General features: G+C 46.9%; 1 protein-coding gene across 1 annotated transcript; it reads right to left on the bottom strand.

The window, feature by feature from the left end:
• Nucleotides 1-18,912: 18,912 nt before the first annotated feature.
• LOC125943953 (high-affinity choline transporter 1-like) lies at nt 18,913-79,303 on the bottom strand. The gene is made up of 7 exons (XM_049663559.1): nt 79,114-79,303; nt 66,854-67,002; nt 30,479-30,628; nt 25,216-25,345; nt 22,833-23,050; nt 20,664-20,865; nt 18,913-18,947 (listed from the first exon to the last, which is right to left on the bottom strand). The coding sequence occupies exons 1-7, from the start codon at nt 79,301-79,303 to the stop codon at nt 18,913-18,915; spliced, it is 1,074 nt and encodes a 357-aa protein (XP_049519516.1).
• Nucleotides 79,304-140,146: the final 60,843 nt, after the last annotated feature.

Genomic DNA, 140,146 nt, shown 5'->3' with positions numbered 1-140,146 from the left:
TAGACGATGAACTCATAAATTTGGCAAGCGAAATACTAAGGAAATACATTACTGGTCCGTAAAAAACTCTACTGTTAATTGTTCCAAGAGAAAGGCAGTCCTCTTTAGAGCGAAGTCCATGTCTTGTGATCTCACTCTGCCTCACAATCAATAACGCGAAAATAGAACTCCGCTTCAGCTAAAACTTTGGGTGTTATCGTTCGTAACTGATGCTATGGGACCACCACACGGATTACTTACAAAATTACCTTAGTGAAGCTTTAGGTATGTTGCGCAGATTCCAGAGACTACTTCCAATACCGCGGAAACTTTTCATTTATCACGCACTATTTACTTATGATCTCCTCTATTGTCACGTCGTTTGGACAGATAGTACCAAGAGATCATCAGGTAGTTTAGTTTTACTCCAGAAGAATGCTTTACGGGCTATTTCACACCTGCCTTACAATGCACATACTCTAAAATTTCGCAGTTAACTATGCCTGTAGACGTTCCGCTTCTACCGATCTCTTCCCTGCTATTTTTCCACCCATATGCCGAACGTCTCTTGCTTATCTCCACTTCTGACTAGTTAATGTTTTCACCTTTTTGATGCGAAAGCGTCAAATGGCCCATTGAGCGAAAAGCCACCGTCTGTATTCTGTAAAAGCGAAGCGACAGGTGAATTCCCATTCGCTGTGACGTCACGTCACAAGCGCTCCCGGACGGAGCGGGCGAAAGTGAGTACCTTTTACTGTTAGCGCGCCAGGTGTTGCGTGAGAGGAAAGGGCATCACCACGACAAAAGATGTTTTCAAATAAGATTGGCTGCGACGCTACGTCATCCTCGCTCGCGCTCACGGGAGCCTGTGTTACCCGCGCAAGCTCTCGCCTGCGTTCTAACTGCGCCTTGATAAGGACACTTAACATGCCAAGCGTCTCATAGTGCCCGCGAGCAGTTCATAATTTGAAGGACCGCTCAGCATTCCTTCGGTGGGGGGTCAGGGAGGTGGGCAAATTATGTGCTGTGTTTTGACTATGTTTAACACCCTTCCACTTTCCTCGCTTATCTTATGTATGTTCAAAGTCATCGATCGGAAGTCCTAGATAAATCTTGTTACGTAGCACCTACGCTTCCTTCAGTCGCTCCAGACTATAAGCATGCACGGTGTTCTGCTTCGGTAAGTGCAACGTAATATATATCAAGGCTGCGCATGCTCAATAGATGTCACTCATTGCTCAGCCCAACGCGTCTGTGCATTACAATTTCTTCCACTATTTCTGAACGTGTTTCGTACAACTTGACTGGGCTGAAGGCCTTTTAAACACATCAGCGTGAATGAGCTATTCCAGCAACGCAGTAAGATATATATCAAAATTTATCATATTTACACAGCGGTGCTTCTGCTAAGAAAAATAAAATTTATATAGTACATGGTACAGCACATACATAAAAAATATTTAATAAAAAAAAAGCAAGTACCCAGCCGCAACAAAATAACATCAGTTAACTAGAACACAATATAGCAATATATAACTAGAACACAAATAGAGTATTTCGCTGCAGAGAGAGAGAACAGCCGGAGACAGGCGAAAATTCGGGGAGAGGGGGGGCCAGTAATGGTTGCAAGTAATGGCTGGCGCCATTACTGCGACAGCTTTCATATGCACATTCTGCGTCACCTAGCAGCTCCATCGCGAAGCCCACGAGTGGCCTGTGAAATGCATAGCGCCTTCGTGAGTGCTAACGCTGAGCAGCGCGTCATGTCTCAGGCGCATACTGCAGCCAGGTTCCTCTCTCGTGGTTCCCTCTGAACAGGCTGTGCCACCCAGCGGCACTGCCGACAAGACAACACATAGCCTCCGAGATATGTTGCACGCCGGTGCTTGCGAACGATGAGAGGTGTTCCCTTGCTGGCCGCATACCCAGTGACCCAAGTCTGCGTTTAAATCGCTTCATTGAGGCGAGAAACATACCCAGGGCATTCGTGGCACAGCTCGGTAAAGCGTCGGGTTGCTTTTCTTGAAGAAACCGCCTGAAGTGGGTACTTTTTCACCCAGATCTAACGAAATTTTTAAGTCATTATTTTTGTTGAAGAAGTCGGGCAAAAATTAGATACCCTGATGGTCGCAGAGCTAAAACTTGGTGACGTATTTCAAAATTACTAATCACAATAAAGTAAAAAAAAGTTACCTAGATAAAGTAAAAATTCTGGCGGAACTCATCTTACGATTACTGTTCACGGTTATGCGATTAGCATTGAAGAAGTGTAGTAACACACCCTATTGTCACCACCGAAGCAGGTGCTGTATGTGCCGCGTACTGCAGCGGGCATAGAGTTAACATAACCTTCTCCAGAAGAAAAGCTCCCCATGGCGCCCATGTAATAAAATCGGGAGCAGCAAGGGCGCAGCCATGATGCTACTCTGTGCAGGCGAGCAGGCGCAGACGGCGAGATGCGATTCAGACGAGGCGCGCAATCAAAGCGATCCCGAGCCTCCGTCGGTATGGTAGCGCCATCTAGTGAAGGCGCCTGCAAACGCAGCCTTTCAGATACCGTAAATTTTACATAAACTTTTCTAATTAGCAATCCAATCTTTCTGAAAAGTATACGGAATGAACTTGAAACGTTGGCCGTGCCTACGTGCTACGTGTAAGCGCTTGCTTTTGCATAATAATTTAAATATTTTGATGTTACAAAAATGAGTCGTAGCATAATGGCGGCGCCTATGTGGTTCCCACTTTTTTCGCAGAGCTTTTCCTATAGAGTCAGTATATACTAACTCTAAGGCAGCGGCACTTTTCTCGCGCGCTTTCCTCTGGACGCACTGCGCCATGTTGAAGAGGGCCAACAAAGTCCGCGCGAAGTGCTCCTCCTTTAGCAAGGCCTCCGAGAGGCGCGGCGCACCGGTGTGCCCTAACACTGAGAAGTGTTCCCTCACTACCCGCGGGTATTTAAGGCGAACGCTAAAGGGTTAGGCTCCTGTGTTTGAGGAACCCTTTATATGCGGGTGCGATTCCGCCCAGTACCAGATAAATTTTAAAGAATTTTATCAATTGAAGGGCGGCGTAAGGAGGCTAGATGGAAGCAATATGGCTGATGTAGACTATGAAAGGTATTCGCATTTAAAGGAAGAGCTGCCGATCTCTTTGTTAACAGGTGTATTTAAGTACCAGAATTATTTGCCCTGAAGGGCCACAAAATGCCGTGTGGTTGTAATGCCTTACTTACTGATGCACTCATCCTCTCACGTAATGGTGACACAATAAAATAAAGTAATGGAAGCGTCTCGTATTAACAGATTACGAGATAAATTTATCTGCAGGCTCCTGATACCCTTGCAGCCAAGCATTGGAATTACTGAATACTTTCCTTATCATAAAAGTGACCCTTTTTGAAGGCTTATAAATGGTTTTATAGTAAAATAAGACATCAGGTTCATTTTAATACCTATATATGAATAGAAGCCTCATAAAATATACTTTCTAAAAACAATAATTTCAAAAACACACTGTTGAAGGTACTAATTCATATAATTTGTGAAAAATCAATTTTACGGGAAAATACTGGAGAAGTTTACAATGTTTTGCGGACAATATAAAAAGAATAAAAGAAAAGTATTATCAAGTAATACAAATGATTTCACTTTAATCCCCTAGATCATTTGTTTCTATTTTGCAACTCACATTTGCCGTGTCCTACAAAGGCTTTTTTGCTTTGTGGAAGCGCACTCTTTCCGCTATATGCCAGAAATTTTGGGCCAATCGTCCCGTTATGCTCGGATTCGGGCAGCAGATATCCAATAAAGGCTGTAGACAAATATAAGATACCTAATCTTGCAAATATCTATACGATATATCAGCGGCGCTCGAAATGAGTAAGTCGCCAGAAGTCAACTCGCTGCCGAACAGATGGTGAAATACGGGGTTTCACGTGCCAAAACCACCATCTGATTATAGGCACGCCGTAGTGGGGACTCCGGAAATTTGGACCACCAAAAGTTCTTTAACGTGCACCTAAATCACAGTACACAGGTGTTTTCGCATTTTACCCCCATCGAAATGCGGCCAGCCGTGGCCGGGATTCGATCCCGCGACCTCGTGCTCAGCAGCCCAACACCATAGCCACTGAGCAACCACGGCGGATACCGAACAGATGGTGTCTGTCCAGGGAGGTTTTACGGGTCGCCATCGTCCGAAATATTGCCACGCGCTTGTGCCACTTGCTCCCAGAAGAAGACGAGGACAGTCTTGTGCACGAGCTAGCGCCTTGGTCTTTTGTCGGTGCTGCGCTGCCCCTTTGGCGACTCGGACTTACCTTAACGGCCTCTTTAGAAGTCGCCTCTTCATTAAACGTGACATTTTTCTGGTGGAGGTGCTGGGTATTCTTGACCCATGCAACAGACCCCTCCTAGCAGCAGGAACGCTAGATCGCTACCGGTGCTCACGCCAGTACATCGCGCCAGCCGGAGAATCCAGGGATTGGCCCCCGAGTTTGAGCCGCTACCTGAGAGGACAACGACAACGTCGGCAGGTATGGATGCTACATCCGCTACTACCTCGACAAACCCTGCGACGGCTACTCCGGTACCTCCGGTACCTCCTCATTACACGCTGCAAAAACCGCGTGTGCCAAGTCCCCTTCCATGGCGACCTTCTAGAAGACGTGGAAGACTGGCTGGCGGACTTCGAGCGCGTAGCAGAGTTCAATGGATGGACCGACGAGGCGAAGCTCAAAAACGTTTATTTCTGTCTTTTGGATGGTGCTCGCACGTGGTTCCAGAACCGCGAAGGCATCCTGACATCATGGCGTGAGTTCTGTCGCAGGCTCTTGGACACCTACGCCAGCTCCGATCGTCGAGAACGAGCAGAATGGGCCCTCCAATCTCGCATTCAGAAACCCACGAGAGTGTGGCTATGTACGTGGAAGACATGGTGCGTCTCTTCAGGCGAGCTGACCCTACCATGTCGGAAGACAAGAAGCTGCGTCACTTGATGCGCGGAGTGAAAGAGCAGCTTTTTGGTGGACTCGTTCGTAGTCCGCCCAAAACGGTTGCGGAGTTTCTCACTGACGCCTTCGCCATGGAGAAGGCCCCTGCACAGGCGCTCGCACCAATACGATCGGCAAGTGAATCTCTCCTCTGCTACCAGTGGCCTAGGAGCTCTCACGACCGACGTCGAGTCGCTTCGCGAGATTATCCGAGCGGTAGTCCGCGACGAGCTGCGACAGCTGCATCAGACGCAACAGCCTTCAGCCAACTTCATCGCTAGCGTGTGACGAAGTGCAGCATGCGCTCGGCGCACCACGTTACGAAAGCAGCACTTCAGGCCGCTCCACCAGTTGAGGCCTTCACAGCATCAAGTGAACCTCGACGGGCAACATACGCTGACGTTTTAAGATGCACCGCCCCGTCGTCGGTGACGCCTCCTACCATGAGCGACTACCAGCGTGCGGCTTATGCCGACGCATTCAGGCCCCCTATTCCTGCACCAGCGCCCCTACCTGCCGTCACCCCGTATGCGACGCTTCAGTCAGCGCAGGCGGTTTCTTAGTTTGGAGAGGCTCGGCCATCCGCGCGTAAATCGGACATTTGGCGCATGCCTGATCGTCGACCGCTCTGTTACCACTGTGGTGAGGCGGGACATTTATACCGAGAGTGCCAGTACCGCCGCCTTGGACTCCAGGGGTTTCCTGTCAATTCACCCCGACCCCGTTTCGGACAACGGCCACCCGAGATTGAAGATTTTCTCGCCCGACAGCGTGCGCCACCGTCATCAAGGCGCCAGTCGCGATCGCCGTCACCACGACCATCCTATTCGGGAGGTGCAAGGCGGATGTCGCAAGGACGATCTCCGAGCCCTCGCCTGGAAAACTAACGTCTGCGACCTTTCGAGGCGTGGCCGCTGATACTAGACGTGCCGAAGACCTCCAATCGAAGCGACCTCAGACCGACGGAGACTTGACGACGCAAGTATCTCAGGCTGGAGACTTCTCCATGAACATACCTGTGCTGATCGACGGTCGAAATGTTACTGCCTTAATTGACACTGGCGCTGACTATTCGATTATCAGCGGAAAACTCGTCAAGCCATTTAAAGAAAGTCATTACGCCGTGGACAGGGACGCACGTACGGACAGCTGGCGGACATGTCGTCAAACCGCTTGGTGTGTGCACTTCTCGGGTGCAAATTCAAAATTCTACATTTCGATCAGCTCCCTTGTTCTCCGAGAATGCTCCCGTGAATTAATACTCGGCATAGACTTTCTTCGAGAGTATGGCGCCATCATCGACCTCCGCCGACGCTGTATCTCTTTCTCTCACAAAGAAAGCGACGACACGAGATGCCAGCCGCCGCACAGCCGCTCTTCGAATTTCCGACGACAGCGTCACGATACCACCTCGTGCTAGTGTAATGATTGCGGTAACGTCCGAGGGCATACGTGAAGGCGAAGTCCTCGCAGAGTGTAACGTCTCCCTTCTACTTACGCTCGGAATTAGCGTGGCTCGAGGAATCATTGACGTTAGGGATGGCCAAGCTGACGTCTTGATCACCAATTTCACAAATGAGCACCGACACCTCTTCCAGGGGCACTGCCGTCGCTTACGCTGAAGCCTGGGAGGACGTCATTGAGTGTTTCGCGTGTGGAGAAAGCGAGAGCGATGAAGAATGCGTCCCAGATATCGACATCAATAACGAGCTGTCGGAGGACAATAAGGCGGCACTGCGGGGACTGTTGCAGTGAATTCAAGGACTTGCTTTGCTCGATCGTCGAAAGTCAGTCAGACACCCATCACGCAGCATAGGATAATTACTTACGAGGATGCACGTCCTATTCACCAGCAGCCATATCGTGTTTCGCAGAAAGAACGAGAAGCAATTCAACGACAAGTCAAGGAAATGATTGACGATGGCGTCATCCAGCCTTCAAACAGTCCGTGGTCGTCACCGGTTGTCCTGGTAAAGAAGAAGGACGGCACTCTCCGCTTCTGTGTTGATTACAGAAAACTCAACAACGTCACAAAGAAGGACGTTTATCCGTTGCCGCGCATAGATGACTCTCTTGACCGGCTACGGCTGAGCCAAGTATTTTTCCTCCCTTGACTTGAAAAGTGGGTACTGGCAAATAGAGGTAGACGAGCGTGACCGGGATAAAACAGCCTTTCTCACTCCGGATGGACTTTACGAGTTCCGCGTACTTCCGTTCGGGTTGTGCTCTGCTCCGGCAACCTTCCAACGGATGATGGACACGGTGCTCGCTGACCTAAAATGGCAAACCTGTCTCGTCTACCTGGATGATGTGGTCGTATTTTCAGGCAGCTTATCCGGACATCTTAAGCGACTGCGGCAAGTGCTCGAGGCAATCCGATCGGCTAACCTCACGTTAAAGCCTCAGAAATGTCACTTCGGTTATGAAGAATTGAAGTTTCTTGGTCATGTCGTGAGCGCGGAAGGCGTCCGTCCCGATCCCTAAAAAAACTGCCGCTGTAGCTGCTTTTCCGACTCCTACAGACAAGAAAAGCGTTCGACGCTTCCTGGGATTGTGCGCATACTACCGGCGCTTTATACGCAATTTCTCTAAAATTGCTGCACCACTTACTCGTCTCACTAGAGACGACACGCCGTTCATCTGGAGCTCTGCACAAGAAGCAGCTTTCGCCGAGCTTCGACATCGCCTGGCATCACCCCCGGTTCTTAGACATTTCGACGAGGACGCCGAAACAGAAATTCATACCGACGCCAGTAACGTCAGGTCTGGGTGCGTGCTCGTACAGCGGCAGGAGAACGACGAAATGGTCATAGCTTACGCCAGTCGCACCCTATCACGACCCGAGTCCAATTAACTACCACGGAGAAAGAGTGTCTTGCCGTCGTATGGGCACTTGCCATGTTTCGACCTTACCTCTATGGCCGCCCATTCAAGGTCGTGACGGATCATCACTCCTTATGCTGGCTGGCAAACCTAAGAGACCCTTCTGGACGACTGGCACGGTGGAGCCTGCGCCTGCAGGAATACGACGTGACCATCGTGTACAAGTCCGGCCGCACACACGACGATGCCGACACATTGTCGCGCGCACCTGTTGAATCTGCCGATCAACACATCGAAGACGACAGCGCTTTTCTTGGCGCCATAAGCGGGACAGACGTATCGACACGGCAGCGAGCAGACTGTGAATTGCGCCCCATAATTGAACATCTAGAAGGCCGCAACGTCACTCTGCCCCCGCAAATTGCTCGAGGTTTGTCGGTCGTTTTGTTTACGGCAGGGCATCCTATACAAGAAGAATTCTGCTGCCAGCAACAACACCTATCTTTTGGTCGTACCCACAGAGCTTCGTGATGAAATCTTGTTCGCATGCCACGACGAGCCTGCTTCTGGCCACTTGGGTTCACTCGAACCCTTGCCAGGGTACGAAAATCTTACTACTGGCCGAAACTCGCCACTTGTGTTAAACGATACGTCCAAGCCTGCCGTGAATGCCAACGCCGAAAGTCGCCGAATGTGAAGCCTGCGGGATTGCTGAATCCTATCGAACCGCCTCGAGGGCCCTTCGATCAAGTCGGCATGGACCTCCTGGGCCCGTTTCCGTTGTCTACTTCCGGAAACAAGTGGATAATTATCGCCACGGATAATTAATTCGCTATGCTGAAACAAAGGCTCTTCCTAAAGGCACAGCTTCTGAGGTTGCACAGTTTTTCGTACAGAACATCGTACTACGTCATGGCGCCCCATCCTGTGTCATCACGGATCGAGGAGCGGCGTTTACGGCAAGGCTGCTTGAAGAAGTTTTTCAGCTGAGTTACACCACGCACCGAAAGACGACTGCCTATCACCCTCAAGCAAATGGCTTGACTGAAAGGCTTAACAAAACAATGACCGACATGCTGTCGATGTACATAGACGTGCAGCATAAGACGTGGGACGAAGTCCTACCATACGTCACGTTTGCGTACAACACCGCTACGCAAGAGACCACACGCTTCACACCTTTTGCTCTTGTTTACGGTCGTGAAGTGCAGACGATGTTAGAAGCCATGTTACCATGTGACACTTCTGACAATCTTGATGAAGACACTGAGCGTTTCGTGCAACGTGCCGAGGAAGCACGCCAACTGGCTCGCGTGAACATCAGGAAACAACAGTGTATTGACGCGCGACACTACAACCTTCGCCACCGACAAGTTGAGTACCAACCGGGTGACCAAGTGCTAGTTTGGACCCCCGTCCGCCGTAAAGGCCTTTCGGAAAAACTTATCAGTCGGTACTTCGGCCCTTACAAAGTGCTTCGGCGAGTAAGTGACCTCAATTATGAAGTCCTTCCTGACGGCACCCAGCCAGCACGACGCCGACAACCGCGGCCCGAGATTGTGCACGTAGTGCGGTTAAAACCATATTGCACACCACAATAGTCGTGGTTTCCGGACCATTACGTTTCTCCTGGGACAAGTCTTTCTGCCCGTCCTTGCTTTGTTTAGCATCGAGTCGATGCTCTTCTGGGAGGAGGGGTAATTCCACGCGCTTGTGCCACTTGCTCCCAGAAGAAGACGAGGACAGTCTTGTGCACGAGCTAGCGCCTTGGTCTTTTGTCGGTGCTGCGCTGCCCCTTTGGCGACTCGGACTTACCTTAACGGCCTCTTTTAGAAGTCGCCTCTTCATTAAACGTGACAATATATTCCACAATCTGGCAACATCTGCAGACTCCCTGTTACTAGTAGCACCCAAAGAATCATTTTACGGCGCAACGGAACGGCCAGACTCCTGAACAATTGTTGCCTATGTAGAGGAAACCGTCTTTCTCGTAGGTGTCACGAATTTGGTCATATTCTCAAGGCTCTCGATAGCAAATTTCCATGATATGCTGTAATGACGATGTTGGCCATATTATAGGTATCCTATAAATCTCTACGAGTTGGCGCAAGAAATGAGTGAGCCGTCAAGAGGCATAGATGGAAACTCGCCGCCGAACAGCTGATGACATCCAAGGCTCGTTTTGCGGTTCTATGTCATCCAAAATGAGCTCCCATGATCCAACATCATCTTCACTTGTGACTTTTAAACAATCACCTAAGAATCACAAGACCAACGTCGTTCACACAAAGGACTGCCTGCCGTCTTTTCGATTACCGAGTGCGAACGACTGCGCGATCACTAAACATTCTCCCTGAGCGGCAAAAAAATTACTGAGAAATTAAGTCTATTCAGGCTACGGTTGTAGATGACCCGACAGATCCGAACGGGAGCCGGGAGCCTTGAAATATGCTGTCGCACTCGTGGCTAACCTTTGACCCTTCGCCGTCAGTGTTACGCAGGTGACGTTACAGGAGAGGATGACAGCCCCGCAGGAGGGAGGGAATGTCATCTGATCAGTAGAGGTGGAGAGGCGCGCTGGAGGGGAGGAGGCGACCAATGCGAGGCCACGCAGAGCGCCAGGAGGAGGGGCGATGGGTACAAGAGTAGTAAAAGGGCAGGTGTTTCTGTGCGGCGCGTAATTTTTAAAGATGGAAGCCGTTCGGCGCGAGCAGCAGCAGGAGCTGCTTGTACTGGTCTCTGCACAGCGGTCAGCTGCGCCCGATCTTGCCTGGTAGCAGCCGCGCGCGTAGCTCTACGATTCGCTTTTTCAGCAGTGGTTCGTACCTTGCGAGTAGGCGCCATACAACCACAGTAAAACACCAAGAAACAGTCTATCAAAACGAAGACAACCACAGGGGTGCTATTCAGGATGCGCTGAGTTTCTCTTTCGCACGAGTTTTACCCGAGTTTGCTCGATGGCAGTCGGTGAACAGAGATAGCAAGGAACGTGCAATAACAGCAGGCAGAAAGAAATGTCGACATAAAGCCGCGTATGAGAACATGAGCGCACCCTGCGCAGCACAGTGCTTCCGCGCTTCAAGCACACAGGACTGCGCAACAAAACGCCCCAGCGCCGCGTATTGTTATCAATGTATAATCGCAATTTAGCCGTACCGTAGCTGTCCCGCTCTCTATCCTCACACTTGCATTGAGCCGCTTGCCACGCCTTCTCAGGCGCGCCAGGGGCGTGCCTCATCTTTCAGGTATTATCTTTATATCCTCCGTCGAATGCGAACAGGGCACATGCGGTGCATTCTTGCACCTACACTTTCCCTCAATCGAATACATTGAATTACAACAAATAAGATAACGAACATTTTATTTCTTAATGTATCGGTTTTTCGTTTTGAATGCTATAAATTTGAGATGACAAACGGACATCGAGTGAAGCGTTAAATCTTGCACTTTTTGCCGCGAGTGGCGACAGTGAGGCGAAAGCTTACAAGCGGATACATTCTAGAGGGTCGCACGCACGAGGGAGTTCACACGGTGAGCAGTCGCCATGGGCGCTGCAGTGCTTTTCTCGATAAAATCGATGTGATGATGACGCATAAAGTCAGTCATGACAATGATCTGTCCATTCTCTGTCTATTACGGGAATGGCAACGCAGCGCTGCGGCATGGCTGTTCACCGCAGGTGCTTTCACTGAGGCGACTATTAAGGCCGCCGCTTTACGAACTGAAACAACACTCTAGCCATAGAGACGGGGGCAACGGCCGTCGCTGCGAAATTGTTGTGCGGTGTTGTAGGCTCCGTAGTGACGCAGAACAGTGGAAATGCACCAGTTTATCTGCGTGCGCGAAGTCTCCGCGATGCATTGCGAAGAAGAACGACCATCGACACAATTCATCACTTGTCATAGGTTGCCAAGTGAACGTGCCTCCATGCTCATGTACGCAGAATTAGAGAGTGCTGTTCACTCCAATGTGCTTACCGATTGCCTCTGCTGCTGAGCTAACAGCGATCGCAGATGGATATCGCAACGACAGCGCAGCAATCGCATTTTGGCGGGTGAGGGCTCTTGTGTGCAGTTAGGATATTAGACTTCGAACGCAGGAAGGTGTTCCAATTGTTTAGTGTGCCGTGCTTGTGATGAAGAAATGCCATCGCACTGGGTGTGTTTTCGCTGACCGCTGACCGTGTTTGTGACACTGCGGATCCGATACATCACTGATGACAGATCAGCCATGTCAAATGACAGCTGCGATACGTTGTCGTTGGTAAACACTACGCACTGCTCAGGATCGTCGTCCACCGCGGCGCATCGACGTCTTGCAAGCAGGTACAGGGGCGAGCCCATAATTATTTGCTGTGCGCTACATCGAAACAATGCAGGCAATTAACCGTGTTGTGGGACCATCACAGCCCAAGAAGATATATGCATAAGCCAGTGAAAGTCCACGCTTTTTTTTTTGATAGTGGTGCTCAGTACATCACCGATGACAGTGCGTTGTGCGTGTTTTGTTTCGCCGGTCAAGATTGTTAATGCCTCTCAGTTACGCACCACGTCGCTGTTGCCGAAAAATAAGTTGGGCGTGGCCCAACCGTGGTGGGCGCGCACAAGAGTTACATGCCTCGCGCGGGGTGTGACCTATGGTTTTGATTGACAGGCGAACTCGTGCCAAACTCGTACATCGCGAAACCCCCGTCGAGTTGAACTCGTGCACATGGCGGCGGCAGCAGCAGCCTGTGTCATCGCATCCAGCGGCAGTATGCGTCAATATGACCGTCTGGACCCGTTCACCTAGATGACCGACGTAGAGTTTCGCGTCATTTTTGCCTTTCCAAAACGTCAGTGCGCTGGATCTGTGACGAGTTAGGCGAAGGCCGTCGTCTGAGGAGACAGCCTGGCGGGCAAATTGTTTTCCGTAGCCTAGTTGTTTGACGAGGCTGCGGAGGAAAAGATCGTGCGATCGCTTCGGCTCTCTCTTGTTTCAAGCGCTGCTCGTCCACCGCGCCCCAGCCCCAGGCCCGGTCCGGCGTCATCATCGGGGTACTGGGGCACCTGCGACCACCAGGTAGGGGTTCAACCCGGACCAACCAACCTGCGCAGGCGAAGTGGTCACATTATATTGAAAGGGTCAGAATGGACGCAGGGCTGTCTTCGGTGCAACAGCTGCCGAAATCAGTTTTCGCAGTTACACGGTACCGCTGCACTGCACGGGCAGAGAGGCGATGGAAGTTACTTCGCCAACACGGACCGCCTCGGCCGTCCGAACGACCACCTCTCCAGGCGGCAAACGATTTGGCTCACGTACTTCATGAGCCAAAGTGTAGACATATGGCTGTTGAAGGAGATGACCGGCGACTTGTTTCCTTTATTGGAGCATGTCATCACCGACTGAAGGAACTACCCCCGTAAGTTCGCGAGGGACGAGCTGCTGGTGCGACCTCCAATCGGTGGCCCCGGGTAGATAGCACAAATTGACGAGTGCCGTCTTCGCGGCGAGCAAAAGTACAATCGAGGCCGCCTAATGTCGGGCGACAACTTTCCGCCGAGCCGCCAAAGTTACGGCGGTGTTAAAGATGGTGGCCCCTGGGTCTTCGGCATTTTCTGCGCGACCAGAAGGGGGCTGCGACTTTCAAGGTCGACCGACGAAAGGCGGCGAAGCTAGGTGCCATTATTGCAGCCAATGTTCAACCGGGGACCATTATTCATAGAGACGAATTGGCCGCATACAAATATATCCCAAATTTAGTGGATGCTAACAGGGCTATGCCTCAATCTGCATTGGGAGACCACAGCGTGAACTTTGTGGACCCCATCACGGGCGTTCACACGCAAAAAAAAAGTTATTGTCAAAAAGTGAAGCGCCACCTCGTCAGCGATGGGCACAGGGTAACTGCAGCGATGCTGGAGTCCCACCTGGGATGGATGTGGTGGCACTCAACGGCCACGTGCGCTGCAAAGACCCTCTCTTGCGTTTGTTAGAAACCACGGATCGCTCGGGCTGCCCAGTATAAAGTCTTTCCTGCGGTTGTTAGAAGCCATATCGCTCGACGCTTGCCAGTATGAAGGTGCATCGCAAAGTAAAAGAAAATAAAGTGTAGTTTTCTGACCCGTGTATGAGTGCTTTCCGGCATTCCTGAGTGCTTACACTGTAAGCGCGCCGCAAACCACTTAGGCGCTAGCCGACGCTCACTTCGTCTCGCAGCTGGGGCAGCTGGGGTGCCTCGATGCGCGCGCGCGCATCGAGGCACCCTACTCGCAGCCTTTCTTTAGCGTGAGCAACGAGCGATCTGTGAAAAGCCCAGTGTGAAAACCGGACGCACATTAATCTGTGCTCGGAAATGGGAGCGCAAGCACGTAGCGAGCGGCACCAACCAATTCAGAGGAAAGAGAAAAAGAGTAACGAGCGATCTGTTGAAACCCCAGTGAGAAAACCAATCTCTGCTCGGAAATGCTAGCGCAAGCACGTAGAGAGCCACGCCAATCGAATGCAAAGGAAAAAAAGAGGAGGGCTAGCATCCCCTCGTGGTAAAACGCGAAACGTAATAAACTACAAATTAGTCCAATACACATTCAGTGTACATCTTGTAAACTTTAAAATGCTTATAACCCACATTAATGTGACTAATATTATTGTACTAAATGCATTTATTTTGTAACTTGCTTGTGCCTGTAATCCACTCGGTGGAACGACAAACAAGTGAAAGAAGGCACGACCATGCACCGACCGTATGATCGCGTGAGCCCCAGTTTGTCGACCGCCCATATGGCAACGCCAAAGGGTTGATAGCCACCCAGAGTGAATCTAGATAAACCAATGAAACTGGAGGCGTGCCGACGGAAAACTTTGTCTTGTTACCATTTGTTCTTTCATCTTGGGGTGTCGCCAGAGCTCGTGAAGATCCCGAGTTTCGCCAAACTCGGCGCCTCCTGCATAGCACCCCAGCTCCGCTGTTTCGACAGATTTCCCTTCGTGGAAGTGGCTTGACTTTGTGTTATAAGGCCGTTTTAAGGACATAATTAAATAACACGTTTGAAATAGCGAGACGTGATTGGGTGTTTTTACTTATTTTTAGTGACTTCGTGGTTTTTATTCGCGTCTAATTTTTCGCGCTCTGCCACTGTTTTGCTATCGTTTGGCTCTGTGAATCTGCATTTGTGATTTGTCTTATTGATGTTCTGTTTCGTCTGGCCGCATTACGAGCATTTACCTGAAAAAAATGCGTTGCGAGTACAGCTTCTTTTATCCGTGCAACGCCGCGTAACGTAGCCACATTGATGAGGAAGTATTGAAAGCGTCCGACAACTAAGCGTCACACAAGTACTTGCCGTTAACATTCAGATTTAAAATACACTTGTGTAGCTGCTGGAGAATAAGTAAAGTGTTCAACCTATACCCGAATTCCCCTCACAATAAAACATGACGATAAAAGAACATACATTTTTTTCACACGCACACAAAAAAGGTGTGTTTTCAACAAGCCTTCAAAGACACAGCATGCTAGCTAAGCTCCAATATGCGTTGCTGCTATCAAGGGCAACACATCAAGAAAAATCTGACCTTGGCCAACAAAGCTTACGTCATTAATTGAAACATCTTTTCAAAGTACTAGTATCACTTCACACCTTGTTGTAAAATATCGGCATCCGAAAAGCCCACGACCACACGTAAATCAGCCTATTCACACTGTTCTCTAAGCTGGCACCCTAATAGGTACCTATTTTAACCCATAAGGGACCGGCGTACTTTTTAAAGTACTGTGCCATTTTCATTTGTAAATAATTAAAGAAGAAATATACTGTGTTCCTTAGTACGCCATTTTGCTAAAAAGAGTCCTGCCAAGACAACAACATTGTAGTCTTTTTGTCAGCTCCATGATGTTTTTCATTTATTCATCGCCAAACTTGGAAAAGTGCTAAACAAAGCAGGTGCTGCTGAACATACACCTTCTTTATTTTTTATCCAGCATATCATATGCATCACGAAGCTGAGGTTTGTGTGGAAGTTTTAGAAAAGAATGGCGTAAACGATGCAAGCATGACGTTTGATATACACTACACATCTATAGCGTCACGAGAAAATGAATGTATGGTATACTTTGTGAAGTACACTGGTCCTATGTGTATGCTATAGGGGTGTGCTTGTTCTCGAAGCACACATGGTGGCTTTTCTACCATTCTTTTTGCTCACTATTTTGTGAATATTTTTTGCTGACTACAAACACTTCAGAGGCCATTGCAGGTAATAATGTATTAAGTATTACATCAAGATTGCTGTTATTCCTCCTGGTTCCTTTCTTGCTGCCGAGAAAGATGACGCTCTTATCTTCAGAGTCAATAAAATAGCAAGCAGTGCTGCATTAAGTATAATAAATAAAAATGCATTTAGATATCATTTGAAGGTTGTTTAAAACGACAGATAATTTATGCAGGATTTTATTACAAATCGAAAAATAGGTGGCAGGAAATAGAAACCAACAAAGACGATCTATATTCATCTGCCAAATGAGTTGAGTTGTGCAATGAAAGCAGAGCAATCCACATAAAGGAACCAGACGTAGATCCCATCTGTTGAAAGGTCAGCAAATTCTATCGAAAATGTTGCCGACCAAATCATACAACAGGACTGACATGCAAGAGTAGACTTATTGGAAGAGATGCCACCAGTCTGTTGAATGGTTCAACTACCACTGAACCAAATGCTGAATGCTTTAGTTTTGAAAACCTGCATTCAGCGTGAGATATCACGTGTAGATCTGCATCAATAATACATTTGCATCACGCGCGCCTCTGAAAGCAACATCAAAGTCCTTCCCCGTTAAATGATGCTGCACATTTGAATAGTAAGAACACCTCCCAGCAAGGAATATTTTCCACTCAAATGCTCATTTTGCTACCAGAAGGTTATGAGGGCTCACGCAAAGTTTGTTTCATTCTTCGCTGCAAGCCTTTTTTGTTTTTTGAAACTCAAAAATATAGCATGTACATATGGTGACCTACATCAGGTTTTGCTGCCACAAAGGCCCAACGTATTTTATAAAGTACCTTACCGTAGCGTTTAAAGAATAAAGCGGCACTCATAAAACTTTTACAATGTACTTACAGTGTGCAAATATAATCTCACATAAAAAATCTGCAAAATGTAATTGGTAGATTTTTCTTGGTATTTAATGGGTTAAAGCGCTGCTTAACAGTGAGGCTATACGCCTGAAAAGCCCACGACCACACGTGAATTAGCCTATTCACACTGTTCTATAAGCTGGCACACTAATAGGTACCTATTTTAAGGCGCTGATTTAACAGTGAGGCTATACGCCTGGTGTGTGAAACGTTTAAACGCGCCATAACAGGCATCAGTCAGATTTTTCTTTCTTTTGGGTGCAGAACTTGCTGCGTCTGGGCTGGCAGCCACATTGGTGTAGATGCTGTAAAATAGTAGGGTTGAGTTGTTAAACTTAATAATCATTTCTTCAGCTAATGGCGAAATGTTCAAAAAAGGTTTGTGCGCTGCTTTTAACTGAAACAATAAGCAAAACGAGAATATTACGCGTGTGCTATTTCGCGGGAGGCATATCTGCCGAGTTAGGCGTACGGCGCCACTTCGTGATATAGACTGATCAATTCTTGCTTCCAATTGAATTATACAACACCTCACGAAAAAGTTAACAAAAATGTATACAAGCAAGACAGCTGCCGAAAAAATTACCGCTGGGATGTTTCGTAAGTTGGTGTAGTGGAAAATCATTTCAAAAGTGGTCCGGCAAGCAATCAGGAACGACCAGCGACTGCTTACTTGCCGTTGTTTAATGATAATGCCGTTGTCTAAGGATAATGTCGGCATGTGCTTGCAACGGGAAACACAATGTAGCAATGTCATTGAAACTGATTGGATGTCGTTTTTCATTGTGCAATAAAGTACATCCATTGCTGTCAGACTAATGGCAAATCATGCCCAGAATAGTTGGTTAGTTATCAAGCACAGCCGGTAGAGGGGCTTTCAGCAGCTGCACCGGGCAGTTGTGGAGATCCCTAAACAGAGGTGTAGCGAACATTTGTATTACTGAGGCAATAGCAGGCCTTCATAGGACAAGCCACTGCTGACCAAACGCCAACAATAGCCCCATATTACGTACTGCGTGGGATTTATTTTCCTGATATTGTGTTACAGCTAATTACTATGCTTCTATGCTGATATGTTACTATGCTATTATGGTAGTCCATAGTAGTTCCGACTACCACATTCCGTCCTGCCCTGGAGCTGCACCTTTCCAGGCGTGAAAAGACTTGTTTCATAAGGACACCGCTTCAAACGCTCGGAAACGTTGACGTATCGTCTCGTACGACGCAGATATTGGAACTTGGGCCCAAGTATGCAAGCCAACCAAGACTCAGCAACGCCTACAAAGTAGCCCTTGTTCGAAAGATCGCGAGCAAAGCCAGCGAAGAAAACGCTCCAAGGAGTGTCGCGGAAGGTGTTGACTGCCTTAAAAAGTTAAGGAACCCAGGGCGACAGGGAATCAACTTCACATCTACCGTGCGCGAACTTAGACAAATCCTAAATTTGCGCCTCCCTGATAAAGAGGGAGGATTCGTCGTAGTCGAAGGTGGCATTTACAGCAGGAAAGCCAGCGAGGCCTTGGGAAACAAAAACTTTGTTTCTGTGGAAGATCGACGGCTAAATAAGGCAAGAAGGAATGCAATACATATTCTAAGCCATGCGAACCTGGCCCATCTGCGCAAGTAAGTCAGGAACGTGAAAGGTACTGCTCTTTCTGCAGGCTTTACCGCGAAGACCCATAAAAAACATTCCCTTCAGGGTCATCGTGTCGGGAAGGAACACGTGGCAGGCACACGTATCCACGTATCTGGCAATGCAGTTGTCGCGGCTCGACGTCCAGGATCCATACAGGATCGAAAACTCGGAGGCAGCTATAAACTACGTTCATACTCATGGTTCGGCGGTCTCGGCAGCTTTTTCTGTCGACATTCAAGAGATGTACTACTCTGTTCCCCATTCAGGTATGTTGGCGGTGCTACGAGCAACAATCGAGGAGAAAGGCATTGCACCATTCCAGAATAATGCTGGCGTTCCCTTAGACACCTTCCTCGAGCTTTTGTCCTCCTATCTTAAATGCCACTGTCATTTGTGTTGGAGAAGAGCACTGCATTCAAAGAAGCGGAGGGTGTATCGGCTCACGAGTCGCGCCGCACTCATGTGACCTTTTTCTGGCAGCAGTTGGAAGCAGAATTGAGGATACTTTAAAAGACAACCATGTTCTAGCAATATTTCGCTACGTGGATGATTTTCTCGTGTTATGCAAAACAGCAGATGAGCTACAGTTAACCAAGTTCAGGGAAGGTGTCCTGACTACATTCCATGAAGTATGTCCGAATTTAAACTTAACCTCTGAAATGCCAGATAGAAAAAGACTTAGGTTTCTTCATTTGGCCATCACCTTCGAGACGCAGCACACATGCTGGAAGTAGGAGACCCGCTCGTGCAACGGGTTCGTGCCATACGATTCCGACCATTCCAAGAATGTCAAACGAGCCATCGTGGCCATGGTGCTACAAGCCGCCCTAAAGAAGTCGCGTCATCACCTCACGGAAGAATGATTCATGCACCAGGTAACCAGGCTCAACAACGCTGGCTATTAGAAAGGCCTGCTTACAGCAGTCGCCAAAGGGTTGCTAAAGAAGATGAAACTTCTGAACAGCAAGCCTCAAGAAGAAGAAAAGAATCAACAGAAAAGGAAGGTCGCTGTTGTGCCTTATGTACACGGCCTAACCCATAAGCTAAGGAAGATAGCCGGAAAGGAAGGCGTCACGGTTGTATGTTCAGCACCAAACAAGGCGTATTCAATGTGTGCGCGAGTCAACAATGACCAGAAAAATAAGCAGTGCACAATCAACCACCAGAAGAAGTACACTTACTACCTGCAAGAAAGGGGTGATATTTGATACGAATACCTTTATCATGTGGCCGAAGATATATAGGACAAACAGGCAGGTGTTTCAATGACAGGCCAAGCGAGCATGCAGCATCTTTAGAAGTAATCTCCGATGGGCATCTTGCTTTTTATCATCGCCAGCACCATTGCACCGTACAATTTTACGACATCAATGTTCTAGAAAAAAGTAAAGACAAGCTGACGCGCGAAATTTAGAAGCCATGGCCATTGACAGAAGCGGGCAATCATGCATCAGTGCACCATCGATACTACTAACAAAAAAATGCTACTTGCGCAATCACGATATTTCGCTCTAAGAGACAGATAACCGGCATGACAAAAGGAAGAAGCATTGGCTGTCTTGTGCTATAAAATGTGTGGGAAACCAAGAATAAACACTCAGTTGCTAGTACATCGTGTGTCGTCGTCCCTTTCTGTCCGTATCTTTTGATGGAAAGCATTCGTACTATTGCCAAGGCTCATGGATGACGCAGTGATCCCTTATGCGTGGTAGGGACATTGTCGCGATGGTAATGAGGCACATGGCCAAGCCCGTTTGAGCTGTAATCGCTTTTTCTAGTTCTAGAGAGCACAAGCTGAGTTAAGTTAATCCTAGGCCATATGTTGACGTAGTCGTTCTCGACATTACCATTGAATATAATTGGTCCTACATAGTACCAAGTTATCGCGGGAACAATGAAATTATATTGCTGAAATGACAACTGCATTCAGGGAAGACGATATAAAACTGATGCTGACGTTCTTGCGCACACTTTCGTTCCTTTTATTCAGTCATGTAAGCCACAGAGATATTGAATTTGAATTTTCGTGTGTCGGAAGCTGCAAAAATTCACAAAACTTGTATCCGCCAGCTGTGTATAAGCTTGCAGCCTTCCTGTAATGCGGCGACACGACCAGCGCACTCACCACATATTAATCCATAGGTGTTGGTCATGTGGTCCAGATAGAAGAGGCATAAGAGCTGCGGGAACAGCATGACGTACACCACGTCTGCGCTAAGACTCCACAAGGTGTACACAGACTGCACGCTAAGCGCCATCGTAGTAGTTGCCGCGCCCACCAGGCACACGATGGCGCGCGCCACCGTTGATATCTCTCCTACGCTCGCCTGCAAAGACACCACGTCAGGCACAATCAACCATCACAAAAAGCATTCGAACTAAGCGCAGAAGGTTGTGGCAACGTCATGAACAGTGGTCACAGCATCATGCAGTACTGCTGGGAAAGTGCAACATAAAACAACAACTTGACTAAAACCTAGATGGCGCCAAGCTTGCAAGCTGTCCAAAGTTGGAAAGCTGATTGTACTTTACTAGCCCAAGTTCCTGCAGCGGCGACAAAGTCAGTGGACAAGGTGCTACTGTACTTATTGCTCGGTATTTGGTGACATTTGGACAGCCCCCGGCGTCTTACCTATAGTCGCACACAGCTCTCAAAGCACATGTTCCTAAGTGTAAGACGGCTCACCGACTCTACTAGGTTCACCGTGTCAGCGCAATATCTTTTCAGTCATTGTCGTGCATTGCGCTATTACTTTTTCGTCACGCAGCAACACGCCCAGTCAGTTCTCACCACTATCACAAGTCAGCAGTAGCACTGACCATACTGACACTAGAGACGTTTACAATAATGATAATACGCAGTATGCCGTAAACAGCAGGAGGAGCGTGCAAATGTAAAACTAAATTCATGAAAATTGCCCAATAACTTACGTGGGCGCAAGAAACCAGCATCTGGTACCTTCGTCAGTATAAAACAATTAAAACGGGCGCCTACGGACAATACAGCTTTCCGACAACGTATTTGATAACGGTATTTATGGCCACAATAGTAATAAAATAAATAATTTCCTAACGTACGAGAGCTACTTAAAAATAAGTAGCGTCGCTAAAACAATAAATGCAAATCGAAACATTTTGCCACTTCGGTATGCTTCAAGGAATAGCGGTGCATGGGGAATTGTCTGCTGATGGTATTGATCACTCATTCTCTTGAAATATGCTAAACATCTCAAAACACTCGACTCTTTCCATCCAACCGCGCGCTTATGAATATATGCGCTCTGTATAATGACACAGAAATTGCTCTTTGGAAATTTCGCAATAACGTTTCTTCGACGTGCCAGTAGTTCTATCACAAATACTCGTAAATGTTCAAGGAAGGCCCCTTTTCTGTAACCTTTGAAGGAAATACAGCAATAAAAGCTTTATTCACAGGCGAAGCACTCCAGGCCCAGAGCATCCCGCGCAATTATCTGTGTAGGATACATTTTTTAGCGCGACATTTTGTTGGCATCAACGAGAGCTGCTTCCGGGAGCGTAATTATTTATATGTAACATTACCAAAGCCTTTTCCCCATGAAGCGCTTGCAATCACGGCACATTTAAAGACTGCTTTGATTAGAACACTGGGCTTGTATTCTGTAGGCGCGCAAACTTTATAAACATGAAGGATGAAAAGCGCTAAGCCCAATTATTTGTCAACTCAACTAAAGCAAGCAACCTTGCCCAGTTCTATGGTGAACCTTATGACCAACATTTATAATTGGACTGCAAAACAGAAGTCAAATATCAAATGAAACAAGTTACTGTATTTTCACAAAAAAATCACTTTGCATAAATGTTGTAATAAAAAAGTGTTAAAACCTGCTAATTGGAGATATGGAACACAGATGAAAATTGGCACGCCCTCTGCTACATTGTCTTTTTGCCACGAAAAATAAAGTGGCTCATCATAGCCTCAGTTGCTTTTGCGCCATAAAACTTTACATAACTAACGAAAAATAATGAAAGTTATCAGCTGTGCTATAGAATTCAATTACGCCTGATCAATCGTTAAAAAAGGAGCAAAGTCAGTGAGGCACAGCTTCAATTTGCTTCGTCTGATCAATAGTCGCGAGCGTCTATCTGCCAAGTTGGTGGCAGAGGACAAATTGACGAAAGGTTTATACTTTTGGAAACATCCCATGATTGCGGATACCGTTAGCATGGCTTATAGTTGGACTTTGGTATGCTCAACTAGGATTCCTTCTTCAATATGCCACCGCTCCTATCTCCAAATGCTTCTGTCACTCACTCTTGGCCTGAGAATTGCGTAGTAAAAATTTTTGGTGATGAGCGACGAGGCGCTGAGCACAGACGAGTCGGCAGATGACATTACGGCAGATGTGATGGCGCCCAGCCCCAGTATCGATGCAAATGATGGCGTCAGGAAGCGCATTGCGAAAGGGAGAACCGCACTGATGTCGTTTTCTGCAAGTCTGTAAGACCCCACGTAGCCCAGTGCGGTGAAATCTGTATGAAACCAAAACAGGAACTTGTTGCAATGAACCAATCATGCGGATGAGTTAAGCGGATGTAGACTAAGCTAGCATGTATATAAAAGTTTTACCGTAGTCCAAAGCGATACTTTAGCCAAACAAACTGCTTCACTACTATATGAAAGGTGTGGCTCAAATTTGGTGACATGAGCTTTGAAGATAGCCGTATTCATGCCCCCAGATTTGCTTTTTCATCTACGCGACCCGGTGCCAGAGGACAAATTGAAGAAAGGTTCATACTTTTGGAAACATCCCCTGATTGCGAATACCGTTCGCATGGCTTATCCCCTTCAGTCCACATTTGTGGACATGACATATTTTTGCCATTTATGTGCAGTCGTTGCAAGAAATAGAGCACAAACATTATGCTTAGGGTAGATTGAACATTCTGCTAACCTAACTCACTTTCATTTTAATTCTAAGTGATATATATGGTTAATCATGCCATGCTGGATGCAGTTATCAAATAATTATTCTCGTCCTAATTGCGGTGCAGTCTCGTGATAGCCGAGCATCAGATGAAGGTATTATTTTCCACGTAAAGGGCCGACTGATCTCATACAAGGCCAACCTGGTGACGGATAAGCAATGTGAAACAGGAGGTGGTATTAACGAGGGCTTACTACGTCCATTTCTTAGAAATGGTACGTCCGTTTTCGCGCTGTTTAGCCGTCACCATGCAAGTTTACCAACCTTCACGTTAACATGCGAACTTATTCATAGGATGTTCGCAAGGACTTACTACATGCATCTGTATCAGAAAATGTTTGGCAGGTGTTCACTCCTATACCACAAGAAGGCGAAAGCCTGCTGTACATTCGGTTATGCACAAGTTATACAATCGGGGTTAGACTTCCTTGTAAGACATATCGGTAATCTATTAAGTTATCCAATCGGGGCTACACTTCTTGAAATACATAACGAGCCGCAATGGGAAGTACATGTGTGGCACTAAGGCGACCTCCTGAACGCCACATATGAACACCTAACGTAGTACTTGAAGTGCGGCATGTTAGTGCACGCACTAGGCCGCAGCTTTACTCAACGACATAGCTGCGACGTGGTGTGGGCACTCACGCATGCACTAGATACACCTTTAGTAAGCCTATCTCTAGAGGTTGGAATGGGCAACACTTTAGACGAGAGACACAGATGAGGAACACACACGACATAGCACTACTTGCAACAATCGATTTATTCCCTTGTTAGCGGAATAAATATTGGAAGACACTCGAATGGGGAGAGCGACAAAAACTTTACAAACAGGGCGATCCACCAATACCAAGCCGGCTTTGTCACATGATCAATCAACAGTTAAGATGAACAGATCCTTCAAAGGTTCATCTTAACTGTTGATTGTTCACGTGACCTTTGCGACCTTAACTGTTCACGTGACCTTGGCGAGTTTGTTAAGCCATAACCGTCGAGCAGCCGCGGCTTCAGGAAAGCGTGCTCGTCCCGAACACGCAGACCCAAATGAATCAAAGTTTCTTTCCAAAGCCACTAATTTACTTTGTCTACAGAAACCTCCCTGCGAAATGTGACGCCAATCCGATAATTTTGTGCGGCGTCTGGCATTTTTCGTAACGGGGCAGTTTCCTGGAATATCAAGGAGTGCGGGCTTTCCCGTATTCCTTGGTTCACCTTGAGCGCAAAATGGAGGACTTCTGTCTAATTGTGCTCCCCCCGCGTGGCACAGATTACTGGAATTTGCCAGATGTGGCAAATACCAGGAACATGAAGGTGCGCGCGCACACGGACTGCTTGTATTTATTCTTGCCTCTCTGCAATAAACCACTCAGTTTTTACTTCAGCGCCTGTCTCATGTACTTCGCTGTCTTGTGTTGCCGTTCCTTTTGCGCTTCTTTTACCATGAAGATCAACCATCTCACCCAGTTTTGCGCTCTATTGCAGAGCACAAACTTTATTTGTGAGTGATCATTGCTGTCCGTGTTTCTTTTCCTTTTAGTTGAGGTGCATTTTAAGGCAAGTACTATGTGTTGCACGTAGTAATAAGGCTAGATGAGTGACTTGCACTACCATTTTACTCTTCGTCGGCACATTCAACAAAATGTAATTCGAGGTGCTACAACACATTTAAATGCAATTGCATGAATCACAGAAAGCCCACACACTCACTAGATGTCTTCGCTGCCGCGCCTATGATCACAGGTGGAATCGCCAGGAAGATGCAGCCGAACGCGGCTGTGTAGGACATCAGCTTCGCGTCAAACATGCTTCCGCACGCCAGCGTCCGCTGGAAATAAACCTGTGTTGGATCCAGGTATAAGTATTTAGCAAATTTTGAAAAAATGGTGGCAATATTTTTAATGTCTTTTGATTTTATAAAGATTTAAATACTTCATGGCTTTATGTAAGTGTTCGAAACAACACAATTAAATATTTTATACTTAAAATGAAAACCCGTTGTCTGTAAAAACTTAAAAAGGTCGTCAATAAATACAGGTGCAGTTTCTAATAAGATCAAAGAGCATTGAATTGGTGTCTTGTAAAATTGGCGAAAGTATTGCTCTCTTATATGCTTCAACGCCGAACATCTCATTAAAATGTAGTTCACGGTAAAATGTTGCTGGAGTCGATTACCAACCAGTTTTCCTTCATTACTCAATAAAAGTTCAGAAAGGTGCTCAATTGAACTGAATTCTGTGTTTTTACGTACCAAAACCACGATTATCTATGAGGCACGCCGTAGATGGGGACTCTCTATTAATATTTGTAGCCAATGTAACTGTGACGCAAAATTACTCCCATAAAACGTTCCGGTTTGTGACAGTTCTTCCATTCTTTGATTATAAGTTTGACGCTTGTTATTTTACTCAGAATTCTCATACCTATTGCCACTTTCAGAAACACTACGCGAACTATACGAATACGGGTCCTTGAACAGGATCTTCCTCTCCGTTAGTCTTTCACAGGCTGCAATTATTGCCCAGTTATCTGTCTTTTCATTACCCGGGATATCAGCGTGACTTGGAATCTAGCAGAGACAAATTAATTTAGCGTGATTTTCGGCTTTGAGCGGCATACTCAATCCGTCGCCTAGAAGCGGTTAGCATTCTGATTTTTAATGGCTAGCACCCCGATTTTTAATGCACTTGGTGAATCTCTGTGCACAACCTCCTATTGATACTCCCCCCCGCTGTTTCTCCTAAACCTACAAGCAGAGCGTAAAACTGAAGTCTAATGATTGAAACAAACTCTGGCACTCTAACACATTTTTACCAGTGTTTGGATAAGATTGCGGTTTCAACATCTTTCTTTGTGTGTGCCGTCGGTGTGCAACTCAGTAATTGATTATATTTTTGCTGCAATTATAGAAATGTTCTATAGTTACATGTTGACGCGACGTTTCCTTTTTCATGCGATGTGTCAAAGTAAACACACTAAAATATGCAAAAATCATGGGTCACTTCGTTGGGTCGTTCGGCAACACAAGGTGCATCGCTCAGGACATTATATTCCTGGCAATCTTTTTTCGGTTTTTTTCCGTAGGCTACTTTGCTCCTGGCGTGAGTAATAAGAGTGCGACATAGAGCTCTAGTTCCTAGGACGCACGAATTTTTGCGAAAGGCTATTCGGTGTGTCAATCAGGGTTCATTGTTAGCGGCCTATAAACTTTCTACAGGTAGATTCTATACGCACTAGCTGCTATAGGCGCAATCCGCAATTATGTGGTGGGTCAAGTCGTGTGAGGTATAGAGTGTCTTGTTTATCCATAAACTATGCAACCAAGCATGACACAGCGGTAAATGCCTAAACGGCACATTCGCTCGGCGCCTTAATCCTTCCAGGATAGTTCCTGTAATATAGTAAATTAGTTCATAGTTTTTAGCTGTTAATGTGGGCAACAAAGTTTAGCTTGCCATCAAAAACAAATACAAAAGAATTGTTCTCGTCTAAGTGGTACTAAGTTTTGAATTAATTTGACATTGTGCAAGCCACACTTTTGCGAAAACCGAATGGAGCCTAATTTTTGCGTGGTAAAACGCGCCATTTTTATTTGCCAATTGTGTCAACTTGTTCATTCTTACCAGGATCCGCGTTTCACACGTCTACATACCTGAACCACGGCATGCAATGAAATGGAGTGCTTCTGTTTAGTGATCGCTGCGCACTTCGTGTTCCCCGAGTTTCCTTAATTGTCCGATATTGATTCTTTGCTTCGTGTGTTCTACTTCAATGAGTAGGTCCTCATAATTCATCTTTTCACTTTGTAGTTGCTCTTGATACAGCCTTTGACTGCTTTGCCTATTGGGAAAGCCGACATGTCCTGCATGGGCGTGCAAAACTTCCGGAAATTTTGAGTGGGAGGAAAAAATCGTGTTTTCCCGTTTTTTCAGGAAGTGTTTGAAATTTCGAGAAACATTGAAACTGCCGTAAAAATAGTTCATTTATATTCAAGCAAGAAAATTAATTACCCTTAAAGACATGCAATAATTACGGAGTGAACGCGAATACACTAGAATGAACACCTTGTTCAAGGTGTTCATTCATGTTCATCAGGAGACCCTGATCATGAGAAGGAAATTTGGAGAAGAATAAAAATGGGTTGAGGCGAATATTGCAGGCATTTCCAAATGATATTGAGGACGGCAGAGAATTAGGTGGTGTGATGCAATTACAAATTTGCAGGCATAACTTGCAATCAGCTAGCGCAATACACGGGTAATTGGAGATCGCTTGCAGAGGCCGTCGTCCTGCAGTTGACATAAATATATGCTGCTGCTGATAATTATGATGATGATGAGGAGGAGGCGACCGTATGTTCACAATTAGCGTGTGCCTGCTCAACAAGCTTTTGCTTTTACTATAAATATATTTATTTATTTCAAAGGCTCGAAGCTTTATGATAAAAGAGCGTGTCTTTTTCATACGGGAAATTTCAAACGTAGCTTTGTTGAAGGTGATAACATGGGTAAATGCAGCCACAGAAGGTAATGAGATTGAGAAATAAGGTTGGTACAGTAAGAGGGAACTCGGAAGCTGTGTTTGCTGCGAGAAGAAAGAACATAGGAGAAGCTGTTCGTTAGGAGCTAGTTATTCAAATAAAACAAACATAATCCAGAGCACATACGGCTTGGTAGACCGAACGTTGATTTCACAGTAGACAGATTGACTTCACGTGAGTAATTTGATATGAGAAATCAAGGTGCATAGTTTTGAACGCTTTCGAGAGCATGCGGAAACACAGCAGTTGCTGGCTCCCACACAGAACTGCCATACTCTAAGCTTCACGTGGTTTGGAGTGTAACAGGAATTTCGGCACAAATAATCAAGCATGCGACTGGCCTTCCTAATTTCAAAGTCGCCATGCATATTCTAAGGCAGGTCGTGTATAATACGCAATTTTAAGAAGATACAGGCGCCGAGGTATCTTTATGAAGAAGCACCTGTCAAAGGTGTGTTGTTGAGGGTTAAAGAGGCAGGCTGACTCGAGTTAACAAGGCGCGAAACTCATTGTTTTGCAATATTCAAGCTCATCACCCATTTGTGTCACCAAAGAAACAGCTTATTTATCTCACTTTGCAAATCGTTGAATTATTTGCAAATCGTCGAATTGTTGCTCCGTCTTTCACAAACTTTATCATGACGAGCGTTTGCATGATGACTTCTTTCAGTCACCCTCTGTCATTTTCCCTCGCCGAGATGACCCTTTCAAAGTCAAACGCCCAGTGTGTCACTCAGCTCTTTACGCGCAATCATTTATACCCCGAATCATACATGACTGGAACAATCTGCCATCAGACAATGCTACTGAAGTTCACCCCGATAAATTTCAACAGAAGCTGCGTACGTATAGCAGAATGTGACGTCCCTGCTCAATGTAAAACTTACAATTTTTTTTGTGTTCCTCTGGTAGCTACGCCATCCATCCGATATTGTTTTGCAATTATTCTCTTTTGAGAGCCTTTTATGTACTCGGAATTCTAGGTGTTTGAATTGTCGGATGTCTTGTAATTTTGTGCTAATTTGGTTTTATCTGAACTTTTATTTTACTACACATAGTCCTGTCTGCGTATTTGGTCGCGTTGGTAGCATTTTAGCCATAAATTGTTATGACAGTATGTTCGTGTGCCCCCCCCCCCCCCCCGCTATGTAATACACGCTTCAGGGGGGGATTTAGGGATACTTTGAATCAATTAATAAATATGATTACGCGATTTAAGACGCAGTCATAAGCGAAAAGTTTAATCGAAGAGTTAGTTCTAATAAGCAAATCATTTATATAAATAAGCAACAACGAAGGTCCTAATACGAGAATGTCTGGGGCCCTCCCGAGGTAACTCACAATGACGGAGAATTAAAGCCACTACCATGCGCGTATTCAGAACAATGTGATAAGAAGCACTATACCCAATTTAAATACTGGGATCTACTTTGAGTTTACATATCTTTAAACGAAAGAGATTATTCGATACTGTATTGAATGCCTTTGCAAAGTTTCAAAATGCCGCGATTTCGCTCGAAAGGCGAACCATTGATTGCGTTAGCAATTTAGTAGACAGCCTTACTAATTTTCAAAGAGAGTAATTTTATAGGCAGTATAAACTGCTTTAAACATTCTCTTACGAAGTAAATGAACAAGCCTATTGTGACGCGCGCACGGGCAAACATGAATACATCTCAGTGGACGACCGTAGACACTCGGATCCGGACACTCACGTGATGAAGCGCGGCAGTAGCGGTGATCAAATTGCCCTTGCTGCCTCTAGCGCCATCACGAAATAGGGAATCCAGAACTCAGCGCAAACAAAGCTATCAGCTATCTCGGGTTGCCGAGACTTTGCACGCACCACAGATTACCTCAAAAGTATGGCGCGCGCATACGCGCCAGAAGTAACGGAGGAGAAGCGCTCTAACCTGCCCGTCTCCCGTCTACGTCCTAGCGCGCGCACACCTTCTCGTCCCCCTCCCCTTGAGCGCGCCAGAGGATACCGCGGATCCTCCTTTTCCGATCACCGAAGCCTGCTTTCACCAGACGGCGAGCGGCCGCGGTGATAACCCACTTAGACTTTATACGGGACATAACGGTGACGACGACAGCAACGACGATGGCGGAATTTCGCCTGGAGTGACCATACAATTGCTATCGAAATAATACAAGCTCTAAAGGCGCGGTGCATCACATTCCACGTTAGTAAAAATTCTAGTCGCTGGATGTTTACATATCTAGGAAGAAAACGCAGAGATAAGCTACCATTATTATACAACAACACAACATTGAAAGCCGGTGCCGTTAAGGGTTCCGGCTCGGAGAAACAAATATTTCAAGAACTGAGATATATAATAGACGCGTCTCTAAGCTGCACTGTAGCGTCACATCGGTCACTATATGTTGCAGTCAGGAGTTCCGGTACTGCCATCTGCTCGACGTGATTACCTGCCATGGAATCCCACCAAGTGCTGTGGTGGCGAATTCGTCGAATATCCGTCCGGTGTCCCCGAAGTCTATCTGGCCCGTCCAGTCGCTGTCCGGTGGCGGAACCTGTCCCACTGCTCTGCTCCGCAGACAAAATGGCACGCAGGCCCACTGCGTCAAAAGTTATTAAACGACACCTTGGAATCTGCACTTCTGAACGTTGGTGGAGCCCATGAGGCGCGACAGCACAGCGCAGTTTTTGTGTTATTGGTATATTCAGCCCAATATTTCGGGCTGCACTATGGTGTTCCGGCGCCGAGTAAACTACGCATGTTTGCTACTGGCATCATGTAAAACTGATCGGCTTTACTTTTTTTTTTGTAGCGTTAGCTACACTGGCCTAGCCAAGCCCGTTTCGCGCGGCACATCAAGAGCCGTGCTGCGCATGCGCAAGGATCAGTGATGTCACACGGCTTGCGCACCGGAGCCACCGGAGCCGGCACCTCTCGCGCACTCCGCCGCTGCCGCGCGCGACTCACCGCCGCCGGTCTGCGCATTCCAGAGGAGTGACGTCGTAGCTGTGGTAGACGCACTGGCGCCGGCGCGCGCTCGCTGTGCAGTCGCCGTCTGACACTGCGCTGGAGCCGCTGCGCTTCTGACTGGCGTTTGCCAGTGTGGTATAGCCATGGAGAAGGAGAGCGCAAATGCTGCTGAACAGGCGCAGAAGAACGGAGAAGCTTGACTCATCGGATCCCGAAGTAGTTGCCTGGCAATTAGCGGTTGAGCGTAGGAGGAATGAACAGAAGAAGGCTATATACATGTGCCACATAATACGTATACCGCGTGTGTGTCATTGGAGCAGCAGTAAGCATGACAATCAAGCTAATCCTTGACAATCTAGACAACCAGGAAAGCTAAGAATAATCAGCTGAACCTTTGCTAACGCTACCAGGGGCGGATCCAGGTTTTTTCTGAGGGGGGGGGGGGGTCAGCTTCTGTCAATGATGATGATGATGATAGTAGCCTTTCTTATTTACCGAAATGCACCGTTTCTGCTCACGATAAACCCGCGTTTTATGCGTCTAGAGCAACACCTATAGCCCACTGTGGTGGCTCAGTCAGCTCGGGCGTTGCGCTGCTGAGCACGAGATGGCGGGATGGAATCCCTGCCACGGCGGCCGCATTTCGATGGAGGCGAAATGCAAAAACGCCCGTGTGCTTGCGTTGTAGTGCACGTTAAAGAACCCCAGGTGGTCAAAATTAATCCGGAGCCTTCCACTACGGCGTGCCTCATAATCAGAACTGGTTTTGGCACGTAAAACCCCAGAAAGAGGCAGAAGACCTGTAGCGAAGCCAGATATCGGTTTCTCCGAGCTTATGGGTAAAGGATGTTACTCAATACAGCCATGTGCTGTGCGTGATAATACAGGGTGTCCAAAACTAAGCTCTATGTTTTTCTTAAAGTTAGGCGCCGGGAGGCACGCGAGGACCACCTGTGCAAATAAGTTATGTAGCCAGGGGGGCACAAAGTGAGATGATAATAATCGCTGTGAGCAGCCCAATTAACTAAAGTTGAACAAATATTTTTTGTCGACTGCAGTAAGTGGGTATGTTTGTATTGAAAACTTAGAGGCAGTCGTGTTCCTTAATGCATTCAATAAAAAGTTAATTATTCAATTTTAGTCAATTCGGCTGCTGACAGCGATTATTATCATCTCACTTTGTGCCCCCTGGCCACATAACTTACTTGGGCAGGTGGTCTTCCCGTGCCTCCCAGTGCCTAATTTTAATAAAACCATAATGCTTAATTTTGAACACCCGGTATATCTAGCCTGTATTGCTTCTTAAAATAAAATTTGGGATGATCTGTTGCAGGTTCGTTATAAATGCGTAAGCACGGGTCCGTCTTTGGAGTTCTGTTGAGACACCTTGTTTTCTTTAAGGAGATTCTTTGTGTTCGGCTGAGACACCTTCGTTTGCTTTGGAGCTCCAACGCGGCAACCACTACGCTGGTTGTTTACGATATGGGAATCACCGCGTATGAAGACTCACGACACCACCTACAAGAAGAACGATGTAGTGTCGTAGCCGAGAGCATGAGCCAGCGTCTTCATGTTTTGTTTACCACGTCACGCCATCCTTTTACACAAGGCGCTCATCTGCTCCCGTTTCTCTAACCACGCGACGCCATCCTTGGCGCGCGCACTGGCGTTGGCCGCTGACGTCACGCTCCCTCACTTCGCAGCCGCTGCTCGAGACTTCGCCCCGCTCCCCGGGAACGCCGACTCAGATAAACGGATCCAGCAGCTTTGACCCTCCTGTGCTTAATGTACGGCAATAAAACTGCGAAGTTACAATGAAAAACTTGTAGCGTACGAACGGTACTGCGCTCGTACTGGATATTGTCAACGTGTAACTGTGATCACAATGAGTGCTACAGTTAAAAAAAAGTTGCCCATGCGTAGTTCTTAGTTTAGCTGTTAGTTGTTATTATTTATACAGGGTTTGTCCGAAAAGTAATGTCAGTGAGTCGATTAAAAAGAAATTATTGATCAGATCGGTACAACACAATAAAATGCTTCAATATAGGCTCCTCCTGCGTCGTTACATCGCTTCTAGCGAGATTTCCAACCATCGAAGGCGTCATGGTAGGCCTCCTTAGGAATGTCCTTTAGAGCCTTGGTGCAAGCCTCTTCGACTTTGCCAACTGTCGCAAAATGATGTCCTTTCATGGGAATTTCAAGCGCAGAAAAAAGAAGCCTGGGAGAGCCACGTCAGGACTGTAGGGCGGCTGGGGAGCCGTTGGCATCTTTCAATCGGCCAGGAAACGGGTCACGAGGAAGGCGGTGCAGGCTGCATGGTGCGTTGTCATGGTGAAGTTTCCAATCGCCCCCGATATCAGGCCAGGTGCGAAGAATCGTTCGTTTGAGTCGCTTGAGCACTTTAACGTAGAATTTGGCGTTCATGGTTGTACCATAGGGTACAAACTCATGGTGGACAAGGCCACTGATGTCAAAGAACGCAATGAGCATGCTCTTGACCTTTGACCTGCTAATTCTGGCCTTCTTGGGGTGAGGGGACGCCGAGTTGTGCCACTTGGTACTTTGCCTTTCTGTTTCGGGGTCTTATTCAAACACCCAAGTCTTGTCACCTGTGATGACATTGTCCAAAACGTGGGGGTCACTTTCGCACAAGTCCCAAACCTCCTGGCAGGTTTCAACTCTGCTCGATTGTTAGTCGTGCATTAACATTTTGCGCAAGATCGCCGCGCACACTTTTCGCATCTGAAAATTATTCGTCACAACCTCGTAAACGGTACTTTTTGGAATGTTTACTGTCTGTGTCGCTAAACGGACACTCAAACGAGGGTCTGAGTACAAAAGATCTCTCGCGCGTGTCACATTTTCGTCGGTGATGGTCGTTGATGGCGGTACAGCGCGGGCTTCATCGTTGACCACTTCACAACCTCCCCAAAAGACCTTGTGCCCCCGGTAAACTTGACGTTCTGACAAACAGTTATCACCAAAAGCTGTCTTTATCATAGGAAAACTTTCCACTGCACACTTGCCGAATTTCACACAAAACTCGATGGCAATCCTCTGTTCGAACGAGCGCTGCATTACGGCTTGCACGGTAAATGAAAATGAGTTGACGAAAAACCTTGTCCTTACGCTCCAGATGGTCGCAGACGACTGAGCGACCGCGCCTGCGTAAGCTAACTTCCCCCTCCACCAATCCCAACTGGTCTTAGCACGCTGCGACGTATAGTCGCTTCACAATGCAATCACTCACACTACTTTTCGGGCAAACCCTGTATATGAACACTTCAGCAAGTGATCTCTTTCATTAAGCAGGTTGGTCGCGGAGCCGATGAGAGCCAATGAGGCAACCGATGACACCCCAAGGGGCAACTAAGTTGATCAGGCGCGAAGGCGCTCGCGCGGACATCGGCGTGCTTGGCAGAAGGGACGTCCCCTCGTTCATTCGACGCCACCGACGGGACGAGTAAGGCACCGCCGGCGCCAGGAGGTCCAAGGTGTTCATGAGAAAAATAACTACAGCAACTTCGCAACACCACACCCCGACGGTATACAACTAAGCTTGTGAGCGAGCTAGCTTTACTTCTACATGGCTGATATCACTGGTACTCGCGAAAAATACTTTTGAAGAATGCTGGTAGCCATATTTATTGCGACAGGGCCATCCCCCTGTGAGCGAGGGGGCGATGCAGAAATCTGAGGGGGGGGGGGGTCAGGACATCCGGACATCCCCCCTGGATCCGCGCCTGAACGCTACGTATATCCTGGCATAGCCGAGCTAAGCCACTGCAACTTTTTTTGTTCTATTTGCATTCATGTTTGAACACACGGCGTTTGACAGCTGCCCAGGACTCTCGCAACATTTGCTTTATATTAACTCTATGGCCTGCTTAACGCGTGATTACGAAATAAGCGTTCGCAATCCCTATACAGTGCTGCTATGAACATGTTGTCAAACAAACATGCTGCATGCAACAAAGAGCCCATAATCTTTCATAAGAGAACGGTTTCTCTCGCTTGCAACTTTCGAAACAGCTTGTCTCTTGCAGTAGTCAGCGACGTCACAGCGATTGCGCATATATATTACTTATTAGGCAATTCATGGTGACTTTCGATTACTCAAGAACGAAATCGCGCGCACGCATTCGCGCCCATCTAATTTACCAAAACCGGGAAAACTGGGGTTGTTAGGGACTCCTTCCCGTCCTGCCAAGTCCTCCGTCAAAAACCAACTTTCATATAGATGTCCATATGTGCACCGCATAAAGAACATGTGGTGATAATGTTCAAATAAACGTTACTAAAACGATAGAGCCGGCAATGTCGCCCGTGGGGCTACTTTATGCCGTGTCTCCGACGCCCGTCCCAAATCGACACACACACACAGACACACGCATATATATATATATATATATATATATATATATATATATATAATGTCACGTAGGAGTTTGTGCCGCTGTGCACAAAATGACGTTGGGAGGTGAAGAGGAGGTGAAGAGGAGGTTGAAGTGCCTCGGAGATTGGTAGATTGTGATACCCTGGCCAATGAGCTACAACCTTGTCACTGTATATATTGTAAATACAGATGTTTTCTCCCCGTAACATATTAGTTGACGTGCGGGGTAATCTCGCCATGCACAAGTCGGACTTCGATCTTCGCAGCGGGCATCACATCGGTTCCGCTGTTATGGCTACTGACTCTGCCTCCACCACTCAGACACCACCGGAAGTAGTGCTAACCCAGCTACGTCACCAGGCAATTTTCGTCGGCACTGGCAAGGTCGACGTCGAAGACTGGCTGACGTGGTATGAGCGCGTCGGTAAGGACAACAAGTGGGATGCCATACTTTTCCTGGCCAACGTTATCTTTTACTTGGGAGGAACCGCGAAGGTATGGTTCGAGACGCATGAACCTGACATTACAAGCTGGGACTCCTGCTAAGAAACGCTACGCTATCTTTTCGGAGGACCTGTAGAACGTCAAATGGAGGCCAAGCAAGAGCTAGCGTATCGTGCCCAAACATCTACCGAATCGTACGTCGTGTATATTCAAGACGTTCTGGCTCTCTGCCGTAAAGCGGGCGCGGACAAGCTGGAGGCCGATAGGGTTGGACATATCTTGAAGGGCATCGCGGACGATGCGTTCCACCTCCTGCTTTGCAGGAACTGCTCTACGGTTGAGTCCATCATTGAGGAATGCCGGAATTTTGAACAGGCGAAGAGCAAAAGCATCGTACAACGCTTCGACCGACTTCCGAATACGGCGGCCACTTCCTCCGGCAACGATCCTCCGGCATCAAATCCGCCTACAACGCCAACCTTGACAAAGGTCATCCGTCGCGAACTTGAGGCTATGGCTCCAAGTTCTCACTGTCCCCATACGCACGACAACATGACCATCTGGCTAATTTGAGCTGTTGTCCGCCAATAAATTGCAAACATGGACATGCAGTCTGCCGGCCGCCCACGTCCCACCCCTACCGCTAATGTCATTGTCTCTGCTGCACCTAGACAGTCGTTCCCGAATCGATATCGGAACCCCTCTGAGTGGCGAACACCCCATGACAGGTCACTTGCTCCCGGGTCAGTCACTTCTCCCGCCACTGCCGTAGGAGCAGCTGGTACTCCTCTCTTCGACCATGTGCTGATCGCCGCTTCAACCGAGACCCTCCGCCTCTGTCGCCCCTCTGTGAACCATACCATGCCGGCCTTCGCTCTCGGGGAAACACCACGAGCCGCTCACCATCGCCGCAACGCCGTCAGTCCGGTTCGCCTTCACCTCGACATCCCTCGCCCCGTCCAAACGCGGGCCGCTTCTCGGGAAACTAAGCAATGAAGCCCCCGAAGGTTAGGCTGCATTGACGAGACTCGGACTGCAAAACCTGTGCTGACCCCTGCTGCTCAACCGAACCTTGTTGAAATTCTTGTTGATGATGTACCCGTTAAAGCCCTCATCTATACTGGCGCTCAGGTGTCGGTTATGTGATCAGATCCTCGTAGCCGTCTCCGTAAAGTCCTGACACCTGTCGAGTCGCCTGTCGTCAGAGTAGCTAATGGCAGTACAACAGGCGTGACGGAAATGTGCGCCGCCCGTGTTCATCCTGTTCACTGTACTGGCCGAGTGTCCCCACGAAGTGATTCTTGGAATCGACTTTCTGACTCCCATTCAGCACTATTGACTGTGCAACCGGCATCCTTTGCCTTGAACTGCCCCATTACTTGCCCCCTGTCATGCGGTAGCTGATTCCAACTGGCGCCTATATACAGTGTGTTTCAGCCAACACTTTTGAAAGTTCTTAAAGGTTGCCTGTGGCAGACAGCACAATGAGCTGGTCTTCTCGAAGAGACGGACATCACTTGCACAAGAAATTGAAATGCATAATCGAGTAATTACACAAATTCAATAATTAAGTTTTAACCTAATTATCTGATGGCCAATATTGCAATTTACAAATTGTAGCCGTGGAGTTCGCAAGGCGGATTGGAACCAATTCTCGGGATGAGACCAGTTTCGAGAAAATAATTCCCGAACTTTGCGGAGAAATGCATTGGCGTTCCAGTTAGTTTCTTAACAAAATGTCGCTTTATTCATTGCAGCACAAAGTTACAAAAGCACAAAAGTAATATTGTTTGAATTGTTAAACGCGGGAGTATATTATGATTATTTCTCCGGGTTCAACGGACACTCTAATCGAGTATACATACATACATATATACATACATACATACATACATACATACATACATACATACATACATACATACATACATACATACATACATACAACATACATGCATGCATACATACATACATACATTCATACTGACACGGGATGTCCTCGTAAGTCCACAGGGCGCCTGACCGAAGTATAAGAAGACGGAGCAGTCTCAGCTGGACACCGATCGAGCGCGCACTACTAGTTCGTCGACTTCCTCTTTCACACTTCAACGTGCCGGCACCAATAATCTCCGGTACAATCACCCCCCGCACAGAAAGACGCCATCCTGGTGACCTAGGGAAAAGACAGCATCGGCGGGTCGTTATATCGTTTAAGCCGTGCTACATGAACTTTTTCGCGCCCTCGGCAACGGCGATGAGAAGACGGCATGAGCGGCTCGATGACATAGTTCACGGGTAATGCTTGCTGCAGTGCACGGTAGGGACCATGGTAGTTTGACAAAAACTTAGTGGATTGGCCGGGGGAAGTAGCCGGGACCCGAAGCCAAACAAGCATTCGGGGGGAATAGCGGGCACTAGGAGCGGATGCGTCATGGCGTGATTTTTGGCGCCACTGAACTTGGGTGGTGAACGAGCGGGCTAGTTGGCGACATTCTTCAGCATAAGCAGCCGCTTCTGAAACAGGTGTAACTTCAGATGCGTCAGGACGGTAGGTGAGAATGGTGTCCAAGATGCAGGAAGGTTCTCGGTCATAGAGAAGAAAGAAAGGAGAGAAGCCGGTGGTAATTTGCGGGGCAGAGTTATAGGCGTGAGTGACAAAAGGAAGAACCCGGTCCCAATTGGAGTGATCGCCAGACACATCCATCGCAAGCATGTCGCCAAGCGTACGATTAAAACGTTCCGTCATGCCGTTAGTTTGTGGATGGTAGGCGGAAGCAGTGCGGTGAACGATTTTGCTCTCCTTTAGCAGGGCCACGATGACATTGGAGAGAAAGACGCGCCCACGGTCACTTAATAATTCACGTGGTGCACCATGTCGCAGAATGAGGTGGCGAAGAAGGAAGCAAGCGACGTCTTTCCCGGTGGTCGCCGGCAGCGCAGATGTTTCGGCGTAGCGTGTGAGGTGGTCTACGGCAACAATGATCCACCGGTTACCGTCCGGAGTGCTTGGAAGGGGGCCGTAAAGATCTATTCCAACACGGCCGAATGGTCGAGCAGGGCAGGGTAAAGGTTGCAGGGGACCTGCACAACTCTGGGGAGGGGTCTTGCGGCGTTGACACGTAGCGCATGAACGGACGTACTGGCGAACAAATCTGTACATGCCTCGCAAGTAGAATCGAATACGAAGACGGGAATACGTTTTGAATACGCCGGCGTGGCCACCTTGGAGGTCATCGTGGAAAGCGGCGCAGATGTGTGAGCGCAGATGACGGGGAATAACGAGCAGCCATCGACGGCCGTCGGTGAGGTAATTCCGTCGATACAAAAGGTCGTCGCGGATGGCAAAGTGGTGTGCTTGACGACGCACGGCGCGTGAGAGAGACGCAGGTGAGCGGTAAGACAGGAAGTCCAGAAGTAGAGAGATCCAGGGGTCTTTACGCTGATCGGCCCGCATGTCGTTGAAGCTAAGAGCTGACAAATCGCAGGTGGGAGTTAAGGAGTAAACAGAGGCAGGAGGTAGCGGAGAACGGGATAGGGCGTCGGCATCTGAATGTTTGCGTCCAGAGCGATAAATGACACGTATTTCGTACTCTTGAAGCCGTAAGGCCCAACGAGCGAGGCGGCCGCTGGGATATTTCAAGGACGATAACCAGCATAAGGCATGCTGATCAGTGACAACGTCAAACTGACGGCCGTAAAGGTATGTACGAAATTTGCCGATTGCCCAAACAATCGCCAAACATTCTTTTTCCGTCACAGAATAGTTTGATTCTGCCTTCGTTAGGATGCGGCTGGCATATGCGACAACATACTCGTCAAAGCCATCTTTGCGTTGGGCGAGAATGGCGCCAAGTCCGACACCGCTAGCATCCGTATGCATCTCAGTAGGCGCATTGGGGTCGAAGTGGCGCAGGACTGGAGGGGACGTGAGGAGCCGGCGGAGCCTCATAAATGAGTCGTCACACTCAGAATTCCAAGCCGACAGGCCAGACGTGTCATTAGAAGCTGCGCCAAGGGAGCGATGATCGAGGCAAAATTGCGGATGAAACGCCGGAAATAGGAAGACAAACCGATGAAGCTCCGTAGTTCCTTTAGAGTAGTGGGTTTGGGGTACTCAGCAATGGCGCGAAGTTTGGCAGGATCAGGCAGAATTCCCTCTTTCGAGACGACGTGGCCTAGTATCGTAAGCTCACATGCACCAAAATGACATTTTTTCAAATTCAGTTGCAGCCCAGCTGACGTGAGACAGGCAAGGACTTGCTGAAGGCGGGATAGATGAGTATCAAAATCGGTAGAAAAGACCACAATGTCGTGTAAGTAGCAAAGTCATGTGTGGTATTTAAGACCCCTGAGAATAGCGTCCATCATTTATTCTAAAGTTGCAGGCGCGTTGCAAAGACCGAAAGGCTTTGCAACGCAAAGCCTGTTGGTCTTTGTCACTACTGAACTAGTATAATCCATCAGGAGTTACAAAAGCCGTTTTTGGACGGTCGACTTCAGCCATCGGCACTTGCAGTACCCGGAGCGCAGATCCAGCGAAGAGAAGAACTCAGCTCCCTGTAGGTAATCCAGGGCGTCCTCGATGCGCGGTAGGGGATAAACATCCTTGCAGGTAATCTTGTTGAGTCGGCGGTAATCGACGCAAAACCTGATTGAGCCATTCTTTTTCTGCATCAGCACGACCGGAGACGCCAAGGACTGTGGGAGGGCTGGACCACACCTCGTTTCAGCATGTCGTCAACATGTTCCTCAATGACACGGCGTTCGGCTGCGGAAACACGGTATGGACGTTGGTGCAGAGGAGCATGGTGACCGGTGTCAATACGGTGAACAACCGCAGACGTGCGCCCCAAGGAAGGTTGGCCGAGGTCAAAAAAAGCACGGAAACGTTCAAGAAGTTCAACAACTGCACTGCGTTGAACGGGCGTAAGCGCGTCGTCGACGGTATGCAAGAAAACATCGGGGGAAAGCGAGGCTGGTGCGGTAGCAGAAGTGACGGCACCGATAGGCAGTGGCGACCTATCGGAAGGTAGGTCCAATGGACTAATGACGTCAAGACTGTTGAGACGCCCCACACATTCACCGTGTAAGAGAGTTGAAGGACAGGGAAATGGATTGCACGCATAAATGGCAGCGGAACCATCGGTGAGTGTAACGACTGCAAACGGGAGTAGAAGGTTCCGTCGACGCGCACAATCTTCAGATGGTATAAAAAAGAGCTGTCGTGGCGGGCGCAGAGCCACAAGCGACGGGCACCAAGGCGGCAGAAAAAGAAGAGATAATGACGTCAGCGGTGACGACCACTTTAGGAGAACGGTTCGGGAGGTCGACGGTAGTGTCACGGAACGGAGACAAAGCCAATTGCGCGCGAACGCAGTCGACAACAGCATGATGTGCGGAAAGTCCCAACCCAGAATAACGTCATGCGAAGCGCGGCATAGAACGACGAATTCTACAAAATATAGTTCATCCTGAATCATAACACGAGCAGTACATGCGGCCGAAGGTTTGACTTGCGGCGAGCTTGCCGCGCGTATGGAAATATCTGGTACAGGAATCGTCACTTTCTTGAGTTTGCGGCAGAGGTCTTCAATTATGACAGAAACCGCAGCCCCTGTATCGACAAGAGCTGTTGTCGCGACGCTTTCGACAAATACTGCGATTCCGTTAGTAGGAGAAAGATCAGGCCTTGAAAATTTCGACGATGGCGCAGTTCTTGCCTCGGGAACTGCGGCTGTCAGTTTTCCTCCTGACCAGAGCTGGAACGGCGAAGCATGGGTGAAATGGAACGGCGGCGAGGAGAAGGAGATCGACGAGAGTTGAAGGCGGCGCGACGAGAATACGAGTCCGAGGGATCAGGGATTGAACGATGCGAAGGCTCTTGGGGAAAGTAGCCTAGGTTTGGCGCGTCACGACGGCGACAGAAACGCCCAACATGTCCCGGAGTACGCCAAGGATTAAGAGAAGGTCCTGAAGGCGACAAGGGTACATGAACTGGGCGTACCGGAAGTGGCGACGAGTAGAAACTAGCGGCTGGTCTGGAGGTAGTAGGCATCGGTCGCGGAGGAGGTCGGTTGCGAGCGGCAGCGTAAGTCAGAGGTGCAGTCACAGGCGGCGGTGGAGGTGGGAGCGCCTCAGAGAGTTCTGCTTGGATCACACGACGGAGCGATGGTTCTAGTGTGGAAGCAGGCTCAGCAACACACGCCACAAGAGATAGCTGGTGAACCACTTCTTCCCGAACGTATTGCTGAATCTGCGGCAGCAAGCCAGAGTGATCTGCGCTAAGGCATCCAGGCTCCAAGGCCGAGAGGTCCACGGATTGCAAACTGGTGCGACGGGTGGAAAGGCGCAGCTCGTCGAAGCTTTGACAGAGCTCAATTACTTGTGCAACTGTCGTAGCGTTCTTGGCCACGAGCATATGGAAGACATCGTCGTCTATGCCTTTCATAATATGCCTTGTTTATCGGCTTCGGTCATGGACGCATTCACCCGCTTACAGAGGTCGATGACGTCCTCAATGTAGCTCGTGAAGGTTTCACCGCTTTGTTGAGCGCGACCACGCAAACGGTGTTCAGCACGGAGTCTGCGCACAGCGAGACGGCCGAAGACCGAAGCGAGGGTCTCGGTGAAAGCTGACCAGGTTGTAAACACGGCTTCGTGGTTTCTAAACCACAGATTTGCCACATCAGTCAGATAAAAGATGGCGTTGGTACGCTTGTGGCGGTCAGCCCACTTGTTATGCGCGCTAACGCGGTCATACTCTGCAAGCCAGTCCTCCACGTCGTCATCGTCGGTGCCACTGAAGATGGCAGGGTCGCGCTGACGTACCGCACCAGAACACACGACAGCCGGGGGAGCGGGAGCGGATTGCGAAGGGCCGGCGTCGTCGGTCATTGTGACCGCAGATGGCAACGTACGGCTGCGGAGCTCCAGGTCGGGGAAGACAGGAACCCAGCACCTCCACCAAATGTCACGGGATGTTCTTGTAAGTCCACAGGGCGTCTGACCGAAGTATAAGAAGACGGAGCAGTCTCAGCTGGACACCGATCGAGCGCGCACTACTAGTTCGTCGACTTCCTCTTTCACACTTCACCGTGCCGGTACCAATAATCTCGAGTACAATACATACATACATAGGGAGACATACAGAGGCTTCCTTAATCCATACTCCGACGCCCGTTCCAAAACGATACAGAAACATTCTAGAGCACTGCAGATTAGAGCAAAGTAGGAGCAAAAAAAATCACGCGCCATTCCGCTGCTGTGCAGGTGGATGACCAGCGAAGCAGTTTAGCGCACGATCTACAGGTGACACAGAAATTAGTTCAAAGGTATTAGCAAATTTTATTTCTCTTGAGCGGTGACGGCGGTCATCCCGAAGAAAGACACAAGCACACACACTTTTATTTTGCTAGGCGGTCTTGATCAGCGGCATACATTAGCATGGAAGACTAGGGCCACCTCGCGGAGCCGGAGGAAACTAGGCACGCGCGACGGGACTGCCACGCCGGGAGAGCGGAAGGTCACTAGGCATGCAAGCGCTTGGAACGACGACAAAGCAAGGGCGGGGTGAGCATTCACATGGCCGACGCGGGTCGTACAGCGGCAAATCTATGAAACCCTTATCATCTCCCTGAGAGTCTACTGATCTTGAAAATGGAGCCTATCGATAACTAATCTACTGAAAATGAATAGCCAAGTAATGTGACGTATAAGCTTTTGCATAGAATAAAGCAATTTTGCATCAAATTCGGGAGCTGAGTTTTTGCGCACGCAGATCTGTTGACGGACACGAAAAATGCACGGATCCCCAGCCATAGACAGCTTCGCTGTAAACTATTGCCGGTCCCACGCAATATGAGTATCGCTGTACATCTATAGCTATCCTGAGCCAGCAACGCAAAATGGCGCACTACAACATGTAACGCGCTGTGGATTTAAGTGACGAATGCGCCCTTCAGTCACCATGGTGAACGCTGCAAATCACGTGAAAGTTTTATTCAGCATTAAAACGCGTTGAACCACAAGGCACGACTGCACGACCTCGTGTAGAACCCACCACAGATCCACAGTACGATGAGAGACACGCGGCGATTGTCGGCGATAAACGCCATCCCGTAAGTTTTAACTTCGTCAGCTACACTCACACACGGTACCTGATAATAGAAGGGTGTATTTTCGCAATTTTGTATGCATATAAACTGATGCCACCTTTCTAGGGATGTGCCGTTTAATAGAAGTTTATATTTATCTGAGATAATGGCTGATAATTTAGAAGTCTAAACACGGTAACTTACAGTGCGCATTTTCACAATTTTGTATGCATATAAAAATTAAAGGGACCTTTCAAGGAATATACCGTTGGTAGAAGTATAGATTTATCTGTGATAATTGCTAGTGATCTATGAGTAGCGTTTCAGTATTAGCATTGTATCTTTCATTATATGTTATCACTAGAGACCAGATTTTAGGCAAATGCTTTTTTGTTCCTTGCACTCCTATCACCCCACTTTGATATATGAGCATGAATTAGAGGTTAAGGAAGGCCTTTATAGTGTTTTTATAGTGCCTATAAATGCATATTTTGGCGTTTGTGCCTAAATGCCTCTAAACGCCTATAAATGGCTATTTTAAATATCGGCGCCTATATGAACACGATTTTGCCTCTAATTCGCTTTCGAGCTCAGTTAGAGATCGTTATTCATGTTACCGGGCAACAGTTTCGGAACTATATGGGGTTCGACCTAGTCCTCTAGTTCAACAAACTCCCGGAAAACAACCGCTAGCAGCACTGAAATGAGACGCGCCGGCCAGTATAGGCCGCCGCGCTGACACGGCGCGAGCGGTTGGCGAATGCGAAGTCGCGGAGGGCCGTCAGGGGAAAGGAGAGTGAAGAGCAAACGAAGAAAGAAAAATGTGATGTGCACGCGGCTTTCGTTTTGTTTGTAATTTACTTTGTAAGGTGTTCACCGCCATCGAGCGTTCCTTCTCAGCGTACAATATGCCAAGTGACAAGAGGCACAATTTTGAATGCAAAAATATGGAGGTGGTGGTAGTTTGCTATTGTTTTCCACAGTCTTCACAGTGATTCTTAGACTACGTTCCCCGTGCTCTCCAAACAGATTTCTTCAAACATGTGCACTTCAAATGAGCGCAAGTGTATTTGGCAGTGTTAGGACGGGTTGCCTGTACAATTCGGATAATGTCATTGTATATGAGGAAATTGCCAGAGTTTTACCTAGGAGTCCTAATGTACGAACATGTTAATTTCTTAAATAATCGCAGTCTTTCTTGCATTTTGATTTGTCCGTTTTTGGTGTATCCTAATTTATGTGCCTAAGGCTGACATAAAGTAGCGCTTTTTTGAACCAGTAGTCCCAGCTATCAAGCATTATTTTTCATGCCTGTTTCACTATATGAGACGCTCGAGTACAGTGGCCATTGAACATGAATATGAGCAGTGTGCTTATTGAATTAAGCCAATTGATCGTCATTAGTCCAGCCGTTTTATGGGACAATTGCACGGCTATTTTCAACTGTTGGCGCATTTCTGCCATCATAAACAATAACATTTTTTTTGTTTTCCTGTCGTAGATACAGGTCGCGCACATCTTCGTTTGAAATTAAATGCATTTATAAAAATATTTATTGTGCCTATATGTACGACGTTGGAGGCCTAAAACATTGTTTTGCCTGCCTATATTTGGCGCCTAAAACGCGCTTTTTAATGCCTAAAGATCCGGCCTCTAGTTATCACCATGCCTACAAATTAAATGTAACAAATAATGTTCAGTGACACCTCTGCACTTTCAATGGTTCACGAGCTTAGTTTAGAGAAAACGAGCACCTGAGTATTCGAAATATGTTCATCGGCCATTATCCAGAGAGTCACAATTCAGAAATGCATTCAAAATTGTATTTTTAATAATTTAAGCTCTCTAAAATACACATTTGTTCCTCGCTCAATTTTCTAGTGGATGTACATTCCTACAGGAGCCGAACATTTTGGGGCCACACATTCCGCTTTCAGTACTCAGAGGTTAAACTATCATGAGCACGAATTCACGCCACAACAAGGGTTTCAAATTGATGCAGATGATGGCCCAGCAGGAAATCAGGGGTCGTTGAAGTCTTTCGTTTGTGATTATGGACGTCTACGGACACTTCCAGCCTAAAAGGAAGCGTGCTCAAAGGACGACGTCTGGTGCAGAAACGATTGTCTTCATTGGGAACAGAAATCTGCAAATTGTGTAGCACTGTGGTTAGCAGACAATGTCCTTCAGAATTCACATCTAGGCCTCGACTAATAAAAGCATTTCTATGCAATGCTCACCATTGGCCGAAGCGGATAACACGTCATTAACATCCAGGGTCACCAGCTACGAAAAAAAGTTGCAAGGTGATTGAACTTCTACCCAGGTAGCACACAAAGTCTTCAAAACGTCGTGTTAATGGATGCAACGTCTAAAACAGATTTTTGACCAAAATCGACGGTTGCAAAACGTCGCAGGCACGACAGCTTAAAAACGAGCGGTGAATACATCTTAAAAACGTTTTTATAAGACTAGCCGTATCTCTTCAATTACCAAGCGTACCGGGTTTTCGACAGCGCCGTTTTTGGCGGGAGAATTCGTGATTTATCCAACCTTACGCAAGGTGGCGATACCATCGGCAGATCGGTCACATGACCACGGTGTACATGTCCAAGCTTGTGGCGCTGCTGCCGGCTTCCGCTTGAAACCGGCCTGTGCATAGTTCCGTAATTGCGCTTGGTTTGGGCTGTCGTGTGGTTCTGCATCTTTTCGGCTATGCTGTCCTTTGTCATTGTGATGAGTGAAAGAAAATGATGACGACGAAGTGCGCGCGGGTTCTTTCGCGATTTGACCACACATGTGAGTGATCTCGCCAAATCAGCGATGACCCAGTGGTTTTGGGCCACGTATGGCGAGCACGTGGCGAAATGCTGCGTGGCGAGAGACGCGGCTAGTCAGCGGGAGACGGAAGACAGCAGGCCGACATGTCGGACGCCGACAATCAAGGCTCTAAGGAATGCGGCCGTCCATGGAGCTGCCGCCCGACCGTTGCCCTTCGCCAAGGCGTTCGCCAGCGCCAGTACTGCAGGTCGGAGCGGGGCTTGGCCTGCTGTGCTACCACTTGCCGCGACCATTGCGGATCGCGGGCAAGGAGTCTCCTTGGTCAGTTGTTCGGCGGAGCACCGTTCGTGGCCTAGCTAATGGCCGCATATGCACCGAGCACTGCGGCTCGCGCGCAAGCTGTCCGCTGGGCAGGCTGACCATTCATGCAACGTGCACTGCGGCTCGGATGCAGGCTGACCGATGTGCGCCAGTGAGCGGTCGTCTCCAGTTCGGTCCGGTTCGGTCGCTCCGCAACGTCTCCAACATCGAAGCGTGTCCGACGTCGTCACGTCATCGCCAATCACTTCGGCAAGCCCTCGTCTCATGTACACCGTACCGTGAGTTCTCTTGACTGTTTCTTTCTCGGACTCCTATCAACCCTAGCTGTTCTAGCCTTGTATGTATGTCGTGTCATGTGGCGTAAGGTTCTGTGTGGTTGTACTTTGATTTTATAGTTTTCGTAAGTGTAGTTTGGTTTTATTTTTATCAAGGTAGCTTGCATTTTCCCATCACGAGTTCAACTGCTTTTCTTGCGTCCTTTTCCTCATCGCGTGGCACGACAAACAAGTGTGACGAATGTCCTCGTGATTTCCTTTACACTCATGCGAGTATTGCAGTGTTGTGCTGTCTTATTCGACACTGCGTGTGCAGTGATTTGTTTGTATGGTTTTAAATTGTTGAGCAGCTTAGTTTTGCATTAAAGAGCGCTGAGTGGATGGCACTAATTTGCTCTTCAATCTGATTCTCATGTCGCTATATGAGGAGCTTTTTAAGTTATGTTGTATTTAAGGCGTTAAGCTCAGTATGAGGATGAAGGTCAGAAGAAATGTAGCTTTTGTGTGCCTGACATCGGGATCCGCCATCAGGAGTGAAACTATCAAGTTTGGCAGGATGCGAAGAAAGGCGGGAATTGCTGTCTCTGCGCACATTGCTTATATCCTCTAGACAGCTGTGATCGCGGTATTTCAGTTTCCCGTTTCGCAAGGATGTTGCAGACAAGAGAACTGACATACAGGCTCTTTGTTAATGATTCGTACGGGTATGGTAGCGCAAGAGATGTGGTCAAGTGCCGGTCCTATTCCCTTGCCTTGTGCTACAGCTCACCCATAGAATATTTCGTACCACACCGTGCTCTTATCGCTTGCGATTCAGGTTCTCTCCATTATGCTTTGGCCCGTTTTATCTTACGTTATTGGTATTTCATGTTCTTGAGAGGAACTTCGCTTCCAATGTGACACCGGCAAATTCGATTTTCTTTGGCACCTCGGCATGGTTGCGATATATTGCGATGCTTATTGGAGTTTTCTTCTTCTTTTTATAGTTTTTTCTAGTTCGCGAATGGATACCGCATATACGCTGCATAACTCGCTAGTGGATACTGCATATGTGAATCGTGAATCCCCTTGTCGTAAAATATCTTGTTACTCCAGGTAGTCACGATTATTTGCAGTTTGTGACTGGTTTCGGACTCTACGCTGCGCGGCCTTCGTGGCATTTAGTCGGCCGTCTGCCGAGTTCATGCGTGTGCCAGTGTAGGCATGGTGCTTGAGAAGTGCTCGCGCGGTTCTTTCGATTTGTGCGCTCTTCGTGCACTTCGCGCAACAGGGCATGCCGCGGTTCTTGTTCCTTGTGCAACAAACTTCCCTATCGTACATCAGACAGAGCAGAGGAGCCTCTATTTAGGCATGTCAGCGCACTCAGTAAGTTGAAGGGTAAAAGTACATAGCATTTGCTGCTTAGAGTCCATGTGATGGGTTATTTACCCAGCCATTTTAACCATGGCAGTGCGGAACGGATTCGTGCATGATTAGTTGCATTAATTGGTCCCTGCGGGGAGGTTTAAGTACAAAATACGTTTACAGGGCAATAGCGTACCAATAACCTCAGAAGTATCGGATGAATGCATTGTGACTGAATGTGGTGTCTGGAATGGTAGTGAGCAGTTGACAGGTGACTTAAAACGTGATAATGCTTTAAGCACATAGCGGCTTTAATTATTCTTGCTCACTTGGAATGGGCCAACTGATCGTTGTCATTCAGTCCACTGGCATCACACAGCGGCCACTGGTGAAAGTGCGGGCGAACACGTGAACATACATTGGGACATCTTCCCTCGTCTGCTTTAAAGGGCGTTCTCCAAATCGCTTAAGAAATGCAAGCAATCACACCGCTAGCACAGGAAGGGCGAGTGAACGCAATTTAATATGCTGTTACATAAGCTGTCACTAATTTCACTTGAAATGCTTGGTAAATTTATTGTAGAATCTACGTATGTGATTTCATTGAGCAGCCTCTTCAAAACAATTCCTGCGATAATATTTATAGTTCCCCTCATTATGTTTGTTTTTATGATCCGGATACAGTGTTGTAGTTGCATATTTTCTGTACATATTACTTTCATAAGTCATAATGAAATTTAGTATGTCTTTAACATTGTAGCTTACTTGTGCTGTTGTTTCATTACGTGCTGCAAAAATTTGAAAGAATGTGTAGGCCTCCCCACTTATTTACCAAGCACACCTAGATGGAAGTCTTCAGTGCTACACCTCAGTGCTAGCTCTGGTGCCACCAAGTGAAGAGCAAATGCGCATACAGGGTGTCCCAGGTAACTTAAGCCAGAATTTTAAAATATGTGGATGCATTCTAACGCGACCAAACCCATATTGCTTACCATTGTATGGCGTAGGTCCCAATTTTTGTATTCTGCTTAATTACATAATTTGCGAAGCCACTGGCAACGCGTGTGGGACGCTGAAACAGATAATAAGCTTCACCTGATTAAGCCACAGTTAGGTTTCCGGCCCCCCGTAACGAAAACACGATGACGTCCTATTCTGTTGTCTCAGAATAGGACACACGTACGGCACCCACAGTTTTTTGCTGACTGGTGAGGAACCACCAACCTGTGGTAGATGTGAAGAGAGGCTGACCGTCCTCCACGTCCTGCTGGAGTGTCGGGAAGCCGAAAGAGAGAGAAAGAAACATTTTCCTCTAGCATACCGCCATTGTGTTTCTCTCCATCCTGCTATGTTTCTTGGTGAAGAGCCGCTTTTTAGCACTAAAGCTGTCCTAGGCTTCCTGAACGATGTGGTCCTGCATGTTAATAGTCCAAGCATTTCGTAGCGCATCCTCTCTCTAGAGCATGCTGCTGTGATAGTAGTTCAGCATCTACAGCACATGCCTCCAGGCCCTTGCACTTCAAGGGCTCTGTTAAGGCAGAATTGCTTTTTGAGAACTTTCGCCTGTGACATATTTTAGTATACTATCATTCTTTCACAATGCATCTCTCGTGTCTATAGCACACTTCATTACTTATTGCCATATTCTTATTACCTATAGATTTTACACACTTTACAGTGACTATGTTAGGCCCCTTTACAGCCATGCCACATCTGTTTTATTCACACCTTTTGATTCACTATTCATACCACTGACAAGCCATTATCATCGCCTTGGCGCTCTTTGGCCACATCTGGCCCTTGCGCCAATAAATTCTAACAATCATCATCAATTACATAATTAGTTAAGATTAATGAACCGACTTCTGAAGCAACGAAGTTAGGATAGAAGCGGGGTTTGCAAAACGTCCAAATAAACAGTTTCTAACTTTCTATTAAGTATTAATATTTTCCCGCTTACTGCAGATGCTCTCAAAATACAAAAAATATCATGTGACATGCCCCCTTGTGCGTCGTTATTGCAGTGCCCCCAAATGTTCTGTGTACCAAACGAACATAGCATTTAGCAGTGTGTTGCCGCTTACAAGGCGACAGGGCACCGACGCAGGCGTTGGCTGCGCGATTTACGCCGGCAACCATTATCCCTTGCGGTGCGATAACGCTTGCCCTGTCGCGATTTAAGCGGCAGCATACCCTGCTAAATGCTATGTTCGTTTGTACGCGGAACGTTTTAGCACTGCAATCACGGCGCGCAAGCGAGCATGTCACGTGGTATTTTTTTTTTATTTCGCAGGCATCTGTAATAAGAGGAAAAAAAACTAATACTTAATAAATAGAAAGTTAGAAACTGTTTAATCGGACGGTTTGTAGACCGCTCTACAACTTAATAATTAGAACTTTGTTTGCTTCGTTTGTTATTTAATATCAGCTAATTCTGCAATTGATCCGAATACAAAAGATAGTGTGATTTACTGCAAACAATAGTCCGCAACATGCATTTGGTCGTGTCGTCTTAGTGTGCAGCGGCATATTTTTAACTCTGGCTAAAGTTAGCTGGGACACCGTGTATATGCCAGCGATAGTATGTGGGCAAGCCTTTCAGCTGAAGCCACTGCATTTACATTCGAAACATTTCAACTACCAGCGTACTGCAGGATATCTGTCCACTTCGTCAAAATGGAGCACTAGTGAAAATATCTGGGCGTACTTGGCCAGGCCAACAAGTGTGTCTACATTAAAAACATTTCAAGTACCAGCATGTACGACAGTTCCATTGCAAGAGGCACTGAATAATGTTAAGTAATGCGCACCCAAGCTGTTCATCAATAGAATTCTGCCTGGACTGTGTGCCAAATACTTTTGGATGTGAAAATTGTGATTCTATCAGCCATCGTCATCTTCCTCGGCTGCCTTTTATATATGGCGCGCTCCGGCGCGTGTTTCTCGTGCGTCGTGCTGCGAGCTTATAAAAAAAGGGAGGGAAATAAAAGCTTCTTCTGCTCCTGCCATCGGTCCGAACGGCTCTCAGATCTTCCGCTCGCTGACACACATTGTTGTAGTGGACCTAACCTCGACTATAACGTGGTGACCCGGACGTGATCGTACGGCGAGCACCCCGTCATGGACGATGCCACCAACGAGACCAACGACCAGCGCAGAGGGCCTCGCCACGTCGAAGATTCACCTGCCATCCTTTTGGCCACAAAATCCTGCAACCTTATTTACTCAGGTGGAGGCCATATTCGACCTTCGGCACATTACCTCGCAGCGCGCGTGGTTTCTCCGTGCTGTCTCGGTACTCTCTACACACAGAGGTGATTGAGGAGTTTCAAGAAGTTGTGGACTGGCCCCACGACACCACACAATATTACCACTTCAAATCGACGATGCAGGATCGCAAGTCCGTGTTTGCGCGCAGGCGGCTTCAGCAGCTTCTCAACGAACAGGAGGTCATCGACCGTCGGAACATATACGTCGTATGCGGCGGCTTCCTAGTTACTGTAGGTTGGACGCAAACAGCCCGCTGCTGCGTGAACTGTTCCTTCAGCGCCTGCCACTGAATGGGGTGGTCGCCTTGGCTGCCACACAAGAAGACATGTCTCTCGGGAATCATGCCGAGGTGGCCGAACGCATCACTGACAATTCAGCAAGAGGTGCTGCAGCAACAACGACCGTTCCGCTGTAGCACCTCGAAGATCGTCAGTCTCGCCTTGAGTAAAAGACCTGAGAACCGTTCGGACCGATGGCAGAAGCAGAAGAAGCTCTCTTGTTCTTCTTTTTTTTAACCTTGCAGCACGAGACACGCGCCGGAGTTCGCTGTATACAGACTCGACAGGGGAACAGCGCGAAAAGACTAAGTACAAGAAGGGGAACACACATCATCTCTGGTGTGTGTTCCTAGTAGCAAGTAGTAGCAAGTTCCAAGTAGCACGTATTGAGCAACAGAAAACTGTATCGGGAGGTTTTCATGTTGCTCTAGAATTTTCTCATTGACACTTATCTAAATATAATAATCGAGAAGTTGAAAAATTAATGAAGACTAATTATCTAATTAGGCGGAATTCAAAAAATTATCTGAGTATCTCCAAGCGGCGACAAACATTGCCTTGGTTCTGTCCAGCTACGTGGTATTTGCGTATTTCAAGTTTGGGTCAAGGTACGTGAAACACCCTGTATAAAAAGCGTCTGAGGAAGATGACGATGGCTGCTAGAAGGCGAACTGGTAAAGCGTTTGCTCAGGGTTACTTGTGCAAAGGCTTCTTGTCATTCAGAGCGTTTTTTTTTACTTTAGGAAACAGGAGATGTGTGTAAAATGTAACATGGCAGTGTACAAACGTATTCACTGGTTTGAAGATGATTCATTGCGACCTTATGCTTGTTTTTTTTCCATAGTGGTACCTATGTGCCTCTTGTACAATGCTTTACATATAAACCAAGAATTACTTCCTTGGTTACTTGAATGAAGCTTTCAGTGCAATAGTTTTAATTTCCAGGTTTCTATAAGTTTGTAATATAAGGCTTATACATCCATGTCTCGTGTACTAGAATGCTAAGATTATTTTATTTATGTAGCATCACTCAGTCTCAACGTACACTGCAACTGAGTATTCTATGCTATTTTTATTTGATTGTTGCTTTTTGGTTTTATGGTTCTTTTAATTTACACCATTACATTATTTGACGTATCCCAAAGGCAGTATTGTTTACTTTAACATGTTCCCAGTGTTTGTTTTTGATACTATGTGGCATTATTCATTTTTGTGTTCTTTTCAAGCTTCGAGATTATTGGTAACAAATCCTTGGTAGCAAAGCCTTGTAGGCAGCTACCATGCGATTAAATCTCACATTTCTCAGTCTCCTTCTTGCAGTTGCTGTGATATCAACCTCTACATAACTCTAGTCATTTCATCTGACTGCATGAGCTGTTTACTTTGCTAAATAAGAAACATTACGAATTGTGTTTGTATATTATAGTCATTGTTTATCAGTTTCTAGTTCATTAAGGATTGTATCTGCGAACTTTAGTCATTGTTGGGGTACTTTTAATCCAATTTACTTTGTATTTCTTATACATTATGCTGAAATCTTGCATTTTTCCAATAAACCTTTGCTTCGTCGTACTGTCCTCATACCATCCGCACTTGGCGCGAAATCCCTGGCCTGGACCCTCGTCCAGATGCGCCCATTTTTTCTTAGCGGGATTTCATTCTCATTTTTGTTGTAAACATTGTTGCTGCATACCAAAGACAGTATTATAGATTCATTTTGGTGGACATGTTCATTTTCATGAGACTTGGTAGAGGATGCGTCGGCGTCGATAGGCAACAGTGCTCGGCACTGCACCAGGAACTCTTTAGCACTCGACATCGACGCTTCGACTCATCTGGAACCCCCGAAAATTAGCTTCAGATCATCGTAAACCTTGGAAGACCATTTCTAGACCAGCTTTTTGATAACGCCTTAAAATATTTTAGAAATTGGATATGAATAGCTTTCGCAAAGGGCTTATTTGTTTCTTTCCGAATCCTATTTCTAGACGAGCTTTTCGAATACGTCTTTATGACATGTTATAGGTCGTCTCAGAAAAGTAATTAAGCCGGACATTAGCCGATATGTACGACGTTTTACCGACGAAGTTGTCTCACTGATGTCTTCTTTGAACCGTTTTTATCGTCTTGGATAAACGCTACGAAAACGTTATGTATCTCTTTTGTGCTACCTGGGTAGCTGCTGCCGATAAGTGACAGTATCTTTTTGGGCGAATAGTGAGTGAGAATGCTGCTGTCGAATGAACCGTCAAAAAATATTCTAGCAGGACCGCGGCGTCTCAGACGACAGGGATAGGCAATAGATAACGGAAGCACAGGAAAAAAATAAAAGCAAAGGGGAGAAGAAATGCTGCCATAATGAAACACAGCGCTACGGGGATACAATAATGACGAGTTACTCCGGGGTATGCAGAAAGCTGTAATGTTATTTGGAAACGCGGTTGTTAGCTTGAAGTCAAAGGTTTAATCAGGACTCGAGTGCAACCAAAGGTCAGTGGAGCGCCTCTTATAAGATTTCACGGGAAGACCACAAATGAAGCTGTACACGGTGATATTGGCTGGAAAAGTGTTGAAGTAAGGGAAGCTCAGAGCTTTGTACCGAAAAAAAAAACGTTGACTCACAGTGGAGGAAAAGAACCAGGAAGCTTACCAGCAAGAATGCGACCGGTATGGTCGACAAGGTGGCAAACAATAACGTCAAACGCAAAATCAGAGCGGCTGAGATAATCTCATGGGTGGCGGCAATGGAAAACAAACCTGGTATGAGTAACTACCTAAGAGGAAAAAAACAAAATCAGGAAATAAAATATCAACGATAGCTAAAAGAGAAGCTCCTTACTTTTCGAAGCTAGATCAGGATGTCCTAGAGCTGGTAGTTAAAAAGCGAGGTGCACCAAAGACGTTGAAGCATGTGGTTGCTGCGGCAAAGCTATGGAAACGATGGACCATGCTTTACTAGAATGTGAAGATATCTGCCCAGTGGTCGATTAAGTCTCCTCTGGCCTCCTTGAAGCCCTTGCGTTCAGTGATAGCAGGTGGAAAGTAACATGTCCGCAATAGAGATTAGTAATAGGCGATGGTGGCAGAAAAGTAGGCAGACCAAGAACAACGGAGGCGTACAAAAGCAACGTTTCCAGTAGTGGTTCAGAAAGTTTGATGCTGGAATTATTTGTGCGTTTCTTTTTCTTCTTCAAAAAGATACGTAGTACATTAGGGAAAATAAGAACAAGAGCTTGGTTGCGCAGTCTACCACCCCGTTTCAAAGGGAATGGTCATAGCATCCATCTAGGAACTTTTCTACGCGTCGCGGTAAAGCGGTTATCGGGCGTTGCTGTTTTGCCAGTAATAAAAGTTACATTCACGACGTGCAACACACGAAACTTCTTTTGGTGCACCTTCGTGCGTGCAGTGAAGTAAATTACTATTGTTGTGGGGTTTGGCGATGTTTTCTACCGGAGGCACGGATGAACGAGCCTTGCTACTAACGCTGTTCTGTTAAAGGCTTGATACGACCGCTGCAGTCACTGTTGCAAAGGTTACTCAAGTGTTTTCTCCTGCTGGTCGGCAAAATGTTCTGTGTGTTTTCGCCACTGTAGCGGTCATAAAGGCCGCGCTTCCACGAGCTCCACCGCGTCGAATTTAAACAACACTTAGTCATATTTCCGCAGCTAATGTCTACAGTGCGCAAGTGTCCTCTAGTAAAGCAAACCTCTTCACCTTGCCCCATCTATGCACGAAATTTAATATTCAAGCATCACTACTTCACGAGCTAACCTGGTTAGCTGGATGTGCATTACGGCGTTCCTAACGTTAACATGTCATGGCATGGAAAGGAAGGAAATGCCAGGTACATTTATGCAATAACAATGTTATTTTATAATGAAAACATGTCGCAGTTTCGCCCGGAAGGCGAAGCATCAATTTCGATAGCAAATTAGTAGAGAGCTATTCAGAGTAGGGATAGTAGTTTTATCGGCTGCATAAACTCGGACACATTTGGACTAACTGAATTACGAAGCGTGGTGTCAGCGCGCACAAGCAAACAAGAATAGATCACACCGAATGACAGCAGACAACGACTGTCAAAACGCTGGCAGCAAGTGCAGCCGCCGCAGCGGGCGAATTGTTCGAGCGGTCAATCGTTTCAACGGAAACTGAGCGGCGAATTCACAGCGCATACGAAGGTCAGAGCCGTGGGGACATAAAAGACGGTGCGGGAGACCGCCAGCGCCGGGCAAAGTGCAGAGGGGTTGTGCAGAGGAGAAGTTGTTGCCAGAGGAGAAGCTGCCCCCCCCCCCCCCTTCCTCCCGCGCTGCCTCCCCGCTTTCTTGCTTTCGCGTGGGAGATTGAGTGGCCAGTTCCCCTTGCGCCCGGTTGCAAGATAAGCTTTTGGTGAAGTAGCACAGCGGTGAAGCCGCCTCCCTCCCTCCCATACCCCCACGGCCTTTCGCGCGACGGTTGCGTTTGCTTTCCGCCGTGCGTTCGTCTCCGTGACAGCGCGCGTCCCCCGCGCACTTTCACTCGCGCATACGGCGCGCGGCGACAGTTTTATCGCCCTTGGAATCTATACAGAACCTCACGGCGACGACAACGGCGACGACGACGGCAGAAATCTGGTTGAAGTGTCCATATAATTGCTACCGCAATAATAAAGAATGCGCGCACCAAGAAACGTAGGTTTCCAAGGCTGCATGTTCACAATCTGTTATGAAAAAGCACCTCTTCTCGCGAACTCCTGGCGCTCTTTCGGTGCATCAATCTCTTTTCTTGTGTTTTTCACAATTGATATCATTTGTAAAGAAATGCAACCGTGTTGTAATATAAAAGCTGATCACATTCTGAGTGAACTCAGCTGCATATTCGCTGCAACCAATTTTGCGCGTTCATTTTGTCTTCACGAGGCTCAGCACATCCAATATACCATTGGCATGCAGTTGCATCTTCCTGAAACATTCTGTGAACATGTCTTACAGCATGTTGACGAAGAAAAAATTTATGCTACGTGGCTAGAGAAACCTGCCTCTGCCCTTGTACAGTGAGAGTGCAGCAAGCCTAGGAGTCTCACCTCCAGATGACTTGGTCAGACCATCCATGCAAGCCTGGCAGTTTGCGTTCATTACGCACCTTCGTGCAACATATCTTGACACATTGTAAGTTACGCGAGAGTCACTTCTCTCTATGTGTCGGTCATGATCCGCTCTAGACAACGCCACTTCGGCGCCAGGTATGTTTCCCGAAGCAATGAGTATCCACTTGATCCCACAAGTTGCTGCTGGGAAGGCAGCTGGTGCTGTTCACTTTGGTATCCAGCAAGTCGCTTACTGCACATAGACTCTTAGTCCCGTATCTTACGGTTGTCACTAAACTGTAAAAGGGCATGCAGTTCATTGTAATGCGATATTGAGTGGGTGTCGGGTGGTCGTTGCAACCTGACGATTCCGAACAAATTCTCAGTAGGGTCCTGACTAAGCCGAGATGTCGTAAGGTACCTATACCCTAAATTTGCGAGGTACAAAAGAAGCTGTAGAGCACTTCAGGTGGTGACACGCAGACCATTGCCTGTTAATTTGCTCAAGATTCCTGCAGCTCCACCTGAATGACTCCCCGAAGACTCCAGGTACTTCAAAAAAAGCTGGGAGAGCTTCGGTTGAGCAAGAGTTGGGTCTCAGGGCTTCTCCCGGAAACGAACATGTCATAATACAGATGAGGCGGTCAATCCTCCTGTCATAAAAGCATGTGACTCATTATGAGTTTAAGCTACTCCAAACACACGTGCTATAATTTATATTATTACGTTAGCATGTAAGGGTCCGTTCCAATGCTCTAAACGCATAGCTAAAGCATGAAATCAGGCCGCAGCTCCGTTGTGGCTCGGTGGGGCAACACAGAATGGAGCAGAGCGTAGAAACGCTGAACTAAAACACTATTATGAAACTTCGTCAATAAATAAACACAGTAACAGTAGGAAGAAACTCACTGATTCAAATGGCCTTCTATGATTGATGTCAGGTATTGGCCAAGAGCACCGGCGTATGGTAATCAGCTATAAGACGAAATATTGCAGCCCGAAAATAGTGAGGAGAATGCTTCGGTTACAAAGAGTGTATGAGAAAAAGGTGATTCGCGCTCCGATTACGAGATTAACTTGCCGCGCAGGACTGCAAAATTTGGCTGAGATGTTGGCAGCAGCACATGCTATCCGCGGGATTTCACGAACTCCGAGGGGTGGTTCAGGACCCTTCTAAAGGTATCGCGCTTTTCCAGTGTGGCTCTCGCTGCAAGGCTGCAGAGTCGATCGAGAGAAACCAATGAGAAAACGGTGAGCTCTGTTTGGAATAAAAATCATCTGCTATTTAAATATTAGGATGTACTTTATAACACTAATGTGAAAAATCATATTTACAGGTTTATGAGGCACTACAAAACGTTCTATATGTACTACGTGGTTAGGTTGGGCGATGTTGACAACTTGATATTCTCTCACGTGCCCTTTGCAGCGGCCGTGACTGGATTTCTGCCCGTTCTATACCTTCCAAATGGAGTGACGGGCTGTTTGGGTGGCTTACTGCCGGCAAAAAGATCTCCACCGTATCATGTGCGTCTGGTAAAGACACTTGCATAGCCTCAGGGTGCTCGGTGAGGGTGCCAACTTCATGGAAAAAGGCCAGCCCTAAAGCACCGTCACTGATACGTGTTTCGTCTGCGCTGCAAGGCCCAGTAGGGACCTGAGAAGGGAAGAGCAAAGTGAACATCTACCGACTTTTTCTATAAGGTCCCAGTGATGAAAACAGATTCTGCCTGAGTGCCAACAGATATCGTGAGCGGTAAATGGCATCTTTGCATCACCTGAGAGAAATTACCTTGCTGGGAAATCTCTGCTTGCTTCCTTGTGACTAACGTCTTCTTTGGTTTTTATTGCGTTCACTTCGTTTTTCTTTTTCCACACTGGACATGATCTAGAGTGGTGGCCACTCTAGATTGGCGCATTTGGCGCCAATCTAGTTGGCGCCATTTGGCGCCAATCAACTTCACAGTTGGCGCATTTGAGCTCATTTCTTCACTCGTGTTATTCGGCATCATAGGCTGCACTCGACGCAAGTTGGCTTCCTCCCGCAGGCTTGCGAGTTGTGCCTATACTTCCGACATTTGAAGCAGCAACGAGGATTTGGTATATAAGGTCTAAATCCCAATTAGAGATGAGCAACTTTAATGGTAGTAGGGGTTGTTTGGTTGGCAAACGTGAATATTACAAGTTTTGTTCCGATTTGTTGTGTCGTCCTTTATGATCACAGTCATTCGAACCGTCTGCACACTTTGGATACTTAAGGTTTCTTCAGTGTCAATGGTCTTGAGCAACTTATTGGCGACTACTACTCCCTAGTTTAGCATGAGATTTGAGGTTACATAGATTTGACGTGCACACTTTTTTAGCTTTTTCTTCAGTATTGCGCTCTATTGCGCTATTTCCACTTAGCCGAGCAGATTTCCCGTGTGCATTTTTTGCCTTGCATACTTTTTTTCTAAGTGCACTCATTCACAGTTTTGGCAAGCAAATGGGCACATGTCTTGTATTGCCGTTTCGCTTTCTGATTCGATGACCAGAAACTTTTTAAATTCACTCAGTTTTGAGAATAATTATTGTGGGTCCGCCTCGGTTACGCTGGCCACCTACAATGGGCTCTATAATGGAGCGCGCGATATATACGGCAGTAGCCATACCTAACCAGTATAACCTAACTTCCATAATCAAGAAAGAACAGTCCCGCAGGGTTAACCCTCTCTGCCAGAAATCTTGAGAAAAATAGAAGTTAAAAGAAGTCAGAACAGTTGTAAGAAAGGAGATACGAAAACAAGACATCTCATATGGGGACAGGGAAAGGTGACTCCAAATTTCTCGTAGATAGGTGAGTCCGTCTACGTGAAGTCTATGCCAAAGAGGTACATTGCCTATATATACCGCGCGAGGCCTCACACATCCTGGCATTCTAGGTCGGCTGTACCCCAAATATCCCCTCATTTTCTCCGGACATGGCTAAGCCACGCAATCTAAGCGCGGGAAGGTCCTACGCCATGTGCTCGGGTCCGTGGTGTTACACCGCACCAAACACCTGCTTACGCAGACGCCTCTGCGGGGAGAAGGCGAATTACAAGATTACTTAACACATCATTTTAAAGCGAAGCTTTGGTTGCGAACCTTCGAAGACCTTCCTGACTGTGGCTGCGGGGTGTGGCTGCTATCTTCCCGAATAGCTCACACTTAAAAAGAAATTAAATAGTGTGCCATTTAGTACGATCGAACCTCGGTCACGCAGCACCGCAAACCGTTGCTTTGACTATTGCGTCCCGATCGCACGTATGCTTCTATCGTGCCCATTCCAACTAGATCTGCACGTGTGTGACCGTGTGCAACATGGGTGCGCGAGAGCACATGGGCGTACGCCAGTTTTTTTTACAACGACACAGCACTGAAGTGGGCAAAACTATAGCATTTGACAAGCCACTTCATGAAAGCTTTGCTCAACACAGATTCCATCATGCGCTTTGGATGTGCATACTTTTTGTGTTGTTTTGACCGATGATGATGATATATGTTGTTTTGTGGCGCAAGGGCCAGCTATGGCCAAAGAGCGCCAAGACGTGGTGTACTGAGTGAGCAATGGTATGATCAGTGACAGTGGATAGGTGTAGGGTGGCTGTAAAGGGGCCTAAAATCCTGCGCACTAAAGGTGCGTAAAAGACAAAATACTAAGATCATGACAATGACGTGATAGAGGCGCAATGAATATAATATAGTATAAAAAAGTTGCAAGGGATACAAGGCACTACTGCCTCACAGGGACCCTTAGAAGCAAGGGCCTGGAGGAGAGTGCATTTCAAATATGCTGTCGCAGCGGCGTCCTCTGAAAGAGGATGCCACTACGAATCTCTCGGGCGAAAAACTTGCAAAATGTCGAGGTCGTTTAAAAAGGCTAAAACTGAATCGTGCGGAAATATCGGGTCATTATGTAAAAACATAGCTGGGTGAAGGGGTATATTCTCTTTATAGGCTTGAACAAAGTGCTTTTTTCTTTCAGGTTCTATTAATGGACACTGTACTAGGATGTGAAGTACAGTAAGTGCTTCCCCGCATCTAGTACAGGTTGGTGGTTCGCCTCCAGACAGCAGGTAATTATGCGTGCTGTAAGTGTGTCCTATTCTGAGCCTACAGAATAGGACATCATTTCTTCTAGATTTCGTGGTTGATGGCCAGTTTCCTAAATGGGGCTTAATTAAATGGAGCTTGTTATGAGTCTGGCCGTCCCACAAACTCTGCCAATGGACCCGAAGTCTCTTGCTTAGATATGGCTTCATATCATGAACAGTGACGGGCATAGATGTGTTGCCAGCTTTTGCCTCGATGGATGTGGCAAGCTGGTCTGCCAGTACATTTCCCTCGATGTCTCGGTGTCCTGGCACCCAGCACACCACAACATGCTGCCCAGACGCATAAATACTACATATGAATGAATAAAGCGATACTATTACGGGATTTTTGTGCCTTTTAAGAGATTTTAAAGCTTTTACTACGCTCAGCGAGTCTGTGTAAATGATTGCTTTGGGTATTTTAGAGTCCTTGATATGTTTAAGAGCCGACAGTATTGCATAAGCCTCTGCTGTAAAAATGCTCGTTTGTGGGTGCAGGGCGTCGGCATCTGAAAATGATGGGCCAACCGCTGCATAAGAGACGCCAGCATGAGACTTTGATGCATCGGTGTAAAATTCCGGACAGGAGTATTTATGCTGCAGTTCGAGGAAATGCATTCGAATGTGTGCAACCGGGGCGTGCTTCGTAACATGTAAAAATGACAAATCACAGTCGACAATCTGCCACTGCCACGGTGAGACCTGTATAGTGGGTGTCATTAGACGATGTTCAAAGAGTGGGACATCCATTTCCTCAGCCAGACTTCTCACACGCAACGAGAAGGGCTTTCTTACTGCAGGTCGGTTATGAAAGAGGTGGGAGCTGGACAAATCATTTACGGTGGAATATGAGGGATGTTCACTGTTTGCATTCACTCTAAGAAAATACATGAAAGCTGTGTAGGTCCTCTGCAAGTGGAGGGACCACTCATTGGATTCCACGTAAAGGCTTTCCACAGGGCTTGTCCTAAAGGCACCTGTAGACAATCGAATACCTAGATGGTGGATGGGGTCCAGCATCTTCAACGCGGTTGGGGTGGCTGACTGATAAATTATGGCCCCGTAGTCTAGGCGTGTTCGTATGAGGCTTTTATACAAATTTAACAGACACTTTCTGTCACTACCCCATGTAGTGCGTGACAACACTTTTAAAATATTCATTGTTTTCATGCATTTGTTTTTTAGATGTTTTAGGTGTGGTATGAATGTTAGCTTTGTGTCAAGAATTATGCCTAAGAATTTGTGTTCCGTTTTTACAGGTAGACTCTGTCCTTGCAGGTCAATGTCGGGGTCAGGGTACAGTCCTCTCTTTCGAGAAAAAAGGACGCAGGTGCTCTTTTGTGGATTTAGGCAGAACCCATTCTCGTCTGCCCATTTAGCCACCCTGTTGAGACCAAGCTGAACCTGCCGCTCACAGATTGCAAGGTTGCATGATTTAAATCCAATCTGTACATCATCGACGTACGTTGAATAAAACATGTTGCGTGGGATGTATAGGCGCAAGGAATTCATTTTTATAATGAAGAGAGTGCAACTGAGCACCCCACCCTGTGGGACTCCAGTTTCCTGCACAAAAGGTCGTGATAAAGCGCTGCCAACCCGAACACGGAATGTGCGATTCAGCAGGTAACTTTCAATGACATTTAACATATTACCACGTATACCAAAGTGGGAAAGGTCTCTCAATATACCAAACCGCCATGTGGTGTCGTAGGCCTTTTCCATGTCTAGGAACACAGATAAAAAGAATTGTTTGTGAACAAAAGCTTCACGTATCTGTGCCTCAATACGTATCAGATGGTCAGTGGTGGATCGACCTTCGCGAAAACCGCACTGGTATGGGTCAAGGAGCTTGTTTGATTCTAGGAAATGTATCAGACGGCGGTTTATCATCTTCTCGAAGACCTTGCAGAGGCAGCTTGTTAGAGCTATGGGCCTGTAACTCGATACGGACGATGGATCCTTGCCCTGCTTCAGGATGGGGATCACTATGGCCTCTTTCCAGGCAGAGGGGATCTCGCCGGAGGTCCATATAGAATTATAGAGACAGAGAAGGGTTTTCTTCGTTTCAGAGGGTAGGTTTTTCAACATGTCATATAGTATACGGTCAGGGCCTGGGGCAGATTGCTTGCAACAGGTGAGTGATGCATGCAGCTCTGCTAGGGAGAAAGGTAGGTTATATGGCTCGTTCCCAGTGCTCTTTCGGTCTATTTTTTGTTTTTCTATAGCTGTTTTATATCTTATAAATGCTGGTGAATAGTGTGAGGAACTGGACACATGTTGAAAATGTGCACCCAGATGGTTCGCTTGGTCCTCAAGGCTGTCTCCCTGCGTGTGTACCAGGGGAGGTGGATGTGTTTGTCGTCCTCTTACTCTATTGACCCTGCTCCAAACCTTGGCCTCATCCGTGTACGAGTTGATACTTGATAAAAATGTTTTCCAGCTGTCTCTCCTGGCTTGTCTGCGTGTTCTCCTACCTTGGGACTTGATTTTCTTGAAATTTACAAGGTTTTCAGCAGTAGGATAATCGCGAAGCTGCCTCCATGCTTTGTTCTGCTGCCTACGTGCATTCCGGCATTGTTCATTCCACCACGGAACACGACGTTTGCTAGAAAGTCCACTTGTTTGGGGAATACACTTAGAGGCTGCATCAATTATGAATTTAGTAAAATACTCGACGGCACCATCAATTCCGAGCGATGAAATGTCAGCCCACGAGAGTTTACTGGTAAGAGTTTGGAATTTATCCCAGACCGCTGCATCAACCTTCCACCGGGGGGCATGTGGTGGTGACTCATATTGTCTTGTTGCTCTCAGCAGTACTGGGAAATGGTCGCTCCCGTAAGGGTTTTTTATAACTTCCCATTCAAGTTCTGAAAATAGAGACGGGGAAGCTATGCTAAGATCAATAGAAGAAAAGGTTCTATTTGCGATACAGTAAAATGTAGGTTCCTTCTTATTCAGGAGACACGCACCAGAGGAAAAAAGAAATTGTTCAACAAGACGGCCTCGCGCATCGATACGAGAGTCGCCCCACAGACTGCTGTGTGCATTGAAATCGCCAAGAACAAGATAAGGTTCTGGCAATTCGTCTATAAAGGACTGAAATTCATGTTTGTGTAAGTGGTAATGTGGGGGTATGTAAAGCGAGCAAATGGTGATGAGTTTGTTCAGAAGGACAAGTCGAACTGCCACTGCTTCAAGGGGCGTTTGTAGCTGCAAACGTTGACATGCTATGCTTTTGTGAATTACAATGGCAACACCGCCTGATGATGCGAGAGCATCATCGCGATCTTTACGAAACGTAACATACTGTCGGAGAAAATTTGTATGTTTCGATTTTAAGTGCGTTTCCTGTACACACAGCACTTTTGGATTGTGTTGGTAAAGAAGTTCTTGGACATCGTCGAGGTTCCTAATAAGGCCTCTGACGTTCCATTGAATGATTTGTGTATCCATAATGAAAGTAAATTGGTGCTGTGTGGACAAAAAGGAAGTGTTGCCTTAGATTACAGAGCCGTTTGCGGCCCTGTAATTTTGGTTTTGTCTTTTCTAGAGCGGTCCAAAGAATTTGGCCGCTCTTTAGGTGCTGGTTGCACCACCTTGCTTGGGGTAGTGTCCATAGCCTCTTGTGAAGCGCTGGACACTCGCTCTAACGAGCGATGTGTACGTCGTGTAGCCTTCGCCTCGAGGGACGAAGGCTGTGGCCTCACCAGCCCGGAGGCCGATGGAACCTCCTTAGCCTCTGAGCTGCGATGGCTGCTGCCAGCGCTAGTAGAGGCCTCTGGTGTGGCCGATTTCGAGGGAGGCAGGGCAGCCTCAGCTGCTCCCACCATGGGGGCGGGTGGAAGTCGCCTCAATACGCTGCGCGTGCCTTGGGCGACCGCCGGGGTCCGTCGTGGTGCTGCCCCCTGTTGCACCACTTCGGCAAAAGAAGTTTTCATCGAAAATGCAGGTGAAAGACGCTGTCGTGCTTCCCGGAAACTGATATTTTCTTTGACTTTGATAGTAATGATCTCCTTTTCTTTCTTCCAGGCTACGCAAGATCTGGAATATGCAGGGTGGCTGCCATCGCAGTTCGCGCAATGGGCCTCAGCAGTACAGTCATCAGCAGAGTGATCTTTTGTAGCACATTTCGCACAAGTTAGTCGTCCTCGGCAGCTTTGAGAGGCATGACCAAACCTCTGACACTTGTAGCAGCGTCGTGGATTTGGGATGTAGGGTCTAACACGCAGTTTGAGGTAGCCTGTTTCGATTGCATCCGGGAGTGTGCTAGAGCCAAAAGTAAGTACTATGTGTTTGGTTGGTAGTTCTTTGTTATCGCGCCTGATTTTTATGCGTTGTACATTTATAACATTTTCTTCTTTCCATCCATTCAGGAGTTCTTCATCAGTCAAATCCATGAGGTCGTCGTCTGAAACCACACCCTTGACGGTGTTCATTGTTCGGTGTGGACTAACAGATATGGTTTTATCGCCAAATGCCACCAGGTTTGTTAGTTTCTCGCACTGCATCTTGTCTTTTACTTCAATGAGAAGGTCCCCAGTTGCCATCTTGGTGGCTTTGTAGCCACTTCCAATTACCTCCGTGAGACATTTTGACACCAAGAAGGGTGAAATGTTTGTTGCTTTTTTATCAGTGCTTTCACAGTGAATCACATGATACTTTGGGAATGTGTCTCGTTTCTTCAAAAAGAATTCAAAGGTTGCATCGGTGCGCCCCCTTTTTGGGGGACGATCAGGTGAGAAGGGTTTCGAGGGTCCCATGGAATGAGTTGTTTGTTCGGTATCAATGCCAGTCACCCACCACCGAGCCCAACGAGGGGACACGGCAGAGATTGTTATGAAGCAAGCACTGCCATGCCAACTGTACATTGTTACTATAACCGCATATGTTATAATCAAGGTAGATCATAACACACAAGGTTAACCCTTGCTGCCAGGAATGTTGGAAGTAAATGGAAGAGAGAAGACAGGAAAGATTGAAGGTGAGAGGGATAGGCGAAGATTGGAGAGAGAGAGACAGGAAAAGGCAACTACCGTTTTCCCCCGGGTGGGTCAGTCCGGGGGTGCCGTCTACGTGAAGCGGAGGCCAAAGAGGTGTGTTGCCTCCACCGAGGGGCCATAAAGGTCCAAGCACTCAGCATTGGCTCAACCCCCAGGATCCCCTTTTTCCCGGACACGGCTAAGCCACGCACGGTTAAGCGTGGGAGGGTCCGACCCCCATGTGCTCGGGTCCGTGGTGTCGCAACCCACCAAACGCCTGCTTACGCAGGCGCCCCTGCGGGAATTGTTTTGACCGCTGTGTTGTTATTAAACTAGACGTGCACTCCTTCTGGAAAAAGGTATGAAAGAACAAAGGTTAGATAAACAATACTAAACCAGCAACGTTTGCTTTACATCGCCCAAAATACAAGCTGCAGTGTCGTATGTGTTTCACTGTAAGGTTCAACCGAGACCTGCTGCTCACCAAGCCAAGACAGATGCAGCCAGCCTGAAAAGAGTCCGTGTGCGTAACCGAGTAGAGGCCGCCAAGAGCTGTATAGAAGAAAGTAACGGCCGCGGAAATGATGATGGCCATGCCCGCATCAAGTTGCACGATAACCTGCACGGTCGATCCTGGACGCCGAAAAGAATGCAACAAATTTTTCAGGTAAGCGGGAGTTTCCATCTATGCAAGCGCAACATAAAGTGGTTCACACAAACAGTTTAACGTGAATGACCACACGGAATAGCCGACCTGAAAAACAAGCTTGCTTACATTAGTTTCCAAGCGAATCTCAACAAGTGGGTTCTCGCGCGAACGCCAGTTCTGGCTAAAGAACACCAGACACATGTTATTTACGAGTTGACGATGGTACACGAATAGCGGTTGTAATATGGCTGCAAAGATATCTAAATAAGGGGCTGTATAGATGCATAAATATATATGTATTGAAAATATCACCACGACAAGTCGGGTCTGCTATGATCGAAAATAGATGTTGCGAAGCGGTCACGTGTTGAAATTGTTGCAGTAACAGCTTGCTAGTTACACTAATGTCTCATCCGGGCGCTTGAACGCATGAGGCCTGGAAGCACGTGCTATAGTTACTATTGTCGCCGAAGCAACCTCTCATGAGAAGCCGTGCTACGGATCGCTTGGATGTCGAACATACTCTACAAGAACGTCATTTAAAAAGCTGAAGTATTTGCTGTCAAAAAGCGGTGCATTGCCGAGGAATATTGCTGTATAGATTGGAATATGCTGTCGGCATCGTAAAGTGTTTTTGTTTCTTTCAGGTTTTAATTTATGACATCCCAGCAAGACGAGGGGGGCGGGCAGTGTCTCGTCCTATTTACTACAGATATGTTGTTCACCACCTGTCAACACTCAGTAGTATGTGCCATACGCGTGGCCTAATCTAAGTGCTATGGCCTATTCTATTCGGTAGCTTGATGCGGCGGTGTGTTCTCGCACTGGCAAGAGAGAAAGACGAGGAGAGTGCGCGCCGTCTTCTCACGTGCGCGGGTAGCTGTGCGTTCGCTAGTAGGGGGGAAGGGGGCAGGTTAGTGCGCAGCTCTACTCCAGCTGAGGCGTCTACCGTGGAGGCAACCTGCGCTGAGTTCGAAGGCTGCCGAAGCTCACGGCTTCGTGCGCGCTGTTCTCGCGCGCCTAGTTCGCGTTGAAGCGAGAGGCAGAACGAAGGGGAATTCGCTCGCCGCTTCGGCCGCTCTTAATCACGCCAGCATTTCGACAGCGAGTAACCGTGGTCATCGAGGAGAGGTATGCTCATGTTTGCCTGTGCGAGCGCGACAACGTGCTTGTTAATTCAGTTAGTGCGCGAATGTTTAAAGCAGTTTATGCAGCTTGTAAAACGGCTAACCTTACCTCGTATATCTGCCTAATAATTTGCTATCCCAATAAATGCTTCCCTTGTCGGGAGAAACTGCGACTTTTTATGTTTGGCCAATCCCCTAACTGTGGCCTAACGACGTGGAGCTTAATAAATGTTTCAGTGTCTCATAAGCTGTGACAGTAGCTTCTAAGCTCTTCCCGTAGATAGAACCTCAAGTCTATCGCAGGGAGAGCTGTAGAAATTTTGCTGGCTTATGTTTCGATTTATGTGGCGGTTTAGTCTGCTAGAGCATTCCCCTCGACACCTCAATGCCTGGGCACTCAGCGTATTGTGACATGCTCCTTAGGCATGCATGTATTACACAGGATTGAGTAGGGCAAATCTGTTCTAAGGAAGCCCACAAAGTGGAGGAATGTTCATGATGGGGAAAAATTGACATCCAGCAATGGCGAATATTTCTTCAGCTGCAAATCTTTCTTTCTGAGAAACCCGTACGCATTTCCTTTCTAGCTTCGTGATACGCGGTGGGTGGATAGCAAATTTTCCTTTTTGAGGAGTGAATATAGTTCATTTATTTACTTATTTAATTCATACTGTCAACTGAGGGTTCCTACAGGGAGGTTTTAAATACAGACAAACCATATATACAGGAATATCAAGCGGCAGCGAAATCGCAGAAATACGTGTTCAACAATTTTCAAATTCTCAAGCATCACCGACATTTGCCACAAAGCTTGATAACGCGTTCCAAACTTCAATCAAGGCAGGGAAAAAAGAATAGCGGAATACATCACTGTGAGCAAAGTGTGGTCGTAAAACCACACTTTGACACGACTGCTTCGCCACAGGATTTTTACTATTACACAGGAGTTTTACTTTTACGCACAAGAGTTTTATTTTTAGGGAGGGACGCTAAAGATGTTACCACATTTAAAGAGTCAATGAGTATAATTGCTTTTGGTATCTTCGTTTTCTAGATATGTTTCACAGCCGCCAAAACTGCAAAGTCCTTAGCCGTAAAGATGCTCGTTTACGGGCGCAGACCATCGTATTGCGAAAAGGATGGACCCAGTGCTGCATAGGACACGCCGGCATGTGACCTTGATGCGCAAGCGTATTACTGTGGGAACAAGTACTTGTTCAGGCCAAACTGTACTTGTTGCTCGCAGAGAGAAAGGTTAGATTATTTGAATCGAATCTGCACACCGTCTACTTACACAAAATAAGACATTGTGCGTGGCATGACACTATGCAAGGAGATTGTTTTTATAATGGAGAGAGCACAGGCTTTGCACACCACCTTCGGGTACTCCTGTCTCCTGCCTGAATGGTCGAGACAGAACATTACCAACTATTGCACGAAACGCTCTGTTGGGCTAATAACTCTCGATAACGCTCAGCAAGTCGCCTTGGATACCACTCCCGAGAGATCACAAAGTATTCCGAGGCGCGACATAGTATCGTATGCCTTCTCCCAATTTAAGAAATACTGATACAAAAAAAAAACGGTTTGTGTGTAAAAGCATTCCGGATGGTCGCCTGAATGCGAACAAGTACTCTGTTGTAGATCTACCTTCCCTGAAACCACACTGTAAGGGGTCTAGTATTTTGTTGCGTGTATTTTGTACAGTGTTTCGAATTTTGTTAGTATTTCCTAAGATAATAGAGCAGGCATTGATTTACCGTTTTGTGAAACAGTTTCCAGTGACAGCTCGTGAGTAATACAGGTCTCTAACTGCTGGATAAAGACGAGTCCTTGCCTCTATGAGAAGTGGAATTAAATTATTTGAAGGTCGACAGAATGTACCCAGCAGGCCATATAACGTTTAAAGGCGTCAGGAGTGTTTTGTGAGTTTCAAGGTTGAAGTGACTGATGATGTCGCAAACAATTCAATCGATTGTTGATGCTTACTTGCTACAACAGTTCAGAAAAAGCTGAAATTCAGCCATGTTGATTGGACGATTGCATCGTTCATTTCGTCTACTTTTTCAATATAGGGGTAGTCGCACTGCTTGTTGATACCGTAAGAATGTATGAGTGGTGACATGAACTGCAAATATGTTCGAAGCACACGCCGAGAAAATCACCTTGGCTTTCGAGGGTATCTGAGTATTTACTAAACATATATGATGATACTGCGGCCCTTTTAAATTTTCAACTCTGTTGCATAGTTTCCTGTTATGCGTGTAAGAACTGATGTGACAGATGTATTTTGCCAGGCACCCTATTCTGTAACGGTTCGCTTTAGAACTTGTTCACTCTCTGGTTGTTACGTCACTCGGAGAAAGAGTGGAACGTGCGCCGCGAGGGACACCAGTCAACCAGCGGCGTTCTGCCGGAAGGCGTAATACCCTTTGCGGCTCCAATGGGATTCCTTTTCGCTGGGCCTGAGTTTATTAGGGCGGACGATCTGAATAAGAGTTCCGTCCACACATGCCACAACTTAGGGAATCTTGCCACAGCCATGAAAGCCTTCCTTGACTGGGGCTATCTTTTGCGCGATGTAGGGCGCACGAGATACTTTACGTATACAACCGTAGTGGCCTTGGCGACGGCTGTAATCATGTGACTGTCTGACGGTTGCGACAGCCCAATCGCGTCTTCATTGCAGACGCCGTGCTAAAACTCCCAGTGGCAAAAATACGTAGCGCGCACAGCACTTTCGTCACAATCTCAAAGCCACCAAATTTTCATGGTCCGAGAGACTCCTCGCAAAGCCATCGCACTGTGTTTTTAGAGAGCCTAAAGTGCCCGCGAAACTCTTTCTCGCCCATGTCGAACGCGTCATGCTGACTCTAGCCGCACCGTTGCCGTTCTCTTTCGCCGGCGCTCGCCAGCAGCACGACCAAGAGAACCGCCATAGCCGTCTCTGTTTCGCCTGGTCGTCCCGTCGGCCAACGCGAGACTAGCTGGTGGCCACGGTTGCCTTAGCAACACTGGCAACCACGCACGCAACCCCCGAGCGAACCACTTCTCCGCGATTCAACTCGCTGCATACGACGAGCTCGCTTTGCATATGATTTACTACCTGCTGTGACAACAAACTTTGGGGTCACCCCCACCAGGAATGACAACAGCCAAGCGCCAGCCAATGACGTTCGCGCAAGCGAATAGGTTCCAAAGCGAACCGTCACAGAATACTGCCCCAGCTTTCCCTTTTAGCACGGCGGCGCGTAATTCTATCCTGTGACTTTATCTGCTTGAAAGTGATGATTTTCTGTGCGGTTAGAAAGTCAAACAGCGCTCTAAGCCTTGTTTTGCTTTTGGCGTTTCTTACACTCGTCATTCTATTATGAAATCTGTCGTCCTGCAGGCAATCGACTTGTCTTTGAGATACATATTTAAGCTGGATAAATACAAACGCTGTTAAACATCCTAAAGCGTCATCATTATGAGTTGTGTAGAAGTCATTCCAGGTCAAAACCGTGAGCTTTCAGTTGGCTGCGCCGAATTTCCATCGGGCTACCTGTGGAGAGCATTCATCCAATTTTGTTAGGTTTAAAAGCACTTTCGTAAGGGTTTTTAATAACTTTCCACTCCACGTCTATAAAGGAGTATATTTAATGTGTATGTTTGTAGAAAGTTGGCTCTTTCTAATTTAACAAGCATGATCTTGATTAAACGAGGAAGCTTTCGATTTTTTAAGAGGCCTCTCGCGTCACAAGCCTCCCCACATGGTGTTGTGTGCATTTGCATTTCTAATGACCATATAAGATTGAGGAAGATAATGAATAAAACGCTGCAGTTCGGTTCTCCAAAGCTGAGAGGGATATACGAGTAGATACAAATAGTTGTGACTAGCTTATCCAGCAGCACTGCTTGGGCAGCAAATGCGTCAAGCAGGGGCGTAGCCAGAAATTTTTTTCGGGGGGGGTTCATCGGCCCGACCGGGGGGGGGGGGGGGCAAGCGTCCGCTTTCCTCTACGTGACGTGATCGATAATAAATATCGGTCGTTTAAGCACCCTCTATGTATGTATATCAAAGACATGGGACCCCCCCTCCCCCCTCGCGTGTTTGTGTGCTAGAGCACTGCACGGGCTCGGGCTTACCCGAAAGCCCGGGCCCGTGGGCCGGGCCGGGCCAGGAAGAACTGTTTTTTCACGGGCTCGGGCTGGGCTCGGACACGGCGTGTGCTTTTTGACCCGGGCCCGGGCCGGGCTCAGGCTTTCTGGTGGTGTGCATGTAACGTGCAGTGAGTTATTCTCGGGCGACTCAACTCTGAAAAACATTATTTTTCGGTCTCGGGCCGGGTTCGGGCCAGTTTAGAGTCGGGCTCGGGCCGGGCTCGGGCCTAAGGTAAAGGGGTGGCCGGCCGGGCCGGGCGGGTAACGCAGATTATTTCCGGGCCCGGGCCGGGCCCGGGTCTCGCCACAAAAGTTTTGATCGGGCTCGGGCGGGCCACCCAACGTAATAACGGGCCCGGGCCGGGCCCGGGCTGAAAAAATCGGCCCGTGCAGTGCTCTAGTGAGTGCTTGTGAAGAAATTAAATAAAAATTAATGTAAGCTCAGTAAAATACAGTAAGTACGACAGGTACAGTGGGCGTTTGGAGCAACCGTCTCTCATCGCGCCACTGAATGGACCAGTCTTCGAAAACGCATCATTGAGACGACCCGCCCGATCGGAGAAGACATCATTAATTGTTAATCTCCGTTAAGCGTGGATGGCGTCGTCCTCGTCGGGGCGAAGTGCGTTTCACAGGTCAAGGACGGCTATACATGTGAAAATGCACGTGTTACCAGGCTATACCTACTCCCATAGCAATAGCTTGTTCGCTGCGTCTTTGCGCTAGAAAACTTAAATACGCGCAAAAACGAGTAATGCTTTTTTTTTACGAAGCTTTCGTCGCCTTGCATTTCCTGTGGCAAGTGCATGGGCTGCTGCGTCTTCCGCTGTGTGCGAGCGTGCAGCCGTCATTTGCCTTTACGTCATGGCATGTGTACGCATTTTAAGTAGTGCGTGCGAGTCATTTCTGCTTCACTTAGGCCGGTGCAAACAGGAAGCGGCCTTGTGCCTCACAGAATCTCGACTGATTGGTGTACTAGTGATGCAGGAACGAACTCCGGTCTTGTTCAGTGCATAGTGCAGATAATCAATTTCTCAGGACGCGTGAACTCCGACGAGAACTGTCAGCGCCTGCAACAAGAGTTTACTTACGCTTTACTGCGCACATGTAATCCATGCTTGTCGGCTGTCTGTTTCGTGCATTCTGTTGCGAGTCGGTGGAATTTCACTGCTGGCATCAACCCTTTGGTGGGCACATTGCTGGTTTGGGATTCCACAACACAACAGCAACTACCAGCCTTTCGCAATTGCTGGTTGGGGATTCAGCAACACAACAGTAACTACCAGCCTTCCGTAGGGGCGCAATCGCAAACGAGAGACGTTCTGCGCTGCAGACTATGGCTACGTTCACAGTTGGGAAGCGGCAAGCGGGTGGAGAGGCCAAAGCGGCCGGAAAGGCCAAAGCGGCCGCAAAATCTTTTCCGCGCATGTCCAAGTTCACATTTGTTTTGCTACCACCGCGGCCGCCGCTGCCGCTTTCGTCCACATCCATCTAGTCTGCGTACGTTTGTCGGCGTGGTGGCGCTCATTATCGCATTATTTCGAGCGGTATGTTCATTCTTTGACCCACGTACACCGTCATCAAAAGTGATCATTTTACGCAAATTCGCGTGTCATCTGCGACCTTCGGCAAATTCCTCGTTGGCGTTCCGTAATTCTCCGCACACCGGCGCGGTAGCGCTGACGCTGAGTCACAGGTTTGGTGCCTAGGCGTGATAATATTTCTTTAATAGCTTTCATTTACAAGTTGTAATAACATTTCATCATTTCGTATTGTCGGCGCCTGCAGGACACCAAAGGGGCAACGGGAACACCACAGCTAAAACCCGGGCTGGCCCTTTTGTTGGGGCTCGCCAAAGCCTGCGCGTCCTACGTGAGACCTAAACTCCCATGCAATCTATCGTCGCGACGAGAAAGGCACCCCGCGACTTCTGCAACATACCGTATACACGTGCGAGGAGAATTATAGAGCGCCAACGAGGAGTCTGCCATGGAAGTGGAAGAAGAAATGGCTTTTATACTTCTACCTACTTGTTTTCTAGAAATGGACAATGAATAAACGGAAGACAAGAAAACCTCGGAAACGGCGGTGGTGGGTTCGCCTGGCTTTGCAAAAGCGCGAGAAGTTGGGTCACGCGACTCCGTTGGCTTCGTTGCCGCGCCTCCGGTCGCGCGACGTTGAATACTATCGCGAGTATTGCTGACAGTACGTTTTAGTACTTCTCTTGTCGTAGAGCAAGGGGTGGTTCTTGATCGCGTCGATCAGCATTGCAGCCTACACTTTTGGTGCCATGTTCAATGTTACGACCTGAAGTTTACATGCTAGTGTAGCTTCCGGTCGAGCAGAACGACTTTCCGCCACGTTTCCGCTTCGCCATGGCGAAAAAATCGGTCCGAGACCAATTTGGCTCGCCGCCTGTTTTTCTGCCTGTTTTGCCTAGGCGGGCGGATTTTTGCAAGATTTTGCCGCTTCCGCCAGCTTCGAGACCAAGTTCCTATACGCGAACGCGGCCTAACCGGCACCTGAAGGGAAGCGGTGGAAATGTATACCGGAAATTTCGACCACCTGGAGACTTTAACGTGCACCTAAATCTAAGTAAACGGGCCTCGAGCATTTTCGCCTTCATCTAAAATGCGGCTGCCGCATTTGTTTTGTTGCTTCATTTGTTGCGCATTTGTTGTTTCAGAATGCGGCCGCCACATTCGCGCCCAAAACCTCACAGAGTGTCAAGGCCTTGACAAACACCGTGACAGTTTTTTTCCATATGCAGACATGATTGGCTGTAAATTACCAACCCAAACGGAAGCGCCCAGGAACGAAAGTGTGAAAGTAGCACCGGTTTCTTGAAATATGTCAGCGCGAAGCGACGAGAGCAAAGGGTGGGTTAGTGGGGGGGGGGGGTGCAAAAAATTTCGGGGGGGGTTTGAACCCCCCCAACCCCCCCCTTGGCTACGCCACTGGCGTCAAGAGATCTTCGGAGTTGTAATAGCTGGCAAGGGGCGCCTTTATCGACTATCATAGCCACACCGCCCAACGAAGTGACAGCTTCGTCGTGGTCTTTGTGAAAAATGGCATATAAGCTGGAATCATTGTGGAGATTTCGGCTGTGTGTCTTCAACACAGAGCACCTTAGGATTAAGCCTACAAAGGATTTATTCACATAATCAAGATAGTGGAGAAGTCACCTGACGTTCCATTCTAATACTTCTGTGTCTCTATTGTTACGTGTAGCTGATGTACAAGCCTATTCACCGCACTTACACGTAGGGTAACGGTGGCCAAATGGTGACCCTATACCAATCGGTAACACGTCATCTTCCTCCTCTTCAGTGCAGCCACACTGTGGCGGCTGTTCCGTATCATCACCTCCGGCGGTAGAAGCACCGTCCCGGGGCTTAAGCTACTCATCGACGGTGAAAGATGTGTGGTACTCGCCGTGTTTGCTCAGTTGCTATGGTGTTGGGCTCCTGAGCACGAGGTCGCGGGAACGAATCCCGGCCACGGCGGCCGCATTTCGATGGGGGCGAAATGCGAAAACACCCGTGTACTTAGATGTAGGTGCACGTTAAAGAACCCTTATCGGGAGGGCTTTGGTGATGGCGTACCGCGTAGCGTAATCCGTAGCGACGGTCTAGACCAACGCGGAAAAAAGGGTTCTGGCGGGACATCGTTTGGCTGGAGACATCGAGCTGGAAGCGCGGAGGGCTTCTTCAGGCGCTGACACGGTTCACAAGCGCCAATGTAACACCGCACGCATCGGGCGAGACCCGGGCAAAAGAAGCGACGGCGCACACGGGGCCCCGTCGCTGTATCAAGGAGGTCGTATGTGAGCGAGACGCCCAACTACCCAGCCAAGGGAGTGTCGTGAACATGGCGGAGGACAGTCGAACTCAGATGTGATGGCATGACGAGCAGAAGGTCAGGGCCGTCGGGATCAAAATTACGGCGGTATAATATCCCCTCCTTGAGGAGAAACATCCGAATAGAGGCGTCACCAGGCGTTGACGCAAGCTGGTCGATGAGGGCTCGTAACGAAGGATCACGGCGTTGCTCGTTACAGGCCTTCCACAGGTTAGCGCGACAATGTGAATCCTGGTGCAAGCGTCCCGTCTTATATACGACGGCGAAGGTATGTTCTTGCAGGCGCAAAGCCCAGCGAGCGAGTCATCCGGTGGGGTCCTTGAAAGAGGATAGCCAGCAGAGAGCGTGGTGATCAGTGATGACATGGAATGGGCGTCCGTACAAGTATGGACGAAACTTCGCCACAGCCCACACAAGAACGAGGCATTAGCGCTCTGTAATTGAATAATTGCGTTCGGTGGGTGATTCAAGTCGGCTGACATAGGTTATAACGCGATCATGTTCGCGCTGGCGTTGTGCTAACACTGCTCCTATGCCGTGACCACTGGCATCACTTCGAACTTCCGTTGATGCAGACGGGTCAAAGTGGGCCAGGATTGGAGGCGAGGTAAGGAGAGAAGTGAGATGAGAAAAAGATGCGATATGGTCAGGACCCCCAGAAAACGGGACGGCATTCTTCAAGAGGTTGGTAAGGGGACGTGCAATGGTCGCAAAATCCCTTACAAACTGTCGGAAATAGGAGCACAGCCCTAAGAAATTACGAACATCCTTTGTAAACTTCGGGAAAGGCAAGCTCGTAACGGCGCGAATTTTGTCCGGATCAAGTCGCACGCCTCTGGCATCCACGAGGTATTCAAGGATGGTGATTAGTCAAGGAGCACAGAGTTCAACTGGAGACCGGCCCGATGGAACACGTCAAGAATCGCTGAAAGACGACCGAGATGCGCGTCGAATGTGGGCGAGAGAACGATGACGTCTTCCAAATAGCACAAACAGGTGGAGCACTTGAACTCCTGAAGCTGAGTCCATCATTCGTTCGAAGGGGGACGGCGTGTTACAGAGACCGAAAGGCATCACCTTGAACTGATAAAGGCCGTCAGGGGTAACAAATGCAGTCTTCTCTCGGTTCATGTCGTCGACGGTAATCTGCCAATAGCCTGGCCAGAGGTCGATAAATGAAAAATAGATGGCACCATACAGGCACTCTAGAGCGTCATCAATACGTGGTAAAGGGTAAACGTCCTTTTCTGTGATTTTGTTGAGGTAGGGATAATCTACACGAAAGCGCCATGTTCCATTATTCTGTTTGACAAGGATGACGGGAGAAGCGCAGGGACTACAGGTAGGCTCGATAATGTCATTTCAAGCATCTCTTGTACTTCATGTTGGATAACTGCTCCCTCCGACGCAGTAACACGATATGGACGTCGGTGAATAGGTTTCGCATCGCGAGTATTTATACGATGGGTCACGACGGACGTTGGACCTAAGGGTGGATTGTCAAAGTCATAAATGTCGCTATAGCCTTCAAGAACGCGGAAGAGGGCCTCAGCTTGAGCAGGTATAAGTTCAGAGGAAACCATCTTCTCAATGTCGGCGCCACTGCCGTGGAATGACGTCACGGTATGGGCTGAGCTGCAACAATCTTCGACTGTGAAGGGCTCGACCTGACCATCCTGTAGAGCGGTAATTACAGCCAATGAGATCCCTTGTGGCAGGACTTGCACGGTTAGCGCGGAATTGACAAGGAGAAGGTAGGTGCAGTTGCCAGTAATTGTCGGCATAGTGTGCGGAACGGTACACCATGAGTAAGCATACCAGCCGGAATTGGCACGACCATGTAATTGTCGTCAGGTATAGCTGGTGTGTAAAGCAAGTCGACGAGTGTCACAGATTTAGGTGGTAGGCGAATAAAATCCGTGCAGCTTAAACGGCTGTGAGGCGGGTACACAGGGTCGGCAAGAAGAGGCAAGTCAAGGCGAAGTGAGCCGGCCGAACAGTCAATAAGGGCAGAATGAGTGGCGAGAAAATCTAGACCGAGAATGAGGTCGTGAGGGCAATGCTCAATGACGGTGAAGAGAGCGACGGTGTGTCTCTGAGCAATGGTGAGTCGTGCAGAGCAGATGCCAACGATAGCGACAGTCCCTCTGTCGGCGACTCGTACAGCTCGGTTTAGGGCAGACGTCAGAGCATTCTTGAGCCGACGGCGAATAGCAGCACTCATAATAGACACATGCGCCCCAGTTTCAATCAACGCGCACACAGGAATATTGTCAACAAGCACGTCCGAAAATTCTGCTTCGCGGGTAAGGTCAAGCAAGGATTTCGTGCCAATGTCCTCAATGCAGATCCACCTCCAAAAGCTGCACTGTCTAGTTTTCCCGTCGGCGGTGCTGCGAACAGATCGGAGAAGGAGCACGGTGTGACGGGGGCGAACGAGATTGGCGGCGGGAGGGAGAAGGTGAGCGGGAGTAGCGGGGTCGTGGCAGAGGTGTCGCAGGGTCAGATGATGGGTCCGGCATTAGAAGGAGCGAGTAGAAAAGACGAACTCGAGGGCCGAGCGTGTCGGAGAAGGCCAGCGGCTGCGGCCGAAATGCCTGATGCGTCAGCAGTGAAAACAGATCGGCTTGTCGTCCACGGTGAGCTATTCGGACGGGTTGCGCTGTTTATAACAGTAGTAAGAGGAGCAAGGTTGGAACGGGCGAGGATAAAGAGGTTTCGAGCGTACGGGACGAACGGGGTGCAGGCCGACGTTTGACAACTCCTGACGGGCGACGGCCTGTATCAAGGAGGTCGTCGCCGGAGAAGGATCAGATGACGGGAATGAAAGGGCCACCGGTTGTGGTGCTTCGACCTCACGAAGAATGATGCGTGTTAAGATGTCACATCGGCAGGGCTGTTGAAGAGGTCGTCACAATATGACGCAGCAGCTGTGTTGGGAAGGCGTGTGATGTGCTGGGATACCCGGCGGGCTTTTAACATGCTCGAGACGGCGACACTCCGTGAGGATCGTATCGATGCTGGTGACGTTGGTAAACCCCAGCAACTTGAAGGTGTCGTCAGCAATGCCTTTGAGGACGTGATTAACCTTATCGTCCTCCGACATGTTCGGGTCGGCCGTGCTACACAGGGCCAAGATGTCGAGAATGTGCATATAGGACTAGTTCGACGACTGTACGCGTCTGGCAAGGGCCTTCTTTGCAATGAGTTGGCGACCGAACGGATTGCCAAAAAGGTCGCGGAGCTTCTTTTTGAAGCGATCCCAGCTCGTGAACTCCTCTTCTTGAGTCTGGAACCATGCCCATGGAGTGCCGTCGAGGTAGAAAAGGAAGTTGGCAAGCATAATAGTCGGACCCCACCTGTGACTGGTGCTGACATGTTCGTACAGGCGGAGCCGGTCATCAACATCAGGACTGCCGACTCCGGTGAAAACGCCAGGATCCCGAGGGAATGGTGACGTAGGTCGTGGCTGCAGGCGTAGAGGGCGGCGTAGACGAAGTGCTGCCAGCAGGGGCCGAAGTTGGATTGTCGGCGTTGGTACCGCTGCGAAAGTCCATGGCAGGTGGGGGGAACGTCCACCTCCACCAAATAATGTTACGTGTAGGTGATGTACAAGCCTATTTACACGTAGGCTAACGGTGGTTAGCCTACGTGTAAATCGGGAATACGTCATCCTCCTACGCTTCAGTGCAGGCACACTGTGGCGGCTGTTCCGTATCAATATTAAAAAAAGTGTTTGTAAGAGAGATAAGGTAGCTTACAGAGCCCTTTCCGGTACCCCGTAATGCGGCATTTATCTTTTTGCGAAGTACAGTTGATCGCGCCGTTTCACCGGCGATACCTGCGCCATCTGGCTAAGAGTTGAGTACATCGCCTCAATTCCGGGCCGCTGAACACCTAACACCTCTTTTATGAGCAATGTATTCGCCGTGAACGTGTCGCCTAAAGAGGCGGAGCCTCGGAGCCAGGAGGTCCATAAGGCCCTTTTTCTGGCATGGGCGAACGCCTCCGAGAGAGCCGGTGGCACTACTGTGGACACGGTGTTTGTGCGCCGGGCCAGTGCCGGAGTCTGCTTGAGTGCCGCAACCATACGCAGTGCATAGCCATAGAGGGTGCTGTGAAGAAAGGAAGCGGGTCTCCGCGCTTCTTGGAAGGAGATGTTTTCTTTTACTCTGAGAGTGATCACATCTACGTATACGGTAAGATCGAGAGTATACTGCATGTCAACAGCCGCAGATGGACAACGCAGCGTGCTACTACAGTTTTTAGAGGCCTGTTGATGGTCACCACATTTAGAGAAGTCAGTAGCTAGGCCTCGGTACCTTTCCGAGCCTTGTATTGATATTTGGTACATCCAACATCTACTGGGATTCCGGGTGTATGCTCTTAATCGTGCATTTGTGTACGATGTTTAAATGGAATCTGGTAGCACATTTGATGCAAAGGTGTGGATCAGACTTTTGTAGAATTTCTTGTGTTTGTTTTGTGCGATCTTTATTCTCCTCACTAGGGTACCATGAGCCTCCCATTCCTATAGGAGACCTTCCTCCTTAAGTTCACAAGATCATCTGATATCACTGCTTTGGATGTTTTCATCGACCGATGCTGGGTTACCGTGATTTGAACCTCACCACGGCGCTGGCACAACCCCCAGGACTTATTTTTCCCCGCACACGGCTAAGCCGCGGATGGTAGGCGTGGGAGGGTCCAGCCTGTGCGTCCTCGGGTCCGTAGTATCGCAACACACAAAATACTTGCTGGCACATACACCCTTGCATGGAAATCTCAATTGTAATACTAATGGTATACAATAGATATATACCTAATATATTATCCTACTATAATTATTCATTATACTATTGTGATACTATCAATATATTTGTATAGTAAGGTAAATTTATGGATGAGGAGTCATGGCGGCAGACAACTAGATCGCTGCGTTTCTTGAAACCCTTGCAAGCTGCACCAACAAACCCCGGCCAATGCTTCTTGATTACCCGCCTCAATTATTTTCTTATAGCATTGCAGTAGTCTAGTTGGGAGCCGGTGTCTTTAAAGAGGAGATACATCGCTGCTTGCATGACTACCTTGTGTTAAGGCTTATTTATTTCTGCCTCAAGTAATCCAAGCGCTTCTTTACATTACACGTTCCATAAATTTTTCATTGTGGTTTCTCGTGGATTAGCAAAACAGAGCTGTCCTTGCTCTACCATTAGAATGACCTTTATTTCCGCAAAGGCATCACTGATTGTCTTTGGAAAGGTTTAGAGAACTAGCCTACGTGTGTTTTTACTGCGCCAATATGAAATGTTTGCTTACGTGTGGTGAGGTGCCGGTGGCAGTCGGCGGATAATTCGCGACGTTGTCCTTATTACTAAGGCTACTGCCTAGACAAACGCCGCGATAGCTTTTAGTCGAAAAGGAAAGCAATGAAATGTGCCTCAATGTAGACAGTGTTGATGGCTTGTTTTGAATTAGTTTCTGAAATGCCTGTAGGCGTGATTGAGGAACAAGCACTCTCTAAATAAAAAGGACAGCCTCAATCTAGGCTGCAGGCAGCCACGCTGTCCTCAGTCTAGACTGCAGGCAACCACGCTGTCCTCACCCAGAGCGGCGAGTACAGCAGCCGTCCAGAAAACTTCCCCGCAGATGGCCGGCGGCATGAGCATCAGGCTAATCCATTTGCCGTAGCGCCGCTGAAAGGGGTCCAACATTGTGGTAGAATCCGTTTCCCGAAGCTTTGCCACGAAAAAGGCTCCCCCTGCGCAAGGTGAGATGCATCGCGTTAATCTCCAACAATATTGCTTTTCGATTTATACAAACACATCAACAGGCAAGTGTACATAAAGAAGTTCCATATATATAGGGTATAGCTCGAAGGGTACCTCTACCTGAATCTGCATGGAACGCTACAGAAAATAACGCTATCGCAACCACTACACATTCAACAATTCTGCAGATCTCAGGCACTACGGGAATCAATGTTATGCCAAGCACCTTGTAAAATAGCTGGCTATTTACCATTGTGTTGCGTTCAATGGAGTATTTGTGAATGTGTGATACGAGCGTCTGTGTGACAGCGGCACGACCACCCCACACGATGACATGACGAATCGTTTATTCCACTCTGGCACTGAAACCTTGAAACCGGATCCGTTCCGACGTGGGCCGATGCCGAAGGTAGTTCACCTCGTAAACTGGGTAGGTCACGAAGGCGATGAAATTTCACATAGCATATCAAAGCGCTAACTACCACTAGGGAAGGATTTATTGCACTCTGGCACTGAAACCTTGCAACCGGATCCGTTCCGACGTGGGCCGATGCCGAAGGTAGTTCACCTCGTAAACTGGGTAGGTCACGAAGGCGATGAAATTTCTCATAGCATATCAATGCGCTAGCTACCACTAGGGAAGGATTTATTCCACTCTGGCACTGAAACCTTGCAACCGGATCCGTTCCGACGTGCGCCGATGCCGAAGGTAGTTCACCTCGTAAACTGGGTAGGTCACGAAGGCGGTGAAATTTCACATAGCATATCAAAGCGCTAGCTACCACTAGGGAAGGATTTATTGCACTCTGGCACTGAAACCTTGCAACCGGATCCGTTCCGCCGTAGGCCGATGCCGAAGGTAGTTCACCTCGTAAACTGGATAGGTCACGAAGGCGATGAAATTTCACATAGCATATCAAAGCGCTAGCTACCACTAGGGAAGGGCGGGTTAAGCTGGCACTCTCTCGTATTGGGTAATGAAATATTTGGTGTGCGACGTGATGAAACCGCCAACCACCTCAAGAGCGCTACTTGCACAAGGCATGGAGTGTGGTGGGCGTGTTATTCAGTCAGAGCGTTCATGTGCGTAGTGCCTAATCGTTAGAGCACTGGACTGATAAATTGTGTCAAAGTTCACCGTCGGATAAGCAATTTTCTTTGGTTGAGCGGCAGCTTGTGTCGGACATCCCACTGCGTTTGATGGGCCCGCTAAGTTGACGATTTCTATTGACACCGCTTCTAAATGACGTGGCCATTAGAAGGGGTGTCCATTAGTCCTAAATAGTCTGTTAGCGTGCTTGAACCAATCATGTATAACACACATCTATTCCAGCCGTGCATTTGGCCTTTCTCTCCTTCATCTTTTCTCTCCATTAAAACCTCTATCTGTAAATTGTCCAGTTACCTGTGCGTATAACGACTCCGGTTTTATCGCTCTCTTTCTCTGCCTTTTTTCACCAACACTCTAAATGTATCTTGCTTATTCTCGAATACTGACAAATTATTGCGCCCATCCGCTTTGAATGACATCGATTTTTATTGGCATTTATTGGTGCGAGGGCGTGTCAGGCCAAATAGTACCATGAATCTAGCTAACGGGTTTAATGACTATTTTCTTTCAGTTGCTCCAAGACCGGGTAAGTGCAATAGCTTACGCTATATGGGACGACAATATCAATGTAAAATGTTTATAAAACCAGTCGCAGACAACGAAGTAACTACAGTGTTATTATCGTTAAACAATATTAAATGGGAATTTGCCCTGCAGATAGGACCAGTCAAGTACACATTGATATCATTGCACGCTGTCTCAAACACATATTTAACCTTTGTTTATTACCTGGCATTTTTTCACGTAACATGCAATCAGCTAGGATGGTTATAATTTATAAAAAGGGAGGCAAGGATGGTATGTCTAATTATCGGCCCATTTCTTTTCTGCCATTGTTCGCGAAAGGTTTGGAAAAGTAATCCTTAACCACATCACATAATTATCTGACCATCACCAATTACTAAATTCGTGACAGCATGATTTTTGGCCAAACATGTCGATTGAACTAGTGCTCCTTACTCAGAAGGAATTCATAACCGAAAAGTTTGAAAATAACAATATGGTTCGGGGAATTTTCCTAGAATTCACTAAATCCTTCGATCTCATCTATCATCGCACCCTTCTTCAGAAACTCAAGCACTACGGTATCCGAGTTTTACGAGCCAAAACCACCATCTTATTATGAGGCACGCCGCAGTGGGGCACCCCGCATTATTCTGGACCACCTGGGGTTCTTTAAAGTGTATCTAAATCTAAGTATACGGGTGTTTTCTGCATTTAGCCGGCATCGAAATGCGGCCGCCGTGGCCGGGATTTGGTCCCGCAACCTTGTCCTTAGCAGCCCAACAATCGCACACAATTCGTTGACATTAACCGACATCATTCTTCAGTAAAACCGCGAACTTCAGGTGTTCCTCATGGGAGCATTTTGGGCCCCTTCCTCTTCATACTATACATCAATGAACTCGTAAATATTGATAATACGTTAAAGTACATCATATACGCAGATGACGCGAGTCCATTCTTTTCAGGGGTTTCAAGTGTACACTTGACTGAGAGAGGCAATAAGACATTTGCACTAATTAATACCTGGGCTCTTGAGAACATTTAAAGATCAATGTTCAAAAGACTAAAGTTATAATGTTGCACCCGCGTCAAAAATTTTCCATCTTTCACCATTCATGATAACCAACACTGAAGTAGAAGTTATGAATCTACTTTTCTGAAAACATGTCATGGGACGATCACGTTAATTACCTCGTTTGGAAACTTTCTCGTACGACTGGCTATATGCGCCGTCACTGTTGATCTGTTTCATTGTCGATAAGTATGTTATTATACAATTCCTTATATTCCTCGATAATTAGTTATGGTACCCTAGTCTCTGGTCCACAACAATCCCTTAAAATATAAACAGACGTCTTCGGCTACAAGAACGAGTCGTTCTCATAGCTTTAGATGTTTCCCCGAACTCGCACACTGCGGAATTTCATGAATTCAACATCATCAGTATGAAATCGTTGTATCTCTGCAGGCCTGCGCGACTTTACAAATCTGACGTATCTAGGCTACGTTAGATAGCTACATTAGATAGCTATCTACATTAGATAGCTCTGTGGGACATCAAGAAAACCATCCTTTATACAATACACGTAAGCCTGAAAAGTGGAAAATTATGTATGCCTTACGAACTATAGAAAAGAAATGTTGAAATTTCTCTTGCCATCTTTACTAAATGAATTGTCAAGAGATAACAATGATCTCTCCCAAATATCGTCCAAAATTTGCGCATATGATACTTGTGATTGTCAGAAGCCTGTAAGCTGTTACGCTACATGCAATATTGAATATATATAAGTAACTGTTTCTTTTTTTTTTGCGTTCCTTATTACCCATATTTTTGTATATCCTATATCTCGAGCTACTGACACTGTTTTTTAACTTCGTTACTAAGCTTCTTCTTGTTCCTTATGTATATTCTGATACTTAATTATCATTGCTTAATTACATATTTGATAATGGTTGTCTTACTTGCTCACAATAATCAATAATCGATATTTTCTACCGCTCTTGTAAATAGACGTACTGCAAATAAGTAACCCGTTAGACGGCACTCTTTCTCGCTGTGTGCCATTTGTAGGGGCATGGACCCACTCAAGCCTGTTGAAGGTTTTTGTGGCCGCGCTCCTAAACATTCTGTAGTGTTTGCATAAAGTTTTTTTTTTGTTTATTTGTTGAACTCATAACCGAGCGATCGAGCACAGCGAAAAATAAGAGCGAACGGGGAGCGCAGCGGGGGATGCAAAAAGCGGCGAGAGCGAAGAGAGCGCGAGGAGGAGGGTGCATGAGGCGGATAGCGCAGGAGGAGGGTATGGCGAAAGAGTGCAAAGAAAATCGTAGTGCCACGCAGTATGGTTTTGTGGCCACGGTGGCTACGAGATGACGCCAGAGTAGCGCGCGTCGTCTGTATGGAAAGAAAGCGCGGCTTGAGCGGAGGTTGTCTGCGGAGGCTGCTGTGCATGACGTGCATCCTCTCGCGGGGCAGTCGCGCCACACTGCGCTCCGCTTGCAACGTGCTGCACTTTACAGATTGTCCGCGCCAGCCAACAAGTCGCGAAATAAAAACACGTATGCAGCTGCGCTCAAATTTCGCATTGGGGAGTGACAAGTCCGGACCAAAACATTGATGCCAACTGTCTGTCTCGCACCCCCATCGAATCGGTGCGGCAAGATGACAAAGACGAGGCCACCTTCCTAGGGAAAAATATGCGCAGACGACTTCGCAGAACAGCACCGAGTGGACCCGGATCTACGAAGTATTGGTGTGCACTTGGAAGGCAAGACCGACCTTGTCGCAAGGGTATTGAGGCGCGCATTATCTTCGTTTGCCTTGCAAAAAGACATCCACGTGAATACCTTCTCCCGAGTCCGGACCAACTACATCTGCACGCCCTGCATGACATTTCAATCGCTGGGTACCTCAGATTTTCCCGCACTCTCTCGAGGATACCGCCGACGCCGCTCACTACATCAAGTCCTTACCGAGACTGCCAAAGAAGCAAGACACCAGCGACAAAGCCAGCGGGATTGCTACAGCCGATCGAACCGCTTTTCCAAACGTTTAAGCAGATCGGGATGGACTTATTGGGAAAATTTCGGACGTCAATTTGACATCCGGAAATAAGTGGATCGTCGCAGCTACCGACTACCTTATCCGCAACGCCTAAACAAAATCCCTGCCCAAAGGCAGGGCGGCAGAATTGGCGACACTCTTCGTCGAGAACATCCTGCTATAACATGGTGCTCGAAAGTCCTAATCACGGCTAGAGAGGCGACTTTTACAGTAGTGTTAACTAAAGCCATCCTGGAATACAGCCAGACCCGTGACCGGAGGAACAGCGCCAACCACCTGCAAACAAATGGTCTTACGGAGCGCCTAAATAAGACCTTCGCCTACATCTTGGCAACGTACCTCGGCGTCGAACACAAGACGTGGGATGCCGTCCATCCGTACGTAACTTTCGCATACAACACGGTGGTGCAAGAAAAAACGCAAAGGCCGTTCGAGCTCGTTTACGGAAGGAACCCGCCGACGACGGTCGACGCCATGCTGCTGCACGTCACCGACGTAGACTACCTATACGTCGCTGCCTATCTTCAGCGCACCGAAGAAGCGCCATAGCTCATCCACATGCGTATCAAGAATCAGCAAAGGCCGGACAGCCGACAAACAACCTTTGACGAAGGTATGTGGAATACCAGTGCAGCGACCGTGTTAGGGTTTGGACTCCAATGTGCCGACGTGGAGTATGTGTGAAGCTACTTCCACGTTCGATTCTACGAACGCTAGCGAACTTTAGGTCTTTATTTTGTTGTATGGTAATGTGTCTTTAGTACCTGTGCTTTCGTTTTGCTGCTTTTCTCTTTATTTCCCTGCATAGTGCCATCACAGAGTAGAACAATTTACCAGATAGAGTTGTCAGCGAGCGTAACCCCATTATCTTTAAACATCTGCTGACTGATCAGCTTAAACTCTAACCTTATAATGACCGTACTGTGCTTTCCTTCTTTTGCGATTGCCGATTTACATTGTGACTTTTCTGCTAATTTGCTTCCACACTGTATTCAGTGTGTCTCTAAGTTTTTCATATTTTGGTTCTGTTCTTCGGAAACGAGGCCACAAGCTCAGTTCTGTAGGAAACTGTAATCATGTGTTTATTCCCAATCCTACCTTCTGTAACCCCCCCCTATGTAATACCCCTACAGGGGTCCTTAAGGGAAAAAATTACCTTTTTTTGCAGAGTAATTGTCATTTTTGCATAGTAATAGTCATGAATATGACTTCTACCACCAACCTTTAGTGTTTCCTTCACTTAGTACCAACGTCCGAACCCATTTCATTGGTTTTTGAGTGGTAATCTTTTTTCGCTGAATCATTGTCATTTTCGTTGAATCATGCTCATGACTAGGACTTCTACCATCATCTTTCAGTCTTTCCTTCATTTAGTGCCCACGTCCGAACCCATTTGAGTTGTTTTTGAGTGTTAATCTTTTTCGCTGAGTCATTAAAATTTTAGGCGGCTGTTTCATGACCCACAGGACACACATGTCATGACCTATCATTTACATTCGTCGTACTCTTGTCATAGCATGCCAATTTTGGTACCTACCAAGTTAACGAAACGACCATGAGAGCACCTAGACGTACGTGGCTGCTTCATGACCTACATGACAGGCATGTCATGACATTGATATCGTGACCTATCGTTTATGTTCGCCATACACTCTTGTCATACTAGGCCAATTTTCGAACTTACCAAGTTCACGAAATTGGGTACCGGTCCGGCACAGTGGCCTTGGTAAATTCGGTGGTAATGCAGTTCCACTGAACGTGAAAACTGGCGAAGTGCGAAGCAGTGATTCGCCGATGTTTCCCTTGTGTTTAGCTTGTTTTATCCTGTGTTTATCTTGTGCTTAGCAATCCATCATCCGTTTTGACACCTGTGCTGAGGCACAGCTGGTGGGAAACCGCCACGCACATGGAGCCAAAGCCATTGCTGCGCGTGACCACGACTACATGAGATCACATTATTCACCCAAGCCCAAGGAAAAACCAGGAGAGGGAATCTACACCTATCACCAGATTACCACGTATTACAGGAATTACAGAAGACGAGACTTACCTGCCCCTCACCATTACCTTACCCCCCCCCCCCCATCAAAGTTCAATCTGGCGCCAGATCCAGACCAAGGCACTTATTTCCCCATATCTGGCACATTTATTGTACCCTGGTTTCAATAATCCACAGTGTACCACCAGCCAAGCGCCCCGGGCAGATCTTTTCCACTGTATGTGGAGCTGCCCCAAGCCCATGGCGGTACAACCTATTCCCAAGCCTTACTTTTCCACCTGGGAGGCCGCTCTTCGGGCCACTTCCTCGGATAACCAGCTGTGGCTGTTGGACCGGGCCTGCCCAGAGATGTCGGCCAGGTGGCTCCCGGACATATAGGGGCCCAACCACATCTAAGTAGATGAAATAAAGTTTTGTCCACCCATCCATCCATCACATTACAGGATTTTTACGATTTTCACGAGTTTCTGCTAATTATTGCGCTTAATGCTTGATTATTCCTATCTTTTACATTATTCTGAATCAAGTTAGTTTATTCTGAACCGGTCTTGATTAATTCTGCACTTGTGTTGACACCCGTTTGTGCGCGTGACCACGACATGAGATCACAATACACGCCGACAGCCCGGCGCCCTAAAGTGCTTCACACTTGAAATAAATGGCGATGATGATGATTCCCAGCATCGGTAGGATGATATTTTCAGAGGGGGTAGTGACAAGTGCGCTTATTTGTCCTTTTTTCCCGGGACCGTACTTCCCCCTAACAAGCCAAAATTAACGCACCTGCATGATTTGGACCTTATTCGAGTGTTATCGTAGATTTTATTTGTTTCCCATGTTCGTACCAAAGCTTTTGTAATCAGATTGTAAGCGAGACGAGAATAGTGCTGTACTTTTTGGGAGGTATGCGAGCACCAGCGATTGCGCTGGAATCTTCGAGTCATGTAAAAAGCCGAAGCGCTTAACCTGTAGCCCAGATTTCGACGACTGCAGACTGTGCACGCCGCTGTCATGCTTTAAGTGTCACTTCCTTTTGTGGGCACAGGCTTGGCAAAAAAAAAATTGCCCCCACCTCCCCGAAGGGAATCGTGAGGAAATGCGAATGCATTTCTTGCGCCGAGAGTACACGGCGTAGTAACTTTAATGGCGCAAATTAATGACGAGACGAGGATTTGTACCGTAACCATTTATTTACACATTCATCAGCACCTGTTTGTGTTGTCATTGTACCTGAGGGTCATAATCACAGCCTTGTGGTCGCTAAAGTGTACAGTCAAAGGGTCTTTGAGAAGCATGCGCACGTCACAGTTTCGGGTAAAGGCGAGATCAATGCAACTTCCGTGAATGGTAGTCGGACACTTGTCGGACTCGGCGGAGGCACACTGCATAGAGTACTTTGTTCGCATGTACTCCACCAACCACTCGCCGCTCTTCTTTCGTTGCCGCTTGGGCTCGGCCTCGCGCCGCTTCACTCGAGGATTGGCGGCTCGCCGTTGACGTTTCTCCGCCGCGTCTCGAACACGAACTTCAGCGTTCTCGGCTCGCCGTTGACGTCTCACAGCGGCGTATCGAGCACACATTTCCGGATCTTCGGCTCGGCGTTGGCGTTTCGCAGCGGCTTCCCGAGCACGGAGTTCGGTATCGGCAGCTCGCTTCGCTCGCTTGCGTTCGGCATCACGCGCTCTTCGCTTCGCAGCCTTGTCTTCCGCTTCTTCTCCTCCGGTTTATGATGACGTTGAAGCTACTGCAGTGACGTCACCTCCAGCGAGAGGTGTAATGCTCGGGTTGGATTGTATTACACTTCTTGCTAGGGGTGCCGTTGCCGTCAGACATTCGCCTTCACCGACTTCTGCTATCGCTTTGAGAGGCGCCCAGCCAGCGAATGGTCGAGAGTGAGGCGCGCGCTTCACTCCATTTATATATACGTGCGAGCGAGCGAACGGGAGAGTGGGGCGCAGGGAGGAGAGAGAGCGAACGGCGAGAGAAGGAGCGGCGAAGCACTGCATCTACCCTGCCTACACTCTCTCCACACACGCGGGAGCTCCGCCGATTTCCCGCGATGCGAGCGCCCTCACACGCCAGAGCGCGCTCCTCCTCTCCACTCACTCTCCGCTACTCCGCCCGCAAAACTTGCTCCGGTTGCTAGGGGCGAGGATAAGCGCGCGCGCCCGCAGCTGTTGCTATGGGAGAGGGAGTGAGAGCGGAGAGTTAACACCTGCCGGCGCGCGGACACCGACAGACGCCTGACATGCCCCGACTAAGAAATGCATTCGCATTTAAAAGGTATTTGCATGATTCATATTTCTTCCTACTGTGTTCTTCAACGTTACTACAACATAACGATATGGCTGATCTCTATGGTGATCTCTGGAATGGAATCACCATTTAAGTTATATGATGGAAATCCAAACACGCTATCGTCATCATCACAGAGCCACGTTTCCGTGAGTCATATGAAAGAAAATGGCAGAGAAAGGGATTAACAAAGCAACAAACAAAGATCATTCCTTGCCTAGTGACGTCCTAATGATGCAAACACAGTTGCAATTTTGACATCTTTGATTTCATTAAAGTTCCTGCCGCCGCCTAATGTATTGGATTCGCTTCACTATTTATAGCATCGCCATTTCATATGTTTATTTGTCGAACGTTTCCTATTCCATACTCCTTTGAGGTAGGTGGCAGTGGTGGTTCATGTTCCGTTTAACCGGAGTCCTCAAAAAGATGTGTTTCGTTTAGAAGTTTGTTAACATTGTCCCTATGTGGTAGCCAAGCGAACCTGGTATCATTTATTCGGAATTTCTGTTTAACCGAGTTCCTTTGATCCGGAGTCCATTATACTACCGCAAAAACTGCCGGATACGTCTAACCTATCTGTAAATAAATTGTAGAGACCCCAGGCACTCTGGGAATCGATCTAATGCGACGAATGTTTGAGTTAGCTGGAGATCCAGCATTGCTTAGGCTTCCGCAAAGCATTATCGGGCGGAGCAACACGTTTGTATTAACCTAGTTGTTTGTGATGGCAGAGCTTTGTGTGTGTGACGAGAGCTGCAAGACGTCGATGACAACGATCCTATGATGGCAACGGCGTTATTCCTACTGCGTTAGTCTGGCGCGAATTTATACGACATGCTTACTGTTGTGTTCACCATAGGTATTTAACGGGCGTAAGCCAGCGATACACGAAGTGTGACGTTATCTGCGGCAATCGTTCATACCTACGCCTATCTCATGTGGTTTATGTTAAAATCACGAATCATTTGTACTGCGGGGAAGAAATTTTAAAACGTGATCAACGTAGATACATGTATCGTAAAGGTAATACATCATCGCACAGTTTCTACTTAGCATTAGCGCTACGAAAAAAATTACTGGGGAGTGTGGGCCGATCCCGAACATGGGGTTGAATCTAGCACAGCGTCTCAAATCGCGAGCTGTCATGAAGGATGAAAACCACAAACTGGCACTCCAAGCAATTAATGGCCGAGTGTGCCAAAGAGCTAGTCGGCTTTGGCGCGACAGGAGTATGCCCGCCTTACGGTGTGTAATGTCACTCGGACCTCATAGCGTATGGAAAAAAAAACGAAAAAAAAACACGTGCCTGTTTACCACGCTGATATCAACCTGAAGCCTATTCGCGAGTATTTTTGCCAATGACCAAGCTTATGGAAGAGGGTGAAGACCGACTACCGGTGTGGCCGAGATTTGAGTCACTCATGTGCAAAAAAGCGCTGTCGTCTTTTTGATTACGGTGCGCTTTCTGCCATTTACGAACATGACGATTTGGGTCACTGTCACACACACACACACACACACACACACACACACACACACACACACACACACACACACACACACACACACACACACACACACACACACACACACACACACACACACACACACACACACACACACACACACACACAGTTCAAAGGATAAACCTTGGTGTTTTGTGCGCATGTTTAATTGTGAATACGAAAATCACGGAAACAACTGAGCGTAAAACGTTAAAACATTAGTGCACTTCGGGCTTTTGTTCCTCCAGAGAAAACATAAAATTTCGAGTTTTATGTACAATCGTTTAAGAATGTTTCCCGACTTGAGACAGTATGAAGGTGTTTAACAAATATCAAAGTGGCACCTTTAAAACGAAATGGACGTGTAATATGAACGTCAAATTAAAAAAAATATACGCAATATTTTCTTACCCAATTACTGAGCCCAAATATCATGTCAGAATTACAACTGCAGTTGTGCCAGTTGCAGGGTTACAGGCTGCCAGTGGGAAAAATATTTTGCGGAACCCATCGAGGTTGACTGCAAATATAAGCGAACAGCCGAACGCTTCAAGAGCGCTTGACGACGTATATTTTGTAGTAAGAGTATTTACGCAGTGTTTGTTGTCCGATTGCATAATTAAGTCGATAATAGAGCTGTTAACCAGCAATTCTTTCGTAATAGATGGACAGCACGTGCGCCTCAAAATGATATGGCAGGCAGCGTTACTCAACGCGCGCCGTTTGCGTCGGCGCCTTTGTTAACCTCTCACCGCCAAACACGGACCACTAAAACGGGGGAAAGAGCCAAAGAAGCTACTAGCTTTGAAATCACTAGAGTAACCGAAAGCCGCAAGCAAGAATGAGCTGCTGTGACACTATTGGACGCCAGTTGCACTGGCGACTACACTGTTCTTTAGCAAAACATTTTTCTTTGCTTGCACTGAGCTGTGCATAGTGTGGGCTGCGGAGAGAGAAGTTTCTGCGGGACCTCCGAGGCCGCGACAGCGCGCGCCCGCGGCCCGATAGAGTCACGGTCGGGCGAAGAGGCAATGCAGTTTTCGCCGCAGCAACACAGAAGACGCGTCTGGCGCGTTGCCATCGTTTACAAGTTCTCCTATGGACGCGACGCACAGAAATCGTGATATCACTTGATACATTGTAAATTATTCTAGATTTCATTCTGTAACGCCAATAAATAGAAGTCGCTGACGTTTTAGCAGCAGCTATTAAGGAATACTCTCCTAATAGCATGCCGTACTGCGCTTGAAACGAGCTACGAGTAGTAATCCCCGTGCAGGCGACGTCGGCCGACGCCGCCACAGTTCACTCGCTCTCATGTAGTCCGAGTGCATGCATAGATGACCTTGGCCGGAAAACCTTCCAATATGGGCATGAAAGCTGTCGCGGTTTCTTTCGCGATCTTCTGGCTTTCCGTCTCTCTCGCGGGCTTCCGCATTGCGCCAGGCGGCACTGGCTCCCCAGACTTTGCGCGCGCTTTCCACGTTTCGGCAAAGGCGACCGCTTCCCATCCGTGGTTTTTTGGGGAACCGTGGACCATGCTCTTGAAAACTTCGACCTCACGTTTCCGTGCCGCGAACACAAAAACGTCGCTGTAGCCAAACTTCTCTACTACGTGGAAATGCGTATGAGGCAGCACTGCGCAAGCGCAGCACGAAACAGGCAGAAAACATCGCAGCAGAAGAAGAAGCTGTCGAGGTTAGAAAATGAGTGATGGATTTGCTAGGAAGAGTGGTTTCGGCGAGTTTTACGAGCGTGATTATTTTCATTGGTTCTTTATATTGTTGTTTATTATTGCATCAAATAACAAGAATCAGACGCAAATTTCTGTCGTCCAGCCTCCTGTGTATAGAATTCATCCGTACATTAAAAAAGAATTGGATGGTCAGCCTTTGTGTGCGTCTGTTTCGGCTGCGCGTGTTCATTATCATTTGAGTTTGTGCTTAAAATATCTTTAGCATGGAACAAGGACTTCCGAATGGAAACTGTGAAGCAGTTAAGAAGAGGACTCGCAATAGGGTGGAGGGGGAATTTTACAGACCTGACCAGCAGGGTGGTAAGTGAGGCATCGGGAAGCTCCGGACCAGCTCGCTGTCTTCCCGAAGTATGTATAATTAGATAGCCGCAGCAAAGAAAGCGAATCGTTATGTTTGAAAATTGACCTCCAGGGTACTGAAGTAGGCATAGTGCATTCTGCGCACATTGTTTTTTGTCAGCGTCCTACGGATAGTCAGACGCGTGCAGCGATACAACCGTAGGAGTTAGCGGTTCCCAGCAATGGTCATTAACGATGCTTTCAATCATCTAAATACGAATCCAAATATGTACTAATGGTATAGAGGGTAAGCACCGTAATTCGCAGGATCAAAGCACGCCTAACTTATCGATCGCGCGTATTAAAAGGCATACATTTATAGATTAGGCGTTGTAAAAAATACATCACTGGGCAATTACTCTCTAAGTGAAACATTTCTTTTATTCGTTAATTTTTCAAGGCAGTTGAAGCCGGCGGAGAGGCGCAATAAACGAACCCGAGCTCTAGTAGCGAATCGTCACCGAACAGCTTTGAATTGGCGAGCCTCTTCGTGGAGTGCGCCGCGGGCGTATTTTGCCTTCTCGGCGAGCCGATTCACGACAGAGGGCGCGTCGGCCCCGAGCCCGACGCCGTTAGGTAATAGAGACGCCCGAGCGAGCGCTGTTTCGCCTCCTCAAAAATTCTTATCCGTGGTGTGGGCTAAAATCCCACAGAGATATTTACATGCACCTGTTCTTCCTCCTTTATACTTCTTGAATGAAGTTCTAGAATGGTGTGCCCCGGAATCGTTAGCAACCGCTCTTGCCTGCTCTAACGTGACGTCTGCGAGCTTCCATATCCGGTGCCATCTCGTGGCAGCTAGAGTTCTGCACAGCAGCCGTTTTCCCTCCATTTCCCTCGCAGGATTCACTATTCGCTGTTGGTTTAAATGTGACTGCATAGGGCCCCGCACTCAAGTGCTCAATGCTGTGTTCAAGGGCATGCAACGTTCTATGCGGCGTAATATTTAAACGCCTATTGAGCATGCGTGCGCATTGCGTAACCTTTTCTTAGACGATGTAGAGGTGTAATATTCCTGCTGGCGCCAAGAAACCTGTAGAATTCACTTTCCGCATTGAGCAGCAGGACGACGAGTTAGTATCCGAAGCGGGTGAACGCCACATCGGTGTCATAGCTAGTGAGAACGAGTAAGCGGAAGGATTTAAAGTTAGATTAGGAGTTAGCGAACGCTGTATAACATGAGTTGGGAAACGCAGTCGTGGACGGCAGGGTAGTAGGTGGTACCCGGAAATTAGTAAATTTTTATGCGTAGGATTGGGTCGGACGACATAAGAAATTAGAAATCGCTGGAAGAAAATCTCGTACTGCAGTGGACAGCCAGATGGCGCTAATCCTGGGAAGACGTTGAGGATATAACGTGAATGACATATTGCAAGCGCCGCATTGTCGCTGTAGATGATACTTTTGCTTACGCAGCTACATTACCTAAAAGCAGGCTGACAGCGTATCCGAATGGAGCCTGGCAGTGGATGAGACCAAGCCGGTAGACTGCCTCAGCGGTGCCATTGAGGTAGCCGCCACCAACCCACGTCGCTGCAAAGGGAGCGGGATGAAACCATTTCTTGACGACGGCGAACCATCTTTATGGTGCTGACCAAATTTCGCCATGACTCTACTTCAGAGGCTCATATCGTCATGCCACTAAAAAATATTGACATACACTACGTTTCAGTTTGTATTTATTTATGTTAACCTCAGTACATTATACTCCCATGCGACTTCATTGAAGTTATTCCTGGTGATATCTTGGATGTGTACGTGTAGAGCAAAATGGCTCGTATAATGCCAGAAATAGGATGATATTGTTTATTACTACACACGCAGGGTGTGGGATTACTACCCCTTCCTGGATTAGTACCACTAGTGTCTGCTCGAAAAAACTGCATTCACTCGCACAAGGCCATTCAGTACGTGTGACGAAGGCTACGGTTTGCGTCAGCCAACCACGAACATGAAACGCAACAAATTATCGGGAGTTCTTTACCGATAATTCTCTTCCAATACAATACAAACTGAATACAAACTTCCAGAAGGCACTTCGGAGTACCAATGGCAAACTTTCCTCCAGTTCTCATTCGTGAATGGCTGACACGACACGCAACGCACACTGCGCCGAACAGAGTTTGGTGGCCGAGTAGGAAGAGATGAAGCACTCACCAGTCATGGACGTGAATCCTAGCAGTAGTGGCATCTGCCGGTCGCACAGAAAATAGCGTGCCAGGAAACTATCTGTGTCGTCCTGAACACGGGAGGACAAGCGGCTGGTGCGGCGGCTCGAGCGTTGCGCAGCGTTCAGTTTGCGGCCCGACCAGACGCCCAGAGCTGTGATTCCCACGTAGTAGATGGTGACGCAGAGCGCCGCGAAAGTGTTGAGAGCCATCAGTGCTACGCAAGCTTCTGCTTCTTCTTCTTCTTCACCTGACACTCCGGCAGACGTGCGCGTTGAACATTACTGGCCCGAACGCATGGGCATAGAAGCCTCACTGCATAAAAGAGAGAGAGAATCGTATATGTACCTAGAAGCTCTTAGAATGACTTACGGTGCCCTAAGCCTAACATGTGGTTAGTGTTTTTTTTTTTTTTGCTTTTTAGGGCAATTTGTGGGCAGCAAATGAAATAAATAATTGGTGCCCTTAGCTCAATTCCCTTGCTTTCTTAACTTTAGTGGACGAGCGCACAGTCTATCGAGTTATGATTGCTCCTAGGTGTTGTAACCGCGGTAGGCATGCCAAAGTCAGAGCAACGGAATCAAACCGTTTATTTGGTAATTTACGCCGTAAAGGGAAGAATGAACCACAAACACAGCAGTGTCGGGTGATTATACAGAGAGCCCCAGCTAACTTTCGCTTAAAATATGCCGATGCACTCTAAGACGATCCCGACCAAATGCATGACGCTGGCTATCGTGGGGAGTAAGTCACGCTATTTTTTATTCTGCTTAATTGCGTAATTAGTCAAGATTATTTAACCAACTTTTGAAGCAAGGGAGTTGGGCAAGAAATTCCAATTCGACAGTTGTAGAGCGGTTTGCAAAACGTCCGATTAAATAGTTTTTAACTTTCTATTAGCATTACCTTCGTAGCATTAATTTTTTCGGCTTACTGCAGATGCCCGCGAAGTAAAAAAAAACCACGTGACACATCCCCTTGCGCGCCGTGATTGCAGTGCTGCCAATCGTTCCGCGTACAAATGAACATAGCATTTAGCCGGGTGCAATGCCGCTTAAAACGCGACAGGGCAGCTACGCAGGCGTTCGCTGTGGGATTTACGCCAGCAACCGTTATCGCTTGCGCTGCAATAACGGCTGCCCTGTCGCGGCGCGCAATCACGGCGCGCAACCGGGCATGCCACGTGATCTTTTTTTTTTTTGTATTTCGTGAGGATCTGCAGTAAACAAAAAAACAACTAATACTTAATAGAGAGTTAGAAACTGTTTAATCGGGCGTTTTGCAAACCGTTCTACAACTATCTAATTGGAATTTCTTGCCCAGCTTCATTGCTTCAGAAGTTGGTTAACTAATCTTGACTAATTATACAATTAAGCAGGCTAGAAAAAATTGTGTGACTTACTCCATAAAATAGCCAGCGACATGCGTTTGCTCGCGTCGTCTTACAGTGCATCGGCATGTTTTAAAATTCTGGCTAAAGTTAGCTGGGACAGCCTGTATAGGCACGCCAGCAAGCGGAACGCGCAGCAGACACATGACACAAGCGCACGCAACAGGGCAGCGACGCCACATGACACGCAAGAACGCGTCTCTGATAGCACAACACAACGACGCCACATGACAGACGCAAGAGCGCGTCTGTGATTACACAACACTGCTTCCCTCTCTTTGTTTTTGTTTTTATGGTTTGTACCGAACAGAAGGCTTTCTGGCGTGGGTGCGGTGTCGACGGTAAATATACCTGGTAGCGAAGGTTCCATATAAGCCCATACGTTCGAAACATGGCAGTACATCGACGGTTCATGGAGCTTAGCGTCATCTGTGTATACAGGGAACACTTCCGGCCGAAGAAAAAATAACATGACGCCATATCCCTAAAAAACAGAAGTGACGTCATTTTGTTCGCAAGGGCGCGAAGTTTGTTTGGTAGCCAGCCATTAGAGCTGTATTTTCAAATGCCCCGCCATTCGACTTGATGGGCGTTTCGAGCTTTCAGTGCGCAAAGCGATGCAGCAAAACGTCTGTCGTGCGGGTGTCGAGATAGCACCCCTGCACAGAACATACTTTTTTTGAAGGACGACGAAAGCTTCGGGTGTAGAGTGCTGGTCCCATCGTCGGACGCGAGCCCGTCGGCCAGCATAGCCGCACGAAAACAGCTGAAGTAAACAATTGTCTGGCGGTCATAACTCAACTTTTTACTCACCAGAGCCGCTATTCTGGACATTCCGCCATCTTAATCGAAGCGTGACGTACGCGCGACGCTTACAAAATGGCGCCGATAGCCCCGATTTGCTTTCGTAACGTGACGCAAACTTGACGTTTCGCCTAAGAAACTGTAATGTAGGCATTGAACATAGCGTGGTTGATAAAGCAAAACAGTTTTCCTCCCCAGCAAAAATAAAGCGGCTAGCTCAAAGGGTACGATTATTCCATCAAAATCGTTTCTCGCTTCCATCGTCTGCATGCGCGCAGACTGTCATCTGCTTCATTAGCTAGGGTGCGTGTCCTCGGGAAATTGAATGTCATCGTATATTGGCGCCCACGCGCTTGCTTTCTACCTTGAGACGACATACGCGACCTGCCAGTGATGATCAGCGCACGTTCTAGGCTGCGTTATCGCTATCTCGTGATCCGCAAGTGACTTAGCCCGACTCGTCTGGCTGAGAAGAGGCCGAATATCATCGATAGCGTTGCGCGCGCCATAGGTATCCGCTTGAGCGACGCAAACGCCGGCACTGTCATCTCTTGTTCACTTCGCTGCTTACTCGCACCGCGAGAGGAAACTTCAAGACGCCGCCTTGCGTACATTTATTTTTATAAATCAAAAAGTCGTCATTGTCATAGCCTTTGATTACGCGAAAAGACAGTAATATTGATTACAATACAAACGCAGTGGCGAAAATTGCAAAAAGTCGCAAGAAGTTTGCTAGTTTCAACCAATATTATTTCAAATAAACGTGTTTTTAATAAAAATGATAGTTCAAAACACAAATGCCAACACCACCCGAGAGCGATGCAAATGCTATGAGCACGCGTTGTGAACAAAATATTTTCATCGCCCCAAATGACAGGGAAAATGCGGCGATACGCATGCCTCTCCACTGTCATTGCATATGGCCGCTCATTACCATAATTCGCGTGGCTAGTCGCACCACAAATTATGGCGGAAAATCTCTGCAATGGCGGCCGAGCGCAACGTCACGCAACGACAAATTGACGTTTATGAAACAGCCCTTCCTGTGACGCTCTTCAAGGATATTCCTTCAGTCAATCAGCAAGCTGACATGCCGGCTATCTCGGGACGCCACCACATATTCGCGAAAGTGCAGATGCATTGCACGAGCTTCTGCACGCTACCGTCCACTTTCTTTTTAAGCGCTAAAGTCGCAATAGAGGTGCCAAGGACCACAAAAAAGTATTAGTCGATAAAGTTTGCAGCTCCACGTCACGTTTCATCATTCTGACGAAAACGCAAAATTGCATTTAGCAAAACTTCCGTTTGCCGGCACAAATTTCAAAACACGTGACCTCCGGACAGCCAATGAGACAGCCAAGATGGCGGATAATGGCGGCCGTGCAGCCGCCATGCGTGTCCAGAATAGAGCCCCAGCCTAAGAAACGATGGAACTATAGCCGCGCCACAAAATTCTGACATACGTCGATAAGCAACACAACGTGTCACAGGGGCGTGTTGTAATAGGTGAACTTAACGCGCGCGCCTTTTTGCACACTTCAAGAGCTGCATTGCATTGCAAGAGATTGCTGATAAAAAAACGTATTTCTTGATAATGATAAAGTAACATAGTTGTCTTTTCCTTGCTCGCCAGGCTTGTAAATTTATATATATATATATATATATATATATTAAGAATTTTAGTTTGATTGAATCCTTCAAACTGTGTCTCGTTTTAATTAAAACTGCGTTTTCCTTTCGCAATGTTTGTTCCCTCCCATAGTCGCGCTTCAATCACTGCTCCCATAACCAGCCTTGCTGATGTCGGTGACAATAGGTTCTGAACCGCTTTTGGCCAGAAGCTTCGCGACCTATTTGGATCAGCCTTGCTGTGTCGAAGATCTTGATTCTCCGGAGCCAGCGCAGTGTCACTTTGCCTGGGCTGTATCGCCACGCTGTGGTCCGGCACGAAGAGGGCAAGTTCTCTGAATGCGCCGATGGTTTAGGTAGCAATCGTGCAGACCCCAAAGGAGGCTCTGCGGATGAAACAGGCGATTCATCATTAGGTTCTGTAAACGTTGGGGTAATACCAGTAGGCAGTGGCTGGGTCTCAGCCCACAAAGATGTGCGTACGTTGAAGGCATGGACAAACCTGCCTTCTCCACCGACATGTACGATCTACGTTGAAGAACTGCATCGCTCTTTCACGACGCCGCGGAGCCATTTATCATCGCCGGGGTGAGGATCTTGCACCAGGACCGTATCATTCAGCCTCAAGGACCACCAGGCTCCTCGCTTTTCATCTACCTTGTTCTTATCCTTGCAAAATCGCTCATGCATGCGGTCTTTTAGACTCGTTTGCAGGAAAGTAAGACGCGCGCGCGGCTTTCACGAAAGGAACAACTCTGCCGGGTTAGGAACACCTACTGCATCCGTGGATGCAGTAGGTGTGTTCCTTTACCTGAAAAGAACTAAATGATGATGCTGTATGCTTCTCTTCACACGCCCCTTTTTCTGATCACCTATTTTTCTTTACGGTCTGTACGAGTCGCTCAGCACTTCCACTGGATGCCGGATTGTAAGGCGGCGTTCTAGAATGCCGCACGCCGCTGTTGCGAAGGAAGTTGCTGAATGCAGTAGCCGGGAACTGTGGACCTTTATCAGTTACAACTTCCTCAGGAAGTCCATATGCTGAAAAAAAAAGACTGCGCAGTTTTACAGCGACGCTGTATGTGGCCGGTCGGTTCGTCCGTCTGTCGCCTGTACGCCGAAAGCTATTATCATCAGCAATGGCTTGAGCGTCGTCTTCTTCCACAGCTGGCTCGTCGGCGCCCCCCGCGCGAACGTTCTCGTGCCACTGCTCCCGCGTTCGTCATCGTCGTCTTCTTCCACAGGTGACTCCGTTGCCGCTCATCATTCCAGCGTAGAATTTCACTTCTCTGCTGTCGTTGTGATGGGGAGGCCGCGTGTACTGGGGTATTATCCATTGCTTAAGGGGGCATGAGCCATTTATTGTCTTACGTGACGGGCAGATTTCATTTTGAAGTTATTTAATTTTGAAGAACCCCAAGCCGCAATGCGACAACGGCGGACTGCGGGCAAAGCGTCAGTGTCGTCGTTCTCTCCACCGCAACCGAACGTGTGTGTAACCTCATTAAGAAACACAAAGGCGTAACCAATAATTGAGAAAGACGTTAATGAACCATCAGGATTAACCCAGTGATAAACACCGGGGCCGCACATTTCAGCTGTACGGAATGGTTGGGCGGTCATTTTTTCAATAGTCCTCTCGGTTGTCGTTGATGTCACCAGGATGACCCCCACCCACTTTGCATGCGCATGAATTGCCACCAACAACCATTGATTCTCTGTAAATTGAAGTCCAGATGCACTCGCTGCCACCTGCGTGTCGGCCACCCCGTCCAGAATGTACCTTTTCGTAGAACTGGACAATAAATGTCTTCATCTAACCTCGGCCACCAGAGATAGCGGCGAGCAAGAATTATCATGAGCGTCGTGCCTGGGTCACCTTCGTGTAATAGGCGGAGCAGTTCCTCAAGTAAAGATTTAAAGAGCGTCAGCATTTTCAACAGCACTGCCTTTTCGATGCACCTATTGTTAACCGTATGCTGCTTGCAATAATGCCCAGCGCTGCATTCTTGCTGCAGACATCACCGGTACGGGTTTGCTGTGTACTAAAAGGCCAGCCATAGGCTGACGATCAGATTAAGTTCACTTTATAACCTTAAAGACTCCAAATTTGGGGGTATTACGTTAGGGGTGAGTACATGCATACAAAAGAAGTTATTGGTTAATTATGGCAGTTATATAATCAGAAAATGTAGATTAGCAGGTGGTTACAGTGACGTCGTGTGGATGGCCATTCCAGTCTATGGCTGAACAAGGAAATAATGATTCAGCAAATCTTGTACAGGAAACTTGCAGCGGATGGCCAATGCGGAGTGAAATGCGTGCCGGAGGGCTGGTGTATAGGCGATAATACGAAGTGAGCTGAAAAAGAACTTACAGAACAAGCACATACTGGCGATTCGACGACAGAAATCAAGATTTGCTAGACCGGACTTTGCTTTTAAAGCTGATATGCTGGTATGGTATGAATAGCATGAATGAATGAATCTAATTGCTCGATTCTGTAGTGATTCTAGTGAAGTTATCAGATAGATTTGGTTAGAACTCCAGATAGGGGATGCGTATTGAAGTTTTGTTAGCACCAGGGATCTGTATGCAAAAAGCTTTACATTTGGTGGTGCGTGGCGCAAGTGGCCGTTTAAAAAAAAAACAAGAGTTCTGTTAGCTTATGATAGGATGTTTGTGACATGCGCATCCCAGGTTAGGTCTTCGCACCAGGTTACGGCCAGGTATTTGTCAGAACTGGTTAATTCTACTGCGACGCCAAAGATTAAGGGAAGACAAGGGGGTTGCGCTTGCGGTTAAATGACACGTGTTTGCATTTTGCAGGGTTTAGTTCCATGAGCCATTGGTTGCACCAGTCTTGTACACAGGTTAGGTCTTTTTGGAGAGCTAGATGATCGGATGTGTTAGTAACCGTTCGGTACGCAACGCAGTCATCGGCGAACATGCGGATGTTACAGGAAACATGCGTGGGTAAGTCGTTTATATATATCAAAAACAGAAAGGGACTACGCACAGACCCTCGAGGGACGCCTGATGTTACTGGGAGGGAATTAGAAGCTTGTTTATTGACAAAGACGAACTGATAGCGGTGTGCTAAAAATTCTTTTATCCACTGTAATACATTAGGGTGTAAATTTACCTGGGAAAAATTTAGTAGTAAGCGTTTGTGAGGTACTTTGTCAAAAGCCTTTGCGAAGTCCAGAAACATTGCGTCAGTTTGAATGTTAGAATCAAGATTCATATGTAGATCATAAATGTAAATGGCTAATTGCGTTTCGCAGGACAAGCCCTTATGAAACCCGTGCTGAGAGGAATGAAACAAATGGTTCGAGTCAAGAAAATTTATTATGTGAGAATAAATGACGTGTGCCATGATTTTACATGGCACACTAGTTAAGGAATATACTGCAAAAGGATGGATAGTTGGGCGAGTTGGTACGGTAACATATTCTTGGTACAAGCGCGAAGAAGACACGGACGGTGGCGGAAGAAGACAGGACGAGCGCTCGTCCTGTCTTCTTCCGCCACCGTCCGTGTTTTCTTCGCGCTTATACCAAGAACCAGTTAAGGAAATGGGACGCTAGTTGAGTGGTGATTCTTTGTTACCTGATTAGAAGACTGGAATGACCGTTCCCACCTGCCAATCGTTGGGTACAACGTGTGCTGTGTGAAGCGATTGTGCGAATTGAGAAAAGTACGACCATAGGGATATTTATGAAGCTTTTTGAGCAGAAATACTATAACAAGGGCTTCTTTTTTTATATGAGCGTAGCCCTGCTCAGCCTTGCTCAGTGCTCTGGTCGCATAAGCAAACGGCCTCTCGTTTTTTTCGATTTTATAGAAAAGTACGGCACCAACACTGTATGGTGATGCATCGAAAACTAGTCCCAATTCCTTCTTTGGGTTATAATATGTCAAGATAGTATCTTGCGCCAGCCACGTTTTGCTTTACTCAAAAGTCATTTCTGCATCACTTGACCATTGGAACCTCTTCTCTTGGTTCAGAGCATTGTACAGGGGCATCACTCTAGCAGACATGGTACGTACAAAGTTACCATAAAAATTTATCAAGCCTAGATAGGCTCACAACTGCGCTTCATACTTAAGTGTAGAAGCCTGCTTTATCGCTTAACTTTCTCACCCCGGATAAGACACGGCCGTTTGAAAAACGCATTTGTCTTCATTTACTCGAACGCCCTTTTCTTGAAATCGCGATAACACGCTCTCTACTTTCAGAAAACACTCGTCTAATGTTGCTCCACGTCGTCCAAATAGCACACAACATGGTCAAGACCTTTCAATATATCATCCATGACTGTCTGAAACAATGAAGGAGCAATCGTAAAACCATATGGTAGTCATGCGTACTTGAACAATCCTAGATGTGTGTTCACGACTGCAGTGACTGTGCCTCAGGATGCAGTTCGAGCTGCTGATACGCAGGTCAAGTACTCTAAAGTATTTGCTTCCTGCCAAAGTTGAGAACAAATCATCGATCACGGGAAGAGGATAATGATCTGTGTGCAAGCACGGATTTAGTGTCACTTTGAAATCACCGCATACCCTGACTTTGTTGTTAGACTTATGTACAACAAGGGTGTTGCCCACTCACTCAAGAACACTGGTCTCTACAAGAGACTCCAACTCTTGCGCTACCGCGTCTTTCAATGCGAAAGGCACTTGGCGCGCTTTGCAAAAGACAAGAGTGCTGCCTTGTTTGAGCACAAGCTTGATTAGGGAAACTCTTAATTAAACCAATTTTTTATCAAAAACTTGTGAATACCTTTCAAGTAATATGGCAGCACTATCTTGGCGTACCTCGTGCACACTTGACCAGTCAAATGTTAGAGCCGCCAGCCAGCCACGCCCAAGCAATGCAGTATTGCGGGCATCACGGGCTTTAACAATCACAAAAGGAAGCTCCTGCTGCTGACTCCTGTGTTCCACTGGAACCAATAGCTTGCTCGTAACTGCCAGCTAATGTTTGCTAACATTTTGCTAACGAGCTACCGTTTGCAACTTCATGTGACAAAATACAAGGGGCCCAGTAACTATTTTACAGGCTTTCTAGCACAATTGAAACAGATTCTCCTGTGTCTTACGGCATGCGAACATCTTTCTCTGCCACGCGAAGACATGTGTGATAACGTCCTGCGCGTTCACCCCACAGGTAAACATTTTAACCTTAATCTCCTATCTACATGTTCATTCTGACAATTTTACCATGTACGATTTTTTTCTACTTCCTAGCTATAATACATATTATAACAATTTTAATATGGTAAGAAAATATGGATTACTGTTTACATGCGCTGCCTGTGGCTGCGTAATGTTTTTTTGTTTTTCTTTTCAAATGACCACTGGAATCTGGGACAGCCGGAACAGAATCATTGGCGAAAAGGCATAACATGCTCCATATTTTTCATTACGCAATGTATTCATTTCTTGTGCTCTTTTCGTAATGGATGGACCAGTGAAGCGCCGTTTTAAACTTTTCTGAATACGCAAGCACATTTAGTACAAAGATTTCTTAGGGGTGAAAAGATTGTTCCAGGCGTGCTCCCCGCTAATTCGACATTAAAACGTTCAAAAATGAAATGCCACGCGAATGCTCGGTGCGTTCAAGTTTAATTCAAACTGAGAAGACATGGTTCATCGTTCATAGACGTCATTAGTAGTGCATACAAGGTAATATCGACTGCCTTCATTAGTCCATTCAGAAAGAGTACTTCGATGTGGTGTTGAAATTTTGTTACTGCGAGGTAAAAATTAGCTTTTTTACCGACACGATTTAGAAGCAGAGGCACGCGATATTTAGTTAGGACTCTACCCTGTCCTTGTGGCAGGTACACTCGGCCACAAAATATTGCGGGGGCGCGAGCGCGTGGCGAAGCGGTCCTCCTCTCCTTCTAGCGGCGCACCCCTGGTGTCGAGACCGACGATTGCGCGCATGCATGCGCGTCCTTCCGTGACTGCAAGCGTGCATGTTTCCGCGCTTGTTCCTTGCACGCCGGCGATATCCGAGTGTAGCCGCGAGGTGCGCTGTGGTGACTTCGACAGCCCGCGCCGCGGCGGCCGCTTTTTGTCGAAACACGACAGGGATCAGCACTTTTTATTGCGATAGCAATTATATGGACACTTCAACCGCATTTCTGCCGTCGCCGTCGCCGTGAGGTTCCCTATAGATAAAATCTTCGCCGCGCGCCGTATGCCCGAGCGGAAGCGTGCGGGGACGCGCGCTATCACGGAGAGCGAACGCACTCAATCACCCACGCGCAAACAAGGAAGCGGGAAGCCAGCGCCGGAGGGAGCGCGGGGGGGGGGGGGGGGGGGCGCACTTCTACTCTGCCAACAACCTCGCTGGTCGCTCGCCTGCACCGTCTCTTATCTCCATACGGCTCTGACATTTATGCGCCATGTACAAGGTAAATACTTCTGGTAGCGAAGCTTCCATAGAAGCCCATACGTTCAAAACATGGTTGCTTACGGCGGTTCATGGGGCTTAGCGCCATCTGTGTGAGGAGAGAACACTTCCGGCGGAAAAAAAAATAATTTGACGTCATATCCGTCAAAAACAGAAGTGACGTCTTTTTGTTCTCATAGGCGCGAAATTTATTTTCGGAGGCCTGCCATTAGAGCTGCATATTCAATTGCCCCGCCATTCGACTTCATGGGCGTTCCGAGTTTTCAGCGCGAAAAGCGATGCTGGAAAAGATCAGCCGTACGGGTGTCGAAATCGCATCGCTGCGCAGAACATACTTTCTTTGGAGGCCGGCGAACGCTTTGGGCGCAGATTGCGTAGAGTGCTCGTCCTTTCGTAGGACGCCAAGTCCGTCGGCCAGCGCTGTTGCACGAAAAGAACTAAAGTAAACAAGTATCTGACGGTCGCAACTGACTACTTTTGACTGCACAGGGTAAGAAACAATAAAACTACCCGCGTCACCTAATTCAGACAAACGTCGACATGCAAAACAACACAGCATGTGAGGGGGGCGTATTGTAACAGGTGAACTTTACTAGCGCACCTTTCCACGCACTCCAAGAGTTGCATGGCATTGCAAATGATAGCGGCGTCAACGCCCGCCGCTATCGATGGGCGCTCTCACGGTGGGCCCTGAAAAAAGGTATTTATTGATAATGATTTAGTACAATACAGTCGTATCTTTTCTCGCCATGCGTACATAAAATGAATTAGGAATTTTATTTTCGTTGAATGAATCTAACTGCGTCTCGCTTTAATTTAGAAACGCTTTTTTCTTTCCCAGTGTTCATTCCCTCCAAACATAGTCGCGCTTAAATCGCTGCTCCCATAACCACCCTTGCTGATGTCGGTGACAATTGGTTCTGAACCTCTTTTCGCCCGAAGCTTCGCGACCTATGTGGATCGACCTTGCCATGCATTCGCCGCTCAGTTTCCGTTGAAGCGATAGACCGCACGTACCTTCGCCCGCTGCGGCGTGTGGGCTCGCTGCCAGCGTTTTGACAGTCTGCAGTCATTCAGTGTGATCTATTCATGTTTCTTTGTGTGCGCTCACACTACGCTTGTTCATTCAGTTAGTAATAGTCGGGCCACATTTTCCAACGCACGCTACACATGCAATGCTGCCCGGATCGGCAGTGCAGCACTACAGGTGTGTCTCTTCGCACGCGCTGCCCACGGGAAGCGCTTCTCGTCAACACCACCGTTTCACACGCGCCTTCTCGTGGTCATCGAGTCTCTCTTCATGTCGGTCTACTTACGCCGCAGCACACCTGCTTACTTAATCAGCTCATGTTTACTACAATTCATATTGCTACCAAAGCCGCTCACCTTACATCGTATGAAATTGCTGTGTTGCTATCGCATTCATTGCTTCGCCCTTAGGGCGAAACTGTGACGATTTTTCTGTCGCCTGTCATCTAAAGGCATACAATTGGCGAGAAGCCATCGCAGTCTTTGCCAGCCCGTATGCTATACTCGGCGACAGCTTTTCTTGAAATTGGAGCGAAGGCTACGGAGGCGGGGCCTCCGCACATTTGTGTTACTACGCAACTGGTCCGGCAGCTTGAAGCCGATTTCAGTTCCAGTTTCGGGTTTCGCTAGCTCACAGGGCTAGTGTGTTTAACAAAACGTATTCGTCGACCAGCTCGGGCTGACGGCGCCTTACTCCAGCATAGACATTGCAGATAACCTGCTTGGTTTGTTTGGAGACCCACTTCTTGTCACAGTTAGAGTATAGCCTCCTCGGAGAATGAAAAGGAGAGCTTGCTGCCACACACGGTACCGCCGGCACCGCGGACGCCATGGTTACTGCGAGAGCCACCAGCAGGCGGTGCCGAAAACGTGGTGCCGTCCAAGAAATAAAAAAGAAAAAATTAAGTTGCACGATAACTTTTTTCCATGAACAGCTTACCATACTTGTTCTATATTTATAATTAAGAAAGTTTTATTTATTCGGGCCAAGTAACTCTTAGAATCAGAAAATAAAACAGGTACTATTTCCTGGCGCGCGCGCATGCAGGCGGTTCGGCTCTGTAGCTTCCACAGTGCTGTCAAGAAAAGCTGTCGCCGAGTATAGGTTCATTTCTCTGCGACGCTGTTCTGCGGGAGAATTAAAAAGAAAGAACGAAGATTGGCCACGTAAAGGCGCAGCGTAGAAAAGAAAATGACTTGTTGTGTTTGCGACCGGGCGATATATATCTGCGCTCGTGTTTCTACAAAAAGCGGCCGGAGCGGCGTGGTCGCACCTCGCGGCTACACTCGCATATCGCCGGCGCGCAAGGAAAAAGTGCGGAAACATGCACGCTTGCAGTCACGGAAGGACGCGCATGCGCGCAAGCGTCGGTCTCGACACCAGGGGTGCGCCGCTAGAAGAAGAGGAGGACCGCTTCGCCACGCGCTCGCCCCCCCCCCCCCCCCCCCCCGCAATATTTTGTGGCCGAGTGTACCTGAAGTCGTTTACGTAGTGAATACTTGGTCGTAGTTTCATGCGTTGGAGAAAAGTGAAGCTTGTTTTTGTGAATGTAAAGTAGTAGTTTATATTCATAGACTTGTCTTGCTTTGAGTATGCAGTGTTTTGTAAACAGCGGATTGCTAGGCATTTCTCTCGGGTCATCGCAATAGTTTTGACAATCATTGTCAAGAGTTTACGATTTTCTTTTAATTTTAAAGCTGAGTTAAATCGGCTTTATGTTTTTCTCCGAAAAGAAAATATATCTGTCGCTTTCAGTACCGAAAAAATGGAATGCCACTGAAGTCATCTTTACACCTATAAGAACGCACCATAAATGTACAAAATAAACACATAATGCTACGTGCAATTCTTGGCAAAAAGCGCAACTTTATAAGCCATGTAACGGTTGGGAAACAGAAATCTTTAAAAACATGAATGCAATAAACTTTATTTCGCACAAAACCGAGGGTACAGACACAGGATGCCTTCTAAAAGTTAACAACTGTCTTACACGGTCACAACTGGATTATGGTTGTTTCGTCTGCACTAGTGCTAGAACATCAACGTTAAAATCACTTTACCCAGTCAACCACATGAGCTTATGACCTTGCCCGGACTCTTTCTAAATTTTGCCTGTAGAAAGTTTCAATGCCGGGAAACCTCGACTACTCCTCGGCAACTCGTATATCACCCAAATTTTATCGCAACCAAACCACCCTTACTACGAGCAACTTGCGGCGCACATATATGCAATGCTCATTATAAATGAGCGCGGGTAATACTATCCTTCTTTTTGCTGCAATGAAATTTAAAGACAGATTTACCATTCTTCAGCTTAAAGATGAAGCGATGCTCTATTACACAAGGGCTTGCACCATGGGAAAACATAGTCTCGATAGTCGATTTCTGCATGGCAAAATGTGGCAAGCGCAAAGCTTCGCTGGTACACCTCCTCTCATAATTTCGGGAATTGGAAGTACAGAGGGGTCCACTGTTAAAGGGAACACCGGAGCGCGTGGCGTCTGCTACGGGCCACCGCCGGTCCACGGCCGCAACGAGTGTCGCCCAGGCGCAGTGAGCGCTGTGGGCGGTGCTCTTTCGTCGTCTGCTACCGTCAGCTGCCGCGCTTCGGATCGTCGTGAAGCAAGCAGCTGGCGTAATTCGTATTTGAACGCAGCCACATTTCTTCCAGCTGGAAGCAAAGTGACTGAATTGATGCGTAATCAGATAAATGCCCTAAACATCAGCAACACTGACCGTGCCGCCTTTTCTTCGCCGTCTCGTTTCATAAAGATTTGCCCGCTTCAAAAATATTTACTGTGCACGTAGAACCTATGATTCAACGATAAGTCGTCTCATAGCTCTTTATAAATTAATATATGCTCGTTAAAGGCGCTGGTGCATTCTTTGTGCAGCTTACAAACTGCAGCGACTCGAATATGCAGTAGTACAAATGAGATGGGCACTACACACGGAGAAGTATTCTCTTGTATAGCTGTGCCACAAAGAGACGTTTGTAAAAAAATATAATTATCATGTTTGTCTTGTAAGTTGAAACGGTGAAAATACCTGCATGTTAATATTTTGCTCGTCTAATTTTCTTTCAGCTTTGCAATGGCTGGCTATCGGTGTGCGACCATGCACTCACCGGCCAACATTAAAATGGCGTGATCGGCTTGCTTCGCTACTATCCGAAGCGCGGCAGCTGACGGTAGCAGACGACGAAAGAGCACCGCGCACAGCGCTCACTGCGCCTCGTTGGGTCTGCTGGGCGACACTCGTTGCGGCCGTCGACCGGCGGTGGCGCCCAGCAGACGCCACGCGTAAAGCCCCTATATTTATAAAAGTAGCGCCATTCTTAGATCTTGCCGCCACCGCGCTCACCCCGGCGCTTCCTCCTCGCCCTCTCTTAGCCGCCTCCTGTCGCCCCAGCCTCCTCCGCTCCCCCATTGGCCAATCCGTGTCACGTGGAAGTTCGCGTTGCGCTTTTGTATATTTTTTTCTTTCCAGCGCGCTCCGACTGCCATTCTCGGGCCTGTGCGACGAAAGTGCTGTACGCACAAACAGATCAAACGTGTTAGGGACAAGAACTTCGTTGTGATGGCATGCTGCTGCGCCTTAAGTTGCCGCAACCGACAAGGCGAGGGCAAAAGGCTTTTTTGTTTACCATCCAGCGTGCGCAAACGCTTGTTGCACACTTGATATTTGCGCCGTCTCGCATCGTCGCGTTGCTACTTCCAAAACGGCATTATTAAGACCAGTTACTGACTGACGAAGCAAAATCGCGCCTCAAAAACGTCTCTGCAGGGCGCGATCGAAGTTTTCCTCGGATTTCCTCTGGTAGCGCGTTAGCTGTCGTCTGCCACGGCAGGCCCGACGCAGGCGGCGCCACTGTCGATATCGCGCCTCGATCGCGCTGGTCGCGCCGAGCGTGATAGTGAAACGGAGGAGGAGGGAAGTGGATGGCGCTACTTTTATAAATATAGGGGCTTTAGCCACGCGCTCCGGTGTTCCCTTTAATGGCACGTACACACTAGCGGCAAAACGCGCGCGGCGCGCCGCCGGCGGCAAACCGCAGCAGCGGCAGGGCGGCCACACCAACCGGCGGCGCGCCGCTGCGGCAATCACGTGACAGACTAGACTCCTCTCCCCTTCTCGAACTATCCGCGAGCTCACGCGTGTAGATGATAGTGCGAAACGAGAAACAAGCGGTCGGGCGGGTCCGCATGGCACCAGTTTCCCGCGCGCACGTCACGGAAGCGAGCCGCTCTCATTGGTCTCCTTCATCCGCGGCACGCGGCAAACCGCAAAAAATCGGTCCAGGAGCGATCCCTGCCGCGGCAACAAAAACCCGTTTCGCGGCTGCTTTCGCGGCGCGCATCTTTCCGCCGGCGGCGCGCCGCGCGCGTTTTTCCGCTAGTGTGTACGTGGCATAATGGCACGTACACACTAGCGGCAAAACGCGCGCGGCGCGCCGCCGGCGGCAAAACGCAGCAGCGGCAGGGCGGCCACACGAACCGGCGGCGCGCCGCTGCGGCAATCACGTGACAGACTAGACTCCTCTCCCCTTCTCGAACTATCGGGGAGCTCACGCGTGCAGATGATAGTGCGAAACGCGAAACAAGCGGTCGGGCGGGTCCGCATGGCACCATTTCCCGCGCGCACGTCACGGAAGCGGGCCGCTCTCATTGGTCTCCTTCATCCGCGGCACGCGGCAAACCGCAAAAAATCGGTCCAAGAGCGATCCATGCCGCGGCAAGAAAAACCCGTTTCGCGGCTGCTTTCGCGGCGCGCGTCTTGCCGCCGGCGGCGCGCCGCGCGCGTTTTGCCGCTAGTGTGTACGTGGCATAACAGTGCACCCCTCTGTAGATTTGCGGCCACCGTGTGCAGTAGCTGGACGTCGCTTGTATTTCTATATAGCACTGCCTCGTGCCGTACGCTGCTGCTGCCTGACTGCTGACCATCATAAGAAGCTCAGTGCTGCTTTCACCTTATCTGTCATTCATCATGGCACCACGGGACGGCTGCGGATCACCCCCGACGTCACAACAACGGGAGCGCCATCATGACTTTTATAACAGATCGTCAAACGCCACCGGCTTGGGATTTGCTGCCACCATATGCAGTGGCTGAATCGTGCCTTGCATTTCGTTATAGGTAGGCATTTGAATTCTACACGTAGGTTACAATACTGTAGTTCTTTTTGGCCGCCGATCCTCTACTTTCATTGTTCGTAGTGCCTTGTGCCTTGATGCGTGCCCACGTATCGCGCGTCCATCGGCACTTTCCTGGCTCACAGTCAGCGAGTAAGCGCCCGAAATAGTTGCTTCAACTCTGAAGCAAACTTTTTCCGCTCTTTTTGCCCTCCATCTTGCCTGTTACTATCCCCGTTTCTTGCTTTACTCTTGCTTTGTGCCGCAGATGTGGAGACTAACCCTAGTACCAAGATTGATGACATTCTCTCCCTAGTCAATGAATGCCACACTGAAACTATACTACTAATAAAGTAGTACTACTTAAACTATACTACTATACTACTAATAAAGGTTTAACATGACATCGCCGCCACTGAAACTAGGGTAAAAGCGATTGAGGCCTCGTTGGGTGGTATAGCTCAAATCGAAACGAACTGCGAATGCATGAGTGACTCAGTAAAAGAAGTCAAGCATAGCCAGGGCACATGAAAAACTCGGTTATGTTGTAGATGACCTGAATAACAGAATGCGAAAAAACAATCTACTTGTCAAGGGCCTTCCTGAAACTGAAAATTAAAACTACGAAAAAACAGGCAGCATCGTCAAAGAATTCTTTTTCAGCTCACCCTAAGCTATTTCTCGGAGACATAGAACGTGCTCATAGGATTGGCCAACGCCGGTCTGGTTTGAATCGCCCCATTATCATAAAGTTTCTCAACTACAAATCAAAAAGAGAAGCACTACCGCAACGCTTTCAAACTAAAGAAGCTCGCCTCACCCAAAGCATGGCTGGAATAAGACTTCTCGCCTAAGATCCAGCTGGCTTGTCAAAAGCTTCGTGACTTTGCCAAGGAAAACAGCAAGGAAAACGAGCATCTTACGCTCCGTTTTAACACACTGCGCGTGCAACATGGCACCTATCGGTACAACTCAATGTTTAATTCTGTCGTTCTAGTGACGAAAAAAAGTCAGCCCTTGCATAAATGATCAGCCGCAGCGCTTCACTACAAACAAACTGCGCGTAAAGTTTCATTGCTCCTGGCAAACTTCCGTAGCGTATTTAAGACAGTTGATATCTTATAAACACTGATACACGCGTGTCATGCTGATATCATTGGTAGAAAACGTGGCTCCCCGATCATATTGCTGATAACGAACTATCGTTGCCGAAGCCATTTGTTGTTTTTCAAGACCGAGAGGTGTCGCGGGGAGGGGACGCGATAAATGCTGTCAAAAAGGAGTTTCCCCAGCCATCTCTTATACCTACTAAGTCTCCGCTTGAGATGCTTTGGATTCTTGCGCATCATTCTCATGTGCACTGTATTATTGGTTCGTGCTTCCGAGCTGCTGATAGCCAGCCCGATTTTGTGGATCTTTTCAACGATGCTATCGACAAATAAGTTCCCGAATGACATATTGTTTTGGCCGGTGATTTTAATTATCCTGCAAAGACTGGTTGACAGCTGCTGTTTTAGGTAACAATAATCGCCAAAATACTCCCATTTTCTGCATACTGTACACATTCATACCGTTTCCCAGTTAGTAAAGAAACCGTACACGAGGTGAAAATATTTCAGATCTGATATTTACTAACCATCCTGAATACGGAAGCGCTCTTGTTCTTGAGGAAATCAGTGACCACAAGGCCGTTCACTGCACTCTTGAGCTATCACGCCCAAGGAAAACAAAAGAAATGAGAACAATACTTGACTATGCTCGCGTAGATATGGTGAAAATGAACCGCATGTTCATGGCTGTTGTGGCGGAATTTCTTCACAATTTCGCAAGCCGATCAGTCAACCACAACTGGTCTTTATATAGAGGCCACCTTTAACATATGGAAGATTGTTGCGTACGAAAGTTAACTCTCCCGTCCAAAGCTGACGATCCTTGGCTCACACCTCACGTGAAGAGAACTATTAACAGCGTGCCTCATAATCAGAACTGGTTTTGGCACGTAAAACCCCATGAAGAACTATTAACAAGAAAAAAAATGGCTGGTTAGAAAAGCTCCGACACGAAATACTGATATAGACTGGAAGAACTACAAAAGGCTGTCAAAGTTTACGGTGACCTCAATCAATGAAGCAAAAACAAATATTGTAACTGTACTTTGTCCAGTATAATTATTAGCGACCCTAGCAAATTTTGGCCGGTAATAAACCGGAAAGAAAAGCTAACGAGTGTACAACTCAAAAATGAAAACGATGACCACTAGAAGAATCTGCTTAAAATTTTAATCAGTATTTTGCCTCGCTTTTCACAGACGAGGTGCCGCTACAATCTAAAATGCTTCAAGTACAAGTAATTTCGCTCGATAACAGAAACAGGCGTAGCACGCGCATTAGAGAGGCTTCCATGCGAAGCTTGCCCTGGACCCGATGGTATGAGCACAAAACCTTTGAAGCTGACATCAGATGATTGATCTTAGGTTTTATCACTAATATTCAACAGGCACTGGACGCTGGGTGTCTTCCAGACGACTGGAAGATTGCGCATGTAATCCCATGCCTTAAATCTGGAAACAAGCACTTCACTAACAATTACCGTCCCATTTCTCTTACATCTATTTGCTGCAAACTACTTGAACATATCATATACAGTGACATTATGTCTCACATTGAATCTAATAACTTACTTTTTGAAAACAAACACGGCTTTCAAAAGAACAGATCCCGTAACGCCCAGTTGTTAAAGCTAGTAACCCATTTACACAACTCCATCAATTGGTCATTCTTCATCGATGTAAATTTTTATTGACTTCTCTAAAGCGTTCGATCGCGTCTCTCACCAACGTCTACTATCAAAACTACGTAGCCTACAGCTAGATGACGAAACATTCATGCGGATTAAGGGCTTTCTAATTGAAAGACTTGAGTGTTAAAATCAATCACAACGTAGCTCACCACACGCATGTCGAGTCGGGAGTCCCATAAGAATTATATAAACGATATATCTACTAACATGCAGTCTTCCAAAAGTCATTTTGCAGATGACTGCGTAATATAAAAATATATAGCCAAACAGAACGACACTGTAACCCTGCAATCCGACGTAACGACTCTTTCGGAATGGTGCAGCAAATGGCAGATGAAAAGTAACATTGAGAAAACTAAACACGTTAAATTTTGTTCCAGTCACAATTTATTGCCTAACGAATGCATAACTAACAATTGTGTAGTGTAAACAGTTCAGTCGATCAAATGCTTAGGAGTCTTGTTCAATTACAATCTAAAATGAAATGATCATGTAAAATTAATCACTAGCAAAGCATTCAGAAATCTTGGCGCCCTAAAACGTCGCCTACGCCTTGCTAATACAGACACTAAACTTCGGGCATTTATTTCGCTAATTAAACCATCATTAAAGCACACGTCTAAGATTTGGAAAACCATCAAGCTAACTTTACTGACACGCCGGAATCAATTCAATGCAGAGCTGCTAGATTAATCTCGTCCTCGTATTCTCGTTACCAGGGTGTGTCATCCATTAAAAAAAACAACTCTTGGCATTTTACCTCTCGTAATATGCAGAAAATATTCGCGATTATCCTTCTTTCACACTTTTCATTGCCATGACAGTGCCTTTTCACGCATATTTATGCATCCAGCAGCCCACATCTCCACCCGTATTGACCACGAACTCGAGGTATACCCACCTTTCGCTCGTACTAACAAATATTTACACTCACCTTTAGCCTTATCAGTAAATGAGTGGAACGCCCTTCCGCAATCCACTGCCGACATTAAGGAATTATCTTATTTCCAATCGGATCTACTAACCTACCTTAATGAGCGAAACTGCCATACCAGATGATCTTTTCTAAACAACCTGCTTGCGCTTCTTCCTTCAAACACTGTCATGTATTTGTTGCATTATTCTAAATGGTTCTGTAGCTACATAGTGTATTATTGCAATATTGCTACGTGTAACTGATGCCCAAGGCTATTTACACTTTATTTACCTGGAAGGTAACGGAGGCCAAAATGGCGACGCTAGATCAAGCGGGGACCCATCGTCTTCCTTCTCCTCAGTGTAGCCACACTGTGGCGGCTGTTGCGTATCATTACCCCCGGCCGTAGAAGCACCGTCCCGGTGCTTAAGCTACACAACCGCGGTGAAAAGTGTGTGGTATGGCTTTAGTCTCGCCACGTGAACAATATCACTTGCAGCTGACGATGGCGCCCAGAGGTAGGCGGGGATGATTTCACACGTGACATCTGGCACTTGTCCCACCACAATATATAATCATTACTTCATGCTACTACTAGATGTACTGTATATTCTTAATGTTGAAAACTTTTGTGTTCTTTATTTGTCTTTTGTTCTTCATGCTTATAACCCCTCTTTGAAGTTTCTTGTTTTTATTATTCAGTGATATTCATGTAAAAAATTGGCTGAGGCTTAACTCTTGTAAACCTAGTTATCACGAGCGAAAGGTATGTTTGGCTTGGTTTTGCAAAGACTATCCACACAGTGCAGTAGCTTCGATCTTGGCACGCTTCCGCACTTGGTAAGCTTCTCTATAACGTGCTAATGTAGCCTCCCTTTGCTTTTACTTCACTTTCACTTTATTTCCTTAAAGACCCCTCTTTGGGTTATTACGTAAGGGGTGGGTTACAAAGAATTTGATATACAAAGAATATAAAATGTTACAAGGCATATTGCGAGGCAATTTCTTCTATGAAAGCAGATAACCTGGTATAGAAATGATGTGCGCGAGGCCGTTCCAGTCTTTGGCTGCTCGAGGGAAAAAAGAAGATGCATAGGTGATAGTACGCGCGTGCGGACGAGCTACGTTTAAGGAATGTCCTATGCGATGGGATATGCGTGGTGGTGGCAAGATATATGGTGCATGATTGAGTACGCTGTGGCAGTATTTGTGAAATAATGATAAGCTGGCAAGTAAATGGCGGTGGGAAAGGGATTTGCATGTCAGATTCCGCTTTTAACAAAGTTACGCTGACATTGTATGAAAAAGCGGAGTGAATGAACCGGATGGCCCGATTCTGAAATGCCTCAAGGGCGGTAATGAGGAAAGTCTAGCGAGGGCTCCAAATGGCTGATGCGTATTCTAGTTTGGGTCGTATTAGTGTCTTATAAGCTAGTGAACGGGAAGAAAGGGAACCGAGGGGCGCGATTTTTATTAATCATATCATAAGAAGCCAACAAACAATGACACCAAGGACAACATAGGGAAAATTACTTGTACTTATTAATTGAATTAAAGAAATGATAAATTAATGGAAATGAAAACGGATGAAGAAACAACTGTCCGCAGGTGGGGAGCGAACCCACGTCTTCGCATTACGCGTGCGATGCTCTCACCATTGAGCTACCGCGAAGCCGTTTTTCCATCCACTTTCTGGGGTATTTATGTTTTTACAACTAGAACAAACCCTGGGAGTGTTAGCCAGCGCCACTACTCACAAGCCTGGGGGCGGATGTAGAACATCCTTTCTGCCACAGGCGTCACGATCACGTGATCTTTTTGGGTGATGTCAACTGGTCAATAAACCCACATATGCTACCTGAAGGCATCATTGTTGCCGGATTCGAGCCCTCGTTATGTAATGGACTGGAAGAAAGGGACGGGAAGAAAGGTCCTTGGTGTCATTGTTTGTTGGCTTCTTATGATATGATTAATAAAAATCGGGCCCCTCGGTTCCCTTTCTTCCCGTTCATTACATAACGAGAGCTCGAATCCGGCAACGTTGATGCCTTCAGGTAGCATATGTGGGTTTATTGACCAGTTGCCATCACCCAAAAAGATCACGTGCTCGTGACGCCTGTGGCAGAAAGGCTGTTCCACATCCGCCCCTAGGCTTGTGAGTAGTGGCGCTGCCCCAGTCAAAAAATCCGTCAAAGCGTTCTTGTCGGAACGACAGCATTCTTGTCGGCAACGACAAGATTCTTGTTTGCAACGACATAATTCCTGTTTGCTGCCTTCCGACACCGACAGCAATGCTGTTTGCAACGACAGCATGCCTGTTTGCTGCCTTCCGACACCGACAGCAATGCTGTTTGCAACGACAGCATTCCTGTTTGCTGCCTTCCGACATCGACAGCAATGCTCTTTGCAACAACAGCAAGCCTGTTTGCTGCCTTACAACACCGACAGCAATGCTGTGTGCACGATTGACTAGCAGATCGATACTAACGACGGAGCGCCAATATGGCGCCCGCGATTAGATGGGCACTGCGAAATGCATCGCGGCGTCGACGCATATTAGCTAATGTACGCATTTATGAAGGCACGAGGCGACACCAAACCACAGGTATTCGATAAAGTGTATCTTCATGAAAGATCGATGCAAGTAGATTGGTATGGTGAGCCATCAATGAAGAAGCAAAGACGTCGCGATGAGTTGCCAAGGAAGCCCTCTCTTCTGCATGGCTCCGGCATTATTTGTAAACGCTGAAAACAGTCGTCCACGCGTGTGAGCTGCGTGAAGGCAAGAGCGAGTCTACGGGTGCATGCGCACATGACCAAAGTTGCCTTCTCAGTTGGCCTGCATGCCGGCGTATTTCAGAAGATTTGAGCTACGCGCGCGGCAACTATATGCGAGCACCGGTAAAGAGCGCTGCTTACGCTCCGCGCCGCTAAGACTTCACTCTCTGAGATACTGCAGGGAACTGCGTAGATTTCGCATTTGATAAGCGCGTCTTGCCGAGACGCGAGCGAGTCCGCGCTATCAACTCGGCTGCAAAACGACGAACAGGCCAAGTAGACACGCTAATTTTACCTTGGACACGCTATCACGCTCCGCTCAGTCGGCTTTGTAGCGGAGCGAGGGATGCGGTCTTCGTTCCGGTGCCGGTATGAGCGTCGTGCGCAAGCGCAATTATATCGTCCCTTGCTAGCATATGCCGGTCTGAGTGGGGCGGACACCAAGCGCTCAGCTAAAACAGCTGATCATATGCGCGCTCGATGTTATCGGAAGCGTATCAATGTTTCGTTCGATGCAAGTCGATCACCGCAGGGAGATTGTATTATCTTAACTTTGACTTCGTGCGTAGCTGTCGTGCCCACTCTGCGTGTACGGTGGCAGCGCATTGAAGCTATTTTACACATATCTTTTTTTGTGTATGGATATTCCCCCTCTTGTAAGAATGAATACAACTTTAATTTCATTTTTTGCCATATAATAAATCAATCACTTTATTGTTGCATCATAGGTTAATTATACCAGGGTCTCAATGTAAAAGACTGCAACATGTAGAAGCAGCTGTAGAAAGCATCACACAACACTGCACAAATGTTTCCTGCTGGAACAGCATAGATTTATGCCATACATGTTCCTCGTTGATTACAGACATGAAAAAGATTGACCACATTGCACAAAAGCAAATGCATAGGAAAAAAGTGCTTGTAAAATGACAATGTCACTTCCTAGCACTGTGCAGAATAGCCACCAAGTGAAGCACAGTGCTAAGACTTGCATGACTTATTATTACAACCATACATACTTGGAGTAAAAGTTCCCTTTGTGCTAGTGTGCAAGACACAGTTGACGGCACCATGAAAAAACAAACCGAAAAAAATGCGTAGCATACAGGAAGCGAACATTAAAATAACTGACTAACAGAAGTGTATTTGGATCGCTTCTACAGTCCCCTTTCTAACACTACAAACGCTTCTAATAGGAGTCAACCCTCTTGGTTTTCTGCCATGCATGCTCTAAGCAAGTCGAGGCTCACAAATGCATGTTACAAAAATGAAGCAGTACTATTTTCTTAATATTTATTTTTTAATATACTCCCTCACTGTGATTTACACAGCATCCAGTCATGGCCTATTAAACTTTCATACCACAACAGCAGCAAAACTGACAAAAGGCATCTTGAATTTTCTGTCAAGCCGCTGCTTTTGTCCACCAATGCAACAAAGCTATGCTGTCTTTGCCAAGGCTGAGAGCACAAGTGGCACGTGGTTAGCAACCAATGAGTAGAACAACCAGTAGAAATAAAGCAAGAGCTAAGGCCACTTAACCCTTTCACACCGTTCCTTTCACACCGCGGTCAAACGCCAGCTGCACATTCAGCCCAAAGCAAGAATAAAACCTATACAAACTGCGACAGGGACACAGTGTAGAGAGCACTCACTGTCGGACAAGCAGTTTTCTTTTGAAACTTCGGAGGGAACCCTATCTGGACGGAGGGAACAGTTTTGAGAAAGCTAGGGCACAGATTGCGGCTCATTAAAGGTCGTAACAGGTTAGTACGACAACATTGCGATCACATCAAGCCCAGCACTTTGAGACACAACATAGAAGATTGAGCGATATAGGATAACAGCTGTACGCTAACCATGAGCAGCTTGCCACTCCCATGTACATTTGGGATGCGAGCAGATAACCCCACGTCATTGAAAGCCGCTCAGGAACACTGGAGCCTCTCAGGAAGCTGGAACACCAGTGACCAAGCTAGACATCGCGGTACTGTCCCTTATCCTGCAATTGTGGATACAGAGCGGAACACGACTGCAGCGTCATGACCACAGTGGGAATGACGCCCTCGAAATCACTACGGCGACTCCATCCGAGAAGGGCGGGAAGTGTGTACAAGCAACGCACCACTGCTCCTCAGCTGGAGGAAGTTTCACCAGTGCAGCAGAAACGGGAAGCGACCCCAACCCGAGTCAAGTTCCAAGAATCCTGTGAGGATCTGTGAAGTGAAGTGTCAAATCCTTGAAAACCACCAACTGATGCTTCAACTGTGGAACAGATGTATCTCTCTTAAGGGACACTGAATACTATCATTCATAAACACCTGATGTTCCGCAATGTCAGTGCATACTGGATTTCAAAACAACTGGCAGTCTTTGATTGGCACAGTAGACGGCAAACTAGCATAAAGCTTGAAGAATGTTGTGACAGGAAAGGTATTGTGACAGGTTTATTTGCCAGGTCATCACCTATGACAAGATGTGGGTGAATCATTTATAAAAGTTACACTTGCCTAAACAATGAACCCATATGAAAGCTTCCCAACACAAGAAGTTTCGAGCAACTCATTCGGCAGGTGAACTCATGGTAATGGGTTTTTGCGCGGATAGATGTAGCATCATTTTGATTTCCTCCCTAGTAGCGAGACTAGCTGAGCAAGTACAGGAGTAGTGAGCAAGTATAGCTGTGAGGTTCTCCAACGCGTAGATAGTGCACTTAGGAAGAAATGGCCCTGCTTCAATACCATGGGGGTTCTCTTCATCCTGGAAAATATGTGTACACATACAGTGCACCACACAATGGGCACTTTACAAATAATCTTGGATGAGAGGTCCTTCAGCATCTGCTATAAAAGCCCAACTTCACTCCAAGACTCATTTCTTTTTGCCACTAGGATAATGAAATACAGTAGGCTGTCCATGCATGGCTGCAACATAAAAGAAATCTTTCTACGCTGCTGGCATCCTTGTACTGCCAAAATGAAAAGGGATTACCTCGAAAAATGAGATCACTTCCATGCATGTAAACATGTTTCATAATCCTAAAAATAAAAAGTCCAAGCTTGACTTGAGCACCTCTCATGCGCTCAACAACAGAATTAGATCAACTGATGCATTAGTCTTCGTGACTTGATGATGAGTTTGAGCTTCAGTCCACTGCAACACTTTTGGTGATAGCCATGCACTTCGCTCAGACATAAAGCAGTTGCCCCAGAAAGATTGATCATAATTTTTCAGTTACAAGCCTATATATTGAAGAAACTACATACGATTAAATTATAGCAGCCTGCTACAGTTCCACGGATGACACAATTCGGAATTCATAAATACAACTACTCTACCTTAATATTGACTCTATAACTCACTTTCCAGAGTCAATTGTACCTGCAATCTTGAAATATGAAATAAACATTCAAATTCCGATTAGTTCTTTTCCACCTTATTAAGTAACTCACACAAATATGATTTGTTGCCAACATTTAAGAAAACACACTGCAATGTTATGTCACCAACACAATACAACACGTGGTTCTCGGATGGAGGCGGATGACGGCGGCACATCAAATGCACCGGGTGCAGTGAGCAGCTGCTGGCAGTGAAAGTACATAGTACCCGAAACAACATAAATGGCTAAGATATAACAGTACATGCCATTGGACATTTTTACATAGGAAGAGCACGTTTTTCTTGGAACAGAGTACTCAGAACTGTGAAGACAATCGGGCCAACCTGGCACCTCAAACACTTGCACATTTGTGGGAGGGTACCAAATCATGATACGAAAAGTCTTTTCACATTTTGTGGAATATCATGAATTGGTCGGGCTTGTCCAAGAGCACATGTTTGAAAGCACCTCTTATATGTGTGCTCCAGCTCTTTCTTTGCAGCCAACAGAGAAGACGAAAGTTCCACTTGTGCTGAAGCAGTCCGGTGGGCCTGGTGCATGATGCACCGTTCAGCAATTTGAACAGGCACATGCTTGGCAGCTGTGACAAGCTGGAGTGCCTTACAATGTCATCTTCAAATGGAAATGTTGAGGTACCCCAAAGAGGGATAAAACATCTGTGCGCACTTTGAAAGATGCAACAACTAATGCATGTTAAATGTCATTGCACTTTCTCCGTACAGCTTTGCAGTCTGCTGAACAAATGCTAAGAGCAGCTTTTCAGCGGTACAGATTTGAGCTTCTGTGACAATATCTTTCAACAAAAAAAAGACTGCTTGTGTGAGTAGCAGAAAATGTGCTACGTATGCTCAAGGAAGTATGCATCATGACAGACAATACTAAAATAAAAGCCGTGAGCGCCATTCAGCAGCCTTCCATTATGACCGATCTTTCAAGGGCCGTCCCGACCTTGACAAAATTATGGGTGGCCTTACTGAACGTAATCTTGCATCCACAATTAAACTTCAAGTGCCTGCCTTTGTACCACGAAGAACCAGTACATGATAGCCGCAATTCAGTCACTTTCTTTGTCATGCCTTCCCAAACACATTGCATATAGTCAGGTGGCAGCCCTCAAACAAGATCAAGGCCTTGCAACTTGATAAGAGTTGATGGTCCCTTGATGCCACAAACAGGTCCCTTAAGCTGAGCTACTTCAACCATTCCTTTGAGCCCACCACTGTGTGTCCTGTCAGGTGCATTCTGGCTGTTGAAAGGGTACTGCATTGTGCCTGCAGGCAAAGCATCAATTGTACTAAACATCAGAATGATATCTGCATTTCGAATGTTCAGATGGACACTGCAGTGAAAATATGCAACATTTTAAAACACTTCCAGTTGTCAAACATTTCACAGATGCCCTCATGCAAAATTGATGGCATGTCTCGACAGCACAGCACAAGTGGGGAAAAGGCGCCATGTTGCAAGACTTCACCCACCACAAAGAGAAAGAACCTGCCTAGGACTGTCCAAGACCTGCAGTTTGCATGAGCCATGCAAAATATTCCTACCATTCCCCGGGTTCATCTTTTACTGCGACAAAAAGGGCAACAAAAGAGAAATTTCCGATACCAGCTAGAAACGAAGGACATGTTTTTCTTGCGCATATATGCCACAAAACAACCAGCATGAGCAGCATTTTATCACAGCCTATTTTGCCAAATTTTCTAGAAGTATAGCTACTGTTGAAGTAAAATATGATTGATTTAACTACATTATGCATTTTTGTGCAAGGAAGTGAACGCTTTCTATTTTTTTCCATTTCTGATTCTGACAAGTTTCATTGAAACTTATAGTTGCACGACATCCTGAACTACACTTAACTGAGGTGTGAATTACAATGTCAACATCAGTGCACTGTAATGTTTCGAGTGGCCCGTGAGCATTGATTAAAATAATTTCAATTTTCAACAAACACAATCACTCCAGTGCAAGTGGTGTTATTAAGGCTATTTCGCATGGCTCACGAATACCGCACGTCTTGGACAGTCCTAGTCAGGTTCTTTCAGCTTTGTGACGGGTACAGTCCTATATAATATGGTGCACGCAAGGTCTATAGTGGCATTGCCATGCAGTTTCTGTTAGACGAGCAACTAAGAGGTCAGCTTCTGTGCCTTGGGCCAAGTGCTACTTCGAAAACACACATCTGAATGGTAAAAGAAATGCAAACTGTCAAATTCCAAGAAGAGTGGAAAACAAGTTAGTGCAATGCAGCTGCTGTGTGTACTGTATCCTGAATGCATACGTCTTTATCAACTTCACTCACCTCATGGCGACACTAAAATCACTTTTTCCATTTTTTTTTCCTTCCCACCATACAGCAGAAACTTTTCTTGCGTGTTTTTCAGCGACAGAAAAAAATTGCACTAAAAAGTGATGTGCGATAATTAATAGTGCTTCAAATAGTTTTGCTGGTTTTCAGCTTTGTATTGCTGTTTCCTAGATTCGGAAATACAACAGTCGGCAAAACTGGAAAGTGCAAAAGCTAATTCTGCGCTTCTTCTACAGTATCAGCTGCTAGCTAGGGGCACTTTCTGCACAAATCTGTGTCGTTACATCCAGGCACACCACTTAACTATGATCATAGACTGCTGTCTGCAGCTCAGCTATAGGCTCGTATTTGGCATTGGCTAGATGTCTGCCAATGCCAAGGACGATATCATTAAGGTATTACATGTTTTGTCAGATTTGCAACAAATGTTAAAACAATTAAACGGCAGGCCACTGAAAGGGATGACATAATATTGCATCATGAAATAGTTTGGAAAATATGCAGTCAATATAAAAATACATCAGGCATGGTCAACCAAAACTGCTGATGCACCAAACAATTAATACAAAAAGCAGTAAGTGGATAGCTTTAATTGTTAATCACTACAAATTTTCCTGTGTATGTAAAATCCAGTAAATAGGTTTGACAAGTTATAGGGTATTCTTCAAATCTGCAGCACATACACTAAGACACGGATCAGAGAAACATGAGACATAAAGCTTTTTTGACAGCCTGTGCTTTAGTGTGTGCACATCACATTCAAATAATACCAGGATGCATAAGTGAAGAGCATTCCTTCTCTCATAGACTTGACAATAGCCATTACAATTAATGGCAAAATGCTGTTTAACTGAGCTCACTTACCATCTATAAGCATACCTTGCTCCAAGCACCAGCTGCATCCAAAGTACCCATTATACTGCTTCCTGTTTAGGATAGCTGCTCTTGCTGGGGAGTCAACACAACAGACAACAACGTGCACTGCTGACTGAACAGTTCTTCCATTGTGTGACCATACCAGCTTTCCAACGCTGTTGATCTCTTCGACAAACTGCTTCAGGGAGAGCATTTGAATACCACACACCTGAAGCTAGCACATTTTGCCACAGAGTTAAAACTGGAAGTTCATTAATCATCATTTGAATTGGCCATATGGAGTTTTTGCTCGCATCAAACACAGGTGCTCGATCTGTGTTCATGGTCAAAGTGATGTCGCTCCATGTCATGTTCCTCTGCTTTCTGATTCTGGTAGAGAATGCCATCCGTGATGTCAGCAAAAACACCTGACACATGAGGAGCAGATGCAATCTTCTGCAAATTAGAAAGCAAGGTACTGCCATCCTGTTTTAGCAGTACCAGAAGCTGCTGCTCTGCTTAATGTTAAATATCGGAAAAAAAACTTGCAGTAATAATTAAATGTTGCAGCTTCTCACTGCCACAAGAAGCACAATTGATGGTGTCTTCGTCTTTGGCATCATTTTATCTTCCTAGATATTGATGACAGGTCTGGCAATATAGATGGATCCTGAGTGCTTTTCTGTTTTTTCACAGCCTCCTCACAGCATATGTAGTGCATGGCACAACTTTCTCCCCAAACAGAGCATTTATTAAGCTGAAAAGTCCTTGTAGTTGTGCCCACGTAAGACCTGAAGTAACAACATATGCCAGTGTGAGTAGAATAGCCTTTGCCCTTGTTGTTTTCTGGTTTGGAAGGTACTCCTCCGAGAGCGTTGTGAAGTACATGTACTGGATGCTCACTTTCTTCAGCACCATTCTCTGGTTCACTGTCTGCATCACCCTTGTGCCCTTCATCCATCCACTTCCGAACCATCATCACTCAACTCAAAGGCAGAACTGAATTCATCGCACCTTCACACGCAGTGCCTATTTCACTTGCAGCTTGGTTAGTGTCTTCTACGTCGCTGACATGTGCACTCCTGCTTGCACAAGCATACGTTTCTGAAGTAAGGTTAGAGTTGATGTGCCTAAGATTATCAGCTTCATTCTCGCTCGATTCAACACTACTGACATTCGTGGAAGGGCTGTTCAGGTTTTCCAGGTTCATCTGAAAGAACAAACAAATAAGAAATTTTATCTTCTAGGGATACCAACGACAAAACAAGTGTCACCTTCACAAGAAACATACATAGGGCATAGGAAAGCAACGGTGAGATTACCACTCTTGCGCAAAGCGAGTTCACTGATTAATATGTAGCACAAAAAGGACTGTGTTGCTCTATATATGTTGAATTGAATTATGGGTGCGACAGTGTATGTCCCACGTGCTAACTTCATAATGGTGCTGGAAGGTGCAGGTTTACCAACTCAGTCTCGGGTAATGAACAGGACCCTGATAAAATGCGCTCCCTAGGGAGTCGGCTATTATTCTGCCATTAGCCACCTCCGGCTGTGTCCTTTTGCAAATACCCTGCCTTGTACATAGAAGCAGCGTTGACACAAGGACGTAGGTCAGCTTAGGTACCACTATTAGAGGGAACATGCACGCGTGTGGCTGTTCTGTAAAGTGCCATCTGCTGGCGCCCGCTCGGCACAGGCACAGAGTGCGGCTGAGGCAGTACGCTCCATGCATTGTCTGCAATTACACCAACCAGTGATTGGTAGTAGCAGACGACACACGGAGCACAGAGCGCCAGTGGCTTTCTGCACCAAGCGGGTGCCAGGCACCAGCAGATGGCACCTCATGGAGCATTGGTCACATGCTCGATTGTTCCCTCTTACAATGGTAGATCCTGTACGTTGCATTGTTCCAGGCTAAGATCGTTGCTGTTACACGTGAATAAATCAATTATTTTTATGGCACGTCCTTCCAAAATAAATCGCGTTACCATAAACCCTCCAAGATGCGTTACCAAAAAGCCCACATTGCAACCCTCGTGACCTTGGTTGCAAGCAACGTTGGTTGTAACTGCACTCCGAAGAAACGTGCGCGTCACGATCGAGTGCTAGCACGAAACAGTTCCCGCTTTCTCCGCGTCGTGACCGATCGATGCGCGAGGCAGCACTCAAGACTACGCGTTTCTTGGCTCGGGAAGCACACCGGCGGCTTTGACGCATCATAGTTTGCCCCTCACGCAGTAAGACTTGTAGCTGCTTTTTGTTATTCGCAGTATGAAATACTGAAACTTACAATAATGACACGTACCTGACTTGCAGCAGTGGATGACCTTGGTCTTATCAGCATGTACTCTCGAGTTTGCTGTGGCACTCGAACGTTCGAGTCCGGCTGCAGGTACTGCCTATAATGCTTCCTCTGATTTTGGGACATTGCGACGTTCGAAGCCAGAATTTTTCACTGGGGCGAACACTGCGGGGCAGTCCAATGTGACTATATGGACTATATTAATATAAAGGTGTAAGCAATACCTAGTCGCGATCACGTTAACTGCAAGCTTTTAGTAAGCTTTAGTAAGCTTGGCTTCGCCTCGTGATCAGAATCACGGTATAACTGACGAAATCACATAATGCTAGGCCAATGTCAAATTATCACGGGCTAGATTATAAAGCTTATTATGTCACTAAAAATGCGAAAAAATGTTCTAATTTATTTGTTTGGCGTGATTACAGCCAAATGCCTCATGCGCAAGGATGTTATTGTACATCGGTTGCCGTGAAAGCTTGTAAAGTTGCTGAAAGCCGTGAAAGCATTAAGAAAAATGACGAACTGATAAGTTGTTCATTTTAAATAATCTTATAAATAAAGGATTTAGAAAACTGACATGGAGTGCGGAGGCATACATATCAAGAAACAAGGAGTGCATGCATATACGATTGATTGATTTATTGATTGATTAAATGTTTTTGCTTATGGGATGGCGAAAGGGGAAAATGTGCTTTGTGTTTCTGTTTCTTCGCAAGTCTTATTTTGCTAGCACAAGATGCGATCCAAACAAGCTAGAGGAACACAAAAGCGGTGAAGATGGTTTTCGGATACTGAAATAGAGAAAGATACTATATCCTAATTTTACTCATGCTTGTTCATCAAGTAAGAAGCACACACACATGCCAGACAAGAAAATGGCTAGATGAATTCTTGTGCCATGTGAACTGATCCTGCCATAGAGTCAACCATGATCGATGTCATTGCATATTTAGTGGCAATGCTACCTTAATTTCGTGTGGCAGCACATTTCTAAAAGCGGCGCGCACGATCTACACGTTCAGTAAACCGCGTCGTACCTATGCTATAATTACTCGGCAAGGATCTGAGTGGCGTTGCAGAAGTCGTGGGCAGCTTTTTTCGTTGCGGGGTGCTCTTTTCGTCGCAACAATAGACTGGATTTTTTTACATGTACTGCTCCAAGAGGGCACATATGTAAATGGCAAATGGAGGCCTTAGGAGAACACCTGACATTATATAAAGCAGGCAGCGCAGCATCTCTAGGGCACCCAAGGGGCAGCGGGGGGATCAAAGTTGGAAGCAAGTAGGTCCGTGAGTAGGGGCCTCGGCGAGCCCCAACCCATGGACCAGTCTGGATTGTGATTTTGGTGTCCCCATTGCCGCTTCCGTGTTCTTGAGGCGTGTGGTGTCGCGGCAACTGCACTCCGATATAATAAGAAATAATGGTACGCTGTTACAACTAGTAAATAAAAAACTATTAAAGAAATATCCACCCACACTAACTTGCTATGCTGAGTTCTGCCCCACCGCGGCCAATTAATCCCCGCTAAAATGCTCTGCTTGGAGTGCACCTGTTGCTACTAGAACAATTACTTTTGTGTGATTCTGGTTGTTGAGAAACCTTGTGCTTATATATGAACTGTATTTCAGCGCCCAATGTGTCGCACTCAGCTTCGGTGCAATTACAATGAAGCTTGTATTTCATCTTCATTTATTACTCGAGCAGAAATGTGCATGCAGTTTTTTGTTAATTAGTTTGTACGCGTGATCACCGTTTCTAAACAGAAACAAGCTGTTTAAGGTTTCCTTGTTTCGGCGGTGTCATTTTGCATAATAATATCTATGTGCATATATGTAATTGATCAGGTCCTACGTTAACGATGCGTGTGCTGCATTGCTGCGGCATGAAAAGCATGTTTTTTTTCTGTAAGCCGCATTGGCCGCGCGCTCTTGACCTTCGTATATATATATATATTCCTCAGCTGCTTGACAATGCATGACAGAGCGATGAACCTCACGTGCATGCCCAGGCAGAGAAGTTACAACGCAAACGCTCACTTCCAAAACTCTTTTCGATTACTGCAGGGCCACGATTTTGTAGCGATGCCTTCCGCTCGATCGTATGCCCCTCTTATCATCCACCGCTCATGGCCGGCTAGGCCGGTATTTTGTAGCGATGCCTTTAATGTCATAATGCCTTTACGCGCTTATCGCGCTTTGTCAGTGGTTGGAGCGACGGTCCGCTCGCATTATGAACGGGATCAGCCGGCCGTGAGCGATGGATGATAAGACTAGAGTAGAATAAGGCCCGGATTCAGAAATGCTCCTAACCTTAGACCGTTTCCCTACCATACGCAAGGAGTCCTCCATGCTACCTAAACGTTAGGCGCCCTCAGAAGGCCATCACGAATTCTAAAAGCTTCCTTTTACCTGCCCTGCGGAAGGAGCGCCTCACTAAAGTCCCTAGATAATTTTTTTGCTTAAATCTAGGGACTTTACACCTCACCAAAGGAAGTGGAACGTTACAGGCTTCTGGTTTTGAGATTACTTACGAAAATATGCAAAATATTTCTAATGAATTGCCAAAGTAAACTTCCGGCGCTGTTAGAATTGCATTTCTACTTCTATATAAGGGCATAAATACCATTTCTTTCGTCAATGACGTAAAAATAGCTCAAAAATGATGCACATGGCAGGAAAGCAAGCTCAGCCTAGCAACTTTGGCAGTATCTGACAGTTCGGTTGGTCAGGCGTCGCTTTCTTTTTCTTTTTGGCCTGCGTTTTGTTTCGTGCGTGTGTCTGTATTTGCCATGCGGGGCAAAACTTATTTCACGGAGAAAGAAAAATTGGCTGTGGCTTAACTCAGTTATGCCTGGGTGTGCGTAGCTAGAGGTACGGTTAATCTTATTGTTTAACTTGGTTCTCTCTACAGTTACGTCTTTTTCATTTAGCTTCGTACGTCTGAATGTTTAGGTTTGGTTGTTACCTCTCGTTAAGTTATGATTATATTAAAGACTAGACATTATTAAATGGTAACGTATTTATTGTGAAAGTCTTCATCTTGTTGTTTCTCAATTGCCACAAAGACGGCCCGATGGTCGGTGAGGCGGGAGGATAAGGGGTTGTCGTCCAGTGACTTGAACACGTTTCGGGTGCTATCCTCATCTGAATCCACTCGCCTGGCCACTTCGTATTTACGACGCTTCTCGAGGCGTGCGGCTCGTTCTTCCTCCGTCTCTTCTGCGTCGTCTACACCGGGGCTTTTAATGGGTATATAAGTACAATCTATGCACCCAGTAACCCCGGGGAATCCTTCAATGGCATAGAACCTAGTCATGACTGACCTCGCTTCACTGGCGTTTGGCAGCCGAACGTACTTGGGACACAGACGTAGGCATATAGGCTGTGTCTTATCTCAAATGCATCGGCATATAGAGGGTTGGGATACACACACAAGGTCCCCTACAACAGTTCGCATGGCACCCGTTCCGTAAAAACGCAGTGCGATGAGGACCTTCAACAGAGCAGGTAGCGGCGCTCCTCTGTTGTCAGTGTTACAAAGCAGTTGCAGCTCTGTCAGTATGGTTGCAACAGCTCGCTTGGAAAAACGATACCGGGCTAGAAACTCCACTTCGTTGTAGTGTTCCAGTGGATGCTGCCTGTCAATCACATGCCGGACTGGAGTCAACGGCGGAAGCTTGTACACAGTCCCGTAAAGAAGTTCACTTGCACGCCGAAGAAACCTTGCATAGCTTTCGAAGCTATCGTCTTCGGATAAATATCACAAGGCCGTCATTCTCGCCGCTCGCTTTTCACAGAAAAACGGAATCACAAAAGAAATGGCACAAAGCGCAGTCTGCGGAGCCAAACTGGACGTCAATACACGGCGGCTGGCTGCCGCGGCGTTGGCTGCGCACGGCAACATGAACCAATAGCCTCAGAGTTTTTAAAAATGAATGACGAGCAAATAACAGAGATCGCAAACAACATAGAGAAGAAAATTGAGGCTTTTCCTACAGCAGTCTGGGAATATAAGGAACTGGTGGAGGTTATGCAGCATGAAATAAGGCGGACACGGCAAAACAATTGTTGGATTGGAAAGAGGAAACCACGTAAGTGGTGGAACAAGGAAATTAAACAAGCTATAGAAGAGCGTAAAGAGGCATCTAGGGTTCATCGAGAAGCCAAAAAGTTGGGATTACAAGAAGAAGAGGTGCTCTTTAGATGGAATACATACCGAGAAAAGAAAAGGGTTGCGAGTGAGCTCGTGCAAGATAAAATTAAATGTGCAAGTGAACGTTGGGTGCATAACATTCACAAAAGAGACAAAGGCGCCCCAAAATGATTCTGGAACCATATAAAAGCACTCGGAGCTTTAACTATAAACTCACAAACGGCTTTAAGGGATGAAGACGGTAACATCTATGAAGGCGATGATGCGCTGCGGTACATCACAGACGTTATCAGGCATAACTTCGGCACGAGAAAAAGCGTAGTTCAGACAACAGATCCAGCAACAACAGAGAGGCCTGAGAGATCAAAATTTAGCATAGAAAGCTTTTATTGGAAAAAGGCAACAGAAAATGTCCCTAACGACACGGCAGCTGGACCCGATGAAATCCCAATACAGCTAATCAAAAACCTCGGTCCAAAAGCAAGGCACTGCTGACTAATGCCATAGAGCAAGTGATTAGAACAAAGAATATTCCCGATGGATGGCGTGAAAGCAAGATGAATCTCATCTACAAAGGCAAAGGAGATAAGGATAACACGAGCTCGTACAGGCCAGTTACAGTAACGTCGGTGATATATAGAATGGCAATGCAAGCCATAAAATTAGAACTGTCGAAGTGGGTGGAGGAAAACGATGTATTGGGAGAACTACAGAATGGGTTCAGGCCAGGCAGACGCTTAGAAGACAATATGTTTGTACTAACTCAGTGCATAGAGATTTCAGTAGCTCAGAAAAGACCTTTATGGATAGCATTTCTAGATATTAAAGGAGCCTATGACAACGTAGACAGGGAATTGTTGTGGGATATTCTTCAATACGAAGGCATAGATGACGATTTCGTGGAGCTGCTAAAGGAGATATATCGAGACAACCAAGTACAAGTGCTATGGGAAGGCCGAAAAGGAAATGAAATGGTGGGAATTCACCAAGGATTGAAGCAAGGATGCCCTCTGTCACCATTGTTGTTCACGCTTTACGTCAAGGGTATAGAAAGACGACTGGAAAACAGCGAATTAGGTTTCGATTTATCCTACATGCGTAATGGACAAATGGTGCAACAGAAGGTCCCTGGACTGATGTACGCAGACGACATTGTGCTACTAGCGGACAATAAAAAAGATTTACAGATACTTGCGAATATCTGTGGGAACGCAGCGACAAATCTAGGGCTTAAGTTTAGCACAGAGAAATCAGGGATTATGATCTTTAATGAACACACGAGTAACTTCGTGGTGTCAATTCAACAGCAAGTAATACCCATAGTGAAGCAATATAAGTACCTCGGCGTACACATAAACGAAGGGAAGAATTACTCAAGCAACCACCAAGATAATCTGAAAATAAAGGGGAAGCGGAATGCAGCAATAATGAAACACAGAGCACTATGGGGCCACAATAAGTGTGAGGTGGTGCGTGGAATCTGGAAAGGAGTAATGGTGCCAGCGCTAACATTTGCAAATGCCATTATATGCTTAAAATCGGATATATTGGCGGGTTTGGAAGTTAACCAAAGATCAGTAGGTCGGTTGGCTTTGGGAGCACACGGTAATACGACAAATGAGGCAGTGCAGGGTGACATGGGTTGGGCCTCTTTTGAAGTCAGAGAAGCACAGAGCAAAATTAGTTTTGAAGAAAGGCTCAGGAACATGGATGAAAATAAATGGGCGGCTAAAGTGCACAAGTATCTCTACATGAAAAGCGTGGACACAGAATGGAGGAAGAGGTCAAGGAAGTTGGCAACCAAGTACAGGGTAATCGAAACTGTAAATAGACAACCAGGGGTCATCAGAAAGAAAGTGAGAGAAATAGAGACCGTGAATTGGATGCAAAGAATGGAAATAAAAAGGACAATGGAGATTTACAAGAATGAGAAGAAAGAAATTAGAAGGGAAAATTTGTACGATAACACAAAGGGCAGTGCCTTGCTATTTGAGGCTCGAGCCGGTTGCCTAAGGACGAAAACATATCGGAACAAATATTCGGAACTAGATGAGACATGTGTATGCTGCAATAAAGATCCAGAGACCACTCAGCACATCCTAATGGAATGCGACGGGATCCACCCAGCGAGAACCGTAGGTAACGTGCAACTCCTAGAAGCGCTTGGGTTTAAAGTGGAAGGAAACATAAACAGATCAGCCGTAGAGATCAGCAAGAGACGACTAGAGTACTGGAGGAAAAAAAGCAGGGAAAAGATGGATACGACCTGATCTCTTAAAATCATAGGCAGCGGTACAAGGTAAATTTTTGAAAAATAAAAATAATGAGAGGGTATACAAAAATGATGGATAAAGAACATGTATAATATACCTTATTAAATCAAGCAGGCTAGGTGACTATTTGTCGCCGCCCCGTTTCAAAGGGGATGCCAATAAATCATCATCATCATCATCATCAACCTATCCAAGCCGAGCGTACCGCGTGCAAAGTCCTGCGGAGAAGCATACGTTCAGGTAGAGGAGCGCGGTTGGGAAGCATGAAGGTAGAATGCCGGCTTCCTAAGCGTGAGGAACCACCAAGGAGGCCCTAACTTAGTGCCCCTTAGTAAGGGACGTTCCAAAATTGACGCCAGGTCGCCTTACAGCGTGTAAGACGTCCTTAGTAAGGAAAGGAGCGTTTCAAAATTCATATAATGCACTGATAATGCACAGATAATGCACAGAACGTTGTTAATGTACTGTACATGTAACCCTAGTTAATGGCTGTGCCATTAAATAGGGTTACATGTAGGCTACTGTTCCACGTTTAAATAAATTATTTCATGTAGATGCAGTATACATGTGATCAATTGGCCAGCTGTGCATGTTGTTCGTCACAAACACAGTAATACCTACCACAACAAGCTCCTTAAGGAACCGATTTTCACTCGGTTATGGCTACAGAAATGTTTCAGAAGTGTGTGTACATGCTTATCTCAAAAACAAGCGGCCATTTCAAGACATTACAGACTGCCAAAGATGCGTGAGAAGAGCAAACAAAATCCTGCCAGCAGATGCATAAAAATTGCCACATGCCGCACAACAGCTTGATATGTGCCCCAAGCAACTGATATAATTCCAATACCGTTATCTAATGTTTAAAGCCGTTCGCCTTCCAGTTTACCCCAGAATTACTCCGCTTTTAAACAACGAAAACGAACGAATAAACTTGGCACGTTTTTCTTGTACACAGGTGCCGGCGATGCCGGCGAGTACGCCGGCGCGTCATTGTTACAGTAGAACTCACAAGTAGTCGCAGTTTTGAATACCAAAAACTGCAGTAATGACACGTACCTGACTTGCAGGAATGGAGGACTTCTTTCTTTTGGGCACGTACTGTAGAGTTTTCCGCGGCACTGGAATGTTCGATTCCGGCTGGAGGTACTGCCTGTGCGTTTCCGCTGATTTTGGGACATCGCGAAGTTCGTACCCCAAACCAGTTGTTCTATAAACGTTGGCCCAAACTACCCAAACTTTCCGCAGTCCACTGTTTCTGACAAGGCGTAAACAACGCAGCACCAACGTATCCGTACTTTTCGGAAAGTGCCGATGTACGAAAACAATTCATGCGCAAGAATGGCTTTTTCTTGAAATATGCTCCAGCGAGGGTAACGTTAAATGTCCGTAACAGTACTGCTCGAGAAAAACTTGTCAATAAATGGGAGGATTTGGACAAGCAAGACGTTGCAATGCGTTACAAGCACAGTACACCCATACAAACCATATACAAGCTGCCAAACAAGACTGACGGATACGAAACAACGGAATAACTCTGCACAAGAGCAAGGCGGTTCATACACTTCGTCACAGGAGAGAAGGCAAAATTAACAAACTACTCAAAAGTAGGTAGCAAAACAGGGAACAAGATTACGCAAAAAAAACGGTTATCTGCCCCCCCCCCCCCCTTTTCTCCGTTGGTCACATTTTTCTTGCGCATGATGTGGTCATACTTATGTTGTACAATTGCTTGGTTTGCCATTGTGAATATCTATAGCCATATCTAAGCAAATTATGTAGAAATTTGGTAAGGAAGCCGTCTTGACGCGAACTTTTTTCACAGGCACCTTCATGAACATAGCCTGGGGGGGATCGATGCTCGAACACATTGGGAACGCAGAGTTCAATACAACGCTGGATGTGGTCCTTTTATAATATTTCTTTTCTTAATTATGAGAAACGCCGGCACGATAAGAGGTGAAGTGGTGCATTGTTTAATCAACGCTACAAAAACATCGCAACATATGTGGAAGAGGGCACCAGACCAGACTGGCAGGGTTCCAACACTCTCACGTCTCCTGATTATTAAAGCTTGACAGAAGGCGGAGGTCGATGTAGGCCAATCTTTCCAAGTTATATGCTATTTCATTTAAAAGAAGTCATTTATGGCCAGGTTGGGCCACGTACTCAAAAGAATCTAAGTAGGGTTAGGGGAACGTAACACGCTACTAGAATGTACTACTGTAACGCTGCGCACCAGAAAATAAAATATGTACGTGAGATATATATTTATATATGTACGTGAGATAGATATATCTCACGTACATATTTTCATAACTAATCCTGTTCAGCATGAGCTGAACAGAACCCACCTTTTTTGTAAAAAAATTACAACACTGATACAGCATTGCAAACAATTAAAAATGCGAATGTAAAGTTTTCTGGTTTTGTGAACCATCATTCACTGCGACGGCGCTAATGATTCATGAAGTAATTTTAAACATGACAGGAGTTCAAGGGAAGATGGACGCTTGAATTGATGAAAGAACGTTGAAAAAACGTGCACAGGGAATGCCATTGGAGCCAACGTTTCGACAAGTGCACTTCTCTTTCGTCATGGAAGCAACAAACGCTGGCTCCAGCGACATTCCCTGTTCAACGTTCTTTCATAAATTAAGTAATTATGTAATACACCATTCATAGATATAAGAGAATATAATCTGAACATACTGAACAAACAGCGCAGCCAACAGAACTGTACAGAGGGTTTCTATTTAACCTTTTATTCTACGATTCCACTGTCAACCGCGGTGGACCACTACCTGAGGTGGGACTAAAACGCTCTATTTCTTCCATTCTTTCTTTTCTTTAGCGCCTGCATTGCGCAAGCTGTTCCATACATATATACACATCACCATTCCGACTCGGCAAATACAAAATTCATGCAACGATAAAATGTAATTCATTCATGTTAGCATACTTAATTTTGGGTCAAGTTGGTGCAGAATCACATACTGCACCAATGTCACAAGAAAGTTTTTTTAGAGAAAATTATAAATTGAAGTGATAACTTTCGATCAGCATTTATTTCATGTGAAGCACAAACACGTACACCTAAAGCAGATGAAACTGTCTTGCCAGTTGTTCTTGCAATTGTCATGTCTTGCTTTCTGACTGCAGAGTATATAGTTGCGATATAATTCCTTACATCAGCTATCTATTTAAGAATACAGCTTTAACAATGCCTACAGCGCAAGGCTACACGTATGGTATGGCAGTAGCGCACCCAGGATCTCTGCCGGGGGGGAGGAGGGGGTTGACAGTTTGCCAATACCATCTAAAGAGCACTAATTTCAATTTCCTCACGGGAAATTGTAAAAAAAATGCACTGTGGGAGTGTGCAGACGATTGCGCGTCTTAATTACATCTTAGTTGCAGTACTCAAATGCGCAAGGAAAGAAAAGGGGTTAAACAAACAGGGGGGTTAAGCCGGCCTCAGGGAGGGGGGGGGGGGTTACAACCCCCGAATCCCCCCCGTCGGTGCGCCACTGTGGTATGGTATGGTATGGTATTTATCTGATGTCGCACACCAACGTGCTTGCTTGCTTGCTTGCCTTCGGGTGTGGCTTGGCCAAGAATCGGGTGATTGAAGGCAAACAATCATCGGAGTCTAATAAGGATCACTTTTGAAAATTTTTTAATGACGAAACGAATTTATTCATATGAAATTTAAGAAGTTAGCAAGGAAATTGTCCTGATTCAATTATATACCCCACAACAGCTGCACCAACATCCCTATGACAATGTCCAAGAGAATTGAGGCACCAAAAGATAGAATATTGGGTATCGTAATATTGAATCCAGCACTGCGAAATTTTTCTTCTGTGGCATGACAGGAAGAAGTGTTCTATTGTTCCGTCTTCACCACAGTAAGAGCACAAGGAGGAGGGCGCCAGACCAGATCGATGCAGATAAAAGTTTAATGTAGGAATGCGACATCTGAATTTGGTAAAGAGCACTTCAAGTTTTCTATTATGGCAGAATTTTCTGTTCCAAGGAAATAGGAGGTGTCGATAATCAGTTAGATTTGTTAATGGCAGGTTCCAGGAGTCGTGGTTATGTAAGCCGCGGTTATGTAAGCTGATACAGGAAGAATCGGAAGGGTTGGACCACTAAGGGCAGCTCTCACTAAGCTGTCAGCTAATTCATTCATCACTAATCCTTTGTGACCAGGCACCCACACCAATCTAATTAGTTTTCAGTTAGAAGCTATGAGACAATGGTATGTACGCGAAACTTGTGAGCCACTATTTGCAGCGAGAGCTGAACATTATGACAAAGAATCCGTTACTATTACAACTTCCGAGATTGATGAGTGCACTTTTCGTAGATGCAATGTAACCGCCAGAAACTCAGCTAGAAATACTGGTATGTAGTCTGGAAGTCTTAAGGAGAACGACGAGTCAAAAGCGGAAGACAAAATTGATGATGATGATTTGTGAATTGGCGCAAGGGCCAGGTATGGCCAAAGAGTGCCAGGCAAAAAACTATGAAATAATTCTCAAAGGTAAAACATGACAAATGTCAGATTTGTGAATCTGAATGGTGAATGGCAGATGTAATTTGGCTGTAGAGAGGCCTAAAAATTAGTCGCTGTAAAGTGCGTAAAATAAACATGTGTTAAAATAATGACAATGAATAGTGATGTATACTATGAGCATAGAAGTTCTATTACAAAGGGATGATTAATCAAACGTATGAGTACAAATAGCACTCGTAATTCACCAGTGGCCCTTGAACGCAAGGGCTGGGAGGCACGTGCTTTAGAGAAATGCAATCGCAGCAGCAGCCTCTAGTGAGAGGATGTGCTACGTATACCTTGGGCTGATAACATGCAGTGTTCTAATCTCTCGTAAAAACATTAAAACTAACTTCTTGTCAAAGAGTGGCTCAACGCCGAGAAACATTGCCGGGTGGAGTGGAATGTGTTGTCTATATGCCATGGCAAAGTACCTTTTTCTTTGAATTTCAGTTTCCCGACACTCCAACAAGACGTGAAGTACCGTAAGAGTCTCGCCACACTTATTACATATATGAGGATCATCACCGGTCAGTAGATGGGAGTGAGTGCCATAGGTGTGGCCTATCCTAAGACGGCAGAAAATAACGTCAGTTTGTCGCATTTTTGTTACTGGAGGCCAGTTTCCCACGCTTGGATTTATAACGTGGAGTTTATTAAATTCCTCAGTATCCCACGTACGTTGCCAATGGCCCCTCAGTTTCTTG

The sequence above is a fragment of the Dermacentor silvarum genome, chromosome 1 (genome assembly GCF_013339745.2).
Source record: "Dermacentor silvarum isolate Dsil-2018 chromosome 1, BIME_Dsil_1.4, whole genome shotgun sequence".
NCBI lineage: Eukaryota > Metazoa > Arthropoda > Arachnida > Ixodida > Ixodidae > Dermacentor > Dermacentor silvarum.
The sequence above is the reverse complement of the archived record's forward strand: the minus strand, read 5'-3'. Positions and strand labels throughout refer to the sequence as shown.

What these genes read in the sequence shown, in the direction of transcription:
- LOC125943953 (XM_049663559.1), bottom strand. Translation starts at nt 79,303, where the DNA reads ATGCACATTCTCGACATCTTGGCCCTGTGTAGCACGGCCGACCCGAAC. An exon ending in TTGGTGGGATTCCATGGCAG is followed by an intron (nt 25,346 to 30,478) that starts GTAATCACGTCG and finishes GATCCAACACAG; the next exon opens with GTTTATTTCCAGCGGACGCT. An exon ending in ACGCAATTCTCAGGCCAAGA is followed by an intron (nt 20,866 to 22,832) that starts GTGAGTGACAGA and finishes GTGTCTTTGCAG; the next exon opens with GCGAGCGTAGGAGAGATATC.